General features: G+C 39.1%; 1 long non-coding RNA gene across 1 annotated transcript; it reads right to left on the bottom strand.

The window, feature by feature from the left end:
- Positions 1 to 58,323: 58,323 nt before the first annotated feature.
- On the bottom strand, positions 58,324 to 121,074 carry LOC309855135. The gene is made up of 5 exons (XR_014306635.1): positions 120,974 to 121,074; positions 114,625 to 114,740; positions 75,332 to 75,450; positions 67,636 to 67,717; positions 58,324 to 58,602 (listed from the first exon to the last, which is right to left on the bottom strand). It is a non-coding gene; the product is annotated as an uncharacterized lncRNA (long non-coding RNA).
- Positions 121,075 to 135,958: the final 14,884 nt, after the last annotated feature.

Here is a 135,958-nt window from a genome sequence, read left to right as displayed (position 1 = left end):
TTTTTAAGATTTGTTTATCCATTTGAGAGAGAGAGAGACAGAGCACAAGCAAGGGGAGAGGCAGAGAGGGGGGGAGAGGCAGAGAGAGAGGGAGAGGCCGACTTCCCGCTGAGCAGGGTGCCCAAATATGGGGCTTGATCCCAGAACCTGGAGATCATGACTTTAGCTGAAGGCAGATGCTTAACCATCTGAGCCACTTAGGTGCCCCTATGTATCATTATTATAGGGCTTTTTGTATGTTTTCATTTGTGTTTTTGAGTATGCAGTGCTTTTTTTTTTTTAAGATTTTTTTTTAAGATTTTATTTATTTATTTGAGAGAGAGACAGTGAGAGAGAGCATGAGCAAGGAGAAGGTCAGAGAGAGAAGCAGACTCCCCGTGGAGCTGGGAGCCTGATGCGGGACTCGATCCCGGGACTCCAGGATCATGACCCGAGCCGAAGGCAGTCGTCCAACCAACTGAGCCACCCAGGCGTCCCTTTTTTTAAGATTTTGTTTATTTATTTGACAGACAGAGATCACAAGTAGGCAGAGAGGCAGGCAGAGAGAGAGAGAGAGAGAGAGAGAGGAGGAAGCAGGCTCCCTATCAAGCAGAGAGCCCGATATGGGGCTCGATCCCAGGACCCCGGGATCATGACCTGAGCTGAAGGCTGAGGCCTTAACCTACTGAGCCACCCAGGCACCCCTGCAGGTTTATATTTATATGATTATTTAGGTACCCAAATATCCAGACCAGTAGGATATAAAATATGTTTTTTCCACATCTCAATTGGGGTGGGAAAAATTACACCTAAGTCAATTTGGCCACAAAACCACTAGGTTTTTAAAAAATAGATACTGGTTGCACCAACAATAGGAAATAGGTATTATAAATACAGGGTTTTCCACGGTGAACTTATCAGGTAATTTGTACAATTACAAGTGTCAGACTAAGTACTGACCCACAGATCATCATTTATTAGCAAACAGGCACATAGCAATTCACAGAACCATGTAGTAAGTGAGGTGCCCATGGTCCCAGTTTTCTCAGGATTGTCCAGTTTTAGCATTGAAGTCATCAATCCAGAAAACTCCTTAGTTCCAAGCAAACCAGAACCTTTGGTCATCTTAAATATTTTCTCTTCTTCCAGGTGCCCTAACCACACTCTGAATGACAGGTTTACTTGAGGCTGACAAAAGAATTCTGAAGCTGGATGCAGTCAGGTTTATAACTGGCCTCTTGTCCGGACACAGCACAACTTAGGAATACAGTCTCAGGTGCTATTATTAAAGGTAGATTTGAAGAATCTGCAAGATTCCTGTACCCTTTTAGGCAAGTGTGGGTTGTCTCCAAAATACTTTAGCCTAACCATAAGTTTGAAAACTATTCATCTTGCCATGGAGAACTTACTTTTGGCATCTATTATGCTACTTGATTAGCCATTACTTTAACCAAAGAAATCCATTTCTAATACTCAGTTCTATTTCGAAAAGCCTACACTGTTGATCACCAGAGCCAGTGGTAGCAGCTTCTGATTTTCTGGTTGCAAATTTACTGACTACTGGGAGGATGGATTAAAACTGACATTCGTATTGATAGGGCACTGTATATGATCAAATATTTTAGAGTAAAGAACATTTATCAAAATGCCTCATGTATCAGGAAAACTAAAGGAACCCAATACAGTGAGAGACTTAAGAAGGCACACTTTCTAAGAACAGGAAATCTAAAGAACTTGTTGCTAATGACTTTTTTCAGAACATTGAGGTTATCTCTGTAGCAATATCAAACTTCAACAAAAAGGAACTGAAGACCCTTTTTCTCCTAGAAATCGTAAGATTAAAATAAACCCACACCAGTCTAGTAAAAAACCCGACCTACTAGAGTAAGTTTTGGGAAAAGGGCTTGAATTCTAGTCCTTTCCTTACCTCTTGGCAAGCTCTTTACCTTGGACAAGTCACTTCATTTCTCTTTGGACTTGTGTTTCTTTTATCATAAGAAGTAGTTGATTATTTAAAAAAAAGATTTTATTTATTTATTTGACAGAGAAAGAGAGATCACAAGTAGGCAGGAGTCAGGCAGAGGGAGAGAGGGAAGCAGGCTCCCCGCCGAGCAGAGAGCCTGATGTGGGGCTTGATCCCAGGACCCGAAGGCAGAGGCTTTAACCCATTGAGCCACCCAGGCGCCCCAGAAGTAGTTGATCTCTAAGTCTCAACTAAATAAAGTCTGTATTATAATTCTAAGTTCTAAATTTTTCACTTTAAATTTGAAGGAGATAATTAGCTTCTCTTGTGTTTTGCCAGTGTTAAGTAGATATTTGGCTGACCTCTCTGCTGCTAATTCTTTAGCCACCATCTTTGATGTCATTGGAAATGGTAGAAGATTTCTCTGAGGCAGAAAATACAGCTATGAACACAGTGGTGTTTTGCAGAGGCCATGCATCTTCAAGTTGTCAGGGTCCTTTTGACTTCTAGAAGTAGTGAGCCTATCTTGGCCATTGAAAGAGCTTCATACACACATTCTGAGTGTGTGTTTACTTCATATTCAAAGACAATGCCCTAAATAGTCATTCTCTAGGAATGCAGATCTTACAGCTTTGGCATTAAATTTCTCTAAATGGAATTTTCTGTACAGATAAAGCACAAAACACAGCAAGCTTTGACTGTGAGGACATTTCCTTTGATAAAACACTAAAAAAAAAAGTCTATGGGAATAATATTAGTTAGCCCCTTGTTTACATGGGAGCAATGATCTTTACACTGCAAGGTGAAGCTATCCAGACCAATTTTTTAGAATGTTGCAGTTGATTTCTCAAACTGATGTGCTGCCTTATTTTGACATCTAAATCAAGTGTGGCTGTACACTTCAGGGCACAAATTAGAGGACTGGCACCAGACTGGAGCAGTTAGACCGCCAGAGGATCGATACAGGCCATTTAAGCATCAGGACTGACTATGTTTCATTTTTGACACTCAAGTTTATGCTTATTGAGTGGGGGAGCTTTAACTCCACAGCAGCAATAAACTCATTAGGAAGTGTCCGCTGGGTTTGCAGTGCGTGTTAAATAAATACCACCAGTGCTGAGACATGGTCTTCATGAACTCTTCAGTAGAGTGTCCGAATGTGAAAGCAGTCTAAAGCCTTTGGGGTATGGTGGGCTTGGAGAACAATTTCTCTCTCATAGTCCCGGCGCTTGAATTCCAATATTAGGAAAGAGTGTCTATGAATTTGGTAGACTTTTCTTTTCCCTAGAGACCTCTGACAAGACGATATGCCAGATAATACCTTTAAGAGGATTTGCTCAAGGGCCGCCTGGCCGGCTCAGTTGGAAGAACATGCCGCCCTTGATTTCTGCGTCATGAGTTTGAGCCCCATGTTGGGTGTAGAGATTACTACAAAATAAATTTTTAGAAAAGTTAAAAAAAAATGGTTTGCTCAATGTGGTCTGAAAGCCAGGTCTTGATATGAAATTCTAATGAAGCAGGAAACCTGCACTAGACAAACAGACAGGAGGTTGTTTTAAAGACGTATGATCTCTCCCTCAGAACACTTTCTTCAAAAGTGATGCTTTGCAACAAATTTGAAAGGCAATGGGTTGCTCTAACCCCGGGTAAGGCAATTGTGAATGTAGTCAGAGGAAGCAAAATGCTGGAGAGCAGGACTTGGAGAGCTGCCCTGTATAGATCGTACTCGTGTTCCTTCTGAGCGATGGCTCAGCTCTGCCCCCCACCCTGGGTGCCCCATCCCAGTCCCCACTTTCCCTGGATACATCTTTTTGATCCATAAATGGAATGGGGTTGCTGCAGGGGGAAGTGGTTGTTGCCAGAGATGAGCCTTGCCTGACAACCACCTGTGCTAGTGTTGCTTATTTCCCATCTGCTGTGTAACACTGAAGTCAACCGAGATCCAACCACAGCTTTGACGGTAGCGACTCTTTGGGTCAAAATAAGCAAATCTCCCTCTTCCAAGTAGGAAACCTTGTAAATATCATTGGTTAACTGTTGTTGGTCTTGTAGACTTATTTCATGTTGTTCGTGTAATGTGTCTTAGAATTCTGGCAGTATCTAAATTTGGGTACCCACTGTGCCTTTCTCTATCATGTTTTCCTAAGACAAAATTAGAAAGCTAAGTCATTAGGACAAGGGCAAGTTGTTTCATCACCCAGATTGTATTCTATAACCAGATGATTACCAAGAATTTACAGGGGCACACTGCAGGCCTAGAGAATGTGCATGGTGAGCTCTGGGCCTTATAAAGCCTTACTACTGAAGACCAATGCAAAGCACTATTCTGGTAATAGTGCGTCTGAATGGATTAAATATTTAACTGTCTCAAATAATTAATTGATATGGAACATATCCTTTGTTCAATAAAAAAGTACTGGATTCTAATGAAAAAGAATGAAACCATTTACTAAAATGTTAATACATGTAAAACACTTGGAAGAGAGCCTGGTCCATAGTAAGTGCTTGGGCTGACTGACTACTCTCCATTTGATCCTCAGCAACCCCCCCACCCCCTATTCATTCTCCCATCTTCTCTCTCTGGTCTCTTCCCAGGAAAGAAAGGACTATATCACCCAGGTTCCCTCGTCAGCCAACTTTAGTTTGGGGCCAGCCAATGGGAGGAAGTGTCAGGGAACCAGGAGAGAGGACGAGAGAGACCAGAGAATTCCCTTCCTGCCCTCCCCTGCTTACTTCTCTGGCAGTAACCCAGTCCCTCCATTATGAAACCCCACCTGGTGGCCCTCCGCCACTGGCACAGTGACCCTGTTTGCTCCCTGTGTCTCTGCTGCCCTGGAAGGTTAACACCTTCCCCCTGCTGCTGCTCCCTGAGTGCTTTAACATCCCATTTCTGCTTCTTTGACTCTGCCCAAATCTCTGCAAGCAGTCCCTTCATTAAAATCTACTCACTAAAAGCCGTGGTTCTCAATTCTTCCTGCACATTATCATCACCAGGGGAGCTTTTGAAAACTACAAATGCCTGGGCCCCTGTCCTTAGAGATTGATGTAACAGGCCTGGGTTGGGATCTGGGCGCACTCGTGCCGTGTGAGAGCTCTGCAGGTGTAATCAAGCCAGAGCTGAGAATGGCTTATTGAAACCATGTGAGTGAATTCTGTTTCCTGCCAAGACTGTGACTGATAGAGCACTCAGTGACTGTTACTGATCATTATTAGGACTACCATCACCATCAGGCTAATAGTAAGAGTTCTCCCCAATCTACAGATGAGGAAACCTATACACAGAGCTTACATAACATTCTGAAAATCACATGACTTCTAAATGGTAGAGTTAGAATTCAGTTTATTTGGATCAAAAGCTCATACCTTTTATGTTCTTCCCACTACGGCAGACTGTCAAGGCCAGAGCTTCTCAAATTTTAATGTGCATGTGAAACACTTGGGGATCCTGTTAACATGCATTTTTTGATTCAGTTGTTCTGAGGCCTGAGAGTCAGCATTTCTAACAGCCTCACAGGTGATGCCACTGCTGCTGGCCCAAGGACCTCACTTTATTTATTTTGTGTGTGTGTGTGTGTGTGTGTGTGTGTTTAAATATTTGTTTATTTATTTGACAGAGAGAGACACAGCGAGAGAGGGAACACAAGCAGGGGGAGTGGGAGAGGGAGAAGCAGGCTCCCCGTGGAGCAGGGAGTGTGATGTGGGGCTCTATCCCAGGACCCTGGGATCATGACCTGAGCCGAAGACAGACGCTTAACAACTGAGCCACCCAAGCACCCCCCAAGGACCTCACTTCAAACATAAAGGGCATAAACAACTATATCCCACACTCTCCTTTCTTCAGACCTTCAAAAATTCCTCCCCTGTCCTCATAATTTCCACCTGATAGCCTTGCTGCTTAACTCACTCAGAAAACAGAAGCATTCAAAAGACTCATGTCTTCCCAGTTATCCACATCTGTCCCCACCTACTCTGTCTGTCCACCTGTAACCATAGATGGAATACCTATACTCCCATTCAAAACCAATCTGTCCAGGGCACCACGGCTCAGCTATGTTCATTTACCCCAAGGTATTACTTTAGGAATACTCTCTTCTCTACTGCATCATTAAATTTTTTCCCTCTGCTCTGGAATTTTCCATCAACGTGACATGTAAACTTCATTATTTCTCTTATTTAGAAAACAAAAAACTTACTTTGATTCCATTCCCCTCACCAGCTTCCACTTTAGCTTTTGTACTTACTCGCAAAGAAACTACACAGGTTTTCCCCATCTTGTTACCAGCTATGTTCTCATTCTTAGACGGCCTTTATCAAGGTCACCAATGAGATTTACATTGCTAAACTCAGATTCCTAAGTCTTTACCTTATGAATCTCACGTTTGTACATTTAGTGACTCTCTCTTCCTTGTTGCAGGAGGTGGTGTTAGAACACCATGTTCTCTTTTTTCTTCTTTGCTGGTTCTTCTTCTTATCCCTGACCTCTTAACTTTGGCATGCTCTAGGACTCAGTCTTTAGTTCTCTATCTACATTTATTCTTTTGGTCCTGTCCTCCAGCAGTATGATTTTAACTACCATAGCTATTTAAAAATTATACCTCCCCTTTATCTTTCATCTGAAATCTACACCTATAAAAATAGCTGCTTTGGGCGCCTGGGTGGCTCAGTGGGTTAAAGCCTCTGCCTTCGGCTCAGGTCATGATCTCAGGGTCCTGGGATTGAGCCCCACATCAGGTTCTCTGCTCAGCAGGGAGCCTGCTTCCTCCTCTCTCTCTACCTGCCTCTCTGCCTACTTGTGATCTCTGTCTGTCAAATAAATAAATGAAATCTTTATAAAAAAAATAGCTGCCTATGTAACATCTCCATTAGGTTAACTAATAAACATTTCAAAATAACATGTCAAGACTGAAGTTATGATATTTTCCCCCAGAATCATTTCATCCACAGTTTTCCCCATCTCTATTGATACATCTCCATTTCCCCAGTTGCTGAAATAAAAAATCTTGAGGTCATCCTTGACTCTTTCAAACCTTACACACAGCATAACATGAAATCCTGTTGACTCTTCAAAATATATTCAGAGTCCCAAACTTCTCACCATCTCTATCACTACACTCTTCTCTGAGCCTCTTGCTTGGACAGTTGCAGTAGTCTCCTGAAACAACTCCTTGATTCTACACCTGCTACCTGATATCCACAGTTTTGCTTTTTGTTTTGTTTTTTTGTTGTTGTTTGTTTGTTTTAACAAAGTAGATAGTGATTCTTTTAAAATGCAAGTCAGGTCTTATAGCCCCATTGCTTAATACCCAGTAAAAGACTTTATTTCACTCAGGGTACAAGCCAAAGTTCTCACTACAGTCGAAAGGATCAGCATGCTCCTTTTCTGCCCTTTCAGTCTTACTTCTCTGATGTTAAATTCTGCTCCTTCCCTGCTTGATCCTCCTCTTTGGGAATACTGACTTCCTTGATGCTGCTTGAACTTCTCAGACATGTTCTTGCCTCCTTGGCCTTCTAGCCCATGCACTGGCTTTCTCTTCTCCCTAGAATATTCTTCCTTGAGGATCTGGATGTATGGATACTCTCTCATCTCCATCAAACTTTGCTCAAATGTCACCTCAGTGAGTTGTAATCTTGGTCATTTTAAAAATTGCAGCTGCCTTCCACTCACTACCTATCTTTTCTGATTTCCATTACTCTGTTCATTTCCCCCCACCACCAGAGTGTACAATCTCTTTCTTTACTATACTTGTTCTTTATTGCCTATAATCTAAGTTGCCAGGAGGAGAGAGATTATTGTCTTTTGTATCTTAATTTTTTTTAAGTACTTGAAAAAATATCTGGCACGTAGAGATACTTAAAAAAAAATGGCTGAATGGGGCACCTGGGTGGCTCAGAGCGTTGTCTCTGCCTTTGGCTCGGGTCATGATCCCAGGGTCCTGGGATCAAGCCCTGCATCTGGCTCTCTGCTCAGCAGGGAGCTTGCTTCCCTTCCTCTCTCTCTGCCTCCCTCTCTCTGTCATCCTTTCTCTGCTGGCCTCTCTGCCAACTTGTGATCTCTTTCTCTGTCAAATAAATAAAATCTTTAAAACAAATTTTCTGGATAATGAATGAATAAAAGAATAGTTTTATTATAGTTTTAAAATAGTAGATAATAGGATAAGCTTTTGTTAGTCAAGAACCAAGAGTCTGAGTGTTCTAAGTATGATAATAAAACTCAGACACAACACACACACACACACACACACACACAAACACACACACACACACCCCACAAGACAAAAGTCCCATCTCTTTCTAGACCTAACTATTATCTAGTCCAGGGAAATGAATTCTGGCTATTCAGCAGTAAGACTGGTTTATATATGAGGAAGAGTCTCTTCCTTAAGCTTTGGCCTACTCCAATATCTCAATCAAAATGAACAACCAGCTATTTTCCAACATTTTATAGCATGAGAAAATGTCTCATGGCATAGAATTTGGGCTATTGACAGACTGTATCAGGAAATCTAGAGCGCCTGGGGTAAAGTTCAGTATTTCATTGCACAAAGCCTCCTGGGGCAGTGTTCTCAAGAAGAATCAATAATTGGAGGCCAGCTATAGCCTTGTTCTCCTCAAATATGAACCTGGTTACTTTATCAAGAAAACAGATGTTTATTGCTTTCAGGCAGAAAATAATAAGTCAGGCAGGTTTACAGGCCCACTTTCCATCTTGAAAGCATTTCTGTCAGCTTCTTCATTCTTGGAGAAAATTACCCAATCAAGTCCTGAAAGGTAGATGATTAGTGGGTGTCACCCTTGGCATCTCATTTCTTCTTCTCCGCTGGGGATATGGAGATGCTATTGACCTCCCACTTAGGGAAAAACATATTTTTGACAGCAGAGTTGTCTCAGGGCTTTTTCTTGGAACAAAGAAACCATGCAACTGTATGCTAATACAGAAAGCTGAGGGAACCTGGCATGAGGCTTTCAGGACAGCTCTAATCATGGTTTAGAAACAATGATCCAAGAACTGGCATTTATTAGTAAGGGATAGAAGAATCTTATGTCCTCTCCTAGAGAGTAATTTACAACAGGCTGAAGCAGTCACCTAGAAAAATCTGTTCATCCTTTTTGATGATCTCAATGTTTAAGGACCAGCTTCCATACCTTTCGGGAAAATTCAGTAGGAACAATGATGGTTATAAGAAATGGTCAGAGTCTTTGAGTCTAAACCCCCAGTTCAGAGAGCACTCAATAAAGTCCTGCAAACAAGGCGGGGGGGGGGGGGTTCCTTCGAATGCTCCAACTTTTGAGCATTTTAATAATGATTTTAAAAATACATGAAGTGATGCATGAGAAGGGGGGGTGGTTACAAGATTTTGTTTACCTGCTGATGTAGAGAACAACCAGGACCCAAGGAGCCTGAAGAATCTTTAGCTACCGGGTCCATATACTAGCCACAAGTGGAAGGCAAATCCAAGCATGGCTTGCAGATTGAATCAATACGTGTTTTACAGACATATGTAACGGTATTTCTCATATGGGTATACCGCTAGATAGAAGTAAGAAACCTTCCAGCTGGTCTCGGAGTTGCTTCAGTTGGCTGCCAAGTCAAATACGCCGTGTCAGCCCACCAGCTGCACCCGTCAGCAGAGTGAGGGCATTCACCTAGTGTCCCCCTTATGTGGTCTGCTTAATCCTCGGTGGTTCATATGCGTAGGTTGTACCTTCCCACAGAAAGGGAGGGAAAGCATGGGATTTGGAACTGGGTTTGGGTCCCAGCTTCGTGCATAGCCGCTCTAAAGCACAGGACTAGTCATTGAATATCTCCGAGTCTTGGCTTGTTTATTCCATTTGAAAAGCGGAAAAGCATTCCAAAATACCACCTCTAGCATAAGAAGAATGTAAGGATCTGGTTTCAAGGTGATTTGTGAATTAAATATTATACAAATACTAGTTTCCCAAGTGTCACGTAACTCTGTGTGCCTCACAGCATAGGTCAGTTATTTACAGTTGTTCATCTGATTTTCTCGGTCATTACTGAACTGTCTCCGTCATTTTATCTTAAGAAATTGGGTTACCCAGTGGAGAAGAAGGAAGATAGGAGAAAATTAGATTTGCACCTCTGTAGCACAGCCATTATTGTGCATCTGCCTATCTAAATATTTTACATTCATGAGATGGTCCTCCTTGTCATACCCATTCTCCCAACTAAGCTGGTGATATTCATGAAGTTTATTTTTAATGTACTGTCCCTAGTTTGGGGCATCTGATACGCAGGTGAATCCGAAGTTTTGCAGGACCCCTAGCACCTCCTCCTCCTCCACACTCTAGCTATGCAGACTGGTGCCTGCGGAAAGCATGGAGCACGGACATTTCATTTCGTTATTTTTCTCTAGAGAAGGACACTTCCATAGATGTTTTAATGAGCTGCAGAATGATATTTCCATGGTCTTAATACCTTGGCCTTCAGTTAAGTGCACCTTTTTTTTTTCTTGGTTCTCAGTTCATGCTTTTATTTATTTTTGTGAGGGAGAGCGAGAGAGAGAGAGCGTTTGTGGAGGGGAGGGGCAGAGGGAGAAGCAGATTCCCCGCTGAGCAGGGAACCTGATGTAGGATTTGATCCCTGGACCCCGGGATCATGACCTGAGCCAAAGGCAGACACTTAACTGACTGAGCCACCCAGAGGCTTGCAGCTCATGCTTTTAATTAACAAAACTCTGTTTGCCACCCACAGGGATATAGGGTAAAGAAACTTAGGGATTTTTTTTTTAAAGATTTTATTTATTTATATGACAGAGAGACAGTGAGAGAGGGAACATAGCAGGGGCAGTGGGAGAAGGAGAAGCAGACTCCCCACCAAGTAGGGAGCCTGATGTGGGGCTCAATCCCAGGGTCCTGGGATCATGACCTGAGCCGAAGGCAGACACTTAATGTCTACCCCAAAGGTTAGGGATATTTGCTAAATGTCTCAAATGATGACTTTCAGTAAGTATAAACCCTCTTTACAAGTGAGATGTCACCACTGTTAACAAAACAATAGATGAAATGCAAAACAAGAGGGAGATGATGTTAAAAATGGGAAAAAAGTCAGGGGCACCTGGATGGCTCAGTGGGTTAAGCCTCTGCCTTGGGCTCAGGTCATGATCTCAGGGTCCTGGGATCGAGCCCCATGGTGGGCTCTCTGCTAGAAGGGAGCCTGCTTTCCCCTCTCTCTCCGCCTCTCTGTCTACTTGTGATTTTGCTTTCTCTCTGTCAAATAAATAAATACAATCTTGAAAAAAAATCAAATAACTTTCCCAGCAGCTATTATCAAAGAACCAACCATAAATTGCCTAGATCATGGGGGCAGGAGTGGGGGAAATCAGATAGAAAGGTTAATGAACAGAAGATAGGTAGTTGGGCTACAGGCCAATGTCTTTCTCTCTTTTGATCATATTTCTTTTCAAGGTGTCACATCTTTTAAATATTTATTTTTCTTTTTACACTTAGTACTGACTCTTTTCAAGGAGGGCAGTAGTAGTTCCAAAGTTATAATTATTTGCTGAAGTATTATTTACAAATTCATCTAGAAGATCAATATTGATAATTATATCTCCTTTTCAGTAATGAGTGTGTGTGTGTGTATATGTATACACACACACACGTGTATACACACACACACACACACATGCTGATCCAATCTTATAAGTGCTTTTTTCTTGGCTAGTCCCATGGTCAGCCAGAACCTGCCATCAATAACGTGTACCATTTTGAATCATCATTCCTTAGAAAAAAAAATCATCTTTTATCATTTAAAATGGAAATTTGCTAGAAGAGGATGAGTCAGGATTGGAACATATTAAATTTATAAAATAATACTACTAGTTTATATTAATGTAGGATTATATTTCAGAGAAATATAGGATATTTTACTTAATCTTCACATCAAATGTTGAATATAGTTAATATAAATTCTTTTTTTTAATTTAATTTTTTATTTTTTATAAACATATATTTTTATCCCCAGGGGTACAGGTCTGTGAATCACCAGGTTTACACACTTCACAGCACTCACCAAAGCACATACCCTCCCCAATGTCCATAATCCCACCCCCTTCTCCCAACCCCCCTCCCCCCAGCAACCCTCAGTTTGTTTTGTGGGATTAAGAGTCACTTATGGTTTGTTTCCCTCCCAATCCCATCTTGTTTCATTTATTCTTCTCCTACCCTAGTTAATATAAATTCTTTTTTATAGTTGAAGAAATTTGGGTAACAGTGGCCTGCCTAAATCTTTGAGAGCCCATCCTTTACCTTGTATATCCACTTTCACTTCTCTTACCTAACTCGTCTTTTAATAAGAAGTCTGATTTAGAAAGGAATACTAAAGCAGCGTTTTCTGTTCCATTCTCCTATGCTCCTTTGCTCTTACTACTGACACTTTCTCTTCTTCTTTCTCTCTTTTGCCTTCCCAACATGAGGAAAATGTTAGTGAGAAAGTGGTAAAAGATACATAAATAACCATGAGTGAAAGGTATTTCTAAGACTTTCCAAATCTGGAAATAATGATACTTTTTAGGAAAATTAACATTACCAATATTGATTAAAGAGAATACAGAAAACCTAAATATACCAATATATATGACTGAAATTATTGCAGTGTAGGCTTAACATGTGAAGCCTTTAAATCTTTGGAGAGAGTTAATTAACAAAATATATAGACTGTCTCAAAATATAGTGAAAAAGCCTGATGTATGATCTCAAAACTTGGCCAAAAGACAAGCAAAAGAGTACTTTTAGCAAATCTCACTGAAGTGCAGAGATGTAACTAATAGAAGCAACAGTAAATTTTTAAACATTTTACAAGTGCCTTTTGTATGAAGTTATTAAAGAGAAAAGGGATTTTTATTTGTATAAATGTATTTCATAAGTTTGACTTTATTAAGTTTATTATGTATTCAATTTCTCATGGACAGTGGAAGTAGATGTGACGAGTAAGATAATCTGAAATGGAGGAAAATGGATCCTAATGGCAATCATGTAGCAAAAACATCATGGTTCAGACAGGAAAACTACTTGCAAATGTATCAAAGTTTTATACCTTTTGCCTTATGATTCTTTGACTAGGTGGTGGGTATTGGAGAGGGCATGGATTGCATGGAGCACTGGGTGTGGTGAAAAAATAATGAATTCTGTTTTTCTGAAAATAAATAAATCAATTTAATTTTAAAAAATGGCTAACAGACACATGAAAAAATGTTCATCATCATTAGTCATCAGGGAGATTCAAATCAAAACCACATCGAGATACCACCTAACACTAGTTAGAATGACAAAAATTGATAAGGCAAGAAGCAACAAATGTTGGAGAGGTGTGGAGAAAGGGGAAACCTCCTACACTGGTGGTGGGAATGCAAGTTGGTGCAGCCACTTTGGAAAACAGTGTAGATATTCCTTTAGAAATTAAAAATAGAGCTTCCCTATGACCCTGCAATTGCACTACTGGGTATTTACGCCAAAGATACAGATGCAGTAAAAAGAAAGGCCATCTGCATCCCAATGTTCATAGCAGCAATGGCCACAATCACCCAACTGTGGAAGGAGCCATGATGCCCTTCAATGGACAAATGGGTAAAGAAGATGTGGTCCATATACACTATGGAGTATTATGCCTCCATCAGAAAGGATGAATATCCAACTTTTGCATCAACATGGATGGAACTGGAGGAGATTATGCTTAGTGAAATAAGCAGAGAAAGTCAATCATCATATGGTTTCACTTATTTGTGGAGCATAAGGAAAAGCATGGAGGATATTTGGAGGAAGAAGGGAAGAATGAATGGGGTGGGAAATCAGAGTGGGAGATAAATCATAAAGAGACTATGGATTCTGAGAAACAAACTGAGGTTTTGAAGGGAGGGGGTGGGTGGATGGGTGAGCCCAATGATTGGTATTAAGGAGGGCACGTATTGCATGGGGCACTGGGTGTTATAGGCAAACAATGAATCTTGAACAATGAATCTTGGAACACTGCATCAAACACTAATGATGTTCTGTACATGACACAAGTAAATAAATAAATAAATAAATAGTCTGTTTTAAACACACACAAAAATAAAATAAAATTGAAATTGAAAACTTATTTTCTGACCTTCAGATTAGCCATTTAAAAAAAAAGAATAAAAATGCACAAATGGATGAAATTTTGATTTGGTGAGGACGATTGCTCAAGTAATATCATAGAGTGATTTTTCTGGTTCTCATACCCATTTGGTGGACTCCATCGCATCATGGATTTAAATCTGCCAACTGCCACATTCCACCCCTTAATTTATTAAAAATCTCTCTTCTCTGGCTAAGAATAAGCACTTCTTAGACTTCTTCAGTTTCATCACCAGCACTAGCAAATGGTTTATTTCTCCCAGAAGAGCCATTTTTTACAAATATACAAGGTTTTATCACTTAGGAACAGCTACCGTACCATATCTGAGAGAAGAGGACAGGGCCGAGGTGAGCACACACGAAGAGACGCTAGCTAGCTTCTCTCAGTGCCATTGAGACCGGCTCCCAGATATCAGGCTCTTAGTGTGTACAGTTCAAATTTATGCCACCACAGAACTGCAGATTACTCTGTGACATTAATCTCTGAGATTGTTTATAAAGAATACAAACTAAGATGTTAAATCCCTAGCTGCCAAAGTTTTATTGAACTACAAATAAATACAGTAATATTTATTATCTGTGATGAAGATTAGGTTTATCATTTTCACAGAGCCCTAAAACATTTCAGTGTAGGTCAGCAAGGATTAGCTCACTTTAGCTAAAAATATCTCACAGCATGTATCTTATTGCCACCTATTAAAAAGTGTGTATAATAGCTGAAATTTGCGAGAGACTGCAGACTCAAATAATGTGAGATAAGTGCCTTCAGCAATCAATAATGTATGGGCATCTTCAAAATAATATTGTGTGGCAGATTATAGATCATCTAATATTAAATAATTCAGTTGTTTAGTGCCCTTACCTCATAAGGTTATGAGTCCCATTTAACACATAAGGAAGCACAGACACTAAGAGGTTAACTGGCCTTTTGAGGGGCTCATGGGAAATTATTGGTAGATGGAGAATGATGGATCAAAAATCCATTTCTTCAAGACATTTTCTCTTCTTCTTGGATTTTGTTTTTCTGTGATTAGAGAATTTCCTTACTTTAGCTTGTTAAATACTCTTTTTAAATTTTTTTTTATTTTTGAGATTTTATTTATTGGACAGAAAGAGAGAGAAGGAGAGAGAGCATGAACAAGTGGAGGTGCAGATTCTGCTGCACAGGGAGTCCAATCCGGGGCTCAATCCCAGGACCCTGGGATCATGACCTGAACGGAAGGCAGTCACTTAACCAACTGAGCCACTCAGGCACCCCAGCTCATTGAATACTGTTGATCTACTATGAGAAACTAAAGTGTATCCATAAGCATAAGCATATAGTATAAGCAACATACATACATACCTGAAATAAGAATGTAGTTAATCATTTAGGGACAGTCTACATGAATTGAAATGATATACAAGTACCACATATAGAAAGAGCATCCTTCTTGGCTTTGGAAATCTTAACTGAGATTCAAAATACTGAAGCCATTTTTAAGCTCCAGAATTTTTAAGACCCATCTGCCTGGGAATATTTTATTTTATTTTTTATTTTATTTTATTTTTATTTTACCTCTTCATTTTTTAAAAATTCTTTTTATTTGAATATAGTTAACACACAACATTACATTAGTTTCAGGTGGACAGCATAGCAGTTCATCTTCTCTATACCATTACACTATGCTCACTAGTGTAGCTACCATCTCTCACAGTACAATGCTATTAGCACATCATTGACTATATGACAATCTTCATTTTAAACGTTGTCACTTGGTAATTATAAGGCAATTATTCCATAGGCCACATTTTAAGGAACATAGAAGAACAATAGTACTTAAGAGTTCATGGTTTGGTTTCAGGGCGACCTGGGTTAAAAAATCTTTTGCTATAAATTGTAGTCCTTCAGAACCAGACCATGAATTGGATTTGAGTGCCAGTTCATTTGGGAGGCCATTCCAGAAGGAAGGGAATTAAGGTGACAGAAAGGTGTTAACAGCCAGTCAGTCACTGTGAGCAATTAGTCCTCAGGCCCATTGATGACTGCTGAATGACAACCATATCTCAAAGTTACCCCACCAGAAAGCAAGAAAGCCTAGGTATGTGTCTACTAACTCCAGTTTGTTATCTGTTGGTGCTGCTGGCAGAACTTTTAGTCCCAGTTCCTCTCAGTCTGTCCTACGTGGGCTTAACATGTTCCGACAGCCAGAAATCGCTCTCAGTCGAATGACTTGCAAGAAAGAAGCTGTGCTTCATGTACAAACCTGCAGGTGTGTCTGGGGACAGTGAGCACAGAGGATAGGAGCTGAGCAGCAAAGGCACTGGCTACAATTATCCATTGTACTTCTCAGATACATTCATGCCCTGTATTGAGTTCATTTTGTTGTGTTAGGAATTCTTCAAAGTTGTGGCCACACAAAATTTATTAGGGAAAGAAAAAGACATAACAAGATGATAAGTGGAGCTATCTACAGTCCCTGTTGCTAAAGCAACTAGCCATCATTTCATTAGTGATGGTCATTACTTTCCTCTATTGTGCTTTCCACATTCCTTTCAGCTGCTTTCAGTTGCCAGCAAAACGACCCAGACTCTCATTTCTGAAATTTCTAATCCTCCCATTTTGGGGATTTTTGTCAGACTCACTTGCTGCAGCTACCCATTCATGGTTATCACTGGCACTGAATACCGACAGGCTCCCCCAGTGAATCTCCTGAATGCCAGACATTCACTCCCTGACGTCATTGCACAGTAGCAACAGTATCTATTCATGGTGGTTGCATACTCCAATTAGGATTTCTTCTTCACCTTATGGTCTACTGGCATGAATAACCCCAAATGACTAAGTGGTAGCTAACTTTGTAGTTAGCGAAACCCATACACTGTCCCCTGGTATAAATCTTCTATTCTAGCAATAGAACATATAATCCCACAGATCCTGGTGCAGAGACCGAAAGCATAAATTTCCAAATTGGTCACGGAACACGATTGTAAGAATAAGTCACTTCTTCCTCAATTCTTTTGTTCTTGATCTCATGATTTCTATCTCTAATGGACATAGACCGTATAACGGCTTTTTGTACATGGGTTTTACATATGCGGCCTTCATTGTGTTAAAGTAATTTCCTTCTTCCTAGTTTGCTGAATGTTTTTATCATTAGAGAGTGTTCAGTTTTATCAAATACTTTTATTGCAGCAATTGAAATAATCACGTGATTTTTCCCCCTTCATTCTGTTAATGTGGTGTAGTATACTGATTGATTTTCCCATATTGAACCATCCTTGCATTTCAGAAATAAATCCCACTGAGGCATAGTGTGTAATCCTTTTAATGTGCTATTGAATTCAGTTTGCTAGTATCTTGTTGTGGATTTTTGCATCAGTATTCATCAAGTATGTTGCTATGTAGTTTTTTCTTAGTGTTTTAATTGCGGTATTAGGATAATATCAGCCTTGTAAATTGAATTTGGAAGTGTTTCCTCCTTTTTACTTTTTTGTAAGAATCTGAGAAGGATTGGTATTAATTTAAATTTTTGATAGAGTCCTCCAGTGAAGCCATCTGGTCCCCTCAGCTCTTGTTTGTTGGGACATTTTTGAATATTGGTTCAATATTCTTATTGTTATAGTTCTGTTCATATTTTTTATTTCATAATGATTCAGTCTTGGTATTTTAAGAGTGTGTTGTTTAATTTGCACATGTGCTTGAATTTTCCAGTTTTCCTCTTGCTATTGATTTCTAGTTACATTTCACTGTGATCAGAAAAGATATTTTGTATAATCTCATTTTTCTTGAATTTGTTAAGATATGTTTTATAGTCTAACATATGACCTATTCTAGAGAATGTTCCATATACACATGAGAAGAATATGTATTCTGCTGATGTTGAGTGAAGTGTTCTTCTTATTTCTGTTACATCTAATCCATCTCTGGTGTTAGTCACATCCTCTGTTTCCTTATTGATCTGTCTAGTCATTCTGTCTATTATGGAAAACGGGGTATTGCAGCCTCCCACCATTATTGTTACTTGACTTAATGTCTATGTTTTCTGACATACATATGGCTACCCCTGCTCTATTTTGGTTATCTTTCCCATCCTTTAACTTTCAGCCTATATATGTCCTTACATCTAAAATGTGTCCCTTGCAGATAATATTTAGTTGGGTCTTATTCTTTTAAAATCTATTCAGTTATTCTGTATCTTTTGGTTGGGGAGTTTAACCCATTTACATTTAAAGTGATTATTTAAAGTGATATATTTAAAATGATTAATAGGGAGGGACTTATTATTACCATTTTGTTCATTGCTTTCTGTATGTCTTTTAGTTATTTTATTCCTCTTTTCCTTTCCTGCTGCCTTCATGTTTTATTGACTTTTTTAAGGTTGCATGCCTTGGTTCCTTTCTTGTATTTTCCATAGGTATTTCCTTTGTGGTTACCATGAGGATTACACAAAAAATAATCTATTTTACTTTTTTAAGATAGGCTCCTGCCCAGTGGGGAGGTCAATGTAAGGCTTGAACTCACGATCCCCAGATCAAGACTTGACCTGAGATCAAGAAGTCAGATGTTTAACTGACTGATCCACATAGAAACCCCTATAATTATTTTAAACTGAAAATGATTTAATTGCAATCATATACAAAATGTTACTTCTTTTATCTCCCCCTAAAGTTATTGATGTCACAAATTACATCTTTCATATTTTCTATTCATTAACATAGTTTTATAGTTGTCATTCATAAGCTTTTATCTTTTAAGGTTTATACCAGAATGAAACTGACTTATGTACCACCATTGTAGTATTTTAGAATTCTGTATTTGTCTATATATTTAGTTTTACCAAAGAGCTTTATATTTTTGCATACCTTTGTGTTCTTATTTAGCATCTTTTCATTTTAACCTGAAGAACTTTCTTTAGCATCTTGCAATGCAGGTCCCATGGTATGAACTCCCTCAGCTTCATCTGGAAGGTCTTTACTTCTTCATTTTTGAAGGAGAGTTTGCTGTAGATAGTATTCTTAGTTTGTAGTTTGTTATGTTTTGTTTTCCAAAACATAACTACTTCTACTTCTACTTCATTCTACTTCTTTTCTTGTCTATAATGTTTCTGCAAAGAAATCCATCGATAATCCTGTGGAAGCTTGTACATGATGAGCCGCTTTTTTCTCACTGTTTTCTAGATTCTCTCTTTGTCTTTGACTTTTAAGTTTGTCTATAATATGTCTTCGTGTATGTCTCTTGAGGTTTATCTTAGTTCAAGTTTTTTTTAGCTTCTTGAATTTGGATGTGCATTTCCTTCCTCAGATTAAGAGTCTGTAGCCATTATTTCTTCAAATAAGAAATTACTCTTTTTTCTCTATCCTCTTTTACAGATTTCTGTAATGCATACATTGGTTCATTTGGAAGTCCCCTAAATTTTCTTCACTTCTTTTTTCATTTTGTTCCCCTGACTCCATAATTTCAAATGATCTATCTTCTTTTTGAGATTATTTATTTATTTATTTATTTAATTTGAATTCAAGTTAATAAGTCTGTTAACATACAGTGTATTATTAGTTTCAGGGGTAGAATTTAATGATTCATGTGTTGCATATAACACCCAGTGCTCATTACATTAAGTGCTCTCCTTAGGGACCCTCATCCCATTACCCTATCCCCCACCCCTCTCCAGTAACCCTCAGTTTTTTCTCTATAGTTAAGTCTCTTATGGTTTGCTTCCCTCTCTCTTTGTATCTTATTTCATTTTCCTTCCCTTCCCCTATGTTCATCTGTTTTTTTTCTTAAATTCCACTCAAGAGTGAGTGGTGAGAATGCAAACTGACACAGCCAGTCTAGAAAACAGCATGGAGATTCCTCAAAAAGTTAAAAATAGAACAATAACCCAGCAATTGCACTACTAGGTACTCATGCGAAAGATACAAAAATTATAATTTGAATGGGCATTTGCACCCAACGTTTATAGCAGCAGTGTTCATGATATGGAAGGAGCCCAGATGTCCATCAACAGATGAATGAATAAAGAAGATTATATATATATATCTTAAAGTTGTCTGTAGCACTACAGTCTTTTGGTGCTGCAAGAAATTGCTGAGCTCTCCTCAGTCCTCTGTGAGACCCAGGCTTCCAAACTCTACCAGTTCTTCACTGGTGCTCTGAGTTATATGAGAAAGAAACCAGTCCCTCGGGCAGCCCCACATGGCCAGAACTTCAGACATGCAGTCCACTTTTGTCTCTCCTCCCAAAGGAAAAGCCACAAGCTAGGCATTTTCTCATTATACCATGCTGTGCTGGCTGGATTAGAGCTATTGTGGACAGAATTTAATTGCTTTTCTCATCTGTTTCAATGCAGCTATTCTTGGTTTTGTGATTATTTTTGTTATATTACTTTTTAATTGGTTTCTGTATTTTTCATAAAGGCTTGTTACACTGTTGATGTATCTCTGTGGTAGAACAAAGCTGCCTGTTCCACCATTTTGAATCTCTGGGGAGCTGTTTTTTAAACAGTGAATAATTCTCTTCTTCAATGGCATGAGCTCACTCTAGAACCTTAGGAGTGTCTGCATTGCAACTCAAATTTTGGTGGTTGGAATGTATTCTACAATCCATCCTGGTCTACTATGGAGAATTATAACAATTTTGGATGAGCCAGGTCATATGATCTGAGTACCAGGACCAAGTACTTCAGAACCAGAACATGATGCAGAGGCATCCCTTGTTCTGGTCACCACTCAAAACTGGTAGATTTTCAAGTCACTCAGAAAATGTGTTGAGCAATGTTTCCTACGGTGGTATATGTTCTCCCTAAAATATGGAGAGATTTGACAAGTATTGTGTCTCCTAGTTATCAGAAGTATAAGGTGAAATAATTTGTTTTTTACATTGGAGGGGATACCTCAAAATGCTGTAGGCTATTGGCTACAAAAAATTTTAAAAAGTCCCTGAATCTGTACAGAGTATCTCCCACTCTCAGTTACACTTGTATCATACCAGATCTTATCCAGAATACTTTTTACTTCCTCTTCACTAGATTTAATTTGCATGATGTCATCACTATAAGAGATCATCATGATATCCTGCAGAATGTCAAGATTATCAAGGTCCCTTATGATTCTATTATGACAGAGAGAGGAAAGTTAGCAAAATCCTAAAACAAAACTACATATATATGTTTTGCAGTTTATTTTAGGTGAATAAAAAAAGCTTTTTGATGGGCATTGAAAGAATGCATATGCTATGTTAATAGCTGTATGCCAAAATACAGAGATCTGTTCTAATAAAAATCCCACTTCCAACTCATTGGTTGTGATTGAGCCCACCTGTTTGTTAAGTTTATGCAGTCCATCCTAATCCGCCATGTTCTGTCCTGTTTTTACAAGGGCCAGATTGGTGAATTCAGTGGGGATGTGATGAGGACTACTACCGCTGCATTCCTTAAGTCTTTGAGGGTAACACTAATTTTTGCCATTTTATCCTTCTGAATTCAAAGCAAGTTCGATTCTAATAAAGAGTATTGTTTCTTATGGCTGTCCGTACCCTTATTCACTCAGTCATAGACGTAAGAAGCTTACCTTATACTCATTTTGAGTATTAGTGAATTCCCATGCATTGTGCATCCCCTAAGAATTGTGTACCCGTGGCGAACACTATATACAAACAGGGAGACAAACAACAGAGGTGTATATCTCTTCTTCTCATGTTCATGCTTCATTGTCACACCAAACTTTACTTAACAAAACCCAAGTCCAAAGAATTTCAAGAAGACTATACCAGAGCATTCAACCAAGCATGGATCCCTTTTAAACGTAGGGTTCTGGGAGACTGGAGAGATCACCTGCCCATGAGGTTGTTGCTTACCACAGCCTTACACAGTGGAGTCGTCAAGAGTGGTTTACAGAACCAAGTTTAATGGGAGGTCATGCAAAGCTTTCCCTAAGACATAACCCACTGCATCCCTAAAAACTATTATGTTGCTAAAGAATATATTTTTGCAAATTGGGAAATTCTTTGATGTGACTTTTTAAAAGTAATTGCTCTGATTTAAATTCAAATAACATGAAAGTAATGTATTAGTTAATTTTGTTTGTTTGTGGATATTTTGTTTCTAGGAGCTTTACCAAACTTTTGGGCTGCAGCCAGACAAGAGCTATACTTGGGCTGACTCCCAGTTCTGAAGATCGTGGAACCAAGCCCAAATTTCAAGGTCAAGGACTAGGGACTCTTTGGCTGTTTGGAACTATTAGAATTGGGAAAGAAAGGGCCCCAGTGACCTAAGCATTGAAGAAAGAAATCTTAAAGCCCACTGATCTGTAGCACCTCATTTCCTACCACGCTGAGCTCTCTCAAGGGGACTCCATTAGATTTTAGAATAGAAGAAAATCTATCACATGTAGAAGTTCTTGGTTTCAAGCTTCTGGTTAAATGTAAAGGAGATAATATTTGGTAGTCAAGGGTAAAGGGAAGATTAAATGACCTAGATCTACCAAAGGGAATCAGGCCATAGAACTATGGATCCAAAGAGAATAGCAGGTAATCATAAACTTGTATGTTTTACAAATGACTTTATGTCTAATGCCAGGTTCATAAGGCTATGAGAGCCATGCTATCTTGTATTTCATCAGTGTTTGTAACAGAAGTGGTGTCTGGAGTTATTTAGCCACCTTCTTTAATTTAAACTAAGAATATTAGGAAAATGACCATAGCATTCCCAATATCTCTGGAAGACAAGACAAAACTGTCATTCAACTATATGAAAGGTGAGACTAAGATTAAGGTAGATACAATTACTACACAGAAGGCAGAGATTTGGGCAATGAAAAAGCTAAAAGTAAATTCTGAGTTTCCTACCCTCCAAACCCATGCTCTCCATTCAAATACATATTGGTCTGTACTTTGGGTGATTTTCTCTGTGGTCTTAAATGAATTTTTACAAGGTCTGTGGAGTTTCTACATGCTGTTACATATGTTTTAGTAATGCTGATGTTAAGTTTTGCATGTGTTTTATTTTATTCCCCTAGTAGTCTTAAAAGTAGGACAAGAATTATTTAAAGGGGAAAAGAGATTATTATTTCAGTTTAAGAGTCCCAATAGAATGGAGAAAACTTGGAAAGTGTAAAGAGTTCTATATTCCTATTAAGTGTGACTCAAAAGCCACCCTTGGTTTTACACTATCTCTATCTATAATTTTACTTCTCCCTAGCATTTTTTTCAGACTTGCACAGCAGCTAATCCTCATAAAGAAAAAGACACACATGAAATTTAAACTCCAATACTTTTGCTAAAATTCCTGTAGGAAAACATCTTCCCCCTTTCCATGACTATATTAAATTGACTACATGGAATACATTCAAACTGCTTCTTTCAATATTCACCTTTGGATGGAATCCAGGCATTAACTAAGAAATGTATAGAAAATCAGGTGTTATTGGACATAGATTATCTGGAATATGGTTTTGTGGTCTTTAGAAGTTAACACTTCATGGAGGAAAACCCTAACAACATACATACACATCTAATTCAGCTACTTACCTAGTCCAGTAAATATCAAGGTATATATAATGTGTACATCTATACTTGTAAAGAATTCCAAAGAAGTCCTATGCACAGGGCCAGATTTTAAGTTTTATGCAAAAAGATGTCATATATTAGAAAGCTCCCCACTTTTCTCCCCCAATAGAAGTTTTTCAAAATAAGAATTTTATTTTATTTTCTCTTCAAATAGAAATAAAAAATAATAATCTTACTTTCTTCCCAAATAAGAAATAAAATACAAATTTTCTCTCCAGATCTTTGTTAGTAGGTATTAGAAGGGAGAAACAAAGGCTTATGGGCTTTTTCAGTTTGGTCATCAAACCCTGAAATGTTCAGGTCAGAAAGTAAGACCAGTGGATTTCACACTATTGTACCTGAACTTTCGGGTTTCTCAGAGGCCGCACTGGCGAACAAAGGAAGCCCAGGGTATGGAGCTACCAGCTCACATGACTCCCATTTCAACTGCTAAGTTTTCCTTTTCATCAGTCTTATCTGGGAATTTCTAAAATTAGCTGAGAAAGAAGAATCCTGCTGAGAAAAAGCCTGAAAATTACTGATATAATAAATTCTTTTTATTTTTTTAGGTAAAGAAATTGAGACCAAGAGAGGGAATGATGACTTTTACCTTATCATCGTGCTTCTTGGCACAGTACTATAGATAACTCCCTGAGCCTCAATGACCCACCAGCGATAGTCTTCATACCACACAGACTTGTGATGTATGAAAAGTTATTGTCCAATTCCATGCACTGCTTCTTCCTTCCTAATGTTCCATTTGCTTACTTCCCCTTTTGGATTTAAATCAGAGACTCTTAGTCACCTACACAGTATCACGTGTCCCCTCTTCTTTAATAACAGAACCCCAATTTTATTCCAGAGCCTACCGTGCCCAGCTCAAGCACTGCACTTCACAGCTTTCCTTGCAGTAACTATGACACTGAGTTCTGGCCAGTGAGGTAAAAGCAGAATTATTGTGTAGGACAGCTGAGAAGTCTCTTTAAGGGGACCTGGGCCTTCCTTCCCTCTTTCTTCCTTTGGGAGGGTGTAAACTTGATCGCTGAAGCCTACAAGGGCAGAGCAAACACAAAAGGTACTTTGGTTTCGAATAATTTCTTATAATTTCTCCACTCCAGCCCTCTTTTATTTAGAAGAGTAAATCTTTGTGTGCTTAAGCCACTTAGTGATCTTTACGCATGCTTTATACCTCATCTATGCTTGTGCTTTCCAGAATACAACTGGTCCTCCTCCTTATACCCATTATAAGTAAAAATTAATTACTCCTCTATTTCATCACCTCAAGCCTTTTAAGATTACTTAATAATATTTTCAGTAACAACTGACAATTAGGATTTCCCTTTCCATACAGCAGTTGTCAAGGACAGTCAGCATTTTTTTACCATGTATCTTATTATATTCCTCTTCAGTGAAAATGGGCATGTCTTATATAGTAACAATATTAATTGAAATATGTAATTAGCAAGAATGCAATGCCTCCCAAATATGCGAAGGCGAATTTGAAAATAGAAATGAAATTAAGTAAATGGAATTGTTTAGAGGAATAATTTGAATTAGAAAAAAATTTCTTGCATATAGTTGACACGCATTAGTTTCAGATGTAGGACATAGAGACCCAGCTTCTCTGTACATTATGCTATGCTCATCACAAACACACCTACCATCTGTCACCATACAATGCTATTATAATGCCATTGACTAGATTCTCTATTCTGTACCTTTTATTCCCTTCATTTATTCATTCCATGACTGGAAGCCTGTGTCTCCCAGTCCCCCTCACCCATTTTGCTTATCCTCCATCCCCTTCCCTCTGGCAATGATCAGTTTGTTCTCTTTATCTATAGGTCTGATTCTGCTTTTTATTTGTTTATTCATTTTCTTAAGATTCCACATAAGAGTGAAATCATGGTATTTGTGTTTCTCAGTCTGACTGACTTCACTTGTATAGTACCCTCCATGTCCATCCATATTGTCACAGATAGCAAGAGCCTATTCTTTTTTATGGATGCATAATATTCCTGTGGGGTGTGTGTGTGTGTGTGTGTGTGTGTGTGTGTGTCTTCCTTATCTCTTCACCTACTGGACGGACACTTAGGTTGTTTCCATCTTGGCTAGTGTAAATAATATTGCAATAAACATGGGGTGCATATATCTTTTTGAATTAGTATTTTTGTTGTCTTCGAGTAAATATCCAGTAGTAGAAGTATTGAATCAGATGATAGTTCTATTTTTAATTTTTTTGAGGAATCACCATACTATTTTCTATAATGATTGTACTGATTTGCATTCCCACCAACCGTGCATGGAGGTTCCTTTTTCTCCACATCCTTGCCAACACTCCTGTTATTTCTTGTCTTTTCAATTCTAACCACATTCAGGATTTTGACTTATAATCAGCCCATGTAGTAGTTCAGAATCTTGAACAAAATGTAAGTTAACTGGAACGACATTTTTTCAGTAAGGGGATGTTTATTCTCCCCTTGGATTTTACCTTGCAAACACTCATTTGCTGAAAGTTCTTGGATTTAAAGTACAGACTACAAGAAAACCCAAGTGCTTTACTTTGCAATTATTAGAAACTTTGAAATTCTACCAAGTATTCAGGGTGGTTACTAAAAGTGATTTTTTTTTTTTTTTAGTGCTTTCAGCCACTATCTAAATTTTGAGAATAACTTGTACTTATGCTTTAAAAGCTTGAAATAAATATGCAGAAACCCTTAAAAACATAGGATCTCTCAGTAAGTATATCTGTTAATAAATATAATGTGTGCCAAAGACACTTCTGACTTTAGAATCATTGAGACATAGGATGTTAAATCTAGATATACTTAGAAGAGTGTGTAGTGCAATTTCATTTCTCTTCTGTGTTAGCGGGTAGAAAAAAACGAGAACCTCAGTTTTCTGCTGACTTCATTATTCTTTCCCTCAGTATAGAGCATCTGCTTTTAAGTGTAAGAAGGATATGTTGGGTCCGTGCCAATAGAAAATAAAGGGAAAGGAAAAAATAGATTGGACTCTAGATCCCACACTGACTTCAGACTTTTATGAAACTTCTGATGTCAGTGACCTCTACTGCTTCACAGCATTCTGAGGTCTTAGTCATTCAGTATAAGAAGGAAGGGAGGGAATATTCTCAACTATTTGCCATTAGTCCTCTCTGAGCCTTATTTCTCAGGGAGCTTATCATTTTCTGAAATAATATAGGTGACCTTTGTAAGGTAGAAGAATGACTCCCAGGTGCCATTTTGAAGATAATGTTTTCTGGCCATTGGCTAGTGACATTGGCTAGTGTCTAAGTAGTCCAGGCCGGGTAAGTTTTTCCACAACTGTGCTTACGGAACACACAATGTAAGATCTATAAGTGGAGGCAGAGGTAGAAGTAGTTATTGTAATATTTAGTATTTTTCCCTTTTATACTCTAAGTCTCTTCAGAACAGAGAACTGACAAAATTGCTTTTTATATACAAGGAAATATTAACCAGCACAGGGCCTGGAACCTACTTATAGTGTGTTTCCATCATGAAAATTGTGATGTTAATCCCTTGATAGATTTTGACATTCATTTCATCTGTTTTGTACTAGAGCTGTGTTCTTGGTGTACGCTGTGTATTCAGTTCACCTCAGGAAACCAAGAAACATTATCCATTCACCTAAAAACCAAGTTATTCCTACTGTGTCACAGCTATGGAACATAGAGTCTCAGCCCTTCAAATTTCTTACACGCTAGTAAAAAAAAATGAATAGCATTTTCCATATGCACAAAATTCTGGAGGTTCTAAGGATAACTTTTATAGTCACTAAGCTGTCTCATGGGAAAAAACAAGGGGGCCAACTTTCTTGGAGCAGAAGGCTGAGGTTGGAGCCATAATGAGAAATAAAATGGAGTTGACAGGCCCCCGAGGAAGGGCCTTATCTATCTATCTACATGGGAGTTTGACTCTATTCTGCTTAGCAGTGGGGAGCCATGAAAGATTTTTAAACATGGAAGTGACAACATGAATCTTGTATTTCCAGAACATCTTGGTGTACAGGGTAGATAAGCTGCAGAAAGTCACTCTAGTCAGAGAGACCAGTTGTTAATTTCTGTCATCAGGACCTGCACTGAATTTGAAGTTGAAAAACAACACAAATTTATTAATTCAATAAATGTTTATTCAGCACCCTATTTGGGCCAGACCTTATATTAAGAATTGAGAATACATCTATATTTCTGCCTTGCAGAACATACATACCAGTAGAAAGTATTGGGGGGGGGGGTGCCTGTGTGTGTGTGTGTGTGGTTGTGGATGTGCGTGTATGTGAAAGAGAAAAGGAGAAACAGAAAGAGAGGGCAATATTTAATATAAGAAATGGAGGATGAAATAAGGAAAGCAAATTTAGTATAAAAGATGTAAACCTTACATATAATATGCTTAAACTCACTAGAAGTCAGAGAAACAGGTATTAGAACTATAATAAGACAGCATTAGAGAGACAAATTTTTAATAGTTTAACAAATAGCAAATGCTAGTAAGGATAAACAATAGGAACTCTAATGCATTTCCCATCTGAGTATGTTTCAGTAGAACCACTTTCAAGAACAATTTGACAGTATTTTGTCAAGTTGAAAGTATACATTCTTTAAACAAAATAGAAATCACCTACATATCTGTTGATAGGAGAATGGAAAAATAAATGAAATACTAATCAGAAATGAAAATGAGTGGACTGAAGCTATATTTATCAGTGTGCATGAAACTTCAAATGTTGAGTGGAGAAAGCAAATTATGGAAAAAGATGTGCAAAAAACCTTTTATATGAAGTTTATAAACATTCAAGTCAATAGTATACACTAATTTCCTCAAAGAAATACTTGAGGATAAAAAGCATGTGATTTAGGGCAGAGATTACTTTCAGGGGTTTGGGGAGATGAGCTCGGATGTAATATAGAGAAGCTTCAAATTTATGCATCATTTTAATTTCTTATGTGGGATAATAGGTCAGGAGAATCCATTGTATTTTTAAAATTTTTTTTTATTGTATTCGTTATTTTTCTTTATATTTTAAACAATTCCTAATAAATACTAAACACCTTCCTTGTGACATGACATATGACATATCACAGGTGTCTTACAATAGCCTACTGGTGGTTTTCAGGTCATTTCTGGCCTGCAATGACAAATCTCCCTATTACTTAAGAAAAATTACTTTTCCTGGAAACTCTGAAATTTCTAGGGACTTCCTAGAGCTACCAAGTACTGCCACTCTGGAAGATGATGCTTTTTTATGTAAGAATAGATTTGGGAAGTGTCTTATAAATGATCTGTCTCTTGACCACATCCACATAATCAAGCAAACCTAGGCAAGACATTGACTTTGATGATGCAACTTAACATAGGTTCCATTTTCCTATTTCCTGACAAAATAATGATGATGGATGGATCTGAGGCTTCCCTAGAATGGTTCAGAGTCTCTGGAGATGGGGCTTTCACTGTAAGGAATGTTCTCCCCTGCCCCACTCCAAGATCAATACAAAATCCAGCCTTGGATTTCACATTAGGTGGCTCCTGGCTGCCTGTTTCAGGCTGTCAGTCTCCCCTTTATGTACAATATGACCGAGTTGTCTTCTGGGTGGTGTCTCCCTCCAAAGACAGAGTCAGTTTCTCATTAGTTTACTAACTGCACTAACTGTATTCTCAGCCAACATTCCCAGCACTGGGTGAGTCACACTGAAGATCCTGTTGAAGCCAGTTTGAGCAGCTTTCTCATGTTCACAGCACAGAAAAATCAAAAGCGTAACGCTTAGGAGTCTGACCTGCACTTTAGATGCACCCATTTGGACCTGCGGGTACTTGGTCAGCTAAGGGCTTATTGAACTACTCTCTTCTTTTAATTATAAACTATTGAAATCCACCCAAGAATTCTGACTGAAATCAGGAGACTGGAGTTATAATAAAATCAGACTTTCTGTGTTTTTCTGTGAGGGAGGCAAGGCAGGGATGTTAGAGCCACTCAATAAGCACTAAATAAATCATGTTCCCTTGCTCTGGTGCAGAGGGACCTAATACTTCCTCTGCTAGGTCCAGCTGATCGACCTCTATAAAAACCTTAGCAGGCACTTGCGTCCCAGCAGGAGCTGGACTGGGCTGAAATCATGGAGTGCCTGAGGACAGCACCCCTCCCCGTTCCCATGGCAACTGTCAATCTCACAGGAACAGAAGAGATGTCTTCGGTTTGAGATTTCTTTTGGAATGCTCTCTGGGATGGAAATGCCTTATTGAATTTCAAAGATTCAAGTACTCAGACTCCAGGGAGAAGATCTGCTCTTCTGTTGTACTGGGGTAGGGAAGTGCGCCATTTTCTTTCTATTGGAAAACAGACCTTGGCCAACTGATGCGAACTATAGGTTGGCGTATTTGCTCCAAATAATACAGAATTCTTCACAGAAGTAGTGCTGCTTAATAGCAGAGTGGCATAAATCAGAAATTCAAACATTTTCTGCCATTGTAATAATTCAGGTGGAGGACAGATGTCTAGTAATCAAAGATGATATAGGCAAACAAACCGTTGAACTGAATGAGGTCCCTGAAAACACTGAGACTATGTCAGATACAAAGCTTGAGCTGAAGCTCTTAGGATTCATGACTTCTGGTAGTATCCATTAACGCATACAAACCTTTAGAAGAAAAAACTTAATATATAGAAAATTTGGGAACTGAAATAACATAAGGTAGATAGAAATGCAGGGAATATAGAACAGAGGTTGTGGGGAATCTGGTTTTGTCTTTGCTACCAGGTGGTGGAATAACCATGGACTAGTCATCTGAGCATTCTTTTTTTTTCCTAAGATTTTTTATTTCTTTATTTGTCAGAGAGAGAGACAGAGCACAAGCAGGCAGAGTGGCAGGCAGAGGCAGAGAGAGAAAAGCAGGCTCCCTACTGAGGAAGGAGCCTGATATGGGACTTGATCCCAGGACCCTGGGATCATGACCTGAGCCGAAGGCAATGGCTTAACCAACTGAGCCACCCAGGCATCCCCCATCTGAGCATTCTTAAGTCAAGGTTTCCTCATGTGTGTAAAATGAGGAGATTAAACTAGATGTTTTTTGTATTCCTGTCAGCATTTTTTCTGGAGAAGGATGAGGTATAGATGCGCAAGTGAATAACTGTCAGTGTAATAATTTTAGCCCATATAACACAGAACAGATCAGGACATGGAATCCTGAAAATAAATCACCCTCTTGTTGATTTCTGATATTCTCTCCTCATGTTGTCATATCCATTATAACAGCACAAAAGTAGAGAATTGCTGATACCAGTTAAGTAGGGCTAGGATATCTGGTGTTATGTGTAGATGAGTGAACGCTCCTTCAGAAGGGAGATAAAAGTCCTCTTTCATGCCTTTCTCCGAAGAGCAGAGGACTGGTCCTGAGTTCCCAGTCCATAGTTCTAGCAAAGGCATGCTCATTGAGTTTAATAAACTCTCTAGAAAGGAGCTGTATTAAAAGAATAAAATGTGTCTGCCAATGCTACAATTTTCAATGTCACAAAATCCCAGAACTCTTGAAGGTTCAGAAGGGGTCACATTCTAGTCACATGGAATACATATGAAATTGGCATTGTTCCATATCACACAAACCTATGATATGAGACTCAAAGATGAAATGTAAATGAAGCATATTTGACGAATGAGAGTTTTATATTTCTAGTACCTTCAATACATTTTGTCTTTATTGAACTTACTACCACATGTGATATCTGGATTGGGAAATTGAGCCAATTCAGTACTGTCGTTTGTATTTTATAATTAGGAATGGCGTGTAATATATGGAAATTTGTGCTCTTTTTTTTAAGACCCTATAATTTGAGCCAAACAAAACCCCCAATTAGTACAGATTTGAGTTAACTCAGCAGCTTGTGAGTTAAGGAGGAAAAACTCAATGTCAAATGCCATTCCTTAATTTAACAAACATGAAATGTTTCTGCCCTGCAAGTGGTGATCTCTGGGATTTCCTGGTACTTACATTTCACCTCAACAAATCCCCACACACCACACAAAAATCAGCATCACCTTTAATATTTCCAATATGATAAGCCTTCTCTCTGCCGAATCTAATTAGCTTTAGAAATCTGAATTTCTTCTCACATAAAAATCTTTGAAGCAATAAGGAAAGACTTGTAAATGACTGAGCAACAAACATATACGGTTTGTCATTTGCAATAAGTTTATTAGAGAAAATATTGTAGGAAAATTCCTTAAAACAATTTAACTCTTAAAAAACAAGTTTGCAACCATACTTCTTTTTAAGTTTAGGAAAGAGTATATTGTTAAAAATCCGTCTCCTTTATTTAGCTATGTAGCCTCATTCTGTATGTTCATCTTTCTGATGCCCTTTGTTCTTTCACTCTCTTCTATTTTTTAAACTTGCATTTTCTTTTCCTACTGAGAATCTCACTCTCTTCGTTGTTAGGAAATAGCAGAAATTTCATTCACTGAAGACTGATCGCCAGCAAGGAGGATACAAAAAGAATGTTCCTCAAATTTCTGGAGAGATTAAACAATGGATTAGTCTTCAATGATTGGAAATTCCTTCTACAAGTCATCAGAAAACAAGAGAGCAAACAAACACTAAAATTTATTGCTGAGTGAGCCAGTCTAAGTTCCACAAACTTAGAAAGTTTTTGTTCCTGTGTGTTTTAAGAAGCCCAGCCTCTCCAGTATGCTTACCTACCCTACAAGTATCCCTTCAGGCCTAGTGCCCTATGCTCTCTCTTAAGCCAAATAAAAACCTAAAATTACATATGGGATTCATCCCAGAGTGTAAATGATAACAACACAAAGCATTCACTACCTAGAAGTCAATCTGTATTTAATGGGGAAGAAAAAGCTCTGTGTTAAAGGAAGATGTTTTTCTGAAAAGATCGAGTATAGCCATGGATGGGGTAATACGACAAGGAATTGAGCCTTCTCATTCCTTTCTCTGCCAGTCATAAAAGCCACCAGTGCATGGGGCCAACCCAGACATGGACTTCTTTTTACCACAGAGATGTAGTGAAGGTTCAGAGAAGGTCCAATGTCTGACCATTGATTTCTCCTAAAGCATAGATTTCATCTGGTAGGAGGGAGTGAAAAGTTGAGAAAGGTAGAACATTTGAGCAGGCAGGGAGATGTCCTCTTGGTATGGTAGGGTTCAAAGACTGTTTCAGTCAATACAATAAAAACAATCTAGTTTAAGTTGCAAACTACCATTTTATAGTGTCTTCTGACTTCTAGTAATGTGATTCTGTCATGGTCTGTAAAACGCTACCCTAAAGTAATTTCGGGAGAAGGAGAATGGCCTCTCCATCATCTCCATCACTTAGGGTTGGAAGCCCCTGGAGTGATCAGTCTGGAATGTGGAGACTCATATTAACAATTTCGTAGGGTTAGCCACTGTTACTTTCTGTCTCCTTTGTCTTAGCTCTCCATTCATAATCTCCTAATGGCTCCATTAATTGAGAATTAATGATTCTGTTATAATTACTATAAAATACATGGTCAAGTGACAAAGGATGGACACTTATTGGGTTTTCTAAAAAGACTGTACAGGAAAATCTGTTCATTCTTTGGTAATTCTTGTTGGATACTACTTTCCATACTTCAGCCCACTGTCATGTCCCAAGCAAATGGAAAGATCAGATATTTTAGGCCTGTCCTGGTCTTAGCTGATTTATTGTGCTCTGTGGTCATGGGTTTGTAACCGATCAGAGCTTTAGAGAGAGAGCTATCCCATAAACCCTGATCTCAGAAGCAGATAACCAAAATACTGCCCTTAGTGGCTTTATATCAAGAGAAGAACCATGCTAAAAAGAGGTCAGGCCAGGGGCGGCTGGTCACTGGGAAGAATAGTTTGAACAAATGAATGCTTATCAGTTGATTCTTGATGGGAAGAGGCCAAGGATGTGTGCTTCTATCTCTAAGGGACTAGGCCAGTTAAAGACCAGGTTGCTCTGAAGTGGTTGATCTCAGGGAGCAGGGAAACTTTACAGCAGTCCAAGGGAAAACGATCTAAGTAGCACACTGGGGCTTCCCAACTGGACTGCATTTTCTGTCTATTTGAACAAATTTCTAGAATCCTGCCAGCACGGCTTCCTAATTTAACCTTTTGTGATTTATGGTCTTAAAGCCACAAGACCAAACTACAATCCTTATAATATTTTGGCACAAGGGGTCAGGCTCAGGAGAATTTTTATCCTTTAGTCTATCATTTTCTGGCTTTTGCTGGCTTAACATCATCCATAAACTATCTAGAACACATTCTTGGTCATTGATAATTTACTGTAAAGGTCTGGGGCTAAACCAACACAAACCGCTCTTTTGGGGATCATCTCACGCATTGGAGCCTGAAAAATTAAGAATCTCTTTAAATCCTGGTTAGTAAACGAAGTGTCCAAAAGTGGTCGCTCTCGGGATCTTTCATGGTCTTATGATCTGCAGCCTGATGCAAAATCCAAATCGTCACTGCATATATAATGGGCAAGTATGAATCTACACTTAAATCTTACCCAAACTTTTCAAAGAATTATCAGATGTTCACTAACCTAGCCTTCAAGAGGTAGCCTAGTCCGTCAAACCCTGCTTTGTTTTTTTCCCATTAGTTGTGTGTAACACCCAGTACTCATCACAACACATGCCCTCCTTAATACCCATCACCTGGTTACCCCATCCTCCACCCCCTCCCTTCTGTAAACCCTACTTTATAATCTCGTCCTCACTGTTTATTCTCCTCTGAACTCCTGTCGCATCACTGGTCTACAAATATACGTCGGTTAGAAACAGGAATCATTCTAAATATTTTAAGTAGAAAAAGGTTTAGAAGCAGAGATTTGGTGCTCACAGAATTGTTCCACGGGTGCTCAGGATGGGATTTAGCCTGAGCATCCAGGAGCACGTCCAACAAGACCTCCTGACGGGCCCAGCAGAGGAAAATCTGCTGCCCCATTCACAGCACAGGACACCAGGGGAATTACAAGGCTCATTGCTTATTTGTAGAGCTGGAACTCATATTTTTGGCAGACACTGCTACCAACTCCTCAACTATCTTTACATACCCACAAAATTAGGGACTGGACACAGCAGAGTGTCTGCAGAAAAAACCCATCTCCACAGCCCAGCTTCTACCAAAGAAAAAGGTATGACAGTGATTGGAAGACTACTATCTAATTTCTGCCTTCCAAATCTCCTGTAATGCCTCTCATTGGAAGAACCGAACTTGTGCCCAGCACTCCAGTTTGAAAAGAGTCTAGGAAATGTAGTTTTTAACCACCTACACTCTGTAGCACAGAAAAGCACACTAGGAGTAATGTAGGACAGATGACGTGTCAGTTCACCACAGCGACCACAAACATGTTACTAGCAATTAACTTTGATTCCTGCTCTCAGATCGTTTAAGAAAACATTATGAGAATAAGACCATATCTTAAACTTATAAATGCCTGAAATACCTAGAAAAATTAATGTTCAATAAATATTTGTGGGTTTATTGCTTTACCAAATAATTTTTTCCCTTAAAAACATGTCTTGGAATGTGTTTGTTATGATAGTCCATGACTCTCTTTTCTTAAAGGTGGAGTAATTAAGCATAGTTTATTTAATTTACCCTTTTGGAGCCCAAGCATCTTGCAATAACTTGAGGTCATCATTCTGAACATTTATGATCACTATGCAGAAAGGATGAGAGAGAAAACAGGAGAAGGCAGACAATCTCCAGTCTGAAGTGCACGGACTCCAAGCCATGGCTATTTCAGGAAAGGAACATTGATCTGAATTGTCTTGCCATATTTCATCTTTCTACTAAAAGCCAAATGCAGATAAAGTCTGGGTATTTCATTTGAGTGAGTATAATTCTGGCAAATCTAACTTAAGTTTAACAGCCTATTATTAACATATTAAATTTCTATTCTGCGTTCATTATCTATTTAGCAAAAATTTCCCCCAAATCTTTTCTTGCAGAGGCAAGTAAGTTGCCTGCAGTGGCCATTGGAAGAAGTTTGTGAACCAAAAAGTCCTAGTGCTATAGAGAAATCATAGTGTTAAATTTTTTTAATTGAGGAGGATTCCCAATATCCTAATTGATATTATCCTAACATGAATCCTAGGGAGATGTTGTAAGTTTCTTCAGTTCACATACCCGGTGAGTGGAAAAACAAAAACAAAAACAGAGTAATCCATGTCTTCGGATTAGACCAATGCTCTTTTCACCACACAGTAGATTATGTACTTGTTTCTAATAGTATTGGGTTTTCACCCCTGGAAAAAGAAAATGTTTAGCTCTATATTCTTATATGGGCCATTGGAAGATTGAATAATCTCGAAATCCATCATCATATATATGAAGAGGTTGAACTTTTTTTCTTGAGATATTCCGTATAACACACACACACACACACACACACACACAAACACACACACACCCCTATCCGGTTGAAGTGGTGGTTTCAATATAGACATTAGTCTATATTGACTTAGAGCTGACAGAGAACTCTTGAACTCCCTTCAGCAGTGAAATTCTGTGAATTCTAATCTGTTCATGTAATGACACTCTCAACCAACTGGTACTTGTATCTGCATAATGAATTTCTAACATTCATTTTGACTTAAAAATTGGGATCATTTTGGTGAATTCAGTACAGTGTATGGTGACATGGGCCCTCTAGAAAGGTTATCAGCACTGTCCACTCTGATGAGGGGATTGGGAAAATGAGTGTCTTAAATATCAAACATTGGTAGTAAAGACCATGCTGGCATAACAAATCATTTTCGGGAACTGAAATATCATAGACTCAGCTCTTCTGGGAAGAAAGAGCACACAGGAGACTTGGGGAGGGGCATGAGTAAAGGAGTCAACTGAGTTAGTAGGAAACTTCCCAGGAACAGTAAAATGAGATCTTCTGTTATCATCTTTCTAGTTGTTGGTGGGGTTTTTAATCTTATTTTCATTGAATTCAGTAATTGTTCATATCTGCAAAGATAGAGTCCATACTGATCAATGAAACGAACAATAATGAGATGATCCAATGACCTACACAATGGCAATTCCTTCCAAATGCCTTCTCTGCTCTCTCTCAGCATAATGTCTGAAATAATGAATGTTAGCAGCATAATAAGGGGCTTCCTTTTCCCTCAGAGCAAATCTGATAGCAAATATGTATTGTAAACCACTGTGTTTACTAAAGAGTATATAAGTAAAAGTCACTAAGAAAATGCCAATTGTTCTGCCTTTATCAATTTAAGCTAGTTTCCAGGATTCAAAAGACTAGTCTATAATGAAAGAATACTACCAATCTCTTTTTAAAGAATGTATTAAGTGCAAGGTCTCTGCTGGTCAATGTTAACTTCTACAGTTAAACACAACCCCTTCAGCAGAGAAACTAATGGTGGCTAGTTAGAAAAGTGATACTCATGGGAAGTACATTAGGGAAAGAGGAAAAGTGGCCAAAACCCATTAACCAGGAAGGTTCTTGGGAAGGAGACCTTACCTAAATCAATAAATAGTGTGGAGGTGGGGAGTATTATGGATTTTTACAGAGGAAAGGCTATTTTAAAAACATATTAAACACTAAACATGGGATGATATTTTCAAAAGCTTCCTGGGGAGGAGAAACAACTATTCTGGAAACAGAGAAACTAGATCATTGGCTAACATCAACTGAGCATTTAAGATGATTATGATTATGTTAAGAACTTCACACATTATTTCAGCCAATCCTTACACCAAATCTGTAAGATCAGTACTACTGATATTAAAATGCACCACTTATTTACTTGTTAGCACATTATTTATAACGTGTTGGGTGTTACTCTAATTACTTTATATAAATTCACTCTTAGAGCCCTTAGACTAGCCCTGTGAAGTAGCTAGTCATTTATCCCTGTTTCATGGAGGGAAAGATTAACCACAGACACATTCAACAACTTGTTCAAAGTATCATGCCACCACGTAGAAGAGCCAGGATTTGAGCTCTAATATACCTGTGGGGGTTGGGTTTTTTGTCCCTTTTCCAAAACATTGATATCTATCACATCTCCATGCATTCATCTATTTCACCGATATCATCTATTTAACAGAGGGCCATTTGGACAAGCACTGCTCTAAGAGCTGGGAAAACCTCAGTGGCCAAAACTGGCCCTGCACGTAGGGAGCTGCCACCCCAGCTACATCTCATTAGGCCTCATGTGAGCTAAGAATGCAGTCGAGTAGTTAGTCCTGCGGAAACACAAGGAAAGAGTGGTCAGGTGAAGAGAGGGTTCCTTACGTCCTAAGGTAGAAGCCTCTGTTTTAGGAGGAAAATTCTGGGGTGGAGTGGGGGGACACAGCCTGAGCAAAGGCTCAAGGTAGGATCTTGTTTGGCAGGTTTGAGTGAAAAGAAGGAGGAAAAACTGTAGGTCAAAGTAGTCACAGAGGCCCAGATCATCTGGTCATCTGGTCAAGAATGTCAATTTCACTCAGTAAAATGGGAAGCCATTCCAGGGTTTTGAGAAAAAAAAAAAAAAAAAAAAAAGACATGATCTGACTCATTTCTTAAAACAATCAGTCTGAAAATAGACCATAGGGGACGAGGACAGAAGGAACAAGTTCTTGACAAACTGATACAGGAAAGGCTGTGGTGAGCTAGGGATGAAAAGAAAGGTCAGGAACTCAGCTTCAGACATCCTGACTCCGGGATGCTTACTAGACTTCTGAGTGGAAGTGACAAGTGGGCAGTTGATAGGATCTGGGGCGAGAGATCTCAGCTAAAGATACAGCATTTGGAGCTCTCAGCACACGCATGGCATGGAAGACTGAATGGCTGCATGACACTGATGAGCTACTGGAGGGAAGGCCTAAGGACTAGCTCTGGCCACTCCAGCACTGGGAGGGAGAACCAGCAAAGGAAACTGAGAAGAAAGTAAATGGGAGTTTGGTGTCCTGCAGGCCACTAAAGAACATATATCCAAGAGGATTTTTTTCCTTTTTTCCTTTTTAACTAACCCCAGGCCTTACTCGCAGTCCAGTTGTTCCTAACTTCTATCCAACAGCTATCATGGCCATGGTGGCTGAGCTCACGCCTGGACCTGCAGCCAGCTGGCAGGTCAGCATGGGGCCGGCTGCTGTAGGACGACCCAGGCTCCGCTGATTCTGCTCCGGTCCACGAGGCCTCTTATGATCCACGGGACTAGCACAGCGTCGTTCCCATAGCAACAGGCAGGGGGTCCCCGAGAGAGTGAGCAAGTCAGGAAGCAAGTCACAAGGTGAACCTGTATTCAATGGGTAGAAAGCAGAGTCTGTCTCTTGATGAGATGCAAATCACATGGCAAAGGGCATGGATATAGAGAAGTGAACATTTGGGGGTATTTCATAATCCCCACTGCTTACCACTCTGACGCCCCAGGCTCTGTCAGGAAGCTGCCCCGACCATCCTGTCGAGACTGCCTTCCCCATCTTCTGTGCCTTTCTAGATCCAAGTCTTTCTCTTAAATCCAGCTCAGCTCCCTCATCTACTTTTCAAACCATTCTCACCCATACTCATCTCTCCTTCTCTGAGTCCTTATGGCCCTTGCAACAGGAACCCCAGATAATACATTAAAGTGCCTGAGTGGGGCACCTGCATGGCTCATTAGGTCCAGCGGCTGCCTTTGGCTCAGGTCATGACCCCAAATTCCTGGGATCGAGTCCCACATCCGGCTCCCTGCTCAGCAGGGAGTCTGCTTCTCCCTCTCCCTCTGCCTGCTGCTCTCCCTGCTTGTTCTCTCTCTCTCTGTCAAATAAGTAAATAAAATCTTTAAATAAATAAAAGAAGTGCCTAAGTGGAGGGCTGACACACAGCAAGCATCCAGTGAATTGTAGTGATTGCCAATATTCTTCTTTAACCCATTACAAATAATCTGAAAATGTCCTCTAATTATTCTTCTGCTTTCATCTTATCAGTCTCCCTAACTAGGCCATCACCCCCTCTAATAGAAGGGAGATGTCTTATATATCTCTGTGTCCTCACAGTGGCTAGACAGTGCAGGACACATAGCGAGTGCTCAATAAAATCTTGTTAATTGTTGAAGATTGATTTAAAGTCTGGGGAGATTCTTAATGTGGAGATTATCACATAGTTAAAATGTCATGAAGCAACACTAATTCTGAAAGTGCTAAGAAAGGCATGCATTGTGGAGAGAATTATTAGCAAAAGGATTATTCTCTCCAAGGGAATTATCTATTTTCTCACTCATTCAACATCAATTTTACTGTCTAACTACTCAGAATTAAAGGTGCGAACTTAAGCTTTCTGGAAGCCCAATAAAAGCAGGTATTAACCATATTTAAGCCCATGTCTTATATTTCCAGCAAACACATTGTCACATCCATTCAGTACTCTCTATGGAACTTCAGAACAGATTTTGCCCTTGCTGGTAAGCCTGAAAGAGGAAAAAACTGCAGGCGCTCTCAAAATCGAGTGAGGGCTGGTGAAAGAAGAAAAAAAAATAAACATGCAACAGAAGGAAAATGTTAGCAAATAAGCTAAAAATTGCAATAACCTTAGTGCCTGACTGATTTTTGTGTTCTGTGGTTTGAACAACATAGACTACATGATATCAGTACAAGGTGTCATAATTTAAGAGAAAAAAATTAGTGGAGTAGTGCTTTGGGGGTGAGTGGAAGGACAGTAGAGGTCAAATGAAGTATTTCCACAGACCCAGATTTTCTTGCTTCTTTACGATATTAAACTCTCCATAAATAACACGTCTGTCATGGATTTCAACATACTTTTTTTTTTTAAATCAAATCAAATCAGTGTCAGAGAGTCTCAACTGAATAAAGTCACAGTGAAATTTCTGCTTTCTAACAATTTAGTAACTTCCTCAAACTTCACATTAAGCTCAGTCTCAAAGTTGCGAATAGACGGGTTATTTAGTTTGGGTTTTGTGCAGTAGAGTCTAGAATAAAATTAGAATGCAAAGTATAGAAATTGAAGGAAGCACAAGATGTTTCAAGGCATATTTATTGTTTTGTTTTTTGGTATTTCTATAGGTTTTCCATTATATATTTTTTAAAGGTCTGGACATCTGGTCACTCTGTAGACACACAGTTACTTTTACTGTTATTGAACATGAGAGCTTCGTTGTTGAGTTTGTGGAAGTGTTTAAACTGCATAGGACTACATCTGGAGATTTAGACCCTGCAAAGACAAGAATGGGTTCGAGTAGCTTCCAATGAAATATGTATTTTGTGGCCAGTTGATCAGTCCTCTCCATCCCCGTCCACTTTACTCATTTTTCCTGCCATAGTTTGAATTCAGGAACTATATCCTGATGCCAAGATAGGTCATACTTGAACATTCTGGGCTGCTCTTCCCATCTCCACCCTCTTCTGCTTCCAATTCCTCCTCCTTGCTGCCAAATTAATCTCCATTAAGTTAACAGATGCATCATATTAGTTCCTTGTTTAAAACCCTTTACTGGTTCAGTTAGACCTTTAAGAATAAAGTCCAAGAGTGGCACCTGGGTGGCTCAGTGGGTTAAGCCTCTGCCTTCGGCTCAGGTCATGATCCCAGGGTCCTGGGATTGAGCCCCGCATTGGGCTTTCTGCTCGGCAGGGAGCCTGCTTCCTCCTCTCTGTCTGCCTGCCTCTCTGCCTACTTGTGATCTCTGCCTGTCAAATAATAAAATCTTTAAGAAAAAAGAAAAAGAAAGTCCAAGAACCTTAGCTCTGTACTCAAGACCTCTCTCAGAAACACCTCAAATCCACCTTCCCTACGACTCCCTGCTGCTGTTCCATGACACCTCCATTCACACCACTGGTGCAATCCTTCTTCTCTTCTCCATGTACACTGTGTCTTTGCATTAATACACAGCGAGACTCTCCCTCTCTGCATTCCCACAAGCTTTCAACACCTGCCTTCTCTCCCCAGGTCTAATCCCAATACCATCATCACAGCTCAGCTCCGATGCTCACAAATACAACTTTCTCTGACCAATGGGACAGAAACTGGCACATCATTTCTCCTCCTCTTCTTTTTAAAGGAAACCCAATTTTCCGTAATGGCACCAGATCCAGTGTAAAAAAATGAAAAATTTTCAATCTTGTAGTAATTTTCGTTCAGGCCTATGAGAGGTGAGTGCAGGTTCCTAGATTGGTTACCAGGCAAAAACTTTTAAAAGAAGAGATTGGTTACCAGGCAAAAACTTTTAAAAGGAGACAAGTAGACATGTTTGCTTTTTCCCAATGTTCTATTTCAAACAACACTGTGCCAAGCCAATTTGTAAATGAGTATTTGTGAACTTTAACTATTTCCTTAAGATATACCCATGAAAGGGAAATGCTTCTTGAAGCACATTGAAATCCAAGTTAGTTACTTTCAAAATACAAATTCACATCACTTACAGAGAATGAAAGTGTCAATTCCACATAACTTTGCAAATGTTGGGTTTTTTTCTTTACGTGTTTTCCAGTTCTTGTCTTTTTTTTTTTTTTAAGATTTTGACTCTAATAAAATTTGACACTGTAAAAGCATCTTCAAACTTTAAAAAAATTTTTCAGAAAGCATAGTTGACAATTAATGCCAGATAGTTCTAGAGTAGACATTAAGCTATGGACACGTTCTTGCCTACTAACATTGGAAAAAACACATCTAAGAGTGATAAACATGGTTGTGCTATCTCTGCCAATGTGCCCTTTTATACCTTGTGACATGTAACTATGGTGGCAGAAAATAAATTGGCCTAGTGTAATAGCCTCTAATAAAGTCTAAATTCTGTTATAAATCAAAGGTAGTTGCGGCACAGGTCATCATGACATGTTGTAATGGCCTCATATGTCCTCATTTAAGTCTGCACGATCTTCGCTGGAGCAAGGATACTATTAATAATAATTATTAGTTTTTAATGGTACCAATTCTTTTTTCCTAAATATTACATTTGAAAAATGATACTTGCAAGTTTTGTACTAATATTTTATAAAATTCCATGTCAAATGATCCCTATGTATGCTCCACTAATTCAACTTGAACTTTTTCATTAGTGTGACATTTCCAAAGAGCGTGCCACAGAACGCTTATTTCCATTGATAATCCATGGGAAAGTATTCCTTAGATAAATGTACCTAAGAAATACTATATGGCGAATCCCCTTTTTGACATTTTCAATGAACATTAGTATATTAGGAGTCTAAAGAGTTATGCAGAAACCCTTTTTGCTTTAACTTGGCATTTCTACACACCTTTTAAAGTAACATTTATTAATATATTTGAATCTGGTGTTCTATGGAATACCCTTTAGAAAATGTTTTTCTAAAAAAAATGTAATGAAGTTAATAATGTCTACAAATTCTTCAATTTAGGAGATGGACAGGCAGTTCTATTGTTATGTATAACACAGCTTAGACATCTATCTTTGCAGAAATTTGAGATGTAACTCCATAGAATTTGGACTATCAGTAGATTCTTTCTAAGATTTCCTCAGCATTTTAAAAAATAGACTTTGAATGTCAATGTGGTCCTCTTGTAAAGAAGCCTATCAGTCGGTGTATCCTTTTATACATCTGAAATATCTATAGATTTTATTTGGGTTTTTCCTAAGTTTTTCTGATTCTATTGGCAAGACCTCGGTGCCGGACAATATAATCTTAAATAGAAGCTGCTGCTTTAATTTCTGTGAAAATAGATGGACCAGTCTTACTAGCTAGAGTTTATTTTTAGCTATTATAAATGTCAAATTTTATCTAGTCAAGAGAATCACTGGAGTGTTTCTTTGTGGATTCCATGCACAAGGATAATCCAACTCCCTGATGTCATCCAGGAAATTTCCAATTTTTAGAAACACAGTACAACAATTATCTCACCCGATGGTTGATTCTGTTGGTAAAACTTGAATCTCTGAGCACTACTGGGTGGTGTTGATGTTTCCTGTTCCTGGACGTCTTTCCTCAAACATCCCTCTTGGTTAAATCCTTTCCCCCTTGAAGTTTCGATTTAAATGGTTCTATCTCAGAGAGAATTTATGTGACTTCCCCAAAGCAATTCCAAATAAAGAGCTAACCTGTTCTCTTTCACAGCAGGCTACTCTTTTATAATTATATATTTATTTGGGTTTGTATATATCTAATATCTATCTGTCCCACTAGACTCTATAAGGGAGATTTATAAGGGCAGAGATTTTATCTGTTTTTGATTTTTTTTTTCACCACAGCATAATCAGTACTAAGAAAAGTTTGACACATAGTAGTTACTTGTTAAATATTTGTTAAAGGAAAGAATGAAGTGTACCTTTAAGCACTCTTCCATGTGATCATATATTTTATTCCAGAACACAGAAACATGTTTGAACTGACAGACCCTCCCAGGAGTATAGCCCATTTTGTGCAGTCATCCTTTGCTTCAAGATAAAATGAAAACTATTGATTAATCGACTGATTTTGAATCCCAATAAGCAAGTTTGTTGTTATAAATTTTTCTACAAAGCAGTAGTTTTAAATACAAAGATTGATTGTAATGTTAATGTGATCACATTCCATTACACACTTAAAGTATTTGAGAAACGTTTGGGCTTCTCTTATCCAATTTTCTTTCAACAGGATCCTTTCTGTGTCACTGAAAAGTGTGTTGGTTAACAAGGAAACAGTCCTGGTGAGACAGATACAAATTGTATTACCTTCTGTGCCCGTAATTAGATTGATTGTCATGGGGTGGTCTTTGTATGTTTAGATAAAACTTGAGAGCCTTTCCCCATAGGAAAAGACTGTGTGGATTTTCAATCAGGGTCATGTTTCCATTTGACATCTAAGAATTTGTAAATATGCTGGTGGCTGTTCAGTGTAGCATAGCTTCAGCAGGTGCTAAAACTTGCCTAGAGTGCCATAAAAAAATAGCACTAGTGAATCAGGAGAAATGGCAACACTGCTAATTTGTTCTAGAAAGGAAATGGGGAGGAAATAAAGGAAAGGTAATGGCTGCTGAAGAAACATTTTTTTTATTGGAGGCATTCAGGACAAAGTCTCATCCCACGCGCCACTGAGGAAATGCTGAACGTGGTGTTAGAAGAGAGATTCTCTATCTGCGCTTCCTTCCTCCTTCCCTTAATGGAACATACTGGATGGAAATGTTCAGTGCTGGAAAAATTCAGCCCAAAGATAAGGGGTTTGTTCTTATTTGACAAAAAAGGACTACCATGAGAGGGGGAAATAAGGATCGCATTTTTCATTGCCAGCAGAAAGAAGATGGTGCTCAGCAGTGGTAGGAGAAGACTCTGAGCCTTCTCTCTGCTTATTTTACTTCTTCCTGCTACTACAGCTCATAAACACAGTTCATATAGCGAAAACTATTAGCTACTCTATATATCTTAATATTACCTTTAGGATAAAAAATCCTCATTTATTATTATTATTATTATTATTAATTTTATAGTGCAGTATTTGTAAAGCTAAGATAAAATGCAAGACAAACTTTTTTTTAATGGTTTGGTTTCACCAGCCTTAAATCGACATAAATTGATTCATCTGAGATCAATTTAAAGGACTAGACCTCTATAATGAATAATTAGCTAATCATACAATTTTTACAGCTGGAAGTTATCTAATCAAATGTCTTCATTTTACAGGTGAGGATTAAGTCCTTGGCTGGACTCTGAGAATAGCAATAAAAGTTCTTGGCTGCTTTAACAGACAACTCCAGTGACCTCTCATTACCTCCTGCATTAGATTCAACCCTGGATAGAAATTTCATAAAGCGCACAGCGCTTCTAAAATGACTTCTTGGGTGTTGGCATGCTTATTTCAGAAGCTGCATCTCTTACTTCCTGAGTTGGCATTTTCTATGGATTATTTTATCTGATATTTGTATTTGAGTGACGTTTGCATTTGAGATCAAAGGTGGATAGTGTTTAAAATGCATTTGGAGTGTCCTTATAAATAATACCTTACTTTATAGCCCCTTCAAATACTAAGATGATTCTCATTAATGTGTCTTTATTTTGACTATCTTTTTTGGATGGTTCTCTTCAAAAACACAGAGGGTGGAAAAGGAGAGAAGAGAATGATAAGTAGGAAAAAAGAAAATTCATCAACGTTTACTTCACACATACATTCTGTAAAACAATTTAGTGCATGCTTTCACATGCACGAAATTATCTTGTTTAGTTCTTTCAACAACTCTATGATGTAGGTCATATTCCATTTTATAGATGAAATAAACTAAGTGAAGAACAATGAATGAAACTAGGTGATGAAGTAATGTGCAGTGACCATATGGTCAGTAACATGCAAAACACATTTTCATATTTGTCTCATTTCAGTGCTCCTTCTATTTATCTTTGAAGTTTGGACTACACGGAGTACAAATAATGTGAAAGTAGAACATGCTTTAAAAGACATAAGAAGCAGCATCCTGCATAAGGTCTGCAGAAGGGCAAAGATGAAATGTGGAACAAAAGATAGGATCCATTAGTATGAGGGATGTGTATGCTTTCTCTGTTTATATGCTCAGAAAGCCCTCCATCCAGTTAGAGAAACAATTTGTTTTTTAGTGTGTGTGTGTGTGTGTGTGTGTGTGTGTGTGTGTGTAGCTTGAGTTTGAGAGTTAATGTCAACATCTAAGAACCAGCTCACTAATTAAACCTATTGACTACTGAAGAGCCCAATTACAGCTCTGGGAGAGGAGTTGATCCTTTGTTAATTAGTCCTCAAATAAAATCTGTTTCCTCAGTGACTGAATATTACATAACCTTATAGCATCACAAGAAATGTACAATGGACTATTTTCCTCTACCCAGGAAAAAATATATCCATTGAATATATTGATTTCTGGATAATTATTTAAAATCTAGTGAGCATGTTTAGTTAGGATTACATTAGTTAACTCTACTATTAGAATTATGCTTATATGCTATATTTAGAAAGAACCTAAGATCTGCGTCTGGCTAAATGAAGTAAAAGGAATTAGGTTTACCTTCCTTTCTGAAACAACTAAAAAATTAGACACGTATTTGAAACAATCGTTTTCAGACATTGACATCAGCAACAACATGACAAAATCCTTGAGAGAGGGGAAACAAACAAGGTTTGTTTCTCAGCTTACTGCCTGGATAGAATTTCCAGGCTGTGGTGCAGGAGGGGAAGCCAGGTGGAGCCGAGCAGTCTGGCTGAGTTAAGAAGACAGATTTCGGAATCCAGAGAGGCTAAGCCAACAAGTAGTCATAGAACCAAATATCGCAGAGGAGAGAGGTGCACAGAGGCCAAATTCTGGAGATGCAGAGGATCCGCCTCAGATCTGCTGGGCATTGCTCAGTGTATGTGTACAAGGAAACTACAAAAGGGAAAGAAAGAAACACCTGAAAGGAGAAGAGGGAAAAATCTCTGGAACTTATTCAGGACCAGTAATAGTTTGTATTCACACCAGATTAAAAAAAGGAAAAGCCGTGAATGCATGGGAGCATTAAGTTCAACACTCAAAAAGCTATTATCCCAGTGGTGGGTAGAATTAGCCCTAGACTACAGGCTGCTCTGGTTCCAAGCCTCAAAGAATCAAACTATTTTTTTTTCTTTTTTTAATTTAACATTTTTTAGATTTAAATTCAGTTAATCAACATATAATGTTTTATTGGTTTCAGAGGTACAGGCCTGTGATTCACCAGGCTTATAGAACACCCAGGGCTCCTTACATCACATGCCTTCTTTAATGTCCATCACCCAGTTACCCCATCCTCCACCCCCTCCCTTCAAGAAGCCCTCAGTTTGTTTCCTATGATTAAGAGTCTCTTAATGATTTTTCTGCCTCTCTGGTTTCATCTTGTTTGATTTTTTCCTTTCTTCCCCTATGATCCTCTGTTTTGTTTCTTGAATTCCACATATCAATGAGGTCATAAGATAACTGTCTTTCTCTAATTGACTTATTCCCCTTAGCATAATACCCTCTAGTTCCATCGACATCATTGCAAATGGCAAGACTTCATTTTTGATGGCTGCATAATATTCCATTTAATAATTACTATATATGTATACGCACACGCACACACACGCAATTATAAATACAACATCTTCTTCTTTTTTTATTTGACAGAGAGAGACACAGCAAGAGAGGGAACAAAGGCAGGGAGAGTGGGAAAGGGAGAAGCAGTCTTCCCAGCTGAGCAGGGAGCCTGATGCAGGGCTTGATCCCAGGACTCCAGGATCATGACCTGAGCTGAAGGCAGACACTTAATCACTGAGCCACCCAGGCATTCCCTAAAACATCATCTTTATCCATTCACCTGTCAATGGACATCTGGCCTCTTTCTATAGTTTGGCTATTGAGGACATTGCTGCTATAATCACTGGGGTGCACATGCCTCCTCAGATCACTACATTTCTATCTTTGAGGTTAAAAACCCAGTAATGCAATTGCTGGGTCATAGGGTAGCTCTATTTTCAACTTTCTGAGGAACCTCCATACTAGAATCAAACTATTTTCAAATAACCATATTCAAAGAAGCTAAAAAATATTTATAGGAATATAAAATATCTAACACACTGTAAAATCACAGTGTCTGTCGTCTAATAAAAAAATCACTGGGCAGGGGTGCCTGGGTGGCTCAGTGGTTTAAGCCGCTGCCTTCGGCTCAGGTCATGATCTCAGGGTCCTGGGATCGAGTCCCGCATCGGGCTCTCTGCTCAGCAGGGAGCCTGCTTCCCTATCTCTCTCTTTCTCTCTGGCTGCCTCTCCGACTACTTGTGATTTCTCTCTGTCAAATTAATAAATAAAAGCTTTAAAAAAAAATCACTAGGCATACAAAAAGCAGAACAATATGACCCATAACAGAGAAATATCAATAGAAACAGATTCATAATTACACATAATAGAATTAGTTGAGGAGAACATTAAAACAGCTCTAACTATATTCTATATTCTATATGTTCAGGGGCACCTGGGTGGCTCTGCCAGTTAAGTGTCTGCCTTTGGCTCAGGTCATGATCCTGGGGTCCTGGGATTGGGCTCCCTGCTCAGCGGGGAGTCTGCTTCTCCCTCTCTCTCTGCCTGCCTCGCTGCCTACTTGTGATCTCTGTCAAATAAATAAATAAAATCTTTAATATGTATATTTATATATTCTATATTATATATATAATATATATTATATATATATATATATATATATATGCTATATATTCAAGAAGGTAGTAGAATCCTGGAACAGGTTAAGTAGGGACATGGAGAATGTTAAAAAGTTCTAAATAAAACATCTAGAAATGAAAAATACAATATCTGCGATTAAATAAATCCTCTGGCTAGAATTAATAACAGACACTACACTGCAGAAGAAAAGATTAATGGATAAGAAGACATGGCAATAAAACTGTTAAAAATGGTAGAAAAAAAGACTGAAAAAAAAAAAAAAACCCGGCTGTGTTACAATGAGCTATGTTACAATTTCCAGCAGCCTAATATATGTGTTATTCTGACTGAGTTTTTTCTGAATTAATTAAATTTTCCACTGCTGGGAAGAATGTTGATGCTAGATATAAATTAAGTTATACAAAAATAAATAATATGATATCTCTTGGGGGGAAAATTGTAGGCAGTAATCCATGCTATTCCTTAGTGACAAAAACTCTGCTTCTTTTTATCTTCTATCTCTGCCATGCTTAGCTTCCATCCCCAAGGTCACCTTGAGGTCTAAGATGCCTGATGGAACTTTAGCAAATATATTCACATTCTGACAATCAAGAAAGAGGGTACTTCCTAGAAACAGTACAAACTTCTGTTTGTATCCAACTGGTAAGAGCCTAACCACACTGTCTCTATCTAGCTATAAGGGATGTTGGGAAACACAGTATTTATTTTGGTTGGTCATATAGCTAAAAATCAAAATCTATTACTATGGTTGAAATGGACAATAGACATTGGAGGAACAATCCACTCTCTCTCCCGCACAGTGAAATGGAAGTTTTTATGGGAAGAAAAATATCAGATGAAAATTAGCATATATCAAAATTGAGATGGGAAGTGGATGATAAAACAGGGGGAATTTAGTAGAGAAATATATGGGAACCAAAGCATACTAATAGGAATAGACTCTTCACAAAATCAAGCAGTACTATTTTTACTGTAAACATCAGGAATACTTTATTAGATATCTATATGGATTCTAAAAGAGACTGCTCTGTGTCAAGGAAAGATGAAAATATAATAATTCCTTCCCACATGGAATTTATAATTTGGTTTTGTTGTAATAGTTAAAGTAATGCTAGCTTCTGTTGATAAAATAAAGAAATGTATACTAGTAAAAGAAATGAGCCACTAAATCATGAAAAGATGTGGGGGAAACTTAAAGGCATATTACTAAATAGAAAAAGCCAATCTGAAAAGGCTCCATATTGTATGATTCCAACTATAAGACATTCTGGAAAAGGCAAAACAATGGAGACCGTAGGAGGATCAGTGGTCACCAGGGTTTGGGGTATGAGGAAAAGATGAAGAGGTGGAAGAGAGAGCAATTTCAGGGCAGTAAAAATACTCTCTACGATACTATAGTGATAGATACATTTCATTATATATATGTGTACAAACCCATATAGAATGAACAAACCATGAGTGAACACTAGTATAAACTCGATGTTAAGTGATTATGATGTTGGCATAAACTCATCATTGTAACAAATGGAACACGCTGGTGGGGGATGTTGGTCCTGGGGAAGGCTGTGCATGTGTGGGGGTGGACTGCGTTAAGGAAATCTCTGTACTTTCCTCACAGTTTTGCTGTGATCCTTGAACTGCTCTTAAAAAAGAAATAGTCTTAAAACGTGTTTTATGACTCAAACAGAATGGAAGGTTATTTCTAGCTTACAGAAGGTGTAAAATGCAGCTCAACAAGAGGGCAGCTCGTTTCTGCATAGGGACTCAGGGACCATGGGCTCTTTCATCTTCTTCAATAGTTGGCTTCCGAAGTCCGCATTCTACGTTGGGATGAGGGTGAAATAGGATGGAGGTCCACATTTAGGAAAGTTTTATGGTCCAGGCCTAGACATGTATCACTTTTGTTCACGTTCCTTTGACTAGAACCACAAAGATGGGTGGGCAATGAAGTTTAGCTATGTGCACTGGAATAAGAGAGAATGGTTTCGGTGAACAAATGACCAATCTCTGGGGCGCCTGGGTGGCTCAGTGGGTTGAGCATCCAACTCTTGGTTTCAGCTCAGGTCATGACGTCATTGTGGATTGAGCCCTGAGTCAGGCTCAGTGACAGTCTGCTTGGATGCTCTCCCCCTGCCCCTCCCCTTACTTATCTTCCCTCTGTCTTTCTCTCAAATACATAAATCTTCAAAAAAAAATAAATAACCAATCTCTGGCAATTTACCTCCTTTTTTCCTACTTACCTCCTTTTTGCCCCCTTTTTTCCTCCTCTTTTCCTACTCAGAAGAAAACCGCCCTCCCCTGAAGGATACAATGTAAAATCCCATTCAGTGACTATCTTAAGTTTGAAGTCCAAGATCCTTGGTTGGTGCACAGTCCTTTCCTTCAGGTTGGAATGTGACTTCGTGTTTTCATGATTTATTGGATAAAGATATGTCTAATGCACACGTGCCCAGTATACAACAAAGGAGCATGAACAGGGTGACCTCAAAAAAAAAAAAAATTCCCATTCTGAAAATGGAAATATAGAAGAGACACAGCTGTCACTGGTCAATGGCTAGACAAATCCTGTGGGACCGGCCTGGGAAGCCTCCTACTCCGTGTGGTACAGAGAATTCCTTGATTAGATTCTGATGCTGCTTCTTGCCAGGCATTTTCTCTTTGGTCTCTGCCTTCCCCTCCGGAAGTTCTTCCTTGTCTTCTACACCTACATCTGAAGTGGTGATTAGGAGTGTGTCTTTCTGGGGAGATGCCAGCTCTCAACCTGATTTGGGTTGGTAAAACTTGAAGTCTGTCATCCAAGCCCAGGACTACTTATTTCCTTACCTTTTTTTTTTTAAATGAGCATAAAAGATACATACTTTTATTAACTTTAAACTACTGTTATTTAAGTTTTTTCAGTTATAACCAGTTAGACTGAATTGTAACTGAATTAATACTGTTTTTTTGTTTAAAACTGTGTTTTGGCTCATATTAATAGATAATCTACCTTTGGATACTGTTTTGTGGTTGTTAGTATTTTTCTGACACAACTTGTCCCACTTTTAAATTCTTTTTTTTTTTTTTAAAGATTTTATTTATTTGACAGACAGAGATCATAAGTAGGCAGAGAGGCAGGCAGAGAGAGAGGAGGAAGCAGGCTCACTGCTGAGCAGAGACCCCGATGCGGGGCTCGATCCCAGGATGCTGGGATCATGACCTGAGCCGAAGGCAGAGGCTTTAACCCACTGAGCCACCCAGGCGCCCCCCCCCCCACTTTTAAATTCTTAATGTATAGGTGTGTCTTTTATAAATAGCACATAGCTGGATTTTTAAAAATCCATTATGGTCATCTATCTTTTAACTGATAAATTTAGATGTTCACATTTTCTCCAGTAACTGTGTCATTTGGATTTTTTTTTTTTTTTAACATCAGATGCAGTGTATTCCATTTACTCTGATTTTTCTGTAAATTTATCCCCTCTTTTTCTATCTCCCATCACTAATCTGGACAGGGCTAGTTGATAGAGGTAAAATCTGTGTCTCTGTCACTTTAATCAATCTAGCCCATGCCCTAGAGTACAAAGTGAAGTGTCTCTCCCTTGTCTGCTTGAGACACCCACTGACAGTTCTCCTTATGCATAGGTCCCCTCCTCACATCCTGCTGATCCACATTTTTGCTCCGTCCTTTACTGCTATAGCCAGTTGCACACAGGGACAATACAACAGCACTTCACCTCGTCACTGCAGAGCTCTCGCGTCCTGCCCCAGCGTGTCCTGCACCAGCCGTGCACCCACATGCACAACCTGGAAGGAAGTGTGCATGGGGGGTGCAAGCCCATGTGTAAGTGCCCTGACCTGTGTTCCGCAAGGGAAAATCATACCCACATGGCTTTGCGTAAGGGTCCAATGGAAGTGAGCTCCAGTTGCCCAGACCAAGAAAGCATCTTACAACTTCCTCTCCTTTCCCGTTTCATTCTCTTAAATCTCTTGTTTCTGTTTCATGGAATCACTTCTCGAAAAAACAACCTGCTTTTAAGTCCTCGTTAAGGCTCTGCTCTTTTTTCATGGGGATCGCACACTAAGGCAACATTTCTTTTATGAAATAATGTTTAAACCTTTCTTTCTTACTTTGTCTAGGCATACTGCATTTTAATAGTAGAGTTCTCTAATTCTCAAAATTGAATATGATACTCCAGGTTTTCATCTCACCAGGGACACACAAAAGAATGGGTCTATTGCTTCTGGGTGTTGGAACAAAACTCTGCTACTTTGTCAGCTATTAAACTTTACTTTGGTTAACATTCCCAAATACTTTTCATGTGTTGTGCTTCAAAATAAAATCTAATTTATTCCTCACCTTTTCAGTTACTTTTTATGAAATAAACCTTGTATTTTAGAATAGTATAGACTTATAGAAAAATTGCACTGATAGTAAAAAGAGTGCTTATGTTAGTATAGTACACTTGTCACAACTAATGAATTAATATTGGTTATTGACTAAAATCTGTACCTTATTCAAATTTCCTTCATTTTTACGTAATGTCTACTTACTGTTGAGGGTTCCCCTCCAAGATAATACGTCACATTTAATTACCACGTCTCCTTAGACTCCTCTTGGCCATGACAGTTTCTCAGCCCTTCCTTGTTTTTGCTGCTCTTGGGAGTGTTGAGGAGTTCTGATGAAGGGTTTTGTAAAAGGACCCCCATTAGCATTTATCTGACATTCTCATGATTAGACTGGGGTTATGTGTTTTGGGGACAAAGACCTTAGAGGTAACTGCCATCCGCATCGCACAAATCAAGAGTACATACTATCAACATGACAATGACTTACCACTATTGAAGTTGACCTTGGTTACCTGGCTGATAAGGTTTCTCCTCCGCAAAGTTACCTTTTGTTTCTTCCTTTCCATACTGTACTCTTTTGAAGGAAGGCACCATGCACAGCCTTTACTTAAGGATTTGAGAGTTATGTTCCACCATGAAGATGGAGTATCTATGCAAATTATTTGGAATTCTTCTATATAGGAGATTTCTCTTCCCTCAGAGTTATTAATTTGTTCAATCATTTATTTATATTAATATGGACTCACTGATATTTATTTTATATTTGGGTTATAATCCAGTACATTTTATATTTAGGTCATGATCTAATACTATTTATCATGTTGCTCATATTGTTCTAACTTTGTCATTGGGAGCTTTTAGTTAACTCTGGTGTCCCTTTTACATATCCCCATCATTGTGGGTTTTTAAAAAAACATTTAATTTTCTCATACTATAGCCCCATTGCTTTTTAATATCAAATGTACACATTTGCATTCATTCCTATTAACTTCTGCTTTCTTGGCATTAGTCCCTAACTTTAATATGCCGAAATAATTTTCTTTATTCTTCTTTCAATTTTTACCTAATTATCTTTCCACGTTTTGGTTCATCACGAAATTTGATATCTTCTCTGTGTTCACACAAATACTTAAGGCCAGAGCCCTGTGGCCTCCTCCTAAAGCCCTCCCTCCCCTCCCCCCCGTATATATACGTGTATATACGCGCATATATATCGAGTATATCCTTCCCTCCCACCCCCACCCTGACCCTGAAGCCTTAATAAGAACTCTTTTGGTGCCTTGTTCATTCAGATGAAAATGGGCTTTATAATATTATCTTCTAGCTCACATTTCATTCTCTTATCCACAAGAACAAATAAAAGAACAGGAAGTCTAATGGGAGAGTTTCATGCAAAGAATAATAATTACGAGGTGGTTCACCGCTCAGAAGTGAAAGGAGAATGGAGTTCAACAGGAGGAGAGGCTCTGGAATTTTATCTTTCCTAGGAAGGAAGCAGTTATCAGGTTTGGAGGACAAAAAGTGAGGAATGAAAGATGAATTAGAGTTACCTCTAATTCTCCACAGACACTGCATGACATCGAACCAGAAGAGAAATGGCACAAAAGACGATTCAAGGTCACATTCGTTTCCATGATGGTAAGGAGGAGGGAAGAGCCATGCTAGGAAGCAGCAGAGAACAAGGAAACCGACCGCAGCCGAGACAAGCGTGTCCTGCAAGCCTTTAACATCAAAGAAATCTCCAGTGACTTCAGTTTCAGCCTCCACTTGCTGCCTGCTTCCTGACGATTCTCAGTCACTGCATGAAGAGAAAACAGCACTTCTTGAAAGGAAACTGGTACTCCTGGCCTACAGAGTCCAGTGAAAACACTATCAAGAAACAAGAGATTGGAAGGACTTCTGACATTTTAGAATGGCTTCTCACAGTGAAGCCAGCAGATTGAGTTCATGACTTGAGGTTTCCCTACAATAACACATGGCCAGGCCTGATCACTTTTCAGGGGTATTCATTCACCATGCTTAGGGGGCCAGAGCTACCATCCACAAAACATGTGCAGACTCTTCACATTTTCCTCAATTTTCACTACTTTACAGTAAGAGTGAGTCTTGCCATTTACAAATTTGAAACTCAGCTTCAGAAATGTGAGTAGCCTGTGCGTGGTGTGATCCTTCTGGAAGCAAAGCCCGTGTCTGGATCCACTACATTGCATGGCTTTGCCACAACCCAGTCACCCTCTGGTGCCCTCAAAAATATTGAACAACTGTGAATACAGGATAGGAAACTTCATGTCTATACCTGGGTGTTTACCTCTCTGAACACAGGGGACTACAACAATGAGAATTTCAGCCCAGTAACCCAGCATTTGGCTTCAGATACAACAGGTTTTAACAAAGCGGCTTTCTACTCTTGCTGCTACGTGTGACTTTGACTCCATCAAAGCTGTTTATGCAGCTCAGAACTTCTGGAGTCGGAGCTGGATAAATAGGTTACTGAGAATCACAAATTTTTACCCAACTCCTCAAAAGAACATTTAGAGCAGGAATTTTGATCAAAAGAATTGACCTAAGAGGAATTGATACCAATTCACAGAAGCTGAGACTTAAAATTAACTTTTTTGCCAACAGCGGAGAACGTTTATTTAATCTTGCAGTAGGCCAGAAAACCTCAAGTTCATGCTCAGGGCAGCATTATTCTTCCTTTTTTGCCCCTGCCTCCTCCATAAGCTATACTTATCCTCCAAGGTCTAGGTGATATTTCAATCTTTCATCAATACAAGTTAATTTATAGTTATTGAAAAAAGTTAACAGCTAGCATATAACATCAGATTGTATCCCCTCTAAATTTTCTCAGGGGAGATTTGGTGTGTTCCTCTTCCTTGCACCTGCCAGAGACTATTTAGTGACCAGTAATACTTTGAGGTCCTGGCCGATTAACATTCTGGAAGAGACTTTGAGAAAGCTGCTGTTCCTGAAAATTTTCATTAGCACATTCTTCTTAGCAGATAGCATTCTTCAGTCTGCAGTCTGATTTTTCTCCAGTCTCAGCAGTCTCCTGGCATGGGGCCACTGTAAACTGGAACATCTTTTGTTTTCTCAACCTCAGTTAAAGTTGACAGGTTTAATTGTTACTGCTTCACTTAGGGCACGGCCATATTTATTACCATTTGATGCGAGCTGTGCATTGTGCCACTCAGGAAAATTCTTTTAATCTGTGCTAGACTGTTAGCTTAGTGTTCTTCAGTCCTAAGTGATGACATCACAACTCACCTTGAAAAGCAGGGATATGAAAGTTTGCAAATGAGACACCAAGGAACCTTGGAAATCCCATGGTACGAGCTAAATGGAGACTCTCTAAGTGTGACAATAGGTGACATCATTTTAGTTACATGTATGTCCCGGAGTTTGGATATCATTTATAAATATAGGAAGAGAAAAAAGATGTAGTCACTGAAGCCCGTAGACCAAGGAACGCTGATTTGTGAGGCTGACCACTTGGGAATTCCTTCCCTGGTCCCTAGGAAGATACAATCACTTCCCTCTCTGTGCTGAGTAATTGGTTTTGTAAAGGCAGCAATACAGGAAGTCCCCTTGTGACTCACCCACGTCCATCTTCTAGAGAAGAACCGCCTGGAGGCAGTGCCAGCAACACTGGTGATTAGCAACATCTTTTCTGGATCAGTGTGCATGGTGTAGCATTGGAGCCCGTCCCTGTCATCTTCACACTGCAATGCAGGAGCTCAGCTAGTGACATTTTTCTGTCATGTCCTGTCCAGTTAGATTCAGCAGTATGTTGTTCGAACACAGAAATTCAAACCAATTTCCAGAATCTGACAATTCTGATCTTGGTTTTTTCCTCTTTTATCTTCTATGTTTCATAATAGTCCTCCCTTTTGAACTTCGCTCCGTCATCCTCAGCCCGAGCAAGTATCTGCTGCTTCTTGAAGGTCTCTTTTGGAGCTTTCCTTTTGCTTATCATTGCCCAAAATTTCACTCTGTGATAACTACTGGGAAGAAATCTGGGATTTCTCCAGCCATTTGGAAAAGATTTGCGATTCTTGTCCTATGGTGAAGGGCATGCTGGGAGGGACCAGTGTAGGGGCTTATGAAATGAGGGGCCCAGGGCAGGGGCTCCACTTGCCCAGACTGTAGAAAGGACGGTTGTATCTCCAGAGGTCAGAGAACACACTGGCCACTGATGAATTCCTCATTAACTGTGATATATTTAACCAAGATTTATATAAAACTACTCTGGTGTCTCTTCCTGAATACGTTTGCATTCTGAATTGGGTAATTACCATGAACATACATATCTCTGTTGCTTTGGTGGGCTTACAAGAAGGAAGGAAGGTTTGAGTTCTGTTAATCTGTAGGTCGCCGCTTCTGCCGTTGCACTGGGTATGAAATCATATGTTTGGTAAAGGCCATGTGGAAGTCTGACCCCCAGTGGCTATTATCAACTGATGCATGTCTTCAGAAAGTAGATGTGGCAAGGGTACAAAGCAAACAATGGAAGAGCATCTTGAAGTTGTACAGCACTAGATGTCATTGCTTGGTTTTCTGGAACACTTTTCATTAGGAAAAGCAGACATTTCACAGTTAGAAGAAAGTGTCAATAAACACATTGAGTCAGTTTCCAGAAACATTATTAGAGTGTTCACACAAAGGAATCAGTTTATGTTTGGGAATCACTTCCATTTTTATAGCTATAGAGATCTATAAGTTGTCACTTTGGATTTGTTATCTCCACACAAAAAAGAAAAGTTGGGTCACATATTTCAGACAGTTTTTCAAAGAGTGGCCCCATTATCATGTTATACTCCATTTTTTTTAACTTCTTATTTTAAAGGGACTATAGATGGGGTTATGGACATTGGGGAGGGTATGTGCTTTGGTGAGTGCTGATTCATAGACCTGTACCCCTGGGGATAAAAATACATGTTTATAAAAAATAAAAAATTTTAAAAAAATAAAAAAATAAAGGGACTATAGATTCACAGAGAGTTGCAAAAATATTAAAGAGGTACCATGTACTTTTCACCTAATTTCTCCCAATGATAATATCTTACATTAATTGTAGTACAATTTCCAAACTAGGAAAAATGACATTGTTGCAATTCACTTACCTTATTCAGGTTTCACCTGTATTATGTGCATGTGCGTGTGCGTTCTGGGCAGTTTGATCACATGTGCAGACTCCTGTAACCACCACCACAGTCAAGACAGGGAACTGTTCCATCACTGGAAAGATCTCCCTTGCATTACTCTTTGATAATCACACCCACTCTCCCTCACTCCACCCCTCCCTGGCAATCACTGATCTGTTCTCAGTCCCTATAATTTTATCATTTTGAGAATATTGTATAAATGGAATCATGCAGTATACAACCTTTTGAGATTGGCTTTTTTTTTTCCACTCAGCACAATTCACAATTCCCAGCACAATGTGCGCTAAAAGTTCATTCCCTTGGGGCACCTGGGTGTCTCAGTTGGTTAAACATCTGCCTTTGGCACAGGTCAGGATCTCAGGGTCCTGGGATGGAGTCCCTTGTCCGCCTCCCTGCTCAGTGGGGAGTCTGCTTCTCCCTCCGCCCCTGCTGGCAGTGCCTCTCTGTCAAATAAATAAATAAAAATTTTTATTTTAAAATAAAAATAAAAATATTTTAAATAAATAAAATAAATAAAAATTCCCTCTTATTGCTGAGTAGTAATTCCATGTTATGAATATGCCAAAGTTTGTTTAGCCATTGTTACACGGAAGGACATCTAGGTTGTTTGCAGTTTTTCCCTATTACCTACAAAGTTGCTATGAACATTTATGAATAAGTCTTTGTGCGGATATAATTTTCATTTCTCTGAGGTAAATACCGAGGAGTATGATTGCTGAATCATATCGCTCATGTACGTTTAATTTTTCAAGAAACTCAAACTACTTTCCACAATAGCTGTACAATTTCACATTCCCACCAGGAATGTATGAGAGATCCACTTTCTCTACACTCTTGCCAGCATTTGGTACTGTCACTATTTTTCATTTTAGCTACTCTAATAGGTGTGAAGTTGTCCCTACTTCTAAATAATATAAAGTATCATTTGGTTCCTGCCATCAAAACGGCTGCGTCAAGAGAAAAACAGAGTTAACTCTATGAGTAATACACACAGTTGTGTGGTTTGTGTCCTTATTTCCAAGTGATTCAAGAACTTTGCTAAATCCTGTGAAAATCAAAGTCCAAGGATGATGTGAATGTTCAAAATACAGCAGATTTTAACTAGGCTGATTGGGTTTCTTATTAAAACCATTTTTTTTCTCTGCAAAAGTCAGAAAACTTACCAAATACTAGATTAATTGTGTTGAGTTGGGCGTGATTATACTGAAAAAATGTTGCTGGTAGCCATGTAGAAACTAAACATACTACTCTCTTACTTTCATGTTTGATTCTTGGGTATATTAGCATTCAGTCAGTCCAGTCTACCTTTCCTCAGTATGTTTGGCCACACGAAAAAGGCGGGGGTGGGAGGTCCTGACCACTTCTCCCTGGAGACCTAGTCACGCAGATTTCACTCCCTGCCTTCCTGTTAGTCCATGTCACCTCATCATTATTTCACTTCCTGGGTCAGAGGTGCGTGAAGTGCTTTATTCAGGATCCCAACCTGTCTTCCTCCCAAATGGAGCTCAATGAATCAGCTCCCTGGGTTGTTTCACATTAGAAGTGAGGAGCATTATTCTTCTCGAATCTGTTTTGCTGTCACATCAGACCCCTGAGAACAAGATAGCCTTTACATTCTGTGCTCAAAAATTCCCTTCAAATATATGGGGTTCAACTGAAACCCCTTGAGCCATATTTTAGTTTTTATGTATTACAGTTATGAAGGAAGAGTGATCTGGGTAACGAATGCAACACAAGGCAGCTAGCTGTAATAGAGAGGCCCCATAAATTTACTCAGACTCAGACTCAGCCTGTTGGGAAAGAAAAAGGAACACAGACCTCAGTCATTTAAAACTATCCCCTTTATAAAAGTGTTCATCAAAGAGAACTCTGAATCATAAATGCCTAGATATATAGTCTGACATTTGCAAGAAGGAAGAAAAAAGTCATAGAGGGAAATCTAGACAGAAAAAATAAAACTCCACCATACTCTTCCTTATTTGTCATATGCTCAGTTTTAGCTTACTCAAAAGCCCTATCATTTGAGGACAAACTTACAGAAAAACTGTTTTTTTTTTTTTTTCCAGGAGCTATATTGGTGAAGTGTCCTGATGGAGCCCAATCCTGGGTTCTGTGTCCTTCGGCCCTGTCAGCCTGATGGGAATGGGAAACAGGATCTTTCGAAATACTCCTTGAATCTTAGAAGCTAGCAGTTCATTGATGTCTCTTGGCAAATATTAATGACTAACCATGGAAATATTTTGCTCCTGGTCAGTTTGAACAGTTGTCTTCCTTTTTCAGCATTAGGGCAGGAAACTCTCTCCAGAACTATCACGAGTCTCACATCTCAGGTCCACAGTTGTGTGTGGCATGTGTTTTTTGCCCAACTTTTATCAAAGAACAAAGTTCAAAGGACATCAGAATCTACAATTCAAACAGTCTCAGAGGGAGACAAAACAGGGCCAGTTTTAATGAGCGAGAACAATGGGGAAAATTCCAATGAACACCGCTCAGCCTTTTTCCTAGGACTCCTTGTGAAATACCGTGAGCATTCTTAGAACTCGTTTTTCTTTCTCTCCTCTCGGGCCGTTATCAAAACTTTGTTATTTGTGTGGCTGCGGGATCTAAAGGCCTCTGCTGCCTTCCCCATCTTACTGTTACTTCTCCTGTTAAGAATAGTTCACATTTCTTTTGGAACAATGCTCATATTCTTTGTATTATCACATTGGGAATAAATATTCCTTCTTAAAAAAATAAAAGAATAGTTCACATTTCTGTCCTGGACTCTTACAGAAATATAAGCGGGTTTTGTTTCAAGGTCTGTTTGTGCCTTGTGTATCATTCATCTCATTCTGGGGCCTCGATTGTTTAAAAACTCACACTATATGCAGATTACTTAAGGTCATTCTACTAACTTAATAATAATATACCTGGAGTCTCTAAATTTTACTAATCACATCCCTTCTTTAGAGAAAAGCATTATTCATGTCGCTCCTTCCAGAGGAGGGATTATCTCAAAATCATACTACTCCCTAATACACATTGAACTTGAATATTCCATCACCTCTTTAGTTGCTAAATATTCTTAGTTACTAATAAACTGAGGCTGATACATGAAGAATAAGCAACTTTATATAAATAGATACAGGTATACTTTTAAGCAGACTTCTTCCCCACTGTCTACACTTTCTGCTCCTCTAGAACTGAAGCATTGACCTCATTGCTGCTTCTCTAGAAACTCTATTTTCGGGGCACCTGGGTGGCTTAGTTAGTCAAGCACCTGCTCAGGTCATAATCTCTGGATCCTGGGATGGAACTCTGCGTCGGGCTCCCTGCTTAATGGGGAGCCTGCTTCTCCCTCAGCCTCTGCGACTCCCCCTGCTTGTGTTCTCTCTCTTGCTCACTATCTCTCAAATAAATAAATGAATAAATAATCTTAAATAAATAAACTCTATTTTTTATAGTTTTTCACTGAAATCATTTAAAAAGTATTCTGGGGGGCACCAGGGCAGCTCAGTTGGTTAAACATCTAACTCTTGGTTTCAGCTCAGGTCATGATCTCAGGATCGTGAGATCAAGCCCCACATTGGGTTTCATGCTGGGCATGGAGCCTGCTTGAGATTCTCTCTCTCCCTCTCCCTCAGCCCATCCCCGCACCCCTCTCTCTCATTCTTTCTCCAAAATAAATAAATAAATAAAAAGTATCTTCAAGGGCATGTTCCCAAGGAGTGGCTTTAGATCATCCAAAAGTTGAAAGAGGATGCTCTTTTCTTCATTGTCTCCAGGTCAATCACCCTCTTACTTTTTCCATATGTGTTCACCACTCCTTAGCTACCCTATTTTCTCATAATCTTTTTATTACCTCATGTCTCCATTTTCTTGTCTCAGCCGAGACTCTAGAACACCCTTTCAATACCCTTCCCTTGTCCTTCCTCTGAATCTTCCCGGCAGAACTGCAGCTCTGATCAATTCGACCACCTGCCCCCTGCTTCATACCTGGACTGCTGAACCCTGCTGTTGCTAATGCACAGAACCGAAGGGACCAGGGCAGTACCTTCTGAACTGCAGCTGGTCATTAGAATCAGCTAGGGGGCTTTCAAAAATGGTTCTGTCCAGAACAATCAGTATCTCTTGGGTGAGAAACTGGGAATAAGTATTGTTTAAACTTCCCCAGGAGATTCTGTTAGGAAGGCAGGGTTAGTGATCTAAAATAACACATCTGCAGTCACCAGTCTGGGCTGGGTCCTCATCTTCAGTTTCCTTCTCTTCTGCCCTAGTATCTTTCAGCTCTTGATATTGACTTCCTCCTTCACTTCCTTAAAATAACTCATATTAGAAATAGGTGCCACATGTTCTTTATCCATTCATCTGTTGAAGGACATCTGGGCTCTTTCCATATTTTGGCTATTGTGGACATTGCTGTTATAAATATTGGTGGGCAGGGACCAAATGGATAAAGAAGATGTGGTACATACATACAATGGAATATTACTCAGCCACAAAAAAAATGAAATCTTACTGTTTGCAATGATGTGGATGGAACACTAAGCAAAATAAGTCAGTCAGAGAAAGGCAATTATGGCATGATATCGTTCATATGTGGAAGTTAAGAAACAAGACAGAGGATCATAGGGGAAGGGAGGGAAGAATAAAATCAGACAAAATCAGAGAGGGAGACAAACCATAAAAGACTCTTAACTCTAGAAAACAAACGGAGGATTGCTGGAGGGAAGGTGGCTGGGGGTGGGGTGGCTGGGTGATGGACATTGAGGAGGGCACTTGATGTAATAATGAGCGCTGGGTCCCATATGCAACTGATAAATCACTGAACTCTACCTCTGAAACTAATAATACATTATATGTTAATTAAATTTAAAAAGGAAGAAAGAGGTGCCACTGGGAAGAAATTCCAACTATTTCCTGCTCCCAAGCCAGACCCTGTTTTCACCCTTAATCCTTACCTTTTAAATTAAAGCAACAGGGAACTCTTGTTCAATCTTAAAATGAACCTTCCTGCCCATGTCCTGGCTCCCATCCCCACCCATGGTCCACAGATCTCGCTCCATCGGTTTCCCCATCTTCTCCTAAATCGTCCATCTCTCCTTATCTTCCACTGGTTTCCCATCGACACCCACACACACTCGGGTTGTTACCGCCTTTAGAAGACTGCTCCATCCATGCACTGTCCCCCTCTTGTCCTCTTTGCCTTTACAGTTAGGTTACTGGATAACAATCTCTATTTTATCACATCATATGCTTCTCAAACTATTCCAGGCATGGTTTCCACCCTTAAATATGATCGCATATTTTGACTGAGTCAATAATGAGCTCTTTATTGCTAAATCCAAAAGATATGTTCTGTTCTCATCTTTCTTGAACTCTCTGTAGTGTTTGTTTCTGCTCATTATTCAGCATTGCGATCCCCTCTTTTCCCTTGGCTTTTTGATACCTTTCCTTAATGGACTCTTCTGTTCTGGTCCTTGAGTCCCTCCTATTCTTTCTCAACCCATTTTCTTTTTATAGGTTAATTAAACCCCATGGCTCCAATTACCACTTCCATGCTAATGACTCAATACATCATTTATGCAACCCACAGCATCTCTCCTGAACTCCTGAAAAGCTCTATTTGGAAGCTTCACAAGGATTTCAAATTCTTAGCTAGAGTGGACTTTATCCTGTTTACCAAAGTCTACTCTTTCTCTGTTACCAATTTTAGTGACCGTACCTGCCATTATGCTGCTGAAAAAGCAACAAACAGAGTCTTCTAATTGTACCTTGTTGATGTCCCTAGAATCAGATCTTGGAGCTTTATGTCCCACTTTCATTGTTCAGGCTCTTCTCATTTCTTGCCTAGATTACAGGTAGAGCATCATGGGGGACTTCCTACTTCTAGTCTGTTCCTTCCCTACCTAACTGTGTTTCCATACTTCACATTTCCTTTCTCTCACCCCCTGGACTTAAAGATGCTCATTTGGGTTTTACTGGGTAGAAATACAAAGCTGTAAAAAAACTAACGGATACACAGAAAGTTTGAAGTGATGATCCATAGGTCTTACCTTGATTGCAAAACAAATGGAAACAAATAGTCATAGACAGATGGGGAGAACAGGGAATGGTCAGTGTAATGAAGATCTTAAAGAACCAGTGAAGGAGTGAATGACACAGTCAGAACAGGAATTAAATGAAATGCTTTCTTTTCACTTTTTAGATAGACTTAATTCCTTTCATTAAATCATCCCTGGATAGAGTTTTTAAAACATTCCAACACAAACCTGCAAAGGAAGTAGATAATGAAGCCTGTGGAGAATGGTCTTGGTAGTAACTGGATCAGTGCTTATGGTATGAAAACCAAGACCAATGAGAGGAAACTGGATCCTTTCTTACTACTCTGTGTCAAGCACAGATTAAATAGAAGAAATCCCACATTGTTTTCCAAAATATAGTTTTATATTCCTCATGTGAATATATTTATGGAGAGAAAATCCTGAACTTCTGGAGAGCATTTGCCTTTCAAAAAGTCTTAGCTGAAAGAAAGAAAGAAAGAGAAAAAGAAGGAAGAGAAAAAGAAAGGAAAAAAGGGTGATTGGAGTCTTCAATCTTTATAATTATGAGTGAAGTGATAAAAACCCGTGATAATTGCTTTAAAAAAAAAGTTGAAAATCCAAGCCTATGTGTGAAATCCTTCACAATCCGGGGATGGCCTACCTTTCTAGCTTCATCCCTCACCCAGCTCCTTTCCCACTAAAGTCCAGTAAGACTAGATTACATTTAATTCCCAAGCAGCATATTGTTTTCTCATTCATCTCAGCTCCTTTGCTTTTGCTGCTCTCCTAACCTTGTGCTCAGCATGCTGTGCCAGGAAAGGGTTAAGAACATAGTAAATGCTGATTAAAAGCTTTGGAAAGAAAAGCCAAGTATTTGAGTAAAAAAAAAAAAAAATGAATGTAGAAGGGTGCCATTTATAACAAGCGTGGTGGATTTTTGGTTTATCAGAGAACAGATTTAGCTTTAATTAAAATCAAGTAGTGAGACAGCCAGGAGTTATTTCCATGGCCTTGGATTGGCAGGGGTTAATAAGTTACTGGGCAAGTCAGGAGCTGTGACTCTATGAAGGCTAGGAAGGGTAGTTAGAGCAAGCAAGCAAGGTCACATGGTCCTGGGGGGTAGTCTTCAGCTTTACATCACCTTTACATCACCCCCTCCCTGGTAACCTTCCTTGATTCTCAGCTGTGCTGAGAAGCCCAGGTTCCATCATGGAACAACATCTACCAGTCACACCATCTAAATGGAGCTTTTACTTCTTCTATTCTGACCTTGGTCTAAAATCGCCCATCTTCTCTGGGAGCAGCAGATGTACAAGGAATATCCTCTATTGTAAAATCCACTACAAATGTATAGTCCTAGGTAAAGGGAGATGTAGAATTGCTGGGTCATTGGTTTTAGAGATAAGCCCTAACAGTTTTTAAAGATTGTATCAATGTACATTGTCACCTGCAGCTTATGAGCTCACGTCTTTATCAACACCTGTTAATTTCTGCCTGAAAAATGACTGGGGTATTCCCATTCATGTTCATCTGCTAGTAATGAATTACCTCATTTTTGTTTGACTAAAAACATTTTTATTTCATCTTTTTATTCTTTAAAAAGTTTTATCCAGGCAAGTTATGTACAGATTTTAAACTGCACAGGTTTGTAATGACTTATGATCACCAATACAGCTCTCCATACATTTAAGATATTTATTTTTCTCATCATGTTTTGCAACTTTCAGCAAGCAAATCTTGCAATATTTTGCTAGATTTGTGGCTAAGTATGCCTTGTTTTAATGCTCTTGTAAATAGTTTTTTGAATTTCCTTTTTTTATTTGATAGGGTTCACTGTATTTTTCAAGTTACTAAACTCATTTATTACTTTTCACATCTCTTATGTAGATTCCTTAGTCTTCCCACATAGATGATCATGTTGTCTATGAATCAAGAGAATTTTACTTTATCTTTTGCAGCCAGGATTTTTATTTTTTCCTTGCCTAATTGCACTGGTTAAAACTTGCAGTACAGTGTTGAACAGAAGAGGTTAAGAGTGCACATCCATGCCTTGCACCCAAATTTTCAGATAAAGCATTGGTTTTTCACCATCATTTATGATGTGATGTTACCCATAGCACTATTTTTGGATGTATTTATCTGTTTGAGTATATTCTTTTCTATTCCTAGCTTGCTGAGAATTTTTTTCCTTTTTTTAAAAAATTAACATATAATGTATTATTTGTTTCAGGGGTACAGGTCTGTGAATCATCAGTCTTACACAATTCACAGCACTCACCATAGCACATACCCCCCCCCCATTGTCCATAATCCAACCACCCTATCCCTCCCCCTCTGCACCCCTCCACCTTCCAGCAACTCTCAGTTTGTTTCCTGAGCAGATTCTCTTCCCTTCCCCTATGATCCTCTGTCTAGTTTCTCAAATTCTTCATAACAGAGAGATCATATGATAATTGGCTTTCTCTGATTGACTTATTTCAGTGCAAATGGCAAGATTTCATTTTGGTGAGAATTTTTATCTACAATAGGTGCTAAGTGAAGTTCTTTAGGCTTATGAAAAGTTATATCAGTTAAAAATTTGGATCCATAAGAAGAAAGGATTCAGGAATTAGTAAATATTCAAGTAACTATATGACTATATGTTTTTTTTAACTCATAATGATTTGAAGCAATTGATTTTCAAAGAAAAAATATTATTATGATATGCATAAATATGTGGTAGGAAAGATATGACAACAAGAGCACAAAGGATTAGGGGATGAAATAGGAAGAATACTATTACAAATCTCCCATATTATAATATGAGCTGATACCATATCAATTTAGATAATATCACTTTATGGCAGACTGCAATTAATTAATATACTAATTTATTCTGCTTAATTAATATTAACTAATACATAGTCTTAACTAGTAAATAATTTTTTCTTCAATTCATTTCTTTATGCCTTATACTTCTTTTTTTGTCTTTCCAATACAGAAAGCTGGCTGCTGCCCAGGACTTAGTACTGTCTGCCTAGAACATCATTTCTTCCAATCTGGGAGGGTCTAGCTTCTTCCCATCAGTTAGTTCCCAGCTAAAAGCACTTCTCAGTGATGACTTTTTCCTGTACTCAATCTCCACAGCTCTGTTTATGTTTATTTTATATCTAAGATTTTTTTTTAAACTTTATTGTCTCCTTTGCACCATATTTGATTATTACCTCCCCACTACTATTCACTTCCCTTTGCACCCTTAACCCTTACGTAGCACAATGCTTATACTTTATAATTCCTGAAAGTCTTCATTTCAAGAAATTAGGCATATACACTAGGGCAGAACTAAATTGCAGGCATAGTGTCTAAAGACATCACCAGCATCTAAAATCAAACTTTTCTGCTGTCAGAGTGTATTTTCTGATAGAGAAGTTGCTGTGATTCTTAATCCTGTGTCCTGGTAGCCATTATACTCACGTAGGAAGTCAAGATTTGTTGGTTTTTAATCTCTTCTCCATTCTTTTGATGGAATGTTAGCAGTTAGCCAAACGATCAAAATCTATGCATAAAGAAATACAAATAGAAAAAAAAAGAGCCAAATGAATATATGAAGCTTTAAGTAACTTAGAATTGGTAGTAACCCAAAAATAGAACCTGAGAAAAGACAGTAATTTCTCCTAGCATTCAGTGAAAGAATTTTCTCCTTTGTGAATATAATCTGTACTTCCCTACAATGATGATCTTTCCCAGATTTCCTGTGGTGACCCCAATAGCAGTCCTCGCTCCTACTCTCAAGTCGTGTGTACTAATTTGTTTTTTCAAGTAACGTGGCTACCATACCTCTTGGCATTTTTTTCATACTATTTCTTATATCTAAATTGCTTCCTGCGACTGTCCACCAAATAAATTGTCCCTCCTTTTCACTTTCTTTTAGACTCTGACTACATCATTTCAAGAAAACTTTCACCAAATTTATGGAGCACTTAATCTGTGCCAGGCTTCAAATCTAGCTGTGTACATGCATCATTCCACTGAAAAGCTTCATGGGAATCTATGAGATTGGTTGGTTATTCTTTTTAATAAATTAAAAAAAAAAACTTGGGTGAAAGAGTTTTAAGTACTGTTCTTAAGGCTACACATCCGATGAATGAAGAACTGGAATTCAAAGGCAGATCTGTGTGAATTCAGAATCTGATGTTGTAACCACTAAGTGGTGCTGTCTCGTATGTATGTATGTATGTATGTATGCAGCCTTATGCATTCCCTACTCCAGGTCCCATTTGAACTATATCCTATGTGTCTTTTTTTCTAAATATTTCCATTGCATTAAGATTTTTCATTTTCAAGGTTTATTGTAGTTTCTCCTCCCTCGTTTTATGTCTATATTGCTTAGGCCTTTATTTAAAAAAAAAAAAAAAAAAAAGCCGGGACAGGGGATGGGGAAACCTGGGTGGCTCAGTCGGTTAAGGATCTGCCTTCAGCTTGGGTCCTGGGATCGAGTCCCACATCAGGCTCTCTACTCAGCGGGAAGTCTGGCTTCTCCCTCTCACTCTCCCCTTGTGCTCTCTCTCTCTCTCTCAAATAAATGAAAATCTCTAAAACAGAGAGAGACACTGTGTCTACACTTTTCTACACTTTTGCCCTGCTCTAATTTAAAATAAGTCTCAGAACTCCAGGAGGTTCAGTTGGAAAGTGGAGTTTCCACACCACTGTGGATATTCTTTGCAAGCCCCAGAGTTCTCCAGAATGTTGGATTTTCTTAGATTTTATTCCAGATAAGACTTCCAGGCTAACTCAGTAAGAAACAGAGCCTTCAGACGAGGCTGTTTGGAATGTGGTGGCAGGCGTGGGTATATCCATAGATTTCTCTAGAATCTTAGGGAGCTTAATTCCTCTCCCATTTATCTCATACTTGTTAGCAAAAGACAACTAGTTGATTCTTACTTAAGGATATGCATGGCCTGGGGACAATCTGTTCAAAACTTTCTAGATGTCATGCCAACTTGTATGTAATCCAGCACAAGCAGTGTGTCTACCAAAGGTGAATCATTAAACCAGGAATAGCCAGCAGAAGATCTGAATTCTTTTCTTGGCTACTCTTAAAAATAGCTCACTGTATTACAGGCAATTCTCTTCAGCACCCTTGATCCAGAACCTTATTTTGAAAAAGTAGATAAATTTTGGCAATTAAATAATTTCACATTATAATGCAGTCTAACCTCTGGTAGAGATAAACATTCTGGTGTGTCAGTAATGGTGACTTTAAACTATGTTTTCTTTAAAGGATATTTTCATATGGTTGACCCAGTAATCCACTAATTGTGACATTTGTCAGTCATGGAGAAGCTGCTGTGTATGTGGACTTAGACCACCCACTGCTCGAATCACAGGGCTGCCTTTATTTGTTTTGTTGCAGACAAATTTCTGTAGCCAGCCTGGACATTGGCCAAGGAGGCACTGTCTAGTGACTGTTATACGTAAAATTCTTGTCTTTTTGATGAGAAGGGGAGTTTTCTTTATCTTGTTCTTCCCGTTGTAGTACTGACAGGGGTCAGAGGGGATGGACAGTTTGTGGGCTGAAATCTACAGAAGGCTGTCCTCCAACACAAGCGCCTTCCCTCTCTTTGCCAAGCAGACCTCCATGGGGACGTTGCTAGGCCATCCAAGGTTCAACTCTACTGACAAGGGACTGGAAACTGGACAAGAAATAGAAATGCACTGTGACTTCCTCGGTCCTCTTCTGCTCCTTGAGCCAAATAGCAAATCAAGCTTTGGTTTCAGGAAAGAAAATGAGATTGAAGTGAAGTGGAGGCATTAGTGTGTCTTCATGCCCATCCCCCACCCCTGCTCACTTTTCACCTCCTAACGTAGCTGCATGGAACATCTGTGTCCAGGTAACCTGACAGATCTTGAAAATAGCACCTTTGGATTCCATCTTTTGGGGCCCCTCTGAAATGTTCTCACAGAGTCATGCCATTGTTTTCAACAAAATATTTCTCCTTCCTAATTCAGTTCTCCCTTCTGTTTGCTATTGGAACCAGGGACAGTGATAATTTTGTTGGAAACTGAATCAGTTGCAAAGCACTGGGAACAAGTATAGTTTAAAACCTCAGGTTGGGTTTCTTGGGATTCTAGGCCAAGTCTCTTTCCCAGTTGCTCACAGGAAGTTTTGACTGATGTCATTGGAAATTGTATGTGTACATGTGTGTGTAATTTAGGTCACAGCGAGGCTGTGAGCTTCCAGGATAAAACTCTTGTGTCAGATTATATCTACTGACTGCATCACTCTTCATGCCCAGCTAATATTTGTGATGCTGATGAGCCAGGAAACCATTCGTCTCTTCCTCAGTTTGAGATCACCACTGAAAAGCTGCCTCCTTATGGAAGAAATCAGAGAGATTTTTGTTCAACTCAATGTTTTACAGGCTTAGACTTTTCCAAAATACTCCATCACACTTTCAGGATGAATATTTAGATCATCGTGATTGGCAATGGATATAACTCAGAGAAATGATCTATTCATGACTTCTAATTTTTCATTTCAAATTTTAAGGGAAATTGGACAGTATTGCCCTCATCTATAAAAGGGGAAAATAACCTTTGGCATATAAGAAACATAGCTCTTAATGTGTTAAAATAGAAGGAATAGTAGGCAAAACCCAAATCATGTGAAGAGCCCAATTGAACAAAGGTGCTTTGAGTAGACTGGTAGAAGGACATCTTTTGGTAATGTATGTATGTAGTTTGGCAAATATCCATAGGCCCCTTTGCAACCAAAGAGTGAGCCATCCTTTATTTCATTTCCTTTCAGATAACCAGGCTCACAATACATTTTCTTTATTACAACCAAACTGTAGTATTTAATGACATGAGCGTTTATGAAGCTCCACGTTTCCCCAACTTTTCCTAAATCTTTTTACAACCTGTCCTTTTCCTTGTCTTCTTTCAACACAAAGATGGTAAATTGTCCAAATACTATCTTCAAGGATGTGATGAGAGACTCACTTTTCAAACAGTGCAAATTAATACGTACTATCTCTGTCCTATGCTCTAGTTCTCTTTTCTTCCCCCTCCTCTTATTTGCCTGTCTTCCTTGGACAAAATTAATCTATTTTCTTTTCTTTGAAGTTCTCTTCTGAATTCCCATACAGTGTTTGGCCAGCTCCCAATGGCTTTCCTATTCCTATCCAGACAAGATACAGAATAATTCCAAAGCTGTGGCTCCACAGTCTTTTTCTAATCCTTGAAGTGCAATCGGAAGCACAGGGCAGACCCTTTACATAAGTGACAGTTCTCATTGGATTAAAAAATCTAATTGGACAGTATTGGAGCCTTCATTTTCCACAAATCTTCCTCCATCGCAGTAGCCCATTTGTAGTTTCTGAAGTGGTGGTTGCTAGTATCCCCTCCAAAAGAAATAAAAACAAAATTCAAAAAGTCTGAGAAACTTCATAGCTCCAAAACAGCCAGAAAACCCAGCATTTTGACTTCTGCTTCTACTCTGTCATTACTTGGTTCTTGTTCTGCTTTAAAACTCTAGTTTATATCCCGATTTTAGTGAAGATTGAGACTTTGGTTTTCTCTTTCATATATGGTAGTGTTTTTTGTAGAGTATAAGCAACCCAGTCTTGACATTTTTATTTATTTTTCCAACAACTTCCTTTCTCTCTGTGATCTATAACCCCCCCAGCTCCCAACATACACAAAATTTGAAGCTTGCTCACCGGTCCCTGCCTCAGTGGACTCTGTCCCCTAGGTTCCTCTCTCATTTTAGAAGATTTTGATGCTCTCCTGTGGTATCTCGGTATCTGTTCAGTCTAAGCAAGTAGAGATGAACCCAGAAGAAAAATGTAAAGAGTTTCCAGGGTCAGGTTTCTTCTCCAACAATAGTTTTCTCCTTGACTTTTTCAACTTTATCTCAGAAGGGAGTGGTTCATCAATTCTGGACTCTGAAAAAGGTACACTTCATGATTGCAGTGATTTTTCTCTGCCTTGTTTATAGGACTTCGAATACCAGCTGACACACAGTAGGTTCTCAATATTCTGTAAATGAATGGTTATAATCCTTAGGTATCCCTTTATGAGAAGTATTTTTTTTTTTAGTTAAAAAATTCTGTCATTATTAAGTCAAAAGGCATTTTCATGTTGCAGTATTTGACATACTACACATTTTAAATATTCTCATTTTCATCCCTAACTGAGATTACAGAAAAACAAACAAACAAATAAACAATGGATTTGGCTCGGCCAGATGAGGAACACGAACACTTCTGGAAGATCCATCATAATGGCTGCCCTAGGAGACCCCAAGTTCTTTTTAAACAAGGGTTGGTTTATGATGGCAGTACTGGTTAAATTATATTTTCAATGTCATTTGACTGGTGAATTTGAGAAATATGTAATAATCGCTTTAGTTGTTGAGGTCCATCACCCTGTGTTCTGTACCAACAATAGATTTTTTTAATTTATCTTTTTAGGTAAGCTCTATGTCTGATATGGGGCTTGAACTCACAACCCCAAAATGAAGAGTTGCATGTTCTACCAGCTGAGTCAGCCAGGAGCCCCAGCAGTAGACTTTTTAAATTCAATGCATTGGACATACACTTGGTGGCCTGAGAAATGGCCCTTGTATCCAAACCCAGCATGTCATTATAATATTTAATGTAACATCAGGAGTTACAAGTGTTCACCTAAGTGGCATAGGGATCTTTAGGGCTTTGTGAAAAGTTCCCCATCATAGTGCAGAGCAACATAGTGGATATTAAGGCAGAAAAAATGAGGAAAATCTGTTGTGTTCCAGCCTGCTAGGAAACTAACTGGCTCCTGACTTCAGATTTCTTCCCATGCCTGCCCTTGCCCCACCAGACATTGTCATGGACTCGGTTTCAGAAGTCCAATGCCACCAGGGCTTAGAGGTTGTTCAGATAACTCTTCTCCCAATGGAATGATACGCTGTGAGAGAATAAAGCTAAACTTGGAAGTCTAGTTTTATAAGCAATGGTCCTGGACAACAGGATGCAGTGTGTTTGCTACTTTGTTATATAGGAAACCAGATATGTGCTTCATCTTTGGGATGTTAAGAGACATGAATGAGATTCAGAATGACTGTAGCAGTTAAAAAAAAAAAAAAAAAGTACCTTTACAGAATTAGACCTATAAATACAAAGAAAAAACTGGTGGTTGCCAGAGGGGAGAGAGTGGGAGGATGGGCAAAATGGGTGAGGCAGAGTGGTAGATACAGGCTTCCAGCCGCAGAATGAATAAATTTCGGGAATAAAAGGTACAGCACAGAGAATATAATCAATGATATACAGTCAATGATATTGTAACAGAGCTGTATGGTGACAGATGGTAGCCAATGTGGTGAGCACAGGGTAACGTATAAGAACTTGAATCACTATGACATACACTTGAAACCAATGTAACAGTGTGTGTCATGTGTCAACTATACTTAAAAGTAAATTTTTTAAAGTACCTCCATATTTCAGACCTACATATTTGACTGTTTGGACCCCAGTTGTTTCTTCCCTGAGTTTCACATATGAGACTGCTACTGTCTCATCACATAAAGAGACACAAAGTATCAATAAGTTAGGAGGACTTCTCTTCTGGAACTGGAACAAATATGGGTGAATAGAATATCACTGAGAGAAACCCTAAATATCCAATACATTAATAGGTTAGTAAATCATAATACAACAACTGTTTGATATTTCACAATACTCAAAAAAGGAATTATTAAAAATTTTAAATGGCATGAAAAAGGGCTTCTAGTAAACTGTCAAGTCGAACACAAATTAAATACACATACAGTCACAATTACAGTTCAAAAATAAAAAGTAAGCTCAATAGCAAATACATTTCAAAAGTTAACATGATAAGATTATGGGTAGCTATTTTCTTTTTCTTTATGTTTTGTAATTTTGATAACAAATATATATGATTATAAGGGGAAAAACAAACTTTTATTTCAACGGGCAAAAAATAAACTATTAAACATGTAAAAATGCCTTGAAAAATGAAAAAAGAATGTCAAATAGCGTATCATCATCAGATTACTGAGCAAATGTAAAAGGTTGATTATCATTTAACTGCATTATGAAAAGCAATTAACAACTAGATGACAAATGCACTGCTTTTTAGTGATTATATGGCAAAATGAGTTTTAAATACACCTTTCAGTAATCATATCAACACAGTTGTGAAAAATTGTTCAAATCCTTTTTTGTTGGTTTATTTCTCTCATATGAGCCAGTTATTTGTGTGCTTTTTTGGCCATAACTGTATAAAATAATTAGTAATTTCAGTGGGTCTATCTGCTACTCTAACTGCATACCTCCCTACAAATATTTCCCTGGTCTGAATCAAGGCAACTATTCTATTAGAAAAATGGTTCCAATAACTTGGTTAATTGGCCCTGGCTTGATTATTGTGATTATAAACTATTAACTGAAATCAATGCTATTGGCCACATGCTAGCTTAGTTACAGAGTGCCTAAAGTTTTTGCCCTCTGTTTGCATTTATTTTTTCAAGAGAAAAGAATAAATTATTATAGACTATATATTAATATTTCCCAAATATATTATTTTCCATAAAGCTCCTTTGTTAAACAATTTTTTTAACTCTTACTCCTTGATTATTGTTCTTTATTGTTCCTTCCATTCATGCATTTCCCACAGGCATTTTCTAAAGTAAACATTGTTTTAGAACAAATTTATGTTTACAGGAAAAAATGCAAAGATAACACAGAGTTCCCATATATACCACAGTCAGTTTTCTCTATTACTGACATTTTATTTTTGTATGGTATATTAGTTACACTTAATGTTAATACATAATACTGATACATTATTATTAGCTAAAGTCTATAATTCATTTACATTTTCTTAGTTTTAACCCTAAGGAAAAGAGATACTGCTAATACAAGTGGCTAACATTTACATGGCTCTTATGAGGTAGATACTCTTACCAATGTTTTATATATATTTTATATATATATATATATATATATAATCTTACTGTACACTTAAAGCTATGGCGTCAAGAAGCTAGAAGAACTCTGAATGGGAGACACCAAAAAAATCCATACAAGGACATTTCATAACTAAACTTCTGAAAACTAAAGGCAGAGAAAATGATCTGAAAAGCAACCAGAGAAAACTGACATCTTACCTATTGGGAAAAACAACTTGAATGGCAGCAGATTTCACTTCAAGTAGTATTCATTTATCTCCATTTCACAGGTGAATAAACTGAGGCACTGAAACATTCAGTAACTTTCTCATGGTCACCTAGATATAATGGAGAAGCTGGGTTGTTTGATTCCAGGGTCTGTGCTCTTACCTCATGCTTAATGAAGTCATGATTAGGCAACCACTACTTTACCATCATCTACTTTCAAGCCCAGTTCACCAGAACACCAAATTGTATAAGGCTGTAGAATCAACACCCCATTTAGTAATAACATGTGATTCTATTTGCAATGTTTTTCATTCATATATGTGCTTCTTGGGACTCACCCTGAAGTTTCAGAGAAACTGAGAACTGGTAGAGGATTCAAGTGTCCTAGAACCTACAGAGACTCAACTTAGAAATAGTAACTATATACATAACTATTTATAAACTTAAGAATGAATATAACAAGAACCATGTGGCACCTATAAAATGAAAAAAAAATACCTACAGCTAAAAGAAACAAAAGAAGATTTAAAGACTTCCACTTTAGGGAATATGAAGTAGATGTACTTTTTCCTGTTCTTCCCTCTAATTACAACTAAAAATTCTGGACACTATTTGCAAAAGAAACATCGGAAGACTCTGAAAAATAGAAAGAAGGCAGATTGGCTAAGGAATAGCAAGATCTGAGGAATAAGATGAGTTGTATTAGTGGGATTATTTTGTTGGTGGTTTTTGTTTGTTATCATATCTCACTTTTTAGAGCTAAAGAAACTGGCAACCTGTGAATGCAAACAGCACAGACCCCCCCCCCAAAAAAAAAATCCATCCACAGCAACCCTGTAATCTGTAGCCGAAGAAACAGGATATGGGCAGCCTAGAAAGAGAATACTTTTAGATATTTTATTCCAGCAAAACACACACACACACACACACAAAACACACACACACACACACAAAAGCATGGGCCCCATCCATGTCAGTAAAGAGTAAGTACAAAGTCCAGTCTTCCACTCCAAGAGGTGTAACGAGGTACGCCAACGCCCCTATAGATGTAGTGTCAAAGAAGAGGAAGTTGCTTTCATTCCCACAGAGAAGTAAAGAAGTCTTCAGTGTTAGGGGACATCACCTGGAAAGTCTGGGACACCTCTCCAGAATTAATGAAGCATTCCTTCCCCTCCTGATGATGGTGTTAGAAGAAGCTTAGTGAAGAGTTAAGACATTTACTGTCGCCCTTTAGCAATAAGGCCATGTCTACCCTACTGCCAGTAGGACAAGGGGAAGAACTGGACTTGAAGCCTGCCCAGCAATAACAAGGCTCCCCCAACCTTCCATGCAAACAAGGCTGAGTAAGGAACCTGTGCTTATATTTTCACCTGAGAATAAGAAGGCGGTGTCTTACTTTCCACGGCCAGAGACAGTACACAAAGCCAGCTAAAATAGAGGCTTAAATAAAAACAATCTCATGATATACAATGTCCTGACTTAAATATAAAATAGTCATACTATGAATGAGAAACATCTCAAAACAAATGAAAAAAGACAATCATTAGACACCAACATTGAGATGGCAAACATGTTAGAATTATCTGACAAAGATTTTAAAGGAGCCATGATTTAAAATGCTACAATGGCAATTATTATGATGCTTAAGAAAATTGAAAAAAAAAATACAAAGTCTTGGAAAAGAAACCGATGTTATAAAGAAGAACCAAATAAAAAATTTAGAACTGGAAACTACAATAACTGAAATGCAAAGTTCAGTGACTGGGTTCACCAGCAGAACAGAAGACACAGAGGAAAAAAATGAGAAGATAGGAAGATAGAACAATTAAAAAATTGCCCATCTGAACAACAGAGCAAAAATAGACTGGAAAAACTGAGCAGAGCCTCATATTTGTGGAACAATAAAAGATCTAACATTTGTGCCATTAGATTGCTAGAAAGAGGAGAGAAAGTTGTATGTGTCAGGGGCAGCTGGGAAAGTATTTAAAGAAATAACAGCTGAAACTCCTCACATGTTACAAGGGACCTAAACCCGTAGATTCAAGAAGCTTGATGAATGCCAGGTAGGATAAACCAAGGAAAGTGTCATCAAGATACAATATAATTAAACTTCTGAACACTAAAGAAAAAGAATGTGGGAAGCAGCCAGAGAAAAATACACACTATCTTTAGGGAGAAACCAATTTGAATGATAGCAGATTTCTCATCAGAAACCATTGGGACTACAGGGAAGCAGCAAGATATGTTTTAAGTGCTGAAAGAAATCAAATGTCAATACAGAATCCTATATCCAGGGAAACTGTCCTTCAGGAATAAAGGAAATATCAAGACATTCAAGGATGAAATAAAATTAAAAATTTACCACCAGTGTACCTGTGCTTAAAGAATGGCCGCATGAGATTCTCTGAACAAGAAGGAATGACAATAAAGGGGATCTTGGAATTTCCATAAAGAAGAAAGAACATGGTTAGAAAAAATCATTGTTAGGAAAAAAACATGGTTAGAAAAATACATTAAGTTTAGCTTTTTATAACTGATGTTTAAAGCAAAAATGTTAACATTAGTTTGGTTCTAAGTGTATCTAGCGAGAAGATTTAAGACAATTATATTAAAAATGAGATAGGGTACGAGTGCCTGGGTGACTTGGTTGAATAAGCATCTGCTTAGGCTCAGGTTATAAATCCAGGATTCTGGGATCCAGCCCCTGACTGAGCTTCCTGCTCAGCGGGGAGTCTGCCTCTCCCTTTCCCTCTGCACCCCCATCTTACTCTCTCTCACTTGCTCTCTCTCTCAAGTAAATGGATAAAATCTTAAAAAAAAAAAAAAAAAGAGAGTAAAAGAAAATGAGACAAAATGACACATGAATAGACTAGGACTATTTACACACATGTAATATAATAACCAAAGCAACCACTGAAAGACAAAGATTGGCACAGTGAATTTAAAAACATGACAGCCTATAGGGGCACATGGGTGGCTCAGTCGTTAAAACATGACACCCTATATGTTATTTACAAGAAGCTCATTTCAAAGATAACAATATAGTCATATTCAAAGTAAAGAAGGGAAAAGGTATCATAAAAACAATTTTTAAAAAAAGCAGAATCAACTATGTTATTATTTTTTAAAAGATTTTATTTATTTATTTGACAGAGATCACAAGTAGGCAGAGAGGCAGGCAAAGAGAGGGGGGTGGGGGAAGCAGGCTCCCTGCTGAGCAGAGAACCCAATGTGGGCTCGATCCCAGGACCCTGGGATCATGACCTGAGCTGAAGGCAGAGGCTTTAACCCGCTGAGCCATGCAGGTGCCCCTCAACTATGTTAATATTCAAGTAAACTTCAGAACAAGGACAATTACCAGAGACAGAGTTAAACATCATTTAGTGATAATATTGTCAATCCACCCAGAATACATAGCAGTCATAAGTGAGTGTAAAGCAAACAACAGAGTTAGAACATACATGAAGCAAAGCTGATAGATCTGAAAGAAGAAATAGACAAATCCACTCATATAGTTGGGGAATTCAACATCATCACTCAACAAATGAGAGAGGACAGAAAAACTGGTAAGAGTATGGAAGGACTCAACAACATGAGACAATAAGATCTAATTGATATTTAGAGAACATCGCACCCAACAACAGCAGAATGCATGTCCTTTTCAAGTCCTCATAGAAATAAAGCAAAATAGACCCTGGGCCATAAAACAAACCTTAATAAACTTGGAAGAATTGAAATGCTACCAATGTATTCTCTAACCACCACAGAACCAAAACAGAAATCAGTCACAGAATAATGGGAACATTCTCCAAACACTTAAAAACTGAACAACGGGTGTTTATAGTACCCATCGGCCAAAGCGGAAATCTCAAAAGAAATATAAAAAATACATTGAACCGAATGAAAATGAAAACTCAACATATCAAAACTTGCAAGACACAACTAAAGCAGAACCAGCAGGGAAATTTATAGCCCAAACAGATACACTAGAAAATAGGAAAAGTCTCATATCAGTGGGGCACCTGGGTGGCTCAGTGGTTTAAGCCTCTGCCTTCAGCTCGGGTCATGATCTCAGGGTCCTGAGATCGAGCCCCACATCGCACTCTCTGCTCAGCGGGGAGCCTGCTTCCCCCTCTCTCTCTGCCTGCCTCTCTGCCTACTTGTGATCTCTCTCTGTGTATCAAATAAATAAATAAAAATCTTAAAAAAAAAAGAAAAGAAAAGTCTCATATCAGTAATCTCAACTCCTACCTCAAGAACCAAAAAGAAGGGAAATTAAAACCAAAGAAAGAAGATAAGTAAAGATAAAACAGTTGTCAATGAAACTGAAACCAGAAAAACAACACCTAATGAAACAAAGAGATGGTTCTTTGAAAAGATGAATAAATTGACAAGGCTGTCAAAGAAAAATGAAAGACTTACCAATACCAAAAATGAAATAGGGTTTATCACTACTAATAACTGCAGACACCAAAAAGATCATAAGGGAATGCTATGAATAACTCTACACACATGAATTTGCCAACTTAGACAAAAAACAAAACACAAATTACTACAACTCACCTGATCTGAAATACATCATTTGATATATTAAGTATTTTAAAAAATTGAATTCACCATTTATAAATGAAATTTAAACCATTTAAAAATTCCTAGAAAGGAAATCTCCAAGATCAAATGGTTTCTTTGAGAATTTTACAAAAGGTTTAAGAGCAATTTTATACAAACTCTGAAAAAATGGAAAAGAACACTTTCCAGTTCATTTTACAAAACTGATATAGCCCAATTTATATTTAATTTATATTAAAAATTAGTAAGATGTAACCTCTATATATTGGAAAATAAAATTAAAAGATAAATAAAAATTACAAAAATACTTGAGACAAATAACAGTATAAAAAAGAGAAAACTACACACCAGTATCTCTTATGAATATCAAAAAAATCTTTAATAAAATATTAGCATATCAAATTCAGCAATAAATAAGAATTATATTTCATGTCCCAGTGAGACTCATTCCAGGGACAAAAGACTGATTTGGTATATTAAAAAAAATGAATCACAGTAATCTACAATATTAATAGCTAAAGAAGAAATAGCACATAATCACCTTAATGCAGGAAAAGCATTTGGCAAAATTCAATACTCATTCATGATAAAAAAAAAAAAAAAAACCTCTCAGAAAAATAAGAATAAAGGTAAACTTCCTCAAGTTGACCAAAAGCACCTATAAAAACCTTAAGTTAACCTTATCTTTACTAGGGAAGCCCTCCTGAGCTTGGGAAAAAGACAAAGATGACAGCTCTCACCACTCTTGTTGAACCTAGTGCTGGAGGGTCCACCCACTGCAACAAGGCAAGAAAGGGAACTAAAAGACAGACAAACAGAGAAGTAAAATGCATGATTGCATACCTAGAAAAGCTTTTTTGTTGCTGTTTTTAAAGAACAGTACACAGAACAACATGAATAAATTTTCAAAATGTATGCTGCATGGAAAAAGCCAGTCTCCAAAGTTTCCATACTATATAATTCCATTAGTATAACACTCTTGAAATGACAAAATTGTGGAAATGAACAAAAGATTAGTGGTTGTCAGAGGTGGGAAGGGTGTGAGTGGTAAAGAGGAACTGTGGATAAAAAGGGGCAGCCTGTGGGAGGTCTCTGGTGATGGAAATGTCCTGCATTTTTACTGTGTCAATGTCAATATCCTGTTTCTCTTATCTTTTTTTTTATTATTTCTTTTCACTGTAACAGTATTCATTGTTTATGCACCACACCCAGTGCTCCATGCAATCCGTGCCCTCTCTAATACCCGCCACCTGGTTCCCCCAACCTCCCACCCCCTGCCCCTTCAAAACCCTCAGATTATTTTTCAGAGTCCATAGTCCTTCATGGTTCACCTCCCCTTCCAATTTCCCTCAACTCCCTTCTCCTCTCCATCTCCCATTGTCCTCCATGCTATTTGTTATGCTCCACAAATAAGTGAAACCATATGATAATTGACTCTCTCTGCTTGACTTATTTCACTCAGTATAATCTCTTCCAGTCCCGTCCATGTTGCTACAAAAGTTGGGTATTCATCCTTTCTGATGGAGGCATAATACTCCATAGTGTATATGGACCACATCTTCCTTATCCATTCGTCTATCTTATCTTACTGCAGCCTTGCAAGTTGTTACCATTGGCAAAAACTGGGGAGATAGTGCACATGATCTCTATTATTTCTTACTCACTGAAAGTGTATCTATAATTACCTCAAAATTAAGAAAAGAAAGAAATATAGCTACATAGCACTCTCCGGTCTAAAAGACCAAATATTGTTAAGGATTATTTTTGCCCCAATTAATGAGCAAACTTTGTACAAGATAAATCACAATGCCCCGAAATTTATATTATAAAATGAAAAAATGTAAAACCTCTTCTATGAAAAAATATAGAAAATTAAAAGATAAACAGGGACACCTGGCTGGCTCAGTCAGTACTGCATGGGACTCTTGATTTGGGGGTTATGAGTTCAAGGCCTACACTGGGTGTAGTGCTTACTGAAGGAAAAGAAAAGATAAAAGATAAAAATCATAAAAGTCTTATTTAAATAAATACCCCAAACCAGCAATAACAATAGGCAAAAAATTGGGAGAGTTTACAAAAGGGGAAATATGCATGGTCAGTAAATCACATTATGCAATGTTCAATATCCTTAGTTATCAAAGAAACATGAAATAAAACAATATTAAACATGTCTCAAGTGTCTATCAGAGTGTTGACCAAACTCTGAACCTTCCTGCTCCACCTGGAATTCAATTTGCTGGATCATTTTTCCTCAGTAATCTAAATGAATTCATAACTATTCTCTCTGAATATATCCATTAGAATAATTTACAGGATACTGTACTTCCCTTGACTTCTTGGCCTAGACCATCCTAATTTGTCTTCTTGGCCTTCCTTAGAATAACACTAGGATGTTAGCTGGATATTTTCTAATTCCCAAGTCTCTCCCCCAGGGAAGAATGATGGAGTCTAGGAAGAGGGCCTGTAATACAGATCTCAGAGGGATGCAGGTGTTTATAAGAAATGATGCCTCCATTAGGCACAGCCCACATGTCTCTCCCAGCACTGGTGTGACACTCTTGGGAGCCTTGTTATAGTTGGTACTTTTTAGCTGGAGGTCAGTGTGTATAAAGATATGGCTACCTTTTAGGTTTCCAAATTTTGAATGGGCTTTATGGTTTTTTTTTTTTCTCTCCTAAGATATATCTCTCTATTTGTCTTAGTTTAGGCTGCTACAACACTATAGACTGGATGACTTTAGAACAAACACTTATTTCTCACAGTTCAGGAGACTGAAAAGTACAAAATCAAGGGGCTAGCCTTGGTGTCTAGGGTGAGAGCCTTCTTCCTGTTCTTCAGATGGTCACCTTCCTGCTGTATCCTTACCTGGAGGAGAGAGAAATCATCTCCCTTCTGTCTCTTCTTATAAGGACAGTAATTTACTCATGAGAGCTCCACCCTCATCACCTAATTACTTCCCAAAGGTCCCACCTTCTAATACCATAACATTGGGAAATAGGAATTCAATGTGTGAATTTGAGGGGGACACAAATATTCTCTACATAGCACCATCAGATCAAGTTCATACCAGACTACACAAAGTTTCTCCTTTTAGTCTATGATGAATTTGAAAAAAGAAGAGAATTAGACTTTTGGTCCAAGGTTGGGAAGTGAACAGCCTGACCCTAACATTTCCAAGACCCAGGGCAAGAATACAGATGGAGATATTTATACACCATGAGCTTCAAGGCACTCAATCCAAGCCGAGTGATCCTGACCTGCTAGGGGTGACTGGTCTCCCACCTCTGCCAATATCACACGTTTGAAGTGAAAAAGCTAAATTCAAATGTAGAATTCCCAGGTGTCTTAGAGTTCTAAGCCAAATATCGGCAGCTTTGAGAGAGTCCGTCCCTTCCACTCAGACCCTATTCTGCACCCTGCTTCTCTCCCTCCACTTCCCATGCTGGGCTCCATCCTATGTTGCAAGGGACCTCAAGAACATGCATGTGGACTCACCAGCTGTGAAGTTCTACACTTACCCCACCAGGAGCCAGTCTTTGGTCATCGTTCCTTGGGTGTGGAAATCAGCTTTGCAAACTGCTCTTTGGAAGCAGGACATAGTAAAGACCCTGCACAAGTCCAGAAAGTGTCTGGACAAAAAAATTCTGAGGTTCTGATCCCCAAAGCATGGTCTAGACGGGAATGGTATGGCCTTTGTTTGAACAAGTCTTTCTGACCCCAAGACTGGAGGGCCATCAGGGAGAGCACAGCTAGAGAGCATAGTGGAATTTTCATAAGCACAGTGACCAGGGAAAGGATGCTGCTTGCCAGATCTATGGGTAATTTTCCACAAAAGTGGAAAATTTTATAATTCAGCCTGTTGACTATTCAGATATGAATAAGCAATTTGATTAGTTTCATTCCCATCCACCCACCCAAAATGATCTTAATGAATCATTGTCTGTACTTCATCTTCATCTTCTAGTGAAAGTAAGATAGACCTAGAGGATTTGGTGGGTACTCTTTTTCTTTCTTTTATATTTAATAGGGTGGGTGTGGGAGAAATACAGAGATCAAAGGTTCAGAGGGGACTATGGCTCTACTTTTGCTCTCTGTTGCAACATGATGGAATGCCCAGCAATGCAAAGATGGTAGCCAAGGTATTTCTCTTTTATTTATGCCCCATCTCTATCCTACAAGTATGAGAGAGAATTATTTTTGTTCATTACAACTCACTTTGTTCTTCTAAGCTTTTGTCATCATATGATGTGCTTTCACACATAGCATTTTATTTCTTTCCAATATAATAGGTTGCATTTGAGAATAACTCCGGTTTCTAATTTTTGGTTCAGTAATAATAAACACCTTCACATATTCATTGGGTGAATGTATATTGAGTACTTTCTATGCATTGAGTACTTTGCAACATGTTGAAAATATAATAGTGAATAAGACAAATGATTGTGTCCTCATTAAATTTACAATCTAGTGGGGAAAAAAACAGGCAAAAGTAGAAAAAATAATGACCAATTTTAATAAGTAGCTTTAACGGGGATAAAACACAGACAGAAATGCAGAATATACAGTGGCATGGGTGGAGCTATTTCAGGTCTTTGCTTAAATAAAGATCCCTTTTTAGAGAGGCCTTTTCTGGGGTACCTGGGTGGTTCAGTTGTTAAGTGTCTGCCTGCGGCTAGGTGATGATCGCAGGGTCCTGCAATCGAGGCCACTTTAGGCTCCCCCCTCAGTGGGAAGCCTGCTTCTCCCTCTCTCTCTCCCCCAGCTCATATTCCCTCTCACTCTCTCTGTCTCTTTCTGCCAAATTAATACAATCTTTAAAAATAAAAATTAAAAAAAAAATAAAGAGGACTTTTTTGATCTTTCTACTAAAAATAGCAATCATCCTACTCTAGCACTCATCTTCTCACCTGTACTTTCTCATACACACAAATATTTGCTTACTCATTTTGTTTTTCTCTCTCTTTTCTCATATGTAAGTTCTATGAGGACAAGAACTGTTTACCTTTTTACTGTGACAGTTGTTTTCCTTCCTTTTCTAGGACTAGAATAGTGCCTGGTACAGAGCAGATGCTCAATTAGTACTTATTGAATGAATGAATGAATGAATGAATAAGTAAGGAAAAGATTTTCTGAGAAGGAAACATTTAAGCTGAGATATAACAGCGATCAGTCATGCAAAGGGTAGGTAAGGTGGGAGGAGACCTTTCCAGGTGGTGGCAACAGCAGGTGCAAAGACACTGAGGCAGGAAAGAGGCTGCCATTTAAGGAACTGAAGGAAGGCCCCTTGCTAGAAGCCTGTGTCAGGCAATGGCTGGAGCTGAGATTAGAGACTTGGGCAGAGAAGGGTTGAGTTGTGTTTACAGGCCAAGGTAAACATTGGGTTTCACTATAAATACCTGTGGAAGAGATATAAGCAAGGCAGAAATATAATCATATGATTTGGGTTTAAACATAATCACTCTTGCTTCTGTGTAAAGCATCTAATGGAGGATGACAACAGTGTAACCAGAGAGATCAGTTATGAGACTTGTGTCAAGATTAAGAATATTAGGGGTGCCTGGGTGACTCAGTGGGTTAAGCCTCTGCCTTAGGCTCAGGTCATGATCCGGCTCTCTGCTTAGTAGGAAGTCGGCTTCCCCCTCTCTCTCTGCCTGCTTCTCTACTTGTGATCTCTCACCCTCTGTCAAATAAATAAATAAGAATATTAGACAGTATCCACTGTGCGCTTTTATCAGGCGCTGGCCTAAGTGCTTTATGTACCATTTTATATAAATAAGATTTTAGCTTAATTAATTGATAGATTTTTTTCAATATTTTTCAAATGATTTTTCTTAAGCTTTACTTTTCCACATTATAATCTACTTTAGTGTAAAATCAGATATAAGAAAAAAAGTCATTACTTTAAAATTACTATGTTAGCATTTAATGGCACTCTAAAGAAATCACCACAATTTTAATGTATTTTCATCTTTAAAATCGTTCCCATAAATATTTAAGAATTACAACTGATTCCAAAGCATTTGATAATGGCATTTGGAGAATATTAATCCAGCAATGTGTTGGATAATCTGGGTTAGGGGGAATCCTAAAGTGGGAATTTAGCTGGGAAATGGGTAGGGTAATCCAGATATTAGATGACGAAGCCTAGACTAATAGGACTGCTGTGGAAAATAGCCAAAGAAGATAAATACAAGAAAAACCACACACACACACAAAAATAAAATGGAAAGAATTTGATTGAAGCGGGGGAAAGCATGAGAGAGAAAAATTAAAGATGTTTTCAAGGTTTTGAGAAAGAGGGATATATGTAGTAGACACCGTTGATGCCGGGCCAAATCCCCTTTTTGTGCCTGTTGCTTCTATCCCCCATCGCTGAGGATACTTTCTGTTAAGACTCTTTATGCTCTGCCTGGAAATAATGCCCCCAACGACTGTCCTCAGTAGAAACTGGAGCTGCCCCTCCCCCAACAGCCAGGGGTGGGGCTGCCCCCTCCAAGGGCAGGTAAAAACAGCTAATGCCCAGCTGAGGTGGGATATGCTCTCAAGGAGAGAAACAGCGTGAGACGGTATAGGTGCTGCCCTGTAAGATCAGGCTGAGGCTAGTTTTCAGCTGAAACCACATCTTTGCTTAGCTTCTGCCCCTGCCTTATCTATTTCCCTCACTTCCTTACAGATTTCTCCTGGGAGCACTTCCTCAATAAATCACTTACACAAGAATCTCTGTCTGAAGCTCTGCTTCCATGGACCCTGACCCAAGATAGAAGAGTACGGAAATACTGGAGTAACTGGCAGAAAGGGAACTTAAGAAAGGAGTGTTAATTTGGATTTGTTTCACAAACACTATCAACCCTTAACCGACATAGCCTTAGCTCTCTCGGAGCACGCATCACACGGGAGATACCCCGCACACACGCCCACAGCTGGTGGAGGCCACTGGGAGATGCTGCAGAAGGATGGCATCTTTCAAGCACGTGTGATCTAAAATCGACTTTCTGATATCACTTCTTTGACTAGAGACCCAAACGTCCGTTGAATTAGTCTTAAGTGCATTTTATTGAGTGGCCCAACTTTTAAGATCTAAGTACTTCTCAGATAGAGAATGGAGAACCCATGAACACCTAGGGATCAGCGAAACATCCCCCACAATTTTTCAAGGGTTTTATTTTTGGCAAAACTCAATTTAACTCATTTTGCAAGCACTCTTCCCTCCAGTTTTTAAACCCATGGGTATTTCAAAGGAAATTTAATCCATATGTTTCTGATTCATTTACATTTTAAGTCATAAAAATGTTATTTTTATAAGAGCTGTTTGATATCCAAGAAACTTTCTGAGCCTTTTAAAAAATCTCTTTAAAGTCTTGTTGGTTGGAGCCAGGGAGCAGACATGGTGTGTGATGCACCACCCGAAAATGTGATCCAGACGGACTCAACCAAAGACTGACCTCAGAACAATGCTTGCCACATCCAGCCAAAAAAATAATGGCAAGGAGATGATCAGGAAAGTTGGTCTGGACACCAGAGAATCCTTGAGAAACACAAGAGAAGCCAATGGCACATGATAGCAAAGATTAAAAATGGGATTCATTAGTGTGTCATTGATGCGTTTGGGCATGTAAGGACCAGACTTTTGTACGTTACAGCCAGCTATCATTCCTGGAAACTTTCAGGAAGACCTGCAGACTGCTGCAGGACAAAGTCCAATATCACCACCCAAATACTATATGTGAAGAAAATCGTGTCTTTTCTCAGTATTGTCTGTAAGAGTGAAACAGCAGAATAACAACCTCCAAAGGACTCTCAATTAATGTACTGCATATTTTTACAGAGTTCCAGGCAGTGATTAAAAGGATCATGATGAAAATATGTATTTAATGATACAGAAAGATGTTTGTGATACACGGCTAAATGAGAAATATGGTGAGAAAACTGTAAATGATATTGGCACCACATTTTCAGTCAAGCAAAAAAAGATACTTAAAAAATCTGTTGTTATATATGCACAGGAAAATACTAAAAAGGAATTGTGGCTAGGATAACAGATAGGATTGGAATGTTTTTCTTTGCTTAGCTTGGTTATATTTTTTTGACTTTTCTACGGTACACATTGTGTAAGTTAACAATAACAACAACAACAAAACTACCTTTGTCTGCACTTTACAAATTGTGTGGAATAGTATTCCTGTAATATTGTAAGAGAGAAGCACCCTTCTTTTTCCCCTCCTGTCTTCTGCTCAGGAACAGCACTGCGTGGGGTCCCAGCCGGAGGGGTGCTACAGCAGGCACGGATGAGCGAATAGTCTGAGATCGCCGGAATGCAGCTGTTCATCTGGAATGGCTAAATCTATGGTGACCATGCCTTCTGAACCCCAGACTGGTCGCACGATCTAACACGTGGGGGGTGTACGGCAGGATAGAGTATTTTACATCAGAACTGCTCTCAAAATTTTGGACATGTGGTTGTTCTGGCTACCAGGCACGTTGCTCCAGAAAGGAAGAAAAATTCTAAAAGGTGACCTAAGGAGCCCTCTAAAAGATAAAATAATGGCTGGTAATTTATAAAACTGCATTTGCTCATACTGAACATCCACAGAACAAGGAGAACTCTTTTGATTCTCCCTCGTGTAGATGTAGACAGCGTTTTAAATCCGAAGGACTATTACTTCCACATCTGTTGGCATCTATTCAGTTGCTGTCTGAAGGACAACCCGCACAAAATGTGCACAACTGCCGATATGCTCCTGAAACCTGCAAAATGAATGCTTTCTCCTGATATCATCAGCACCCCGTCTCCTCTCCCCACCAACCTCAGGCCTGATTCTGAATCACAAGCCATTTTCCTTTCTGTTCAGCTGGGCTCCTAAGACCCTCTTTGATCATGAAGACAGGGCAAAGCAAAGCAGAAACATCCTTTTCTGAGACCCCATTAGCATAGAAAAGTGAGATAAACAATCTTTAATGCTTTCATTTAAAAAAAAAAAAGTGATTCCACAGCATTATAATCAAAAGGAATAAGAAAAGTCAAGAACTCGATTAATTATTATTTAAAATTAAGTTATTTCAAAACCCTGGATAGACTTTCTGTTTAAACATTCTGTGATGATTTTATTTAAATATATTGTATTCTCACCTTCTGAAATGACTGAATTCATTTTAAATAGGCATTAACTTTGAAGCCCAAAATGATGAAAAGTTTTTTAACCAACTGGCCTGTCATGGTTAATCATACTCTCCTACCAAACACTTTCTACTCAACTCACAAGAATATAAGCTCTCAGTTCCAGGTACTATGGGACAGTTCTCAAATTCTGGCAAATCTCTCTTCCAATAAACAACATTTTCTTTCACAGTTTATCAGGATCCTCGTTATGGATAAATGTCATGTAGAGGTAATGTCCTCTCCAGATGAGACCCACATAAACGAACCTAAAAAGTCCTTCAATTCATAGCAAAGAATGGGATGACTTACTGATCCCCTGATTTGAGAAAAAGTGTGTATGTGTGTGTGTGTGTGTGTGTGTGTGTGTGTGATAGAGGGAAAGAAAGAAGGAGAGACACGAAGAGATCGAGAGAGAGAAATTGATTTGGTCTTTGATACATTCATCCCCGAGTTTCTAGTGTTGTCACTGTGCCATGGGTTTTGGATTCAAATATCACCGAAATCATGGCACCCAACATTAGACTTCATATGAAATATTACAGAGCATAGCGATAAATGAATAATCATCTAATCATACTAACCACTCATTCATTTGTCCATTCATTCATTCGATGACTAGAGAACCCTCTAAATGTCAGCCATTAGATATTGGGAACATAGAGGTGAGTGAGACAAAACCCCTGCTCTCAAGGAATACTCAGGCAGTGGGACAAATGCACCCATTAAAAAATGTGGCGTGAGTCGTACAAAACAACGAAAATTGTATAGGTACTATGAGAGGGAAGATAATGTTCTCAGAAAAGCTGATACTTGAGATAAGTTTTAAAGAATAATGAGGAGTTAGTCAAACCAAGAGTGGGGGAGGTGCTCAAGTGGAAAACCTGTGTCAATGCAGGAAATGAATATATGAATGAATTTTTGGTACTTCTTGGTCAATGGGTATCATACCCTCACCAACTAGAACTGGTGGGATAGATCTCCCCCAAAAGAGCTAAGCTGTGATCAGTTTTATATTTAAAAATAATCCAATAGAAAAAACACATTTTGATTTACTTAAAGAATCAATGCTCCTCATTCCAAGAGGATAAATCTTTTTTTTATCAGAAATCCAGTAACATTTTATCTATTGCTGCAACTGAATCTTCAACCAAGCTCAGACTTTTCTGGAAAGCAAATGAGAAGTTGTACAATTTTTGAGGATACTGTATTACTTTTTAAACATAGAATATTACATGTTTGAAAAGCATGAACTTAGGTTTGAATCCCAGCTTCCCCACATAACAGCTGTGTGACTGAGCAAATTAACTTTTCTGAGACTCAGTTTCCTCATCTGGTTTATTAGTGGCAAAGATTTCTTCCCTATTTAATTTCTTCCCTATTTAATACAGCTGTTGGGAGAATTAAATTAAATAGTGTCTATAAAGGTCCTGATAGAGTATTTGGCACTAATGCATGCTAATTCTGTTTCCTTTCCCTTTCCTTAAGAATGGAGTTTCTGAACAGGGAAAACAAGATAGGCATAATTCATCATTTTGAAAGTACTGCCCATGTTCAGGCAACACTGATATTTGCCTAGTTGGTCTCATGTAAGTCAGCCAAGCCTGACTCAGTCTGACCATGTTCCCTTTCACTAGCTGGGAAAAAAAAATAATAATATTTAGTTATGGATCTTGGAAACCAAGAGAGAGCTAGCACTCACCATTTCATTTACACAATGGAGAGACACCTGCAGTGTAGCTTGTAGAACAGAATAGAATTGTTATAAAAAAAAATATCTCCCATGGCAGCAAAGACACTTACAGTTAATGAGCTAATAAATATTGTCAAGTGACCTTTCCCTTGCCAAGTATTAAATCGTAAAGAGAGGGGGAAGGGAAGGATTAGAACTGAGTATTTGCTACAGAGTTCAAATTCTGGGCTTCTTCTAGCTAACTTTTATTACCATTGACCATATTTTAGCCTTGTCAGGCCTCTAATTCCCCATATTGCTGGACACTGCAAGTGCTCTAGGGCAGAGACCCATTTCTTATAGGCCAGTGTCTGGCAGAAAGCAAAATGTTCTTTCTCATGTCAGCAATGGGCCTCTGCATGTTTGCTTCTCTTTCTGTTGCCAGAGTAAAGGAGGGAGATTGGTCTTGTCGGCTATAAAATTAGCCATTTTCAGTCTCATTTCTCTCCAGAAACTGTTATGACCGCTTGTTCTCGGTATCTGCTTAAAGGTACATAGAAGTTCTAATCCCATTACTTCATTCTAAACACCAGAGCTATTCCAATTTTCTTTTGTTTTTATTTTACTTTTTGTACCACAATTTTATTTATGTGTGTTAAATACATACAAAAAACAACATCACATATTATTTGGTAATCTTAAAGAAGATATATGAAGCAAGTTGGAGTGAGTGCTTAGGACAGAGCACAGGAACAAGAGAGGTGAGTGGAGATAGAAAGGGGGAAAATGTGTATTTCTTTATGTAGGTTGGAGATGACCAAGGGCAATGAGCTGATGAGTGTGATTAAATCAACTCCCTGCACCTACAGTCCAAAATCGTAAGTAATGTTTTAAACATTACTGAGTGATAATGACGAATACGGCAACCATCACATATTCTATAACCAAGTGCCTGATTATAGGTATTCTGATTCTATCAGAGGAAACATTTCTTTTCATGATACTATTTTCTATCAGGCATGCACAGAGATTTCAATGTTTTCAGTTAGAACTGAAACATTATAGAGATAGCCAGTTTCTGGAATTTGAAGTTAGGAACAAAACTCAGTCACTCATTTCAAACTAGACTAATGTGGACCAACTATCCTTTCTCACCAATTCTTTTTTAATCTGACTGATTCTACAGCTCTCACAATTCCTTCAGTTTCTAAAGACCGCTAATACGATAGTTTAAAAGGTATTCCCAGATTCTTAGATATACCTTCCTTCAAAAAGTAGAGCCGAGGGACGCCTGGGTGGCTCAGTTGGTTGGACGACTGCCTTCGGCTCAGGTCATGATCCCGGAGTCCCGGGATCAAGTCCCGCATCAGACTCCCAGCTCCATGGGGAGTCTGCTTCGCTCTCTGACCTTCTCCTTGCTCATGCTCTCTCTCACTGTTTCTCTCTCAAATAAATAAATAAAATCTTAAAAAAAAAAAAAAAAAAAGTAGAGCCGAATTCCCCTCACCTTGAGTATGGGATGGCTTTAGTGCTTTCCAATTAATAGAATGTGATGAAAATGATTGTGTTAGACTTCCAAGATTAGGCCATAAAAGGCATCGTGAATTCTTTTTTCTCTCTCTCTCTTTCTCGCACTTTCTATTTTTTGAGAAAAATCAGTGCCATGTTGTAACTCATGGAGAGATTGTCCCCACCCCCAGCAAGGAATGTAAGTCTCTGGCCTAGAGCCTTTGAGCAGCCATCTTGGAAGTGGCGGCTCCAGCCCTAGTCAAGCCTTCACATGACATTAGTCCTGACTGACACTGTGTCTGCCTCCTCCTGATAGACCATGATCCAAAGTTACCTGGCTAAGCTGCTCCTGAATTTCGGATATCACACAGAAACTGTGTGATAATATACTCTCCTTATTTTTTTTTTAAAGATTTTATTTATTTATTTGACAGAAAGAGCTCACAAGTAGGCAGAGAGGCAGGCAGAGAGGGGGGGAAGCAGGCTCCCTGCTGAGCAGAGAGCCCGATGTGGGGCTCGATCCCAGGACCCCGAGATCATGACCCAAGCCAAAGGCAGAGGCTCCAAAGCACTGCGCCACCCAGGCGTCCCAATATACTCTCTTATTACGCCATGAGATTTTTGACTAATATATTATGCAGCAAACAGTGACTAATAGAGGTAGACTGTAAGATGTGTTCCTATAGCTTTTCTGAGGCATATGAGTTCATTAGCTGTCAGACATTATTTTGATTCCTCTCTGCTTATTTAGGAATTGCAGAATCAGTTTACTTGGAACACTTTAATTTTCCCCAAAGAAATGGTGAGTTTTCCTTTATTCTTCCTAGAGTGATTTCAATGTCTATCCCTAAAAAAGAAATAGCAAAAAGAGCATTGTATATGTGGGTTCTAGCCTTCACAAATCATCTCTGGGAAAAGGTGCAGCCCCAGAGCAGAGTGTGATCCCTGAGCACACCCGCTGTTCTACCCTTGTTTACGCTCAGTCTCTTCTTCCTTTGGGACCTTCCTTTGAGCTATGCCTCTCAACTGTCAGGTCCTCCCCATGAGACAAAGACAAGCTGGATGGGAGTGCTTGCTGCAGGGAAGGTGCACCTGTGAGATGGTTGGGTTGGGGGCCAGACACAAGAAGCCTAAAAAAATGAACTGCTGCTCTAGAATGGAGAAATGAAAACTAGTCAAAGGGGCCTGGCCACATGCAGAACAGGGATAGAAACCGGCCCTCTCTTTGAAATACCAGCTTATGATTTGGCTAATGGGGAAAGAGTAGTGAGAAGTCCTGTGGCCTCAAGATGTCCTGAGTCTCCAATTCCTCTTTCTTGAAAAGATCCTGTTTCTTCTCATCTTGGTGAAATTAAACTCCTGGCTTTCTCCTATCTAAGTTTCTGAACCTTTACTGTCACCTCCTCCACTGATGGATTTTTACATTTTGGAATGCCTTGGGTTTCATCTTGGACCTTCTTCTTTTTCTATGCATTCACATTAGGGGACATCATCTTGACCCGCGGCTTGAAATAAATCTACATGACTATGGCAGCAGACAGAGGTCTTTGGACCCTCCTCTAGATTCCAGATATATCCTTCATATCTTGTCTTGGTTGTCTAAAAAGAAACTCACCCCACAACAATTCCCACCTCACAACAAATTGGTTGTTTCATCAACTACCCAAACCCCAAATTTGGAAGTTCTCCTTTATTCTCTCCTCATGACTTCCACATTTAACTCACCAGCAACTCCTATTAGAACTTCCTTCTAGATGTGCCCTTTCTGCTCACCTTGCTTGCTTCTTCTCTTCCTCTCAATGGTCCATTTCCTACATAACTAACCATAAGCATAAACAATGATTCAGGTGAGATCTTCTGATTATTTTTCACTTACTCTGAGAACAAAATGCAAACCTTTCACCCTGCTTTATGAAGCCCTGACCATCTATAATCTTTATGAAGCCACAGTCCCTCCTTCCAAACACAACCTTCTCTTCCTCAGACACATCAGACACCTTCTTGTCTTTGGATTTTCATACTTGCTATGACCTGCACTCAAATTCTCTCCTTCCTGATCATTGCATGTTGCTCTCCTTCTTGACATTTAGTCCTCGATTTTTCTACGACTTCCTCAGCTCAGTCATTCCCAGCCAACGCCCCAAAGTGGCCAGCCACCCTCTCACCGGGTCACCAAATCCCAGCTGTTTGCATAGCTGCATCAAAAAATCCTGATTGGGGTGCCTGGGTGGCTCAGTGGGTTAAAGCCTTTGCCCTCAGCTCAGGTCATGATCCCGGCCTGGGATCGAGCCCCGCGTCGGGCTCTCTGCTCAGTGGGGAGCCTGCTTCCCTTCCTCTCTCTCTCTGCCTGCCTCTCTGCCTACTTGTGAACTCTGTCAAATAAATAAATAAATAATCCTGATTGATTCTTTACCTGTTTATTTTTTGTAGTTTTTGTCTTCTTTTACTTGTATATGCCCTTCACCTAGAACAGTTCCTGGCACAAAGTAAGAGTTCAGTTAATATTCATAAAACACATTAATGAATGATGGCCTATTCCTAACATGAAGCTCAATAATATTCCCCAGTTCTCCCCACTATTAATTTTGTGGTGAAATTCTTCGATGGCTGTCAGTTAGCAGTTTGGAAATGAGCAAAGGTTTCTATCTGAGGCGGGTTTATTTCCTGAGGAAAATACAGTGCTTCATTTCCTGGAGGGCTTGGTGGCAGGGCTGACCTAGCGGGCTGCCTGTATGGTACACTGGAATCTACCTGCCAAGACAACGGAGTTTATACCACTCCCTGGAAGGAACAGGAAAATGATGAAAAGTCACTGGCTATAGAGGACTTGACCTTTTACCTCAAAGCTCAAAGAGAAAAAAAGGCAGAACCATTGAAAAAGCATACATATTAACTGCCACATCACACACCTCCCCCAAGTAACACTAATTTGAAAAGAAGGAAAAAAAAAAAGTCTTTCAACATTTTTTTTTAGAGCTGAACACTAGATATGTTTGCTTTATGATGTACTCAGGCCGAGTTCCCATTAAGTGTACCTCCCAGAATCCATATGTGTGATGCATACACGCTAATCCCTGGAGGTTAAGCTAACAGCCACAGCAGAAAAGATAAACAAGCATGTTTCGTATTTATGGTTATGTTTACATTTTTAGCTTCCAGGCAACTTAATTATGTGATTTTAATGCATATGTCCTTGTTAGGAGCTCTCAGCACCTGACAACATTGACTCGGTCTAATGTCCTGCTTTTAAAGTACAGCATGTCAAGCAAAAAGAACAATTCAAATATTTCAGTCTGGTGTTTTGGGTTTTTTTTTTGTTGTTTTTTTTTTTTAATGCATGAGAACGAGGATCCAGAGAGCTTACATCACTTCTCCAAAGTTCTGTTATGTCCGCAGCTGATACGAAGAGGAACACATGTTATAGAAATGTAAACACACTTTAACTTCCTCATTAACATATTAAAAGTGAAGCTCTAAGCTCAAGCCAGTAATTTTGAAATGAGAAACATTCAGTTCAATTAACAGAGGGTCTTTCCCTACCTCATATATCAATTCCGTCTGTGACATAGAATTTTAACATATATTCGTGTCTACACGTATCTCACATATATTGTATCCTGCCTTTTCTTCCCTCTGACCTTGATTTTAAATTTAATAGTTACTACATTGCAATGCTAGCCAAGCTGTATTTTTCTTCTATGACTTAGTTTTCAACCTGAGAAAGAGCCAATAAGTGACTGTAAAACATTTAACAGACATAAGACTCACACGCAGTGATATTTTAATGTAAAGCTTTTCCAGGGACTGGTCAAAAGTTACAAATGGTAAACTATTTAAATGGCTTACATAACTTCCACCCATTTTTCTTTGTAGCCCAGTTCTCTAAGGAGCACTGACATTATATACAAAAACTATGAGCGATCACAATGATATAAAAAATGCCAAGTTGCTTTAGGCAGAAGTGTTTCAACTATGTAGATGCCTGGAAAGATCAAAGGCCAAACACAAAGAGAATTTTTAAATACTACCCATACATTAAAGAACTTTAATTGCTTCGTCTAATTTTTGAAGTTGTAAATGTTTATAAGTAGTTTCCTTGGCCTGCGAGAAAAGAGAAGGAAGGGAGAGGAAGGAAAAGAAGGTAGAACAAAAGGAAAAAGTTAAAAAAAAAAATTAGCTACCCTTCTTTGTGCAACAAAGCAATGAAAGAGACATCTTCAGAGAATGAAAAATCGAGACACCAGTCTCGAAGCTGAGATGACCACGCTATCTGGCCTCCAGAACCTGGGGTAAGACTGCCGCTGTGGGCGGCACCAGAATTTTCATACGGAGCACCTGTCCTGCTGGAAACAGCAGTTAGGAGCCGGTCCTGCAGCTGCATTTGCAGAGCAAGCTCAGTACTCTTACCTCCGATCGCACCATCGCTTGCCTGGCCCTGGGACATCAATAAAAAACAGGCGGATGAAAGCACCTGTCACCCGCGCACCTCACCCTTTAGATCTGCCGCTGCGGTTTGAATATACATGGACCCCCTTCCACGCTTTTTATAACAGAGAGATGACAACTAGCGCAGGAGCCAATGAGATGAAGAAACTGGAAAGGATTTGAGAAATCAAGTCTGTGATGAGAAGGTCACACAAGGAGCTGAACAAAATGTTCATCATTATTGGATCTGGTGATAGGCGCATGCAGGTTTGATGATAGCGCTCTCACTAATTTGTGTATATTTGAAAACATTCATAATGAAAAGTGAATGAGAGAGAGAGGGGGGTGGAAAATGTGACCGGGGGAGGAAGGGAAGCCTCAAGCCCTGCAGAAGAGAAACCCTGGACGTCTCACCCTAAGCAAAGGCCAGAGAATAGCCACAGCAAAGGACTTCGGACTCCGCACTCTGCACTCATATTGCAAAGTAATCCAGGACCCACGAGTTCTGACCCTACCTTTAACCTGGGCTTTCTCTTTCGCAGAAATTGTCTCACCCATGGCCTCAGCCCTTAGGAACAAGTTGCCCCTTCGGGCAGGTTGAGCAGCGAGGTCTGGATCTATCCAAAGGCAGACAATCAGATATGAAGTCAAAACGCCCCGTGCCTCGGTCCCCTGTCGACCTCCCCCGTGCCACCAGAAAGGCAAACCAGCGCACCTGCCTCCCGGCCACACAGCTTCATCCTGGACAAGTGGATGGAGTCGCATTTTATGGATTCTACTTGCAATCATTGTATAAAGTCTTTTCTTGAAAATTCTTCACTAATCAGCAAGCCCAGCAAGGCATGTCAGCTCTTCAGATGTCAAGTTCAGAACGTGTCTAGAAGGAAAATTAAGGGAGTGTGACTTGATAAGCAGGGCGAGTTAGCTCTTCGTGGGAAACGGGTGCTGTTTTTCTCCCATTGGCTAAGCACTTCTCTGGCCACAGGGCGGCTGAAAAACCACTGGGAATGTCAGCGACGGCCTCAGAAATAATTTTATGTAAGGTCCAATCAACTCACCGAGAGGTTCCTAAGAAGCCTCTAGGTGTCACATACTGTGCTGTGTGCTGGAAATAAGATACAAATGATGCCAAGAAGGTCAAAGTCACGTGGTAAGGTTAAGTAAGAAATCACCAATGACACTACGGCACATTTCTAGGTGTTTACCAGAGAAATCACACGAGACAGAAAAGGCGAAGAACAGGACATGGCATTATGAGTTGAGTATTGAGGGATGACTAGTCTTGAGGGATGAGTTGAGTCTTAAGGGTTGACTAGACTTGAGGATGACACCTGCTGACGGTGTGGAAAGGCATGGCACCACCGGGAGAAGGAACAGAATGTACCAAGTCCTCAGACCGCAGGCAGTGAGGCAGTGTGCGACGTGCACACACCACCCACTGGGGGGAGCAGTGTGGACACACATTTCTCTGTGCCTTCTGCGTTCCTAAGCCAGAGGTGAGGGGCCTGATGCAAACAGGAATCCAGGGCGCGTGGAGGGACTCCCTGTAATGCCTACTCAGGACTGCTAGGGAGGGTCTCGCCTGGACTCGGGCTGAGGGTCAGGAGACAAAAAGGGCTCTTCTCCAGCCCTGGGCAAGAGCATCTCACACCGAGGGAAACTTAAGCTCCACAAGATGAGGATGTAGGAGCAGAAGGAACAGGTAAAAGCGAGGTGAACCTTAGCAACACTGTCAGCAAAGGAGAGCTCTGTCAGCCCTTCCTTGCCCATTTCATTGGATCCTCCCAGATCCCTTCTTTTCCTCAAATCTGCTTCTTGACCACCCTGTGCCCCACCCCACACGCACTCACCAGAGACCTCACAGGCAGCTTTAACCCTAGATCGCCTTTCCCAGAAATGGCTCTTACTCCAAAACTGAGTTTCTTCCCCCAAAAGGGTTGCATCACTCCAACTTCCAGGGACCTCCATCTGACTTTAGAGGAAAATGAGTGAAGTGCGTAGTAAGATTTGAACGATTAAATTTCTCTCAAACGTCTCTGGGGACTAATTTTTTTTTTTCCCAATAGCACTGTTTAACTCAAATTATACATGGTATTTCGGGCAGCTTGGGAGGGATGTTTTAGGGTGGAGATTCGTTTCAGTGGTCCTCGGAGGCTCCGACCAGAACACAGGCTCCACCGCCCACATATAAACTTGGCCCTGGGGGAACAAAAAAAGAGGAAACAGCTCTCCCACCTGAGAGAGGAGTCAGTCCCTCCGCTCTCTGTCTTGGATCTAGTCCACTGGTTTATGGGGAGCCCTGGGCTAACTGGTGTCTCTCCAGGAAGGCTAAGAGCCTGTGGGAGAGAGCTGCCCAAAGCAAGGGGAAGGCGGTTCTGGGACCCCGGGCTGCCCAGACTCATTTCCAGCCCCTGCTGCCCAGCACATTCGGCTAAAGACCATGTGAGCCCAGCGCCTACCATCTGAGTGGCTTCCTACCCCCTCTATTCCCTGCTCCCAAACCTTGCTTCATCTCCCAGTTCCTTCCCACAGATGAGCAGACATCCCAAAGATATCTGAGGGAACCCGCTCCAGACTCCAGCATCCCCTCCGCTGCCCACCGGGCACAGCTCCTGCCCTCCCTGCAATTCTTAAAGACGTTTGCCCCAGCAAACTCCTAGCACGCCTTGGATCCACAGGCCCCTGTCAGTGCTGCACCGAATCTTCTATCTTCTTCTGGGATGCAGCCCTAACAACCCTGTTTCTGGCTCCAGGCCCTCCCCAGCTGGGCCTCCCCTGAGCAGAGATTTTTCCTTTTGGCAACGGCGATGCCAGGTCTTCCTCAGAAGCTCAGGTTCAATGTCCACTGCCGAGGCTGGCCCGCCGCCCAGCTGGCTGTTCCCGGGGCACCGCCCTGCCCCGGCCAGCCTCCAAGAGCTGGGTGTGGGGTAACCCCCCACCTCCCCACCAGGAGAGGCAGCTTCGACCCAAACCCTGCCAAACTGGGAGATCAGGAGTCTGGAATGTTTTCACCTCTTTGTTTCTCCGGTTTCAGGAAAATAGACAAAACTAATCTCGAGGGGTGAAGGGAATCTTATCAGCTGAAGAGAACTCAAGGAAACCTCAGCTGTTTGCAGGCTCGTTCGTTTATTTTCTATGCAGTCACCCTGATAGCCCCCACTGGGCTCACTTCCCTTGCCTGTAAACAACTGGCTGTAATTAAACTCGTTCTGTTGGATGAAGGTATATAACCTTGGAGAGTCCATAAAAAAGGGCTTCACTCTTAAGACTTCAAAAAGCGCGTGGTCCCTTTGTCAGGCCCTAGACAAGGTTAATTTATGTCGTCGCTATCTTACTCTGAAGGACTCTAGTTACTTCACATCTGTTCTCTGTCTAATCTCTGTACGAAGATTGCGGTGGTCTTGGCAGCTCAGTGCATCGAGTGGTCTCTTAACCGTTTCCTGCCCAAAATGGACAGGCGTTCCGATTTGATTTTCTCTCCCCCTTTGCCCCCATAAAAGCTTTCAGTTTCCTCTCAGACGTGTCCTGACTGCTTCATGTTCTCTGACTCCGGCTCGGAGGAAGCATCCTGCTCCCCAGACTGTCTGACTTCACGTACCGCCCGGGAAGCCCCGAAGGAGAAGAAGACAATTATTTCATTTTCAAAATGGAGAGAAAAGATGACATGAGAAGGGAAATTATGCAAGAAAATGTGGATGGGAGACAGGACTGCTTTTCAGTCTGTGGTTGCAATTAGAATTTTTTTTTAATTTTTTAAAATTAATTAGAATTAGAATATCAGAGTATATTATTACATTAGGGAATTCTTTTGTAAAAAAAATTTTTGCTTTAGTTGTGTGTGTGTGCGTTTTCTGGGTCATCATTTTTATTTTAAGTTTTATTTATTTTTGAGAGAGAGAGAGAGAGAGCCAGTGCATGCATGGGGTAGGGACCGGGGGCGGAGGGCAGCAGCGGGAGGGGTAAAGAAAAAATCTCAAGCAGACTCCATGCCCAGCGTGGAGCCCAATGTGGGGCTTTATCCCAGGACACTGAGATCATGACCTGAGCCAAAATCAGGAGTCGGACGCTTAACTGACTGAGCCACCCAGGTGCCCCTTCTGGGTCATAATTTAAAATTCGCTCCTTCCTGTCATTTGTAGTCAAAACAGTCTGAAATGCTGGTGTGGTGTGTTTGGAGCTGTCATAGCTCACGAGCATTACCATTTTCCACCAAAGTGACCATGAGGCACCCATTATCTTCTCTGAGTCTCTTTCCTCATCTTCAAATTGGAAACAGATCTGCGCCCTACTGACCTCCCAGTGTGGTTGAGAGACCCTCATCCAATAAAATGCACATCAGCTTTATATCAAAGCTCTGTGCCAGTCACCGCGCGCCCACAGACTAGAGGGGGCTCCGCAAAGGATCCTCAGGTTTGGTCCTGGATGGGAGCCTGGGGCTTGGGCTTGGCTCAGCGCCTCACTCATTGCTTCCTTTGTTCCACAGTATTTATCGGATGCCTGCTATGCACTATTTTGCATCGGGAACTATTTTAGTGTCTGGCGATAAACTGACCAAGTCTTTGCCCTCATGGAGTTTGTGTTCCAGTTGTGGGGGAGCCAAATTAAAAAAAAAAAAATAGTGTGCGATATGACATTAAATTCAGTGGGGAAAAAACAAAATAGTCTACTAGTAGGCCAGTGCATCTATTACCAACATTATCTAAGATCCAATGCAAGTTTTCTTAGCAAGGTTTGTTGGCTTAAAATGCTGGAAAATCTCTGTGCAGTGGTGTTACTTAGAAGTCATGTGCTATGTAAGGCATAGCTCTCCCCTAAGAGCTTTCTGGGATAATCAACCTGGGGAATCTCTCAGTTACATCACCATCAGTTTTGATAAAAACAGGCTCTAAAGTAATAGGAAGGTCTTCTTGTCTAGAAGAGAAGTAAACACACGGAATTTGTTATCTGAACTAGTTGTAAAGCCAAAACATAGACAGGTTCAAGACAGGTTTAAATAAATACCTAGACAATAAATGCTCAATGGCATTCAGCGTTTTCTAAGGGACATTGAACCAAAGAATCCTAAGAGCCTGTGGGTGATCTGGGCTCCTCTGTACTGAGCCATGTGCTAACTCATTGTCGTCACCAACACTAGGTTACCGCTGCCTTGTGACTTAAGTCCCAGGCTTCAAGCTTTTACGAAACTTTTAGCAGCAAAGTCCAAATCAGCAGACCACAGATGTAGAGCGTAAACTAGGAAGCCGCAGACCAGCCAGGAGCCTGGGGCCAGAAGACCTGGATGCTCATCCTAGCTTCCAGTGTGAACAAGTCAGTTCATGTTTCTAAGGCTCACGAGCTCCTTTGCAAAACTGTTTGGTCTCAATGAACTTTGAAGCCCTACCCAGTGTAGGAAAAGCAAACGTTAAAAAAAAAATCCCAATGTGAGACTCTGTCATGAGATCCTATCCTTCTCTGGGGAGAAACCAGCATGTTGTTGCCACGATGCTTTAGGAGGTAACAACAAGCTCACGCTGGGCCGTGCCACAAGATCTGACCCTCAGTCTCGCTGGCTGGTTCCGGAAATGAAGTGGTTTTGGAGCAGCCATGGCCACTGACTTTCATGCTGTCTAGGGCTGCTTGTGCGCCGCAACGGCAGAGCTGGGGTGTCACGACAGAGACGCTATGGCCTACAAAGCCCCAAATATCTGAAATCTTGCCCTTTATACAAAAAGTTTACCAAACCCTGGATGCAAATATTTTTGTCAATACAACCAATATAATCGTACTTAAGAATGTTACCTTATTTCAAAACAGAGTTGACATAATTAGTTAAGACACTGACATAATTAGTTAAGATGTGGTCATGCTGGAATTGGGTGGGCCCCAATCCAATGTGACCCATGTCCTTAAGAGATGAGACACACACACACAGACCGAGTGTCATGTGACAACACAGGCCGAGACTGGGTGGCAACAGCCGCAACCCAACCAATGCCAAAGTTTGCTGGCAAATACGAGAAGCTCGGGAGAGCTGAGGAAGGACTGCCCTACAGGTTTCAGAGCCAACGTGGCTCTACTGAAATCTTGACTTCATACTTCTGACTTTCAAGACTGAGAGAACACATTCCCCTTTTTTGCAACCATTTGGTTTGTGGTATTTTGTTACAGCAGTCCTGGCAAACTAATACATAGATATATTGAATCAAGTCTCGTAGTTCAGTACAAGAGTTTGTGCACCTCTAATAAATTGGCTTTATAGCTGAACCCACTTTTCTCTTTTTCTGGTTGTGTAGAGCTCTTTGGGCTTGGCCCCACTTACTCTCTACACATGGGAGGGCATATATTTTGCTTATGAGAATTGCTTTTTCAAGCTTTGCACAGCGGCAGTATCGTAGCCAATGAGGTTTATCTGAGGCACGATTATTGCTAATTGAGAATCATTTTTTCCTATCTACCTCAATAAATACTTTTTAGAAAAATTTTGCACAAATGCTGTGCCTTTTATAAGAGCACGTTTACTAAAAAGATGAGTGGAAGTACCTTTTCTCCAACACTTCTAACTCTAACAGGGTTCTCTCTTCCATGGGCGTGCAGTGGGTTGAGAAACTAAAACACTCGTCCTCCCCACCAAGGTTCTTCTTTTCTGTGACTGTGATTTACTGCACTACCCATTAATCTTAGTGTCTGAAACCAGCCCAAGTGCTCCTCCCCTGAATCAGACACAACCCACGAAGATCAACATCCTTCACGAAGCATAGCCGTTCATGCAGGTTCTGTCTCAGTCGCTGGTAAATAGCAGCGCTGATGATGACAGGACTTTTTGGCTTTTTAAGCTATAAACTTAGCTCAAGAATTTTGATTCATAGCTGGATACAAAATACTGTGTGAATGTTGATTAGCAGGTGGTCCCATCAGGTGGATGAATTACTTACACTTTCTTCATAGCTATTCACAGTTCATTTTCCCTTCAGGATTTTTTGGTAAGAGCTTGGAGCTCTAACGTGTTTGGGTTTTAGATTCTGGAAGGAGTGCTGTGGAATTTTTGGCACTCTCTCTTGAGTGATTTATGCAATGCTCCCATTGGACAATTTGTTTTACGCATGTGTGACAGGGCTGGTGCTGGACTTCTGCTTTGGAAATGCTTGTTTCAAATTTGCATGTGGCAGCCCTTCTGGGCCCTGCAGCTTTACATGTGAAGGAAGAAATCCTTCCCCAGGTGACACTTACACTGCATCCTTAGGGAAAATATCCTGAGATCTTTTCTCTCCTCTTCTCATTGGGAAGAATCATTAGGAAGCAAAGAGTAGAAACTCTGATTTTAAGATTGGCAGGGAAAATACCCAGCTAAAATAACTTGGAAACATGTTGGAATTTCTTTCAGGAACATGATGTATAGAGGAACGATAATTAAAACAAGAGTCTCTGAGGCAGAAAGCCGCCAAGCAGCAAGCTCTGTGAAGGCATCTGGTTAGAGTTTCTCTTCGATGATGGTAGCTCACCAGTGGCCCTTCCACTTGTGGGAATGAGCATCAACCTCGTTAAACAGAACAGGTATGGCAAACAAGTCATCTCAATTACCCTGAAGGTAGCTGTGTTGAAGCCTCAGCCCTCTTGAAGTAACTCTTGTCAGGCCATCCTCTGGGAGAGTGGCAAATTAACTAGATTCCTAAAGAGCAGCATCAGTCACGTGTCCTAGAACTGATTCGGGAAGATGGCGGAGATAATTTGCTGGATTTTAAACAGGCTATTGCATCTAGTCAGTGTACTGGCCCTATCAATGAATAAGATACTGTAGTCTCAATCTTTCGCTGTAAATTGGGAACCAGGCAGGGTGAAGGGGCAAGCCCACTGTGCGATAATCAGAAGACTGATGCTTACACATTCAGCAGTCTGGTTTGTTAACAGGAAGTCTGGATTCACACAGAAGGATGAGTCTGGCTCATTAATATCTATCTTAATTAGGGTTTACAAATGATTTTGTAGTTGTCAATCACCATGCTCAGTGCCATGGGAGAGACAAATTGTACCCAGATTTACCCTAATAAAGGCAAAGATTAATTTGGGTATTCTTCGAGAGGGCACTGTGTCAATTAGGGTCCATGAAGCAGACAGATGACAGACTGAAAAGCGTTGGAGCAAAGAGGGTTTAATGAAGAAACAGGGCTAAGGGAGCCATCAAGGGATGTTTAAGTGCTAAGGGAGAGCAACAATACCAACCTGTCCCCACAGGGGAGGAGTGCCATTGCTGGAGCGTGGACAGTTAAAGCAATGGGAGAAGGCACGAGTCCCTTTGCCAGAGACAGTGGAGCCACTGTCAGATTGCTGCAGACTGGGAGGAAGTCTTCTGCAGGTGCCATGTGTTTGCCCAAACTCAGGGGTGCACTGGGTCAGGGTACCCTGGAGATGCCATTTATAGCATACAGGCTCCTGAGGCACAGAGCAGGACACAGAGGAGTAGGCATGAGGACAAGGCAAACAAAAACTAATTTTGGGCACAGGCACCTAAAAATGAAGTAGGCCTCTCTTTTGTATAAGATTGTAACCAAAGCTTATGTTGGGGTGAATCACTTTTTTTCTGTATAGGGTCACTTATGTGATTCCCTCCCCTCACTTCCCCATCCTCCATCACACAGGCTCACTCTAATAGCTGCATTACTGTAGGGTAAATAGGAATTCCTTGCTGGGGAGAGGGGAGAATAATAAGGAAACTTACTGTTGCCAGAAATATCTTGGATATAAAGTAAACTTAGTATGAGAACATTGGTTTCTGGAGAGGACATGGCCTAATTTACTAAAGGACTGGTTGCCTCCCAAACGGGGGCTCACCAAGAAGACAGGAGGTAACTGGGCTGGTAACAAAGGCTGAAAACAGGGCTTCCTGGAGTTTCTTCTAGGAGAGCTATCTGTACCATGAGTAGCTAATACAGACTTTCCAGATCCAGCTGATCAGAGCCATACTTGAAGAATGATGGTGGGGCGTGAGAAGGCGAAACAGAAAGAGTTGTGCTCTTGGCACCTAATACAAGTCCCTACTGGGACCTGGACCAACAAGGCTATCCCAGAGACAGTGGACAAATACTCACCAAACCGGCATAACCTGTCTCCAGCTGCAAGCCCAATTGGCAGCAAGAAATAACAGCAACTGTGAGCTGACCAGAAATCTGGTTCTCTCTCCATTGCATGTGCACCCGAGGCCGCACAAGAGGCCCATCATCTAGGCTCTAAGAAGCCTACAAGACGTACACAGAGAAGAACGCAAGAAAGTCAGCAAAATGGATATCGGGTGCCAGAGGATTTGAGGGTGTGACGGTGCTGAGGATGGACAGGAAAACTCCTGGAGGCTGGGACTGGAACTGAGCCCAACAGGATGAAGACCATTTAGGAAGGCAGAGGAAAATAGAGGAGAAAGTCACATTCCAAGCAGAGGTTCCCTAGGTGGGAATGCATAAGACATGCTGGAAGATGGTGAGTAAGTCATCTGTCTGGAGAAGAGTACGCTGAGCATGCTTGAGCTGGGAGAGGTGATGAAAGCAGTATTTAAAGAAAATCATTCTGGCTGTGGGGTGCCAGATGGACTGCACTGGGGAGCAACTGCAGGGATGGAGAGGAGTTAGGAAACGATTCTAGTCGGGAAATAGTTCAGGCACGAAGTGATAGGGGCTCAGGCTAGAGTTACGACAGTGGGAATGGCAGGACAGTGCAGACTCAAGAGGCCTTAGTCAGGGATGATTAACAGGCCTTAGTGACTAACTGGAAGAGGAGGGAGGGCTGAAGAGAGGAGGAACCAACCATGAACATGAGGTTTGCAGCCGTAGTGACTCAGACGGGAATGGTGTTATAAAGAGATACGGCAAATTAGCCGGGGAGGTGTAGGCGCTAATAATTCAATAACCATGATGAATTTAAGATTTTAGTACATTGTTCGGGATGATAGTCATTGGAAATACTCCTCTGCAGAAAACACTTCACCTAGGCTCAAAAGCTTATTAAATGACACTACTGCCCAGCATTTTCCCAAGTCCCAAACCCAAGAATCATCTTCATCCATTCTTTCTCCATTACTCCCCAAATTAATCAGGTTCCAAATTCTTTTAATTTTACTTTTATTATCTCTCAAACCTGCCCACTTTCCTCAATCCATACTCTTCCACCTAGAATTTGACAATTATTTCCCACACTGTACCCTGCCCCCCTTCAATCGCTTTCCATGGAAACCAGGATGTTCTTTCGAAGTAAAAAATCTGATTCTGCTGCCTCCTGATGACATATCTCTGGTGGCTCCCTCGTGATAGAGCCTTCAAAATACGATAATCTTGTATTTGGCACCTATTTCATTTCCTGTCCTCATCTCTCATCATCCCATGTCTCACGTTCTATGTCCCAACATATTGAGCTACTTATATTTTCTTGAATGTGTCATGCTCTCTCTCACTTCCAAGCTTGCACACGACAGCTCCCTCTGTTTAGAATATCTTCCTTCTTTCACAATGCATCATTCTTGACATTACAGGTCAAAATATCCCTGCTTCAGGTAGCCTTTGCTGACATCCTAAGGCCAATCTAGGTAGCCTTTTATTCTCTCAATAATTTATTCACCCATCCATCATTGCTTATTATTCCTGTGTAGGATTACTTGTTTATTTATTTATTCATCTGACTCCTACTGTAGATCTGTGTGCCTAAGTACAAAAAGTACTTGTTTAATCAATGAATAAAGAAGGAAACTAGAAACATGGCTTTATTGGTCTTCGAATCAATTCAATAAGCCAGCATGGACTATGTATTATTTGCCATGTGCTATCCTGGAGGCTGGGAATATAATGGACAATGTACTTCTGCAATAAGAAACACACAATCTATATGAGGAAGTGGTGATGCAACATGGGGACTTAAGTGGGTAGGAGAAGAATAAATGAAACAAGATGGGATTGGGAGGGAGACAAACCATAAGTGACTCTTAATCTCACAAAACAAACTGAGGGTTGCTGGGGGGAGGGGGGTTGAGAGAAAGGGGTGGGGTTATGGACATTGGGGAGGGTATGTGCTTTGGTGAGTGCTGTGAAGTGTGTAAACCTGGTGATTCACAGACCTGTACTCCTGGGGATAAAAATACATGTTTATAAAAAATAAAAAATTAAAAAAAATAAATAAATACACAATCTACTATTTTTAGAGCCATTGATAAATTAGCAAATATATTACACATTGAAAGTGTTTAGTAATATTGAAGTCAAAATCTGCAGTGAATAAAGCCCATACTTTAAACTCAGACCAAAGTTCACATTTGTTCTCCAATTTTTATATGGCCCTGAACAAAATGTTTAACCTTTTAAATTCCAGTCCTTTTATCTAAAAGGAGGCTATGTATCCTGTTTTAGATCTTATTATAATTAAACAACTCCTGAGCATCGTACAGTAGATGTTCAATAAATGCTGTCTCCTGCCATTTCTATGTATTGCTATTGTACTTGTACTATGATTTATTTAGAACTTAAGGCATCTTCAGACATATGTTGTTAAAATATAATAGCGAGCAAGGTGTGGGGATAGGGCAGAATTTAATCACTGAAAGGGGTTCAGATCTTTCTGGAAAGCTTTTGTTAGGGAAAGTAGGAAAGGGTCTCTGGAAAGGGAGGGTAACACTGTTAGAGAAAAAAGAAGAGTCCAGAAATGGAGACGTGGATACGGAGACAGTTTCTCCAGTTTGCAATGGACATGCAGAGGAAGGAGAACTGGGATTTGACTGGCATGTTTGCCTGTGGCTGACATTGACCTACTCACTTGAAACTCACCAGTGTTCAAAAGTTGACAGTGTTTTCCAGCTAATACTGTTCCATTCACAGCTCTAACACATTTTCCCCCTCCTTCCAACCAGCTCAAAAGGACCCCAGTGTGACTGACTCCATCAGTCACAGCAACAGCAGAACAAGGGCTAAAATTGCAGCCTTGCCTCTAGCCAACTGTATGCATGCACTGTATCTTTTTGTTTCTTTTTTTCTATTCCATCAGCTGTTTTCCTTCCCTTCAACCATCAGCAATTTGAGATCTCTGCTAAATTGCACAAGGGCAGGTTTTTAATGTACTGTTGGATTGTATCCTACAAGCAGCACTAGCAAATTTGACTACAAAACAATAAAATGATAATAAGGAGGAAAAAACAGATGAAACCAAGATTAGAGCAAACACAAATGAAGGCAGAAAGGAAGAACACTGGATTCCATTTGCAGATGGCCTGAAAATCCCAAAGAATCTATACAACAATTAGAGTTAATATGTACATTTAGCAAGGTTGAAGTAGACAAAATTAATACCTAAAACTTAATTGGATTTTATATGCTAGCAGCAAACAATTGGGAAATTAAATTTTAAAAACACTACTTGGGGGGTGCCTGGGTGGCTCAGTGGGTTGAGCCTCTGCCTTCAGCTCAGGTTGTGATCTGAGGGTCCTGGGATCAAACCCCCGCATTGGGCTCTCTGCTCAGTGGGGGGTCTGCTTCCCTCCCCTCTCTGCCTGCCTCTCTGCCTATTTGTGGTCTCTCTCTCTCTCTGTCAAATAAATAAATAAATAAAATATTTTAAAAAACCCAAAACCCTCTACTTGTAAGAGTATCTAAAAACAACAACAACAACAAAAAAAATACTTAAGAATATATTTAACAAAAGAGATAAAGTTTCCTAAACATTACTGGAAGAAATTAAGGAAGAAAAATGTAAATGGAGAAATAAACCATGTTCATAAGTTGAATATGAATTGGAAGATTCCAATTCATAGTTCATTGAAATTCATAGGTTTATTTTGAGATTCCATTATTAAAATACCAATTCTACTCAAATTGATTTATAGATTCAAAACAATCTCAGTCTAAATTCCATCAGGTATTTTCATTGAAAATGACAAGCTGGTTCCAATTTTTTTTGGAAATTTGATGTCTCTAGAATACACAAAACAATTGTGAAGAAGAAGATGGAACTTGATAGATTGAAATGAAAATTTTTGCTCTCTGAAAGAGATTGTTAGGAAAATGAAAAAACAACCAAAAGAATGGGGAAAATGTTCACAAGGCATATATTCAATGAAGAACCTGTATTCAGACTATGTAAAGAACCCTTACAACTCCATAATTAGAAGAAAAACAACCCAATGAAAAATGGGCAAAAGATTTGAGTAGACACTTCACTAATGACAGTATACAAATGGCACAAAAAGATTTAAACCACACTGGTCATCAGTGAAGCGGAAATTAAAACTAACGTGAGATGCTACCATACATCCATTAGAACGACTACCGTTAAAAAGATTGACAATACCAAATGTTGGTGAGGATGTTGAGCAACTAGAACTCTCATACATCCCTGGCGGGAATGCAATATGATTCAATAACTTTGAAAAAACTGTTTGGCAATTTCTTAAAAAGTTAAATATATGACCCAGACATTCCACTCCCAAGTATTTACACAAAAGAAGTGAAAACATATGTCCACACAAAGACTTGTATGCAAATATTTATAGCAGTTTTATGCACAATAACCAAAAACTGAAATAATCCAGATGTTCACCAACAGGTGATTGATAAACAAAAAGTAATGCATTTATACGATGGGATATTAGTCAAAAGTAAAAGGAAACAAACTACTAACATGCATAGCAAAATGAATGAATGTCAAAATCATTATGTTGAGTGTAAGACACCAGACAAGAGTTCTATTTATATAAAAGTCTAAAAAATGCAAAACAAAACAAAACAAAAAACCTGTGACAAAAAGTCAGCTCAGTGTTGAATGGGTCCAAGTGTGGAGAGAGAAGGATGGGCAGAATAGGGAGAAGAAGGAATTTTGGAGGGTGATAGCAATATCCTCTATCTTGCCTGGGCAGTGGTTTCACAGGTGTACACAATGGGTTGTGGATTTTAAATGAATACAATATTGTACTAAATGATGTCTCGGTAAAGTTGAGTTTAAAACAAACAAAGGAAGGCTGGCCCAATACTGTGTGTCCTCATATAAATACAACTCCTCATGCAACCACTGATCTGTGGAATTTGAACTCAAATTGTCAAAATAACATCATTTCCCTCACCAGTCTCATATAATGAGGGACCCATTCCATGTCAATTTCCCTTTCCTTCCTCTAATGCACAAGCCCACATTCCACTCCACCTGCTACTCTACTCACAATATAAAGGCATGAAGTTTCTTGCAACAAATGCAAAATCTTTGGTCTCTTCTGCAAGAACAAAAACAGTGATAACATGTGTGTAGGGTATGTGCAACCTTTTCCCCAAACAGCCCGTTATATGGGGGGCTACATAGGGAGGAGAGTGATGTTGTTATAGGTGATAACGAATGGTTGGAAAGGCAGGAATAAAGACTTATAGGAGTGTAACTGTTAATCTGTGGTCATATGTAACTCATGTCACTTTGGGGTGGACAACTGAGGAGGAAGGAGATGACCATTTTCAGATCAGCTGAATCAACACTGGTCTACATAGCTTTTCGGGTGTCCTGCACACCCTCACATCCAGATCACCTGCTACAGGGAGAGTCAGCTAAATTGGGTTGTTTCCCTCAGTCTAGTGAGTATTTTCTTCTGGTGGGGAATCCTCAAAATTGAAATTAGTTAGCCTGATCCCATAGTTTGTTGTGATGCCAAAGTCAGTCCCGATAATTCCTCCTAATCCCAAGAAGGTATGTCTAGCATCTAGAAAAGCTTTCTGCTATTTTTCACATAGTCAGTCCTATTATACTGACCAGCTCATGATTGATATTTACATGGGCTCTGAGTTGTGCTACTCTTAATGTCAACAGTATTTACTGACTCAGAGAAGCATCACTGCAGTTGAAGTGGGGGCCTTGTTAACTCCTGTCTCCCACTGAAGACCAACCAGCTGGTATTGCTTCTGAGCTAGGGCAGTGGAATCCTGAAACTTTGTTGAATACGATCATAACATATGTAATTCCTACCAGTTGCCCTCTGGTCAGAAAATATAATTAAAGGGTCTGCAGATGGTCTGGCAAGGCTTCCAGAAGCAGTAGAAACCAGCCGCTGACTACACAGCTATATGAAACTAAAAACTGTTTTCAAGGTACCATCTGCACACATATGAATCTCTTAGGGAACATGGTGAGCTCTCTGTGTGTATGGGTATTAGATGCTCTGGGAAATGAATAAGGGACAATTAAGGAAATACATTAGAAGGGAAAAGGTAGAAACACAAATCAAAATCTTAATCTAAGGATAGTTAGTAAATAGGATATACCTTGGATGAAAACAAAACAAAACAAAACAAAAAACAGTTGCAAGACTTAAAACTCAAAGAGGACTGTTCAGGGAGAATGAGTGAAAATGGTAATGATGCCTCTTTTCTAGAATCCCTAGAACATATGAGGTGTCTTCTTTTAAATTAGATAGAGATCAAATTAGTCTCTTTATGATGTTCAAAAGCCTTTATTATAATAGCAAGTCTAGCATTATTGTTTTCATTTTATGAGTTTTATAGACTTTCATATTAGAGCAGGAGCAAGGAGAATGATCCTTAGACCCACTGAAGAAATTAGCGATAAGAGGTTGGACCAGAGTAGAAATGAAGGATCAAAGGGAATCTTTGGAAAGACAGTGAGATATTTGAATATATTCATGGGCTGTGACTTAAGAGTTGACATGCATTGGGGTAAGTTACCTTTAACCTCCCTTCACAAAAGGTCCCTAAGTATGTTTTTGTTGAACAGACTTCAGGGATTCTGTAAAGGATGTCAAGGAAACCTGTTTACCAGCTGTTTGGCTAAAATTCATTTATAAAAAATTCAGAGGTATGTCTGGTACAATTTAAGATTCTGTGTGTCTTTAGCAGCACAGAGATTAAAACTGAAGATCTTCTCAACAGTTTTCTGAATACTGGAGCAATGTAGTGTTCAGTTTGAATGCACATGGTTAGTATTTTTTAGAGTCAGCCTTCTTCCTGGTTTCACGAGCCATTAGGGGACCTCTCCATTTAGTTGCATAAGCCAGTGTAACCCATTAATGGGCCGGGGTTTGTACGAGCCTGGTTTTTGCACAATTTCAATGGTCTCTGCCCTAGGATCAGAGGGGGATTTCTCATGTTCAAGATAGCTTAACACTGACATCAAGTATAGCGACGTCAACCCTTGGCATCCTAGGTGATGCTAGGGTTTCAGAGTACTAATTGGTCATGCTCTGACCTCCCCCAACTTCAGAAACAAATCAGCAAGAGACATGAGATGGGTCAAGACAGGATCACTGGGAGTGGCAAAGAATGGTTTCCCTAGCTAGGGAATTGTCAGTGGAAGTTTTCTTATGGTTCAGGTTTGATTCCGAAAGACATTTCTCTAAGCGAAAGTTAACATTAAATTAGAGTTCTGAGAGTGAACTAAAACTTTTAAACACTGTAATCTGAAGCCATCTCTCTAGAGAAGCAAAGCTGAAATCCATACCCTAGCCTAAGATCTTTGACTTAAACCATTTTAAAGGACCAACATCACACTTTTAATACTCCCTGTTATCATTAGTTCCACTCAAAAACACATTTCTTACAGGTTCTTGGCACACTGTTAAAAATGCAAAAAATGTAGACACATTTTTCATAAGTGAGCAGATTTTCAAGGGTCTTGGGACTCACGTCAGTTTATATAATAAGTGGGTGGGACAGTATTAGGAAGGCTGGGTATTCACGAGCCACTCTAAAGAAAATGTCTTTGAGTTTGTTCCCACCTTTTTTTCTAGAATTTTGGTATCTGGCTCTTTTTTGCAGTGACACTTTCAATCTTACATCCCAATTTATAGCTCCATTTCTTTTTTTTTCTTTTTAAAGATTTTATTTATTTATTTGATAGAGATCACAAGTAGGCAGAGAGGCAGGCAGAGAGAGAGGGAGAAGCAGGCTCCCTGCTGAGCAGATCCCAGAACACTGGGATCATGACCTGAGCCAAAGGCAGAGGCTTTACTCCACTGAGCCACCCAGGTGCCCCTATAGCTCCATTTCTGTCCCTATGTCACTGTCTAACACAAAAATGATACTCAGGAAAGGACTATTGAGTAAATCATTGAACAAATGGTCGTTGAATAAATGAATTTTCTGCCATAAAACAAATTAAATACTTTCTATGTCCAAGTTACTGCAAAATAGAAAGATGAAAGCCCACACCTAGTAGGAGAATCGTTGTGTGGTGTTTTTTTCCACTGGACCAATTTTTCACCTTTAAATTCTTTCTTTCTTCTTTTTTCCAGCAATAACTAGACTTGATTGCTTACTTTTCATTCGAATATGCTCAAGCAGCATTCCTCCAAAGTCCAGCCCTTTTTTCAAATTGTCACTACAATCTCCTATGCATACATCAGAACCTTTTTAAGGAATGAGCACACACTTCAAGATTGGAAGACTGTTCAGTTTTGCTCACTCACTTTTACTTAGAGTTGCTATTCAATTTCTCTTAATTACAATTCAAATTTATTTGGTTGGTTCAGGAAAGTTTAAGAGCTACTTACTTCTTCCCTCAGTTAAAGAAAAACAAACAAACAAACAAACTCCATAGTCCCCCCCCCCATCTTTTCTCTCAGGAAATGATAAAACAATATGGTTAGATCGCCCGTGATGAGGGCGATATCGGCTATCAGATCAGGTACTGCTCAACTACTAAGTACCCAGGATTTTTTTGTTTTTCACTGTTCTGTCATATCACCCAAAGAAGGAAGAGAACTTGGAACTATTCTTCCTGTGAATAATTAATGATTTATTTGCTATGTTTGGAATGTGTAATGGTGTGAATTCCAGAGAATGTGCCTATCCTTGGTAGTGGACAGGAGAAAATGTGCAGATCTTTCTCAAGAAAATATGTCTGATTGGATATCCTGCTAATGATCACATGGGCTCTTTTGGGTTTAAAGACTGCCCTGAAATCCAACCCTAAGTAGGAATTCTATTTTGATGGACAAAGATACAGACTAAGAAAATACTATCTTACCAAGTGTGTGTTCATCAAAACTCACGTATCTTCCTTTGCAGGAGTCGTCTTTGGCAATAATTCTCATTCTGTCTCTGATGTTCATTAGATTATATGACCTTGGATGAATCAATAGCCTGTAAGATAACTCAAAAAGTTGTTTTCAGGGTTAAATCAATTCAAAGATATCAGACATTTAGCATTCTGTCTGGAATAGAAAAGCTATTCCTTAATTGATAATTTTCTTTCTTCTCTCTCTACCCATATGCAGCATTTTTTATATAAACTTTTTTTTCTTTTTTTATTTATTTATTTTATTTATTTTATTTATTTATTTATTTATTTTTCTTTTTTTATTTATTTGACAGACAGAGATCACAAGTAGGCAGAGAGGCAGGCAGAGAGGAGGAAGCAAGCTCTCCGTTGAGCAGAGAGCCTGATGCGGGGCTCTATCCCAGGAGCCTAGGATCATGACCTGAGCCAAAGGCAGAGGCCTTTGAGCCACCCAGGCTCCCCACCCATATGCAGCATTTTAAACATATTTTGTATGCCACTTGGAATTCTATATAAGCTTTGGGAAGAAAATACACTTTAATATGTGTGCTTTAGGAGCACTTGGAAAGAATTTATCCCAGTTACACACCCCATTTACAGGGTGAACAAAAGCATATCACATTGTGTGAAAATCAGGGCCAATGCTCTTTTGTAGGTCTTGGGGCTAGTTAAGTATTCTCTGCACTGAAATACACTGCTCTCCTCCAAGTGATCAGCGATTGGGGGTCAAAACCAGTGCAGAGAGCGCTTTAAGGATCTTGAGCAGTCATAGGCATCAAAACAAAATTATTATCTGTATTACCCCCTTCTAATAGTGTACTTAAAAATGAAAGTACATTTGGATGAATTCCAACATAGAGGGAAAACCCTACGAAATTAGGATTCTGCCAGTTCTTCTAAGATTTTTGTGTGTATACTCATTGGAATTTTATGCCATGTACTCAACATGAAAAACTGAGGTGTATAATGAAAAAGGAAAAGGGATTCTTCAGACTCTTTCGCTCTTTCTTTCTTTCTTTCTTTCTAGGCAGAAAGGGATGTAATTGTATTTTTAAAGTTCTAATCATTCTGGCTAAATGATAACATGTTTAAAGGGTTATGTTGGGACCAATGTGGATGTCTCTGTTTTGGGTCAGGCCTGAATGTATAAGGGCATTTAAAAAATCTGGCTCCCAATATTGTGAAGTATTCTCCATTCTTCCACATTAGCCCACCACCCCAGAATCCAACCATATGCTGAGGACATTCAAGGGAAAAGAACAGACTAGATGTGATGACACTAGGGATGACACTTGGTTGCCTCAACACTTATTTCTAACCACTTCCTTCATTCCTTGTAGGAACTGCCTCCCAACAGGAAGAGGGAAAAGACCTGAAATTTGCCTTCCATCCTCCCTTTGGGCTAGTGCACTGGCATGTGACCTAATTCCAGCCGGTGATTTTGAAGAAGTGTTCTGGGGGTAGAAATCCCTACGAAAGATTTTTCCTCCAGTTAAAATGACATGAACAAAACAAAACTACTTTTTCTTTTTTCCTCTGAAGGTAATTGTGTGAAGACATGATAAATGGAGATGCACCAGCCATTTTATAATCACAGAAACAAACCTGAAAGGGAAGGCCAACACACCCAGGCTGATGTCCCAGCAGAAAGGTGATGAGAACACGGGGTCCTTGATGACCTCATTTTAGTTGTGGACCTCTTGTTAAGTAAGCCCATAAATTTCTTTATCATTTGTACTATTTTAATTGATATAATGGTTTTTGCCAGAGGATGAAAAGGTATTCCAATCAAGGTTAATAAAACTTTAAAAAAGAAATAAATAAAGTGTTTAAAAATTAAAAAAATAAAAATAAAAAAAGAGTAGAGATTCTGTATGTGGTATGACTGAAAAACTATTGAAGCACATAACCCTACCATTTTACATTCTTTATTCCAGTAATTTTACATTCTTTATTCCCAGTAATAAAGCCTTGATGGTGTACATTCATTCCACAAAAAAAAAAAAAAAAAAAAAAAAAACCTTTAACTTTCTCTTATGTGTAGGGTTGATATAAATAGAAATACTAAAAATTTATTCACCATTTATCTGGTATCCAATTTTAATTGAATGTCCTGTGTTTTCATTTACTGAATCTGGCAACATGTACTATGTCCTGTGGCAGAATCTGGGGATAAAACTCCTCTCCTTCAGGGCCTTCAGGTGATTCTAATGTGTGTCATCTGGGTAGAAACCTAATGCCTTAGAAACTCTCTGATTCAGTTCCACATTCTACACACCAAGAAACCAAAGCCTGGAGAGGTCTTGGGATTTTCCTAAAAACACAAGTTGCCCACAGTCAATAGCAGATCTAGAACCCACATTTCAGGACTTTTTTCTAGTATACCTTTTCCAGTTGCCCTTTCACTCCTTCTCCTGAAGTCTCTGTTTTAGGATGAAATGGGAAAATAACACTGTTTGACTTGGTAGAGGGAGGGAATATAATATAATATAAAAGGTCTAATAGTTTTCTTTGATGAGGAAGACAATCACATTTTAGTCACTTTCTTACACAGAAGTGTATTTTGAATAAGAAGACAAAGAATTGGGGCACCTGGGTGGCTCAACTAGGTAAGTTTCTGCCTTCACTCAGGTCATGATCCCAGGGTCCTGGGATCAAGCTCCACATGGGGAGACTACTTTTCCTCTGCCTCTACTGCTCCCTCTGCTTGTGCTCTCTTGCTCTCTCTGTTAAATAAATAAATAAAATCTTAAAAAAAAAAAAAAAAAAAAAGACAGAATTGTGGAGAAAGCAAATCTTGTTCAAATCCATAGAAACACTTTCTTAAAAAGGAAATTTTCCAGATATGCTTTCATATAGGTGATATATATATATATATATATATATGCATATATGCACATGTGTGATATACATGTGTGCATATGTACACACGCATGTCACACATATAGGTCATATATATATATATATATATATATATATATATATATATACAGCATATTGCATAGAGGCTCAAATAGGTGGTATAGAGCTCAAAGCTACACCATGACTTGCTGTATTTTGTGGTGAGAACGTCTTCCCTTTATTTTTCTGTCAATATCCTTTGCTAACATTTTATCAACACTGCTACGTCCCCAGCACCTGTAAACAATGAGCTTTGCTTGAAATTTATTTAAAGATGATTATGGTGACTTGCCAGTGGAAAAGTCATCACTCCTCCTGAAAACGGGCGGCACAGAATTTAGAGCTCTTTGTATAAACTGCTATATATCACATTTCCAATTCCTAGATCATCAGAACAGAAGGCTCAAGGTTTTGTCTAAAAACGTTTTTCCTTTTTAGCTAATCCAATTCTTTCATTTTTCACTTTTAGTCCAAATCATGTGATTTCATCACTAGAGAAGACAGAGACCAGATTAAGTCAATTCTCTCTAGAGGATCTTAATCTAGCATATATTGCTTAACAATCTTCTTTTCTCATGTTTCCTATAAGTCAAATCCAATTATCCTAAATGCAAATAACAAGGCAAAATTCACTTTAATAAAAAATAATCCCCAAACACATTCCTATAGTGTTAGACTTTTAAAAATAAAAAAAGGCATGAAATTTCAGAATAATTAGGCTAAGTTCAGATCATCTTTGGAATTCCTGATAAAGGAATGCCAACTCAAAAGCTCAGTTCTTTAGGTCAAGGCATCCTCAATCACTACCTTCACTTAGGAGATACTGAGTCTTCAAAATCTACCAAGTTAACTATCCAAGTGGCTGCATTTGTTTTCATGGAATGTCCGAATAGGAGAGAAGCACACATTATTACAAATACCAACTTTCAATTTCAGGCTACCCTTACCACAGTCAGAGAGTCTGTGAAAACTGAAAGCTCCTATTGGAAATAAATAAATATTTTAAAAAGATTGAGCACTGCTACTTCAACCTTTCTTTCTTTTTTTTTTTTTTTTGACAGACAGAGATCATAAGTAGGCAGAGAGGCAGGCAGAGAGAAAGGAAGGGGAAGCAGGCTCCCTGCTAAGCAGAGAGCCTGATATGGGGCTCGATCCCAGGACCCTGAGGTCATGACCTGAGCCAAAGACAGAGGCTTTAACCCACCAAGCCACCCAGGCGCCCATAATTCAGCTTTTTTAGGTGATTCTCCTCTGCACCACCTCCAAGCTACCTACATTTTGGCTATTTCCAAAATTCAAATCTATTCTCAAAAGACAAGATTTGTCACTTCTGAGAAGACTCAATATGCATGCAATTGCACGTATTCTGTCATGTTTATTTTTTTATGAATCACATTACCTTAAGAGTCTCCCCTTGTGTAGATGAGACTATTATCCCATGATAAGAATTTCTGTAACTGAAATGGGCAAAATACACCCTTGATTCTTCTACACACACCATGGTGGATCCTGTCTCACCTGCCCGGGCATGTTGTACTAAGCTGAGGTCACACTTACGCAAATGACATTCCAAACATTTTTCTCCCACTAAATTAAAAGGGGCAGCTCACATTTCTCTCTCTCCCATTGGCTAAGAATTCTGACACAGGGACCTAGAGCGCTCCACCATCCTAAAATGGAGCTACTGTTACCCACATGGCTTGTGTGAGGGCTGACTCCTTCTCTTCTACGTCCCTGCACCCAGCCCCTTAGTTTGCGTGATTCAGCACTTGAAAACTGGGCAACCTGACTGAGAATGTTCTACTTGAACTTTGATTTCAGAAGGATGGCATGTGTTAAAATGTTGACCACTTACTGATTAACTGAGAAGACAGAATTCCCCCAAACTGTGAGATAAAGTTTGAAGCTAAAATCTTAAAACAGGAAAACTGATCCTATGTATTCTCATAGGATCCCTGACATTGATGAACTGTTCCCTTGGATCCTGTCTCTAGATAATGGGATTACTATACAATATGTCTTTGAGGAATTTCTTCTTTCCCAAGACTCCTTGGGAGGAAGGAGGCCAATTCCTTGGCCATTGGAAACTGGTTCCTTCCTTATCAGGCATGTCCCTACATAAAACTCATTACATAACTGCTGATGAAAGGGCTGCTGTTTCATAGTTGTAAAGCAATCCTTTTCAGACTTATTCGGCAATGGTCTCAAGCATGTGATAATAGGAAGAGTTAAAGTATGACTGGAGACAAGATTCACAGCTGTGCTTACAGCAGGTGGTACAGGAGTGTCTACTGGAGACAGTATCCCCACCCACGATTCCAAATGGCTCCCATATACCACTCTCTTCTGCTCTGAAGAGTGGGAGCCGTCAACTTGGGAATGTTCTTCCTTTCTCAAGAGCATAGAGAGATAAACCTGTTTTGTCCTTTAATACACTAAAGAGTGAATAAAGTTATCCCGGGGGAGGTGGAGATGATAAATGAAAGTATAGAGAAAACAGGAGAATAAAACAAAACAGCCAGCCTTGGTTTCGACGAGGTAAATGCTGCTCTCAGAGGTCCAGGCTAAAAGTGCTAGCTTCATGTTCAGTTATTTTCCGTCACAAGAATTAGTAAGAATGAACATAAGAATTAAAAATCATAATATTTGTTATTATTGTTCTCTAAATTCTATCCATCTAAGTGTTCTGTTGCCAAAAGCAAGCCCAAATGAATGACAGAGTAAGTATCCTTCTCGAAGTTAAACCTGAAATTATTTGGACATAGCCAAACTACCCAGCCGCCTTTCAAAGCCTTGTTTAATCCTGTCATTGATATACTTATCTAAGCTCTTTTGGAATCCACTTTATCTCACTAAGAGTTCAGGCAATTCAATTGAGAACAAAAAGGTTTAGTTGTTGTTGTTGTTTTGGATAAAATTTATCACTGTTTTTTTATTGTTCTGATAGTATATACTGTCCATTTGCTATAGCTTAGTTATTTTCCTTGCACAGATGATGGCTTTCAAGTGAGAGCTAAACATTGTCCCTAGACAGCTTTATGTGGCTCCTACCTTTAATTTATATCCAAACAAAAGGAACAAATAGCTTTCTCAAAGATAGGGCTGCTATCACTGACTTCCATTTTCTAATTATCTTTAACTAATTAGTATTTAACTGGTGAATAAATGACCAGTTAAAACAATTATGATAGGCTCATAATGCCATCTAGTGGACAGTCTTCAAAATATCGTCCCATGGGCCATTTTCTTTCTATCCTTCAAAATACAATCTTGATTCTTAAAGAAGTGGTCCCAGCTACTAGCTAAGAAGTATCAGTATCACTGAATCCTCAGAGAGAGCCATGATAACATTTCCAACACTGGAGAAGTCTTGGGGAAAATTAACTTACCACTTTGTGTGCCTCAGGCTTCTTACCTGTTCAATGGCTGGAGCCAATTCCACCGGGAAAAAGGAGAGGAGCCAGACTGGTAATTCAACGCACTTAGTTCATCCTCAGTAATGGTATCCTAGGTAGCTCATGCTTTCCATCTGGAAGATATGAGAATGATCTCTCAGTGTTCTTGAATACCATGAGTAATAAATTATACATATATATGTATATATATTTATTTAATTTTATATAACTATTTATATAAATTAATTTAATTAAAATTAAATATATTTTATATATTTTTATATAAGGATTTTATAATTTCATCTAATCCTTATAGTTACCTTGTGAATACAATGGAATGTACTCATATTACACTTGAGGGAATTAAAGTTAATGAAAAATAAGTGACTTGATCAGAGTCAGATACCTATAAAAAGCTCAAACTCAATCATAGGTTTCTCAATGACTTTCAATAAGTTGGCAGTATATCAAAGGAATCACATTTTATGACAAAGGAGAACTTTTCTCAGAAATGCAGTTTAAACACACACTTATTTAATAATGTGATTCACTACTTTAGCAGATACAAAAGGAAAAATAAATGGTTTTCTCAACAGCTGCTTAAAAAGCACTTGATCAAATTCAACTCCCATTCTCAATAATAATAGAAGTCTTAATAGGTATAAAGAGAATTCTTCCACAGCTTGATAAAGATTATATATAAGAATCCTACCACAATTGTCATATATAATGGTGAAACATTATAATTCTTCCCAATTACATGCAGTGATAAGGCTAGTATTTCTACCACTATCACTATTAATTTAACAATGTATTCGAAGCCTGAGGCAATGCAATAAGACAAGATAAAGATATAACAGATTGGTTATTTGCCCAAAAAATCCAAAAGAATTAACAAAAAAAAAATCAGACTATATAAAATAGTTATGAAGCAGTGGTAGATATAAGATAAATGTAAAGCAATAACCTTCTTATACAATTAGAAAAGGCAATAGGAAAAAAAGATCCCCTAGGTACAGGAAAATAAAAACACTAAAAATACACAAAAAGAAAAAAAAAAGAGAGCTGAAAATACTTAAAATAAACCAAATGAGAAATGTGCAAGTCTTACATGAATAGGAGTTGATTTTATCAAATGCTATTTTAGTGTTTATTGACATGACTATATATATATTTTTGGATTTGCTAGTGTGAATATAGGGAGGTTATCTGACTATATATAATTTTGAGATGGAATACCTTACAAATTTGACAAGAAAGAGACTGAGAAAAGTATTTGCAACAATTTAGTTGAAATACAATTTCTTCCAAGAAGCACCCTTTATATCTCTGTCTTAATTACATTTCTTCATTACTCCTTCTTTTTTTTTTTTAAAGATTTTATTTATTTGACAGGGAGAGATCACCAGCAGGCAGAGAGGCAGGTAGAGAGAGAGGAGGAAGCAGGCTCCCCGCCGAGCAAAGAGCCCGATGTGGGGCTCGATCCCAGGACCCTGAGATCATGACCCGAGCCGAAGGCAGTGGCTTAACCCACTGAGCCACCCAGGCGCCCCTTCATTACTCCTTCTTAATTACTATTCTCATTATTCAGAACATGTAACTTATTTTGGAATAATACATTAATTAGTATGATTAGTCCATTGATTTTTCAGTTAATTTCTCTTCCCCTAGGAGAATATAAGTTCCATGAGAACATGAACTGTTTTTCTAACCAAGCACATATTTGTGAAATAATGGGCCCAATAAGTGTTTGTAAAGTGAAAATAAACCTATGTAAAACAATTACAATTAAGAAGAAAAAATAACCCCACAAGCATAGGAAAGAATTGTGAATAGATAATTCCCAGAAGGATGTCAACAATAAACCCATGCAAAATTTTTGTTGCACTATAAGAGAAATAACATTTTTAGATCTCTTGATTTCTCTCCTGGCTCCTCATGATCCCTGGAAGAGAAGTGGTAAGGCAAATGTCAACGTAAAAGGGACGTGAATTACCATGTAAAGAAAATAGATTAGAAGAGAAATGGAGTGGAATGCCCATTTTTGCCATTCCCTGTGGTAAGGAAGGAGTAGATCAGAGAGGAGGAGGCATCCCAGAGAAGTATGTTATGGTCTCCTTAACCTACTCAAATTCCAGAAGTTATCATGTTAGTTTAGCTGAAAAGTAAAACAAAAGCAGAAGAGCTTTGGTGCTCCATGCTTAATTTTCCATTCTATGTATGGTGGTGATAAGGGTGGGCCAAGTGTAATGAGAATATTTTCTTACAAGGTAATGCCATGGCAATATTGCTTGGTTACATCAGAGTTCAAATAGTTACAGAAAGAGAGAGAGACAGAGAGAGAGCACCAGAGTTATAACCCTGAGTTACCCTCCGATCCCATGAGATAAGGAAGCCTTACGGATTTGCTGGCATAGTTGTGAAAGGTTGTTGATGAGGCAGCATGGGGGTCTTTTATTTTTGAAAAAGCTTTGTCTATCTATTTATTTATTTATTTGAGAGAGAGAGAGAGAGTAAAAGAGAGAGCAAGCATAAACTGGGTGAAGGGCAGAGGGAGAAGGCGACTCCCTGCTAAGCAGGGATCCTGATGCAGGGCTCCATTCTGGGACTCTGGGATCATGACCTGAGCCCAAGGTAGATGCTTAACTGACTGAGCCACCCATGTGCCCCTGAGGTTGGGGGTCTTGATGGTATGGCTTGGAACTGTGGCCAGAAGGGAGTATCACCACAGTTCTGGGTTGCAGGGCAACAACCCAGAGTAAGGATCTCTTGGGGATGTCAGAAGACCTTGGGAATATGGACAAGTTCCAGACAGAGGTGAGGTGGAGCTGAATCATCTGGGCAGAAATACAAGCCATGACAAAAATCAAGAAAACAGATTCTATGCCTTCATGGATTGCCAATTTCATCCTCAGTCCTAGTCAGAACGTTCAGTCCTAAGCAGAGACCAATTGGAATTTAGAAGATAATGCAAGTGTTCAAAGATCTTTCTCTCCACTCCTGTGAGGGCAGGTAATCCTGTCTCTGTAGCTTTTATTTATCAGACACTATCTTGTGTCAGAGAAGGGGGAAAAAGGAAAAATAACCCTGACAAAGAGTTAAAATTTGAATTTCCCAGATATCTCGTACCTGAAATAGATTGTCTTAAACCAAAAGATATTGCTATAATATTAATTTGCAAGTTTAAGTTAGGTTTCTCCTAAGGAACATAAAATATGTTATAGAAAATAAAGGAGTATAAAGAGAAATTGCATTATTATATTTTACCCAGCAGACTGGCAAAGATCAACAAATTGATGCCATTTTATTGTCAGCAAATGTGCAAAGAAACAGGTAATCTAAAATACTCAGTTGGAAGTAATGTACATTGGCAAAGTGTTTCTGAGGGTAGTTTGACACCATCTTCCAAAATTTTAATAACATGCCCCATACCCAGCAATTCCATTTGTAAACATCTGTGTCTATTAAGATATTTTCAAATTCAATTACTAGAAAACCTACTTAAATTGAATTAGATAATAAAAATAACTTATTGGCATAATCAAGGAAAAGTCCACAGCTAGTTCAGACTTCAGGCAGTTTCAGTAAAGACTAATACTGTCTCCCTCAGTACTCTGGGTTTCACCCACCTCCAAGCATCAGCTTTCTGTTTGGGCTAGTGTCCCTACTGTTCACAAAATGGCTGCAAGCAGAAACTGAGATAACCAGCTTCTTCATTTATACCAGGAAGAGAGAGAAATTGTTTCTCCATTCAACATGCAATACAATTCTTGATCTTCCTGTACTTGGACCACCTTAGGCTATCTAGGCCTATCATTGGCAATCACTCAGCATACAAAAGGGAGGATCCTGATAGGCTAAGCCAAATTAAAACTCACTCTAAGGGTTTTCTGTAGAGTCAACTCCACCAATAATACATGGCAGCTATAGAATGTATATTTGAATATGTGCCTACATCTGAACAGTGGGATGCTATTTTGAGATAGTGAAGCATTTTCACCATTGTTTCTGTACCCCGTGAACCTTCTCCTTGTGTAGGCTGTCAGGGTATCTCATCTTTCCTGCCACAAGGGAGGAATGCTGTGATAGGGAACAAGCTAAAAGAGTGAAGTCTTGGCTTTCGAGTTTAGAAGATTTAGGAGAACACAATTAGAGCAATTCTTCCCCTGAAATAGGAGAATCAAAGTATCAAACAAAGGAGGTAAACAGGTTATGTTTCCATTGAGACAGAACCATTGCGGAATCCAAGGGCAGATGGGCCTTGGTCTGTTCCTCTACAGACTTTCCCAAGTAGTTCCTGAGGCAAGGCCACTGAACTCCCCCTGCTTCAAGAAGGTGTTTGGGTGGTGAAGGGTTTTAAGTAGACCCACCGAGGTTCCTACTTCAGCCCAAGGGATGTTCAGGAACAGAGAAACGACTTTAAATCTGCTTTTGAGGGACACAGGAGTAGCTAAGAGAGACCTAGATGTGGAGGAGGCTACCAGTCAGTAACGGTAATCTTTATAAATAAGGATCAGATGGAGTCATGGATATCTTAGGATGGAGGTCCTTATGGATCCCCATGATATAGTACCTGGGATCCTCCGTGGAACACAGATACAACCCAAGAAATGATGTCAAGGAGACATGGAATTAGAAAAGAATGCTTCTGCCATCATAAAAATTAAGACCAATTAAATTCAGTTATAGAAAAATAATTGTGTATACTCCATGGAATGAGACTCATACCTGGTACTTATGCATGTGAATGAACATGCAAATGAGTAGATAAAGTTCTGGAAAGATAACCGAACCAAGGCTAATGGAGGCAGGGGTGTATCATATAACTGTACCATTTGCATAGACTGTCAATTTTTATTTTATATTATTCTATGCTAATGGGAAATAATATGATATAGAGGTTAAGAGTTCCAGCTCTAGAAACTGTTTGAGCAAGTTCCTTAACCTCTCTGTACCCTGGTTTCCTTAAGCAAAATGCAAATAATAGTATTAGCTACCTCATAGAATTGTTAAGAGAATTAAATAAGTACATGTAAAACTCCTTTTTATTTTTTTTTTTTTTGAGATTTTAGTTATGTATTTGAGAGAGAGAGAAAGGGAAAGGGGCAGAAGGAGAAGCAGATTCCCCACTGAGCACGGAGACCAAGGAGGGGCTGTATCCCGGGACTCCAGGATCACCAGCTGAGCCGAAGGCAGACGCTCAACCAACTGAGCCACGCAGGCACCACTCTTTTTTTATTTTTTATTCTCATTTTTTATTTTTATTTTTTTAAAGATCCATCCATGTATTTTAGAGAAAGAAAGTGCACAGGCACATGTGAGCATGAGGGGTAGGGGCAGTGGAGAGAGAGTCTCAAGCAGACTCTGCTGAAAGCAAAGCCCCACATGGAGCTGATTCCACAACCTGAAATCACCACCAAAGCCAAAACCAAGACCCAGGCACCTAACCGACTGAGTCATCCAGGTGCCCCAAGCTCACTGTTAAATACTGACATATAATGAGTACTCAACAATGCTAGGTTTTATTATTTTGCATCTTGATGAAATTAAGAACTTGTAAGTTACCCATATAAATTTTCATATAAAATGTTTACAATAAAAGCCGAAAAAAAAAATTAACAACCCAGCATAGAATATTGAAGGTATCGATCCAAAATAATACATAAATGGTATCAAATATATAGCTAGCCCTGACATTAAGAGGACAAAAGGGTGTCAATGATGATAGTTACATCTGCTGAAGTTAGAAAGAATTTCAGAAGGATAGAGAATTTGGATTGAGTCTTGAAGATTAGGAAGGATTCAGATTTGGGGGAAACATGTTCTACTGTTGAATGTGGCTGTTGAAGAAAGGCACAAAGGTCCACATGTCCAGGTTGTGTTTGAGAGATGGATGTCAACTGGTTGTCCTGAACAGTTTTAAGTACTAGCTTGAGTTTAACATTGGAAGAGGAGATCTGGCTAGATCACTCACTGAAAGATTTATATATCCAGAAAATAGATGATAGATAGCTACATACATACATACATATCTACATACATATTCTGGAGGTGATGCTTGAGCACTGATGATCTTTGAGCAGGATTTATCGAGAATGGTTGTCAGTGGAGCAGAAATGGATCAGAGGTAAGCAGACCTATGTTTGCAGAAATTTCATCCAGGCTTTCAGTATCATATGGTTTTCTATTAATGTAAGAATAAAAACAAAGGCAGAGGTCCAATTTTTTAGGAAAAAAATTTGGGTCTCTGCAGACTCTGCATGCCTAGGACCTCTGTGCTAGTCTCTTTGTGGGTTGACTGCTCTGTAAGGGCTGCTGATGGCTTTCATCAGGGTGGGTGTTTTCTCTCTCATTAAAGACCGGGACCATGTCTACTACTGACTGGGGTCACCATTTCATTCAATGTCCTGCCCAAACTGAGTACATGATCATTCTCAAGGCCCTACTGACTTAGTGGGTTAGTTAAAATCCAGTAAAATAATATGGGGTTTTGGCCTTTTGAAATGTAGTTTTATCTTAGTAAATCTTTTACTCTGGGTCTCATGCCTTTTGATTCTTTGGCTTTCTATGCAGGTTTAGAAAATATCCAGGTTCCCAAGACTTTGTTTTCATTTGCTATCAGAGGTGATAACCTCAATGCTAGCTCTGCTGTAATTATCCAAAGTATAGCTGAAAAGCTGAACAATAGCCCACACTAATAAGGGAGGCAACAGTCCACATGGATGGTTGGGCTCACAAATTAAAACTGTATCCAGAAAGGGAATGTTTGAATATAATTTTCTGCTCCTTGGGAAGAACAGTGAGGACTCATATAAACTCACTCACATAGTTATGTTTGGAAAACATAAGCCAAGCCAAGTGGGTAGTATGCAATTGCTTCGATATTTAATACTGCATTTAATATGATTTTAGTACATTAATAATGCTCATTTATTAAAAAGTTTAGAGACTACAACTGAGAAAAAGAGACCATAATATTAGTAACCATAATATGAGCATTATTAACATATTGTTATATGTCTTTTCAGACGTTTTTATGTATATTTTACAAAAAGGAAATCATATGCAATTTGTACATAAATAATTTATATTCTCCTCTTTGGACTACTTTTGCCACTTCAAATAGGTGAAGACCCTTCAAACATTATTACTTTTTTAAAGCTGCAGTATATTCTATTATCCTTCTAAAGAAATCTTTCTGATAAATATTCAATTATTCCCACTTTTTCATTAGTATACAAAACTACTGCATTGAACATTTTTGCATGTGAATGTGTTCACGCTTGTTAAAATATGCACTTAAGATAGATACTTCAAAATCAGAATTACTGGGGCACCTGGGTGGCTCAGTGGGTTAAGGCTCTGCCTTCAGCTCAGGTCATGATCTCAGGGTCCTGGGATTGAGTCTCACATCGGGCTCTCTGCTCAGCAGGGAGCCTGCTTCCCCCTCTCTCTCTGCCTGCCTCTCTGCCTATTTGTGATCTCTGTCTGTCAAATAAATAAATAAAATCTTTTTAAAAAAATCAGAATTACTGAATCAATAAGACACATATTTTTAAGGCTAATACCTAGAAAGTGTATACCAACTTACACTGCCAACAATTCTATGTGATAGTAATTCTGCTGTTTTCAGGGCCACTTGCAGAAATTATGGAAATCTCTACATGCTGCCTTCACAACATCTGGTCAACGTGGACTCTGAAATTTCAGTGTAAGCTAGTCATTTTTACTCTTGTATATGAAACACAATCACCTATGAATTTCTTCCCCTCTCCCTTCTGTCTGAAATACAGATAACTTCAGCCAACCCCTAGCCTCCTGCCGATCCCTAACTGAAATGATAGGCTGTTGTGGAATGTCGCTTCCAAAGATGGGCGCCAGCAATTCTTCCTCTCACTCCGTGCATGTGCCACACCTACCATTTGAAGGTAGAGTCTGTTACTCCTGCTATTGTATCTGGGATAACTTTGTGCCTCGCTTTGACCAGTAGAATGCAGTAGAAGTACCACTGTGAGAGTTCTAGTCCTCAGGTTTTGGAGGCCTGGTGGCTTAAACCTGCCCTCATAAAGTTGGGAGTCACCATATAGAGAGACCTGGCCATCCTGATGGAGCAAAGGGTGAGACTGCAGCCTTCTAGACATCTCCGTGTTCCCTCCAAAGGGAAAGCTGTCTTGGACATTCCAGTGCCAGTCAAGCTCTCATCTGAAATTAGCCTCATGGGTGCTCTCAGCAGATAACATGTAGGTCAGAAAAATCAACTAACTGAGCAAAACCAATTGTAAACATGGAATTGTAAGAAATGAGAAAATCTTGTTATTTAAAAACCACTAAGTTTTTTTTTTTGGGGGGGGGGGTTTACACAGCAACAGGTAATTGAAACACCATTTACCTGTAGTTTTAAAAGGCTATAGATTGGACTTGCATGCATAGCTATGGAAAAGATTACTACTCTCCTACCTTAATATGTAGTCCTAATTCTTCTCTTAGTTATAGACCCCCTGATTTGTAGTTGGTTATATGGCTATCCAGAATAAAGAGTACATACATGTTCCAGTTTTCCTTGTATCCAGTATGACAATGTGACTAAGTTCTAGCCAAGAAACATAAGCAGACTTATCATGTGGGACTTCTAAAGGAGTTTCTTAAGTGTCTTTAAAGGGAGGGGTACGTTCTTCTCTCTTCACTGCTTCCTCAGTATATTTTTTTCTGCTTGCTGGAATGCTAAAATAATGACTGAGGCTCAAGCACCACGTCAGACCCTAAGGCACATAAAAATGCTGTAAAACAAAAAATAAAAATAATTTGGCCCTTGATGATAGTTGAGCAGCCATGGAAGTCTTGGACTGCCTACATTCCAACTTCTTTTATGAGAGAGTGAAACAAACTTCTACTTTGTTTCAATCCACTGGGTCTTGTTTTTTGTTTTTTTTGTTTTTTTGGTTTTTTTCCATCCATTCAGCCATTCTTTATCTTTTGATGGGGCTTTTAATCCATTTATATTTAAAGTAATTACCAATAGGGAAGGATATACAATTGCCATTTTGTTTATTGTTTTCTGTTAGTCTTGCTCCTTTTTCTGCCTCTCCTTCTCTTGGTACCTACTGTGCTTTGTCAATTTTTTGAATTGATATGCTTAGATTTTCTTCTCTTTTCTTTTGTGTAGCTTCTATAGAGGGTGTGTGTGTGTGTGTGTGTGTGTGTGTGTGTGTGTGCTTACATTGGGATTTATGTTAAGATAGTGACAGCTTCAGTTCAGTCACATAAAAAAATTCTACACTTTATCATTCCCCCTACCCCCCCCACACACACACTTTAGTGTCATTGTCACAATTTACATTTTTTGATTTCTCATTAAGGGAACTATCATGAGTTGCTGCTGAATTATTGTGTTTGTGGGAGGAACAAGGGTCCAGGGCTTCCTACTTAGCCATCTTGCTGATGTTACTTCAAACCAGTTCCCACCTTTCTTCAAATATTTATCACTTATTTTCTCTTAACCCCGTGTGATGTCACTATTGCTTTCTTGAAGCATTCTGATACTTAATACAGCACAACAGGATTTGTTTTTAGGCAGCATTTTAACTGCAAATACATCTCAAAGTATCAACCCAGGGAACTGGAAGGCAAGAAAAGTACTAAAGTAAGTCTACCTGTACGAAATATAAATTAAGGAGTCTTGACAACTGATCAAGTTTTGAAAAAGTCCTCCTTGGGTTCTTTAGGATCTTAAATAGTGATGTGTGGATTCATATTTACTGACTCAAGCTTGGGGAAACAAAAACTGATTATGTTTGCTGATTCCCACTGTAGTAATTATCACTACTCCCACCTACACTGATTAAAACTACCAATATGATGTCACTGAACAGTTTGGAAGAAATCTGTGAAGGTTTGTGCATGACTCAATCTCAAAGACCTGCAGGAGTCCTCTCAGCACACTTCCACCCCATCACCCACATTTTTTTTTTCTTTTACTCTTTGATTCAGCCAGGTAGAAATGTACTTCTTTGTGCAAAAGTTTTGCTCTTAATTATAATTAAGTAATTATTACTTATGCCTTTATGCGTGTGTCTATATATGCATTTATTTTTCTTTTGATTGAAAATAATGGACAGAACTTTTTTTTTTTAATTTCTTTTCAGCGTAACAGAATTCATTGTTTTTTGCACCATGCCCAGTGCTCCATGCAATATGTGCCCTCCATAATACCCACCACCTGGCTCCCCCAACCTCCCACCCGCCGCCCCTTCAAAATCCTCAGGTTGTTTTTCAGAGTCCATAGTCTCTCATGGTTCATCATCCCCTCCAATTTCCCTCAACTCCCTTCTCCACTCCATCTCTGCATGTCCTCCCTGTTGTTTGTTATGCTCTGCAAATAAGTGAGACCATCTGATAATTGACTCTCTCTGCTTGACTTATTTCACTCAGCATAATCTCTTCCAGTCCCATCCATGTTGATACAAAAGTTGTGTATTCCTCCTTTCTGATGGAGGCATAATACTCCATAGTGTATATGGACCATATCTTCCTTATCCATTTGTCTGTTGAAGGGCATCTTTGTTCTTTCCACAGTTTGGCGACCGTGGCCATTGCTGCTATAAACACTGGGGTCCAGATGGCCCTTCTTTTCACTACATCTGTATCTTTGGGGTAAATACCCAGGAGTGCAATTGCAGGGTCATAGGGAAGCTCTATTTTTAATTTCTTGAGGAATCTCCACACTGGTCTCCAAAGTGGCTGCACCAATTTGCATTCCCACCAACAGTGTAAGAGGGTTCCCCTTGCTCCACATCCTCTCCAACACACGTTGTTTCCTGTCTTGCTAATCTTGGCCATTCCAACTGGTGTAAGGTTGTATCTCAATGTGGTTTTCATTTGAATCTCCCTGATGGCTAGTGATGATGAACATTTTTTCATGTGTCTGATAGCCATTTGTATGTCTTCATTAGAGAAGTGTCTTTTCATATCTTCTGCCCATTTTTTTGATATGCTTGTTTTGTGTGTGTTGAGTTTGAGGAGATCATTATAGATCCTCGATATCAATCTTTTGTCTATAGTGTCATTTGCAAATATCTTCTCCCATTCCGTGGGTTGCTTCTTTGTTTTGTTGACTGTTTCCTTTGCTGAGCAGAAGCTTTCGATCTTGATGAAGTCCCAAAAGTTCATTTTCGCTTTTGTTTCCTTTGCCTTTGGAGACATATCTTGAAAGAAGTTGCCTTGGCTGATATCGAAGAGGTTACTGCCTATGTTCTCCTCTAGGATTCTGATGGATTCCTATCTCACATTGAGGTCTTTTATCCATTTCAAGTTTATCTTTGTGTATGGTGTAAGAGAATGGTCGAGTTTCATTCTTCTACATATAGCTGGAAAGAACTTTTTAAAGAACACGTAATGCTTTGCAAAGCCAAATATGTATTTATGTGCATCTAACCTATATTTTTCTAGATGTTTATTTATACAGATATGGATGTGTTAGATAGGAAATGCTAAAAGGTTTGGGTGTAGAAGGATATTTGGGTATAGAAGAATAAATTCCTCAGAAAATATTTATTAATGTCCATCAGCACATAATAATCTGTTGGATCAAAGGAGAGCAAGAGAAGGGATTCATCTTCACTCATCTTATGTGAAATTAGTATGGACAGAAAGGTGAGTCATAGAGAAAATGTACCATCCTCTGATCTCCATGTATATATTTAATCATATAAATAATAGATATTTTAGAATGATCTGTCTCTTTTCTTTATTCCACCCTCTTCTCCTCCCCACAGTCTTGCTATAATACTTAGCAGTATAGTTAAGTGGACATACATTATTTTCTATTAAAATTAATTCATAATTTCAAGTACAAAAGGAAAAATTTTAAAAGTGAAATGCTGGAGATTATACCTTTTATGTAAAATATGAGGCTGTAATTAATTTTTGTGTTTGCCACTAGCCACATCAAATTATACACTGCATTGGTGTTCAAGGGTAGGAGGGCTAATCCCATTTCTCTCCTGTTAGAGGTACTCCCGTGGAAAATTTTAACAAGGCCTGAAGTGATAAAACACACATTACTCTACTGCAAATGCTCCATTTCTGTATTTAAGGAATATATCACTGCAGATGCCCAGAGGAACAGTGAGTTTCTCCTAGTGTTTGCTTCCTTTGAAGTTCCTGTTAGTGTCTTTGTTCCATTTGATTTTCTGTAGATGAAGGCTCTGGTGATTTCTGGAGGATTTCTCCTGGAGTCCTTTTGTAGAAATTTGTAGAAGATTTGCTCTTCCTCTGCCTGTTTTAATATTTCCTAGCATATTTCCAGTTTTAGGATAAGAATACATCAGTTCAAAGAGGTCAACTGATGTGTTCAAGGTCACAGACACAAATCAGTCGCTCTGTGTTACTAGAAAACAGGACATTGGATATTCAGAGAAAGAGTTTGCCATCATCTTATCACTGAGCTCGGGGTGGGCCTTGGGAGGGGGGTGGAGATGAATGGGTCTCAGCAGGGGGGGATCTGGGCCCCATGTTTGGGCCCCAGTTTCCTTGTGTGTAAATGGGAAGGATGTGAACTACACTATTGCTTTTCAAATCACAGTGGTGTCTCAGTGACTTCACCTGGGGATGAGGGAAGAAGGAGTGCTAGGTACTCCCAATTCAACCACTGCTGGGAAAATGTCTATCACACTTAACTATGGTGTGTACTGAAGTCATGAAAAGATTTTTAATAAAAGAATAATTGTTTATATATACACATACATATGTATATACTGAACTATTATACTTCTTAAATTTGATACTCTTAACATTAGAATTATGAAACTTGCTTTTAAGAGGACTTTGAATCCCCCCATAATAATAACTTTGATGACTATAACAGTATAACTCAACACTAGATGTGAAAGATCAAAAAAAAGCTTGGCAGTTGTATGGAAAAAATAGCACTTAATCTATATGTGTACATCATTATTAAAACCAAAAAAGACCAGTGATATGGAATTTTTAATAAATGACTCAAGGAAAGTCCTCACCAAAATTTTCCCCATCATTTAAAACAAAGTGCCCCAAATCAAAGCAATCAGTGAATTCTAAACTCCTCCATTCCATCTAAACCCTTTTCAGACCTCATGACTGGAAGTAGATCATGCAACTGAAGATAATTTAATTTACTTTCCACATTCATCTCTAGTGATAAAGAGGAGCAAGGTCTATATGGCTTCTCAAGAGCTTCTCCAAGAGCTAGACCACCCAAGAAACATTATCCCAGGTTTTAAATTTATTTCATAGGTTGTTTTCTCTTTTTTCTCTTTATAAATTTTTTTCTGGATTAAAAAAAAGTCACTTCTTTCACTACTGGATTGTATTCAGTTTTAATCTTTGAGACCAACTATCCCCATATATTTGAGGGAAAATATATATTTTCCCCATATATTTGAGGGTTAATCTTCTTAACAAAAGCTTATATTGCTTTCTGTATTTAATTTAGTTTATGACAAATCAAAGTGAGCATTTCTTTCTCTACTTGTAATTTTTTATCTGACACCTAGATTATTTGTAGATCTGTCTTTGGAATCTTCCTCCCCTTCAGTAATTACATTTTATATGCCAGCCAATTCACCTTACTGTAAACAATATGAATGAATAACTACTCTGTCCACCTCTTAGTTATTGTGTTTTGACTATTTAAATAATTCTAGTTATTTATAATACGTGTCAAAAGCAATACTTAGATCTAGTTTAATATTATTGTAAGTGTGACTTGTAAATCTTCTACACTATTGTAAAGAAAAGAAGTCAACAAATCTATTTGCAAAGATTCAAAACAAGTGCTACACAGGGTGCTCGTATTACTAAAAATATTATAATTTGCACAAAATATACTAGGAAAATGGCTAAGACATTATGATGTGATTTCATCAATAATTAATACTAAAGTACTCTTGCTGAGATACAAAGTTAATTTGGAGATGCCTGAAATCACAGATCTGATATCTAGAAATGAACTTCAAGCCACTGAACCAACTGCCTGTTATTCCACCTGACTTTACACCTGAAGACACTGAGGAACAGAGAGGCAACTTTGGAGGTCATACAGAAATTTCCTGGTAGATCTGGGGCAAAGATCCAGGAAGATGTTTTTGTTCAAAGGATCAGTCAGGAAAAAAAAAAGACATAATTATCATTACTTCCTAGTGTTGTGAGGATCATTGGAAGCACAGCTGACCCTTGAAAAACATGGGGATTCAGGGCACCAACCCCTGTGCAGTTGAAAATTCACATCTAACTTTTGACTCCCCCAAAACTTAACTACCAATAGCCAACTATTGACAGGAAGCCTTGTCATTAATATAAACAGTGAATTAAAAAATATTTTATATGTTTATGTATCACACACTGTATTCTTATAATAAAGTAAGCTAATGAAAAGAAAATGTTATTAAGAAAATCATAGGATGGGTGCCTGGGTGCCTCAGTCTGTTAAGCATCTGCCCTTGGCTCAGGTCATGATCTCCAGGTCCTGGAATTAAGCCTGCTCAGTGGGGAGTATGCTTCTCCCTCTCCTTTTGCCTTTATCCCCCAATGCTCTCTCTCTCTCTCACTCTCTATCTCTCAAATAAATCTTTTTTCATTAACATATAATGCATTATTTGTTTCAGGGATACAGGACTGTGATTCATCAGTCTTACACAACTCACAGCACTCATCATAGCACATACCCTCCCCAATGTCCATCACCCAGCCACCCCATCCCTCCCACCCCTGTCCACTTCAGCAACCCTCAGTTTTTTTCCTGAGATTAAGAGTCTCTTACATTTGCCTCCTTCACTGGTTTCATCTTGTTTCATTTTTTCCTCTCTTCTACTATGATCCTCTGCCTTGTTTCTGAAATTCCACATATAAGTGAGATCATATAATTGTCTTTCTCTGATTGATTTATTTTGCTTAGCCTAATACCCTCTAGTTCCATAGTTCCATTGTCATTGCAAATGGCAAGATTTCATTTTTTGATGGCTGCATAATAT

Source organism: Mustela nivalis (assembly GCF_964662115.1).
Source record: "Mustela nivalis genome assembly, chromosome: 20".
In the NCBI taxonomy this organism is placed as follows: Eukaryota; Metazoa; Chordata; class Mammalia; order Carnivora; family Mustelidae; genus Mustela; species Mustela nivalis.
Note: the sequence above shows the minus strand (reverse complement) of the source record. Positions and strands in the feature narration are given on the sequence as shown.